The sequence below is a fragment of the Mchenga conophoros genome, linkage group LG5, assembly GCF_057382185.1.
Source record: "Mchenga conophoros isolate Kocher_MC1m ecotype Shallow Benthic linkage group LG5, M_conophoros_male_GT1.1, whole genome shotgun sequence".
In the NCBI taxonomy this organism is placed as follows: Eukaryota; Metazoa; Chordata; class Actinopteri; order Cichliformes; family Cichlidae; genus Mchenga; species Mchenga conophoros.
The window spans coordinates 32,937,697-33,062,836 of NC_140530.1; the positions used below are offsets into that span (position 1 = coordinate 32,937,697).

General features: G+C 38.3%; 8 protein-coding genes and 1 long non-coding RNA gene across 12 annotated transcripts; 5 read left to right on the forward strand and 4 right to left on the reverse strand.

The window, feature by feature from the left end:
* The first annotated feature begins 46,798 nt into the window (after positions 1–46,798).
* Positions 46,799–53,920, forward strand: ngfb (nerve growth factor b (beta polypeptide)). 2 transcript variants are annotated; one of them, XM_085275630.1, is made up of 2 exons: positions 46,799–46,892; positions 51,104–53,920. In XM_085275630.1, exon 2 carries the CDS (start codon positions 51,115–51,117, stop codon positions 51,721–51,723), a length of 609 nt encoding a protein of 202 aa, XP_085131756.1. In that variant the 5' UTR covers positions 46,799–46,892; positions 51,104–51,114; the 3' UTR covers positions 51,724–53,920. The 2 variants fall into 2 exon arrangements, with proteins under 2 accessions (XP_085131756.1, XP_085131757.1); XM_085275631.1 differs by lacking the exon at positions 46,799–46,892 and adding an exon at positions 48,987–49,439.
* Positions 53,921–59,031: 5,111 nt separating this feature from the next.
* tspan2a (tetraspanin 2a) lies at positions 59,032–68,409 on the forward strand. Its single transcript, XM_085275002.1, has 8 exons — positions 59,032–59,256; positions 61,660–61,762; positions 65,627–65,724; positions 66,643–66,717; positions 66,816–66,905; positions 67,002–67,073; positions 67,226–67,309; positions 67,388–68,409. The coding sequence occupies exons 1-8, from the start codon at positions 59,188–59,190 to the stop codon at positions 67,451–67,453; spliced, it is 657 nt and encodes a 218-aa protein (XP_085131128.1). The 5' UTR covers positions 59,032–59,187; the 3' UTR covers positions 67,454–68,409.
* A 977-nt stretch (positions 68,410–69,386) lies between these two features.
* slc25a55a (solute carrier family 25 member 55a) lies at positions 69,387–74,782 on the reverse strand. Its single transcript, XM_085275001.1, has 10 exons — positions 74,627–74,782; positions 73,820–73,952; positions 73,381–73,506; positions 73,007–73,062; positions 71,615–71,705; positions 71,399–71,517; positions 71,073–71,268; positions 70,812–70,966; positions 70,605–70,680; positions 69,387–70,493 (listed from the first exon to the last, which is right to left on the reverse strand). The coding sequence occupies exons 2-10, from the start codon at positions 73,837–73,839 to the stop codon at positions 70,334–70,336; spliced, it is 999 nt and encodes a 332-aa protein (XP_085131127.1). The 5' UTR covers positions 73,840–73,952; positions 74,627–74,782; the 3' UTR covers positions 69,387–70,333.
* Positions 74,783–78,746: 3,964 nt separating this feature from the next.
* Positions 78,747–85,725, reverse strand: tshba (thyroid stimulating hormone subunit beta a). Its single transcript, XM_085275009.1, has 5 exons — positions 85,389–85,725; positions 85,042–85,126; positions 80,229–80,304; positions 79,946–80,143; positions 78,747–79,365 (listed from the first exon to the last, which is right to left on the reverse strand). The coding sequence occupies exons 4-5, from the start codon at positions 80,105–80,107 to the stop codon at positions 79,087–79,089; spliced, it is 441 nt and encodes a 146-aa protein (XP_085131135.1). The 5' UTR covers positions 80,108–80,143; positions 80,229–80,304; positions 85,042–85,126; positions 85,389–85,725; the 3' UTR covers positions 78,747–79,086.
* slc5a8l (solute carrier family 5 member 8, like) lies at positions 81,882–88,856 on the forward strand. Its single transcript, XM_085275007.1, has 15 exons — positions 81,882–82,675; positions 82,977–83,042; positions 83,305–83,356; positions 83,612–83,679; positions 84,151–84,305; positions 84,569–84,709; positions 84,798–84,927; positions 85,030–85,118; positions 85,406–85,518; positions 86,438–86,505; positions 86,644–86,730; positions 86,869–87,062; positions 87,863–87,972; positions 88,101–88,186; positions 88,295–88,856. The coding sequence occupies exons 1-15, from the start codon at positions 82,322–82,324 to the stop codon at positions 88,406–88,408; spliced, it is 1,827 nt and encodes a 608-aa protein (XP_085131133.1). The 5' UTR covers positions 81,882–82,321; the 3' UTR covers positions 88,409–88,856.
* Positions 88,857–88,966: 110 nt separating this feature from the next.
* LOC146574927 (uncharacterized) lies at positions 88,967–90,864 on the forward strand. The gene is made up of 4 exons (XM_085275008.1): positions 88,967–89,283; positions 89,454–89,927; positions 90,037–90,189; positions 90,276–90,864. The coding sequence occupies exons 2-4, from the start codon at positions 89,471–89,473 to the stop codon at positions 90,401–90,403; spliced, it is 738 nt and encodes a 245-aa protein (XP_085131134.1). The 5' UTR covers positions 88,967–89,283; positions 89,454–89,470; the 3' UTR covers positions 90,404–90,864.
* On the reverse strand, positions 90,591–99,195 carry sycp1 (synaptonemal complex protein 1). Of its 3 annotated transcripts, none has more exons than XM_085275004.1 (35): positions 99,084–99,195; positions 98,572–98,701; positions 98,285–98,369; positions 98,140–98,183; positions 97,890–98,054; positions 97,701–97,768; positions 97,520–97,593; positions 97,367–97,425; positions 97,187–97,253; positions 96,960–97,033; positions 96,736–96,844; positions 96,355–96,449; positions 96,077–96,261; positions 95,920–95,987; positions 95,780–95,841; positions 95,558–95,674; positions 95,346–95,450; positions 95,104–95,207; positions 94,887–95,004; positions 94,715–94,785; positions 94,543–94,624; positions 94,382–94,444; positions 94,239–94,301; positions 94,101–94,163; positions 93,872–93,988; positions 93,666–93,776; positions 93,486–93,578; positions 93,320–93,394; positions 93,126–93,212; positions 92,889–93,035; positions 91,929–91,979; positions 91,713–91,784; positions 91,530–91,634; positions 91,294–91,359; positions 90,591–91,196 (listed from the first exon to the last, which is right to left on the reverse strand). In XM_085275004.1, exons 2-35 carry the CDS (start codon positions 98,698–98,700, stop codon positions 91,056–91,058), a joined length of 3,135 nt encoding a protein of 1,044 aa, XP_085131130.1. In that variant the 5' UTR covers position 98,701; positions 99,084–99,195; the 3' UTR covers positions 90,591–91,055. The 3 variants fall into 3 exon arrangements, with proteins under 3 accessions (XP_085131130.1, XP_085131131.1, XP_085131132.1); XM_085275005.1 differs by lacking the exon at positions 99,084–99,195 and adding an exon at positions 98,932–99,073; XM_085275006.1 differs by lacking the exon at positions 91,294–91,359.
* A 561-nt stretch (positions 99,196–99,756) lies between these two features.
* Positions 99,757–108,714, reverse strand: LOC146574929 (monocarboxylate transporter 1-like). Its single transcript, XM_085275010.1, has 5 exons — positions 108,440–108,714; positions 104,869–105,137; positions 102,309–102,452; positions 101,414–102,187; positions 99,757–100,730 (listed from the first exon to the last, which is right to left on the reverse strand). The coding sequence occupies exons 2-5, from the start codon at positions 105,083–105,085 to the stop codon at positions 100,495–100,497; spliced, it is 1,371 nt and encodes a 456-aa protein (XP_085131136.1). The 5' UTR covers positions 105,086–105,137; positions 108,440–108,714; the 3' UTR covers positions 99,757–100,494.
* On the forward strand, positions 100,616–105,392 carry LOC146574930 (uncharacterized). Its single transcript, XR_014892512.1, has 4 exons — positions 100,616–100,689; positions 100,875–100,941; positions 104,434–104,571; positions 104,864–105,392. It is a non-coding gene; the product is annotated as an uncharacterized LOC146574930 (long non-coding RNA).
* Positions 108,715–125,140: the final 16,426 nt, after the last annotated feature.

Sequence of the window (125,140 nt, forward strand, 5' to 3'; positions counted from 1 at the left end):
AGTCGGCGTGAGAGACATCTTTGAAGTGAGAACCACAGTTTGTAAGGAGCAGATGGGCTGACTAATGTAACTCCTGACTGGTGCTGTGTGTCTCACTGCCAAATCACACTGAGAGATGGCAGAACGGCTCATTTGGGAATGTAGCAGGCTGCAGCAGGAATCACCAGGAAAGAGGGGAGCAAGAGCTCAATTAAAATGGTTATCACAATAAACAACACCCAGCATATGCTTATTTAATCGCTGTCTTTTTGGCTGCAGACTCACTTCTCTTGTTTATGTGACAATTTGATATTGTTTCTGAATGCCAGAAGATGTGGAAATCTCCATGTACCTCTGCACAAGAACACTGATGCAAAACATCCTTAAGAGGAAGCATTTCATTGAAAGTGTGGGTGGCTTTACACATGAACTGAAATGTAGATAGTCTAACCAATATATTAGCTTCAGGCTTGAAGTAACCCAGAATTCACACTAGGTTTCTACTATCCAGACTTTCAATATGAAATCTGCCTTCATAATTACATTTCAGCTTTTTAAACATTTTAATTTTCACACTAGAGATGTATACACAGATTTAAGCACCACTAAAACAATTACTGCTGGTGCTATTGTTGCGACATAGCTAAATTCATCCACCATTTACTCTGTGATGTAGAGAGTAATTAAGCAGTTAACACTGGCTTACAAAATGTTTCCTCTAGTTTTACAAATAAACAGATATAAAGGTAATCACCAATGTCACTGCTTAAGGGCAATTTAGAAAATACATGTAAAATTTTATATTCCAAAATGAATGTGCTGTAAAACAATGCTATTTGTCAGTAGGATAAATAGTTATATGAAGAGATAAAGATATGTACTGATGTCTACAGTCTATAGCCATGTTTCAGGCCACTCTTAGATTTTTTTTTTTTGCCAGACTAGTTGCCAGAGTTAAAATTAGCATGCTTAGACTCAACAAACCACCACTGTAATAGGCTACATTGCGTGACCATACATTGTCTGCATGCAAATTTCAGTATACATCATTAAATATCCAACACTACCATTACCAATTTACAAAATGCCCATAATAGCATAATGCTACTGGCAATATTACAGGGAAAACAAAGTATTCACGGGGTTTTAATTAGTCCTGTAAAAATCTAAGCACAAATGTATTGCTTTGAGGTGATCATGTAGTGCCAATCAAATACACTTGATTAACTGATCATTACCAAGCATAAACATCTCTGTAAAACAACAACAAAAACAAACAAACCAAAAAAAAAAGAAATAAAACAAACAAAAAAATCCTAAAGGCTATATGTCAGACTCAAATCACCTCTGTTAGCATGTTAATGTTAAAGTTCATAACATCCAAATAATCTTTTCCCTGAAAGAAACAAAATAGCATGGATTGGAAAGTTGCATTTGAACCAACCACTGCTTCTTAGAGAGCCCTGCAAGGGATATTGGAGAAAAGAAAAGATGAACTTTTGCGAGATCTCCGCTACTTTTTGATAGTTCTGTTTCTGTCCGTACAGAAGGGCCCACGGAGTAGATATGGAGGAGGATTTAAAGCGTTTCCCGCAGTCAAGAGAGGTCTCACAAGAGGACATCATGCACATGCAACAAGACAAAGCTACGGAGGCCCGCAAGGGACACTGTAGAAAAAAAAATGAAGATGAACTTTTGCGAGATCTTGCAAAAGTTCATCTTTAGTTTTTCTTCTCCAACTGTCAAGCACGGTCTTGGAGGGATGACGATTTAGGCTTGTTCGGTAGCCTTTTGAGTCAAATGTGCCCACAAACCTAAATGAAAGATTGGCTGAAATTCCTGCACAATGATGTGAGAGGCTGACAACGTCTCACTTCATAGTGAGAGACAAGTAAAAAAATTACTTTACGCAATTGCTGCCATAGGTGGTTTTATAAGCCACTCAGTTATGGGGATTTACTTAATTTCTCTGCATAGACTTTCTACATCGCAGGAATGTATATCAGCGACAATTTTATATTCTGTCAGTATTTTTGTGGCCAGTTTTAACATAGATTGCTCACTTTTCTGGATAGTTTTTGTAAAAATGTAAGACAATTAGACTGGTGCTACATCTAGGGCTGTCATCAGGAGAATTAGACTCCAACCTCAATATGTTAGACATTTTGGACCAAACTGCTGTGTTTTCTTGTCATTTGTGATTTTTCCATTTATTTACAGGAGAAGAAAATAGGAAACGGGCCAAAAATAGAAAATACATGTGCTGGATCTGGCAAAGTCAAGCTAATATCATTGTGCAGACAGGTGGTGGCATAGCTTTGATGGTATTTAGGTTTTCCTTGTAGTAACCATGGTAACCACTGTAAAAAATAAAAAAGGGGAGGGGGGGGGGGGATCCCAGTGCTTCAATGATGCAATGGGATTTTGCCAGCCCAGTATTCCAGGCTGTGAAATTAACACACTGAGATTAAATTTCACAGCCTGCTGCCCACTACACACTGTTCTCCAAGCAGCTGAATCCCCACATGTACACACACACACACACAATGCTTTTGTTTACACATAGGTAGGAAGATATGTAAAGCAGGATTAGCGATATCCTACATATTTGACTGCGTGATTTACAATATATATATATATATATATATATATATATATACTGTATGGGATGCTTCCATAAATGCAAACAAAGATCACCCACATAGTGTCATGAATGAAAACAGAAACACACATACTGTCACCATGCTGAAGTATCACCGAAATAACAACCCCACGACTGCAGTTAATGATGTGGCTGTCTGCTATAGATGTTTTCCAATCAAATTCTCCTCTGGAGCCCTAGGTGGAGAAGATTCTTATTATGTACCTGCCACTTGTGATTCACTGTCTCAGCACTGGTACATTGACAGGAACATCATTTATACTCCATCTATTCCACGCTGACACGTGCCGCCGATTGAGAAAGGGCTGTATAGATTAGAGTTGTCTGAAGAAAAAAAAAAAAAAAATCATCTTTTAGTGTAATTCTGTTTTACTAGATACTGGCTTCAGTAAAAAAAAGTCAAAGAACACATGTAGGCAAATAATGACAGGTTTTAAAAACAACCTCAGATTAGCTGAACTAATTTAGAAGAGAAAACCAAACCAACTGTAAAATTATTACCCCAAGCAAGTGTCATCTTTCACAGTTTATACTTCAGTTCTTCTGTACTGGTTTTGCAGTGGCATTCAAAGTGCTCTAAAAGCAGACAGAAGTCTCTAGAAAGGGATTTAAAAACAAATGGGAAACAAACAAAAGATAAAACAAAAGCAAAACACAAACGAAAAGCAGAAACACTGACACAGAAGCACACCTGTAGTGCTGTTGTAATGTAGTAATAAACTGGAAGTGGTCCCAAAAGTAAAAATATGCAATACAGGCACCAACACATTACAAAGTTTTTCATTTAGCGAGTACAGTTTGACTGTCATTGTAACTAAATGGGCCCAAAGGCTTAATAAAAATGAGGGAAGAGGTAAAAGGCTTTCAGACATGTGGGGTATGATGATATGCACAAGTCAGGCTAGGCTGGGGACAAGCATTGCAATTTAGTTTAGGCTATAAATGCTGTGAAACCAAGACTAGTTTAATTTTTGTTCACCTCCAAAGGCTTAGATGAGTTCTTGCAATGCACTACTGAACAGTAAGCCTCATGCTCTTAAACCTCATCTTTGTGTTTTGAATCCTTGGAATAGCCCCTTAATATATCTGGTCCTATTGTGCCATTGTACACAATATGAGTAAAGATTACTGGCAATTTATGAGATTGTAGCACTTACAGGATTACAGGATTTTTGCATTATTGTGGTGAACTAATACACTGTCCTTAATCTGTACATTCCATCAATACATATTTCCAATAGCATTTCCAGAAAATCCATTATGTTATGACCTTGATTTACAATATCAGATATTACCATAAAGAATTAATAATTCAATTACTGTACATCAGATTGCATACCCTATAGATTAATACTGGATATACAGTAATGTGGGTCAAGATTTACAAAAAGATCAGAGATAATGATCCAAGTTGCAAAAGTTGCACATCTACATTTATTTTCACCTTTAAATTAGGTGACAAAAGGAAATTAATATTTAAGAATGTGAAATGAAATATATACTGAAATACATTCCCTGGAAAACTGTCCAAAACATCAGAATTTAGTTAAAAAATAATTAAAATTACATTCAAGTCCAATAATCTTTATTTAGACTGACTGCTTCCCTATGTCAGTAACCACTGACTACTTCAACAGCTTCACATAGGTCCAAGGATGTGAGACTGAAGCCGCATATCGGTGATGACAGCGACAGCATCCCTGCATGACTCTAGGTTGCAGGACCATTTACCTTCCCCGGCATCAGTTTGCATTGAAATATTTGCTGATAGTGCTGTAAGAGGATGGCTGAGGCAATGATCCAGGTCAGTGGAGATGATGACAGTGCCTGGGCACAGCTGTGGGAAAAGACCCAGTGAACGACCCATCCAGTGTTATTTAAAAAGAAATGCACAATATATTATTTAAAAAAAACAGAGTGTAACGAAGTACAAATTCAATTAGCATATTTATAAGTATTTATTTCTACCAGTGATGTAAAGGTGAAAAATGTACAAAGTTTACAACACAGTTCAGAGGACAGATCACCTAAGTGTTTGATCTTATTTTGCACACTGAGCGGAAAGGTGTGAACCATCCCTCTGAACCACACTGTAATTTTCAGGGGTTATTACTGTTAACAAACCATAACAATCAAATCCAATCATCCCACATTCAGAGTAGGCTCCCCTTCATTTCTTTTTAATGGTAATGGATGAGCAATTCATCCTTTCTAAAAATCCAAACAAAAGCAAACAAAGCAGAAAGCTTTATGAGGACAGACTTCAAAGCGTGAGTTCTCATTAGACATGTTATGCCTTTGAAGAGCCAGCAATCCTCAGTGCAAAATCACAGATGGATATCTCTAAAAGCTCTGTTTTTGCCTCCCACTGGGGTTCCTGTAATTATAAACACATGAGCTGAAAGTGTTGTTTTTGCCTTTAAAAATGTAGCATATTTAGAACAAAGTGTTGTTCTGTGTGTCGGTATACTATCAATGACCTGTAGAATCAATTCCTGTACTGACACTTTGCTACTGAAAGCCAAAGTGTAGCTATAAATCCTGTTGAACTCTATTTATTTGCTCCATTAAGGGGTTCTGTACTTGTACTAAATCATGTTGCAATGATTTAATGTGAGAAAAATAGGGCAGTTTGGTGAAACTACTTATAAGAATGGTTTCCAGTTACCATCAGCATCATAACTCATTGAAAAATATTACACTGTGACTCAATATCAAATTCAACCCTGTAATATCCAGTTTTTAGTTTTATTGTCACTCCTTTCTTGGATTCTCTCTAAGTTCTGTTTTTGTCTCCACCAACTCCTGATGTATTTGAAGCATGAGTGCATTCTATGATCTCTAGTTTGGTGTCTTACTGCCTGTATGTGTGTAGTTATCAAGATCAACTGAAATCAGATTAAAACATACCGAGTTTTATATTTTAATATCTTTATTCTAGATTCTATACAATACTTTAGTTATTATTCTATGTTCCATTTAATATCTTATGTCCTATGTTTCAACATAGAGTAGTGTCTCAATTCCATTGTATTTAAGGTGACAATAAATTCAGTTCAATTCAGTGTATTTAGTGTGGTTACTTCGTGGTTCTTCCACAGCTATATACTCCATATGTTCACTATGTAGATACTGACTTTTACTGGCTGCTGTGATCATGGCTGAACATAGATGTGGAATTCAAAAAAAGCTCAGTTAAGCTGAGTGAAGCTCCAGATTTGGTGTTATTGTGCATATCTGTAGGTCCATCATTGCAAGCGATCCCTTTCACGTTATTGTTACAATGAAATTTTGACTTCAGCTAAATTATAAGGTTGGGCAAATTATCCATCACCCTCCCAGTTGTACTGCATCAACTGAGTAATTGGTCATTATATACGCCCAGACACACCAAAATACAGCATTGAAAGGGGAAAAAAAACATCTGTGAAGAAAGAATTGTTTCTCATTTCAGAGAAAAAATTTTCATCCTCCTTTCTTAACTTGCTATCAATATGGAGACTTATTACACTTTCTTACTTACATTTCTTAGAGAAACAGGCTGCATTTAACCTGGACTGGTCATCTAGCTCAGTATCAACACTGATCTCATTCTCTAAGGAAATACTTCTTTCATATCCAACTAAAAACTTAAGAAATAACAAACAAAGGCAAGACTCTCAAATGATCACAGAATTAGCAGTTCCAGATTAGAGAGACATTCCTAAGTCAATGTGTGCTGTTTTGGTACAGACTAGCCAATCTAATTATTTACATAATGTTGTCTGTATAATTCTGTGAGTTTAATTAGGACCTCCATTAAAGCAAATTGCTTAAGTTTAATTTGTGCAATGCCCCAGGCAGCATGAAATCAAATTAAAAATATTATAGATGCTTTTTGAATTATTTTGTACACATCTGCACAAAGTTAAGCCTGTAGTGTTTGGTACTTTTAGAAATGGAATCTTTATTACAGTTTTAAATATTGGATTTAACAATCAATTTTAAAAAAAAAATACAGTCATACATCATAAAAACAGATTTTTTTTTAATGAAAAATTTTATGGGACTCTTTACAGGACTCCCATGATTCATTATTCCACTGCTTGTAGAGCCACCTTTAGCAGCAATAACTGAGCTTAACTAAGGTGAACTCTGAACACTGTAACTGAGTTTTGCTAGCATTTTGTTAGCATCCTACCACAGTATTTCCATGGGTTGAATTCTGGATGTGCAACTGCAACACCTCGACTCTTCTTTTTCAGCCATTCTGTTGCAGATGTATTGGTGTGCTTGGGATATTTTTCCTGTTGCATGGCCCAATTTGGCCTAAACCTTAGCTGCCACACAGATGATCTAGGAATTGATTCTCAAATACTTTGATATGCCGAGGATTGTTTTGTGATTGCAAAACAATCCCAAAGTTCTTGCAAGTTCTTGGGGTAAATTTACTAGAATGTAAATTCCTGGGAAGGGAGTGTTGTGTTAGCACACACACACCTCTGCTTTTATAGAGGTGGTCACACTTGCTGATGCCCAATTACTTGTAAATGCCTCTGAGTGCTACTTGTCCTAATTCCTATGGAAGCAGTAAGGGTGTACTTGATTTTTCGCAGTACTTCACATAATCATGTGAAAATTTTATTTTTCACACTGGTGTAAGTATTTTCAGGATAATTCCAAGTTGCTGTGGTGTTAAAGATGAGATGTGTATTTTGGTTTTTGGTAAACAAACAGCTAAGATGTAATATTATAATTCCCATAGCCTCCACTTTGTTATTTTCAATGAAATATACAGTATTTGTCCAGATATGATCAAACATGAGAAGTGTCGGGCTCATTTACTGGAGCGAGCAGAGCTTGCAGTTTTCACACAGATACAGTAATTCATGCACACAATGAAGACAGCAAAAAGTGACATATTTATTCAAAAACATCCGCTCCGACTTTATATGTGTCACATTTGATACCGCTCACATTTGTTCTCTCAGCACATCTCACTAAACAAACAAGTAAGAGATATTGGACACAGTGGCTGCTCATGCCACACCAAAGGGAGGTCTCACTCCTTCCTGCCTGTGCAATTGCCTTAGCTCAATGATTTATGAAAAGGAGAACAATCTGCACACAGATGGGACATAGATATAAATATTCTGACCAGTCAGAAGAAGGCCAGAGTACACTTGTATTAGCTCAGGTGATCTATAACTCAAAGGGAATTTGAACTATGCTGGATTCAAGTACAAAGAAAAGTCCACCAGTAAATGGTTGAAAAATAAAGGGAAAATGCAAAAAAACAAAAAAGTTCTGAACCATCAAGTTAATCAGTCATACTTAAGATGTAATTTTTAATATATCCTCAATCAAAACTGAGAAATAATTCTTAAGATTTTATTATGATTTTTCTTTATTTTCTTCAGGCTATTTGATTGTATGTGGTGGAAGTTGGGACAGTTTGTTTGTCATGGCAGTTGTTTACTACCAACACCTGATCCAGCCGGCAGATTGCTGGGCCAAAACGGCAGCAGATTATTTTCCCCCTGATGTTTCCCTGGCGAATTAGAGCCAATTTTATGTGATGAAAAACCCTTCGAAAGCAAGATGCTCATTACACTGTTTTATTGATTTTAACAGTAAAGTCAAGTAAGCTTAAACTGTAAATCAGCTAGCAAGACTTTACTGGACGATGCTGTCAGAAATCGATGGATCTATTGAATGTCTGATACAATCAGCTGAATCTGTTTGCATTTAGCACCAGTGAACTCAAACTGACACTAAGCTGTGACAGTGGTCAAAAGTATGCCTGGTACAGTCTCAAGGGAGGCAAAAGGAAAAGCTTTGGATTCTCATTAGAACAATGTTGACATTTTTATACTATATATATATATATATATATATATATATATATATATATATATATATATATATATATATATATATATATATTTTCATAATTTGTCATGTGGATTCAGACTGAATTTTATTTGTGAATCACTGTCCTTTGTCAGTCTCTCTCCACTAATCAGTGTGCTATGCCATCCATTGATTTTTACTTCCACCACACTGTGTCCTACATACTACATCCCACATTACATTGCACTCCTCTGAGACTGGGTGCAGCACGGAAAGCATGCAGCTGTCTATATATAGTCATCATTATTATGCAGCAATACCTGAGTATGAATAAAGCCTTTGTTCAAAGGTAAGTAACCTATAAAGCTGTCAATTTCTGAACACTCAACTGCATCATCTGACGCGCTCCTCTGCATATCTAGATCTGGTCAGATCATAATAAATTCTAGCCTAGGACTGCCACAAAGATGAAGTCAGTCATGTCTTCAGGGCTTCATTCTGCATGCCATACTACTGCTGCTGATTCTGCTGTTGCTGCTGCTGCTGACATTTTCTTTTCTACCAAAATTGTAATATGTAATATGATCTTGGCAAAACTCCTTAACAAACAAAACGTAATTAACAAATTTTGAGTTCTCCAATAGCAATATAGTGTTACGCTATACATTTACTCTCACGTATATTGACAGGCTTAGAAACAGATGACATAATCAAAAGGAATGTTATCGGCATGAAAATCTAAGTGTCAAAAGGTTTTATTGGCATCTTATATAAATTACTAAAAACTATTTCAAAAGGACTTAAAGAAATCCCTATGATTCAGTAGAGTGTGACATACTCCTCTGCAATTAACATCAAAACCTGTAACATCCTAATTCAAATTAAAGACTAAATAAAAGTAGAATAACTGCAGAAAACCATCAAGTTATAACTATACATACTAAACAATGACACCATGAATCCACAGGAGGGCAGCAGATAGGTTTTACTAACTCAACAGTCCCTCACACTCCTGGAAGACTGATGATGTATTCTTGCCATCTTGTTCTCAGAAGCAGCGCTGCTGGACTGAAACAGACATGAGAAAGATCATTTCAAAATGACATCAAAAGCTTGGAAATGCTTTTAATCATAACCCTTTCCCATGTGGAAAAGTGACCCACCAACCTCAGCGTATATTAGGAATATTTAAACTGAGAGTCTGCTCACCGCAGCCTTAGAGCTCAGGATGTTTAAAAGCAAGGACACAAATGTAACGCTGAGCATGCTACACAAAGGTGCAGTGGAATTTATGCAATGTGAACTGACTGAGTAATAACACCTGTTTGGATATCCTTTATGTTCCAGAAGGTTACAGTGTACATTCAGGACCACTGAGACACCAACAACTGACCAGAGATAATGAGAACTCATAAATCATCTACGTTACATCTAGTTTTTAAGAACATACATTTCTCCAACTGGGTCTGCAGCCATGTTGACTATCATGTAATACAGAATGGACACATCTGGTGTCCAGATTGCCAAATATTTGGGAGCTATCTTGTGTATTTATTTTTCATGGTACACGTGAGCCTAATTAAGTTTAGTTGCATGACATCAAGTACAAAAAGTAAAAATGGATTCAGTGCCATATGTTTAGGAAAGAACCCCCAATAATAAAGTTAAATAACGTGCTTAACAGATTTCAGGGTTTTTTTTAGCTACTTTTGAGTTTCACAGTTTGTGTCATGAGACATAAATATGAATAAATATATGTATTTTCATAGTGAATCTTATTTGTGTGCATGGTAGTGATTTTTCTGTTTGTAATACAACAGTTTTCACATATACTGACAACTAATAATGTTATTTTCTTATTACTATGAACTGAAATTGATTTAGCTTGACTAAAGCTTTACCTTAGGTATGACATTTGTTAGAAGGAGCTGTCCTAGCTGAAAGTTTTCTGGTGATCAACACACATTTCAGAACTCCCTCGGGTATTTTATTGAAGTATATATTTTTATTTAGAATTATAGACCTGGCAGTGTTCAGAAGTACAACCCAGTTTTCCCAAAACGTTGGATGTTTTCAGAAATCTGAATAAAAACAGAATGCAAACATTTGAAAACCATTTAAGCATCTTAACTAATTAAAGATGGCAAAAACAGATTGCATCTAAGTTATATTTAATGGCAGCAAGTTGTTTCATGTTTACAACTGAGTTGCATCACTTCTTCTAAGAACACCCTGGAGACTGAGGAGAACAATTGTTGTCATGCTAAAAGTAAAATGTTTGCTATTGTTGCTTGATATAGGGTTTCAGCAGCTAAACAGTCCAGGGCCTTTTTCTGTTGTGTTTTATAATGTGCCAAATGCCAAAAAGGTCAAGATTGCAGGCAGGTCATTTTAACTTCAAGGCTCTTTAACTATGAACCAATTGTGTTGTAATACGTGCAGCATGTGTTTTGGCTTTGAGTTAAATGAGCAGCATCTTCCTTTGCCTGAATGAGCTTGCAGTAGTGGTACCAGTTCACAGGTTGCTGCAGGCTGGAGTGGCACTTCAGCTCATAGTCGATCTCTCAAGGAGCAGAGGAAGGACTGCTATCACCTGCTACAACAGTTCACTGGACAGGAAACTGAACAGGACTATGAAACACCACCTCAGTGAACTGGCCAGTCTAGTGGTACGGAGGTGACAGAGGCTGCTGCTCAAGCTATCTTTCAAAACAGCAGCAAGGGGACTGTCCATTACCAAACTCCAGAGAGGATAGCATTGTTCTCTTACAGGGATGAAAAAATTAAATTAAAAAATGCTTAAATGATTGTGTAAATATACTTTGGCAGCTGTTACTGGGATTGCCTGCCTAAGTAAAGTCTTTATGTGGGAAACAATGTAAAATGAGCTTGGGCCTCAGTAAGGAAGATCTGCTGGGAAACTGCGTTCAGAAACAAAGGTTTTACTAAACCAGCGTTGTCATTTCTACCACATAAATGTATTTTTGTAATGAGGGAATGTCTGAGATCCCAAAAGTTGAAAGTCTTCTTCAACACGGGCTTTCAGCATTTTGCCTTGGTTAAGATGTTTCTCTGGCCATCCTTTTTTTTTTAAAACAAAAAAACAAAAAACAAAACATATTGTTGGCATGAAACTGAAATAGGCATTTATTAACACTTTTCTACCATTCTAGAAATCTAGAAGCCCCATCGGAAATTAAACTGCATACCCCCACTGTTCATGTACTTTGGTTCCTTTTGAATTTAGTACAAACCTTAACATGACACTCACTGCTTTGAAAAATAACCACATTTGCTCTACTATATGCCATTTCATGCCAAAAGCAATCCCTATTCTGAAATCACTCTTTTTAAAAATAATCCCCAATGATTTCCATCTAATGTGTTATACACTTAAAATTTGTGTGTGTGTGTGTGTGTGTGGGGGGGGGGGGGGGGGGGGGGGGGGGTGAGCAGTACCCATAGAGGTTACTTTGAATCTGTATATACTTGATGCCTTTCTCCTGCCTCCATCAGGATGTGGATATGTATGTGTAAGTTTAGGGAAAGACAGTGTTATATCAAATAAACTACAGTTAACATGTGTTAGGGAATGAAAACTAACACTAGAAAAAAGTGTTGTAGGGCCAATATGACAATAAATTCCTTGGATACTGAGCAGACATGAAAAGCAGACCAAGACCAACTTCTGAAACACAATATCCAAAACTGTCACTTGAGAATTGTTCACTAACATGGAACATGAAGCTTTTCCCAGTAGTCTAAAACATACTACAACATGATTATAGCTAACAGATTGAAAGATAATTACAGAGAGACTCTCCAAATAACCGCAAAGGCACAGAGCTGCTATGAGGGAAAGTCTAGTTTTACATTTTAAGAAATCATTTCCAAGTTGGCCTCATACATTGTTGCTGCTGACAAAATGTTATCTTCTTTCTTTCTTTCTTTCTGTGAGGGGCTCTTTGGTGGGGAAAGAGAAAAAAATGACATTTTGTTGGCCATAAGTGTACAGCATTTAGTTCGTGTTTCTGCAACTGCAAGATGATAGTATAGAGAATTTCCTATAAAAAGGACACAGGCCTGCATTTTACTCACTTGGCAAAGGCGGAAGGTTTGATCGCATACAACATTTCAAAGACTAGAGTGTCACCTGATCCTCTGTGTGTGAATGTGTGTGCATGTGTGTGTGTGTGTGTGAGTGTGTGTGTGATGCATGCATGTTCGCATGGTAGTGGGAGGTCCTTAATGCCTTGGGGCAATAGTATAATAGGCACTAACCCACACCAGGGGCTAAAACCTTGCCAGCCCTTGCACAAACTGACCTGCATCAGCCATATTTGATTTCAAGGCTAATCTTTGAATTGATTAGCTGAAGACAGATATGAAAATAGGCCTGGTGAGAGGGCTGGGCTCTTCTGACATGCTTTAAACTACTTGTCAGGCTTTTATGATGGCTGTAAAGGTCTTCATTGTTCAATATAAAAGTAATGCAAAAGGCAAACCCAAGGACTTGTTGGATCAAATATAGAGAGCTAAAATAGAGGAAAGGAAAACGGAGTTTGTAAAATGTTTTTTTGTGATTTTTTTTTCTGATTAATTTAGTCAACCAATAAAAGCAATTACATATGCTAATATGTTTTTGTAAAGTTAATTAATGCAATGAAAATGCAATTCCAATATGATTGAGTGAGCAGAGCTTATGGTCTTTGTAGAGCAGAGTGAAGAAGTGCAAAAATTGGAAAAAATGGAAATTGCATCTATTGTTGTTTACAAAGAAGTCTGTATCTATGACTGAGGAAATTGTGCTGAATTAAACAGTCAATTTACAACAAGTACATTTAATGTTGGGAAACATTCCAAGTCCATGACAGCAAATATTCGTAGAAAAATCGTGGTATATGTCACAGCAGACTCCTCTGTCAAACTGTGACTGAGTCAGTGTACCATCCTTCAGCACTAAACTGTTGGACAGTGGCCACTGAATCAGTGCCGGAGGGCATCAGTGGTGGGAGTTGAGCCAGCTCAGAGATATAGTGCCTTGTAGAGAGTAGCAGACAATATCACAAACCCCTATTGTAGCTTAGTATTACTTTGACTGACGTATATCTTCTGGCACTGAGATCTTTTAGAAATCAATGACCATCTTGACTAAATTCCACTGTGAAAGACAATCTATATACTGTGTGCTTATGCTTCATTGCATCATTTAGTTCATTTGTCTTTCTGCAGTCATTTCTTTGCTAAACAGACAAAAACATTTGAGTCATGGTCGCAAATTATTAATGCATAGTAATATGTCTAAGATTGTGGGTCAAGAGATTAAAAAAGAGGATAAGGAAATGATTAATGAAAGTTTGGTGACAAATATGCCATTTGAAATTGTCCAGATTTTCTTGGTTGTATTTTAAATCAGTTTCATATTTGTACCTTGATGGTGGCAAAAAAGTAAAAAAAAAAAAAAAATCATATAACATGTTAGTAACATCCATCCATCCATGTTTACTCAATTCAAGGTTGTGATATGACTGGAGGAGCTGAAGTAGAAGAAAGCAGTTGAAACCAGTGGGAAATGAGAAGGATATCAATTAAAAAATGTATTTGTAAGAAAAATATTCAGAAGTACCCGACTCACTGGACCCTCTACAGTTCGCATACCGCCACAACAGGTCCACTGATGATGCCATAGCCCTGACACTACATACTGCCCTGTCACACCTGGAGAAGAGAGACACGTATGTGAGGATGCTGTTTGTAGATTACAGCTCAGCATTCAATACCATCGTTCCCTCGAAGCTGGACAGGAAACTGCAGGATCTAGGACTGAGCAGCTCCCTCTGCAGCTGGATCCTTAGCTTCCTGTCTGACAGACGCCAAGTGGTCAGACTGGGCAGCATCACCTCATCCCCCATCACACTGAACACTGGTGCTCCACAGGGGTGTGTACTGAGCCCTCTCCTGTACTCACTCTACACCTACGACTGCACAGCCACTAACAACTCCAACATCATTGTGAAGTTTGCGGACAACACTACAGTGGTGGGTCTTATCACCAATGGTGATGAGACAGCTTACAGGGAGGAGGTCAGCACCCTGACCCACTGGTGTCAAGACAACCATCTCACCCTCAACGTCGCAAAGACAAAGGAGTTGATAGTGGACTTCCGGAGGTGCAGAGAAGTACACACCCCCATCACCATCAATGGCGCTGCTGTGGAGAGAGTGAGCAGCTTCCAGTTCCTTGGGGTACACCTGGCTGAGGATCTTACGTGGTCAGTACACACAAACAAAACAGTGAAGAAGGCGCAGCAGCGCCTCTTCTTTCTCAGGAGACTGAAAAGATTCGGCATGAACCCCCGCATCCTCAGGACCTTCTATCGCTGTGCCATTGAGAGCATCCTCACTGGATGCATCACCACCTGGTATGGCAACAGCACCGCCTACAACTGCAAAGCTCTCCAGTGAGTAGTGCGGTGCTCAGAACGGATAATTGGAGGTGAGCTTCCCTCCCTCCAAGACATCTACAGGAAGCGCTGCCTGAGGAAAGCGGGGAGGATCATCAAGGACTCCAGTCACCCCAGCCATCAACTGTTCAGACTGCTTCCATCAGGAAGGAGGTTCTGCAGCATCCGGTCCCGTACCAGCAGACTGAGAGACAGCTTCTTCCACCAGGCCATCAGACTGCTGAACACGTCATAGACACCTCAGCTTCACTACTGGAACTTTAACATTATGCACTCCATACTGTACAGTAATGCCACTGTTTTGCACATGTGTCAACTCTGTATATTTTTATATATTTTATTTTAGGTATTTTAGATAGGTAACCAAGATGGCGCCGCGTATGGATGCCCTGGTGCTTCAGTGCGTTACTTTTGTCTTGTTTTTGTGCATTTCTTCTGTGTCTGGGCACTCCTCTGGATATTCTTACACCAGAGAAGAGCTCCTTAACTGCAGGACTACAACGCCTGTGGATTTATTTCCAATATTTGTCGCATCTGCGGCAGATTTACTGCTGACTCTGATCAGGAAAGTGAGACGTCGAAAGAGAGGTAAGCGAGCCGGCGTACTCGTGCGTTTGAGGAAACGCGGACTGAGAACGGCCCTTCCTGGGATCTTCCTTTCTAATGTACGCTCACTCTGGAATAAGATAGACGAGCTGGCCCTGATGAGAAGCATGAACAGAGACTTTGCCTCCTCCTGTGTCTTATGTTTTACGGAGTCGTGGCTCAGTGAGGACATCCCGGACTGCGCGCTCAAGCTGGAGGGCTTTCATCTGCTGCGCGCGGACCGGCAGGCCGCTCTCTCCGGTAAAACCAAAGGTGGAGGTGTCTGCTTCTACATCAATAGTGGCTGGTGCACAGATGTAACAGTGATTGCTCAGCACTGCTCTCCCTCTCTGGAATATCTTTTTATTCACTGCAAACCGTTTTATTCTCCGCGGGAGTTTGCTTCATTCATCCTGGCCGCTGTTTACATCCCGCCAGACGCAGATGCGCAGGCAGCTCAGTGCGCACTCGCGGAGCAGATTCTCCACATGGAGCGGACATTCCCGGACTCTCTCATCATTGCTCTTGGGGACTTTAACAAAGCCAATCTGAGCCATGAGCTTCCAAAATATAAGCAGTATATTAAATGCCCGACCAGAGAGGAGAGGACATTAGACCACTGCTACAGCACAATCAGCGGGGCCTATCGCGCGGTGCCCCGCGCTTCACTCGGACTTTCTGACCACGTCATGATCCACCTAATCCCCGCGTACAGACAGAGGCTGAAGCTCTCCAAACCTGTCGTGAGGACTAAAAAACTGTGGAGCAACGAGGCTGTGGAGGAGCTTCGCACGTGTTTGGAGTCTACAGACTGGGACACAATGAAGGCTGCTTCTAACAGCTTGGACGAGTTTACGGACACTGTCACCTCCTATATCCACTTCTGTGAGGACAGCATTGTGCCATCACGCACCAGGGTGAGTTATAACAATGACAAACCCTGGTTTACTCCTAAACTCAAAAAGCTGTGGCTGGAAAAGAGAAAGGCGTTCAGAAGCGGAGACAGGGACTGCTACAGAGAGGCCAAGTACAGGTTCACTAAAGAAGTGGACATTGCTAAACATCAGCACTCTGAGAAGATGCAGCAGCAGATCTCAAAGAATGACTCGGCCTCTGTGTGGAAAGGTTTTAGGAATATCACAAACTACAAGCCTAAAACCCCCCACTCCACTGATGACTTGCTCTTGGCCAACACCCTTAACAACTTCTACTGCCGGTTTGACGAGCCATCAGGCAGCCTTCACACCTCCAACGACCCCAACAATAGAGGCACTTTGGACACTCATCCCCCCACCTCTCCCCCCTCCATAGAGCCATCACCACCTTCAAACTGTTCACCTACAACACCCGCCCCCTCACCCCACACAAAAGAGGATTTCACACCACCTCCTCCCACCACAACTCTTCATATTCATGAAGCAGATGTGAGGAAGCAGTTTAGGAGTCTGAATGCTCGGAAAGCTCCCGGCCCAGACGTTGTGTCTCCTGCCACCCTCAGACACTGTGCAAACGAGCTGGCCCCAGTGTTTTCTGGCATCTTCAACTCCTCACTGCAGGCATGCCATGTGCCTGCCTGCTTCAAGTCCTCTACCATAATCCCTGTCCCCAAGAAACCTAGAATCACTGGACTAAATGACTACAGACCCGTGGCTCTGACATCTGTGGTCATGAAGTCATTTGAGCGCCTAGTTCTCTCCCATCTCAAGACCCTCACGGCCCCCCTCCTGGACCCCCTGCAGTTTGCATATAGAGCCAACAGGTCTGTAGACGACGCTATCAACATGGCCCTACACTTCATCCTGCAGCATCTGGACTCCCCAGGAACCTACGCCAGGATCCTGTTTGTGGACTTCAGCTCTGCCTTCAACACCATCCTTCCAGACCATCTCCGAGGCAAGCTTTCCCAGATGAATGTGCCTGATCCCATCTGCCGGTGGATCACTGACTTCCTGACGGACAGGAAGCAGCACGTGAGGCTGGGAAAGAATGTCTCGGACTCCCGGACCATCAGCACCGGCTCCCCTCAGGGCTGTGTTCTTTCTCCTCTGCTCTTCTCCCTGTACACCAACTGCTGCACCTCCACCCACCAGTCTGTCAAGCTAATCAAGTTCGCAGATGACACCACCGTCATTGGGCTCATCTCGGACGGGGACGAGTCTGCCTACAGGAGGGAGGTTGAACGTCTGGTGTCTTGGTGCAGCCACAATAACTTGGTGCTGAATGCCCAGAAGACAGTGGAGATTATTGTGGACTTCAGGAAGCACACAGCCCCACTCCCCCCCATCATCCTGACTGACACCCCCATCACCTCTGTGGACTCATTCCGCTTCCTGGGTACCACCATCACCCAGGACCTGAAGTGGGAGCCCACCATCACCTCCGTCATCAAGAAAGCCCAGCAGAGGATGTACTTCCTGAGGCAGCTGAAGAAATTCAACCTGCCAACACGGACGATGATGCAGTTCTACACTGCAATCATCCAGTCCATCCTCACCTCCTCCATCACCGTGTGGTACGCTGGAGCCACTATCAGGGACAAACAGAGACTGCAGCGTGTTGTGCGCTCTGCTGAGAAGGTGATTGGCTGCAGACTCCCATCTCTGCAGGACCTGTACACCTCCAGGACACTGCGGCGTGCAGCCCGGATCTCAGCTGACCCTTCTCACCCTGGACACAGTCTGTTTGACCTGCTCCCCTCAGGCAGGAGGCTCCGGTCCATTCGCACCAGAACCTCTCGCCACAAGAACAGTTTCTTCCCCTCTGCTGTTGGACACATGAACAATAACCACATGATTGTCCCCGCCACTAACACATGACCCTACGCTGTGTCACTGCATCATTTCATGTTTGGCACTGATCACCACCTGCACTCATGTATATATCTTTCTACGTAGCACTCATAATTCTTATTCTCATGTATATATCTCATGTATATCTCATGCACATATCTTTCTTTCTACATAGCACTTTAATTCTTATTGTCTGCACTGAAGCACCGCAGCAATTTCCTAATGTTGTAAACCTCAACATCTGGCAATAAACCCATTCTGATTCTGATTCTGATTCTGATTTATTGTTTACTCTATTTAATTTGTAAAATATGTGTATACACACACACACACACACACACACACACACACACACACACACACACACACACGTAGAAAAACATTTAGTATACACATCCAGAAATGCATATACTATTATATATTGTACATATATTTATTAGTTTCAGATGTAGCCATTCTTGTATTTTGCTTGTTTACATTATTGTATTTTGCACAACTTTGTTGCTTGTGAAGCTCGCACACAAGAATTTCACTCACATGTACTGTACCAATGTACCTGCACATGTGATGTGACAATAAAAGTGATTTGATTTGATTTGATTTGAAGTAATATTCCCATCATTTGATGCCATTTGTAATTGCAAAAAATGAGTCACATTAATGAAAAAACAGAAGTAAATGTAGTTGAAGCAAAATAGATAAAGAAATAAAACTGTATATTGTTCTAAAGAGATCTCACAATAAGAGACAGGTTTTAAGCATATCTACAGTGTGACATTACATATTCTTCCCGCCTTAAGCGAAGCAACCAGCGAGAAAAATAATGAAACACCATCAGCACATCCGCATGACATCTGTGGCAAATGAGAACTCATCTGTCAGCAGTCAGCTCTCTCTGAGCGACACAACCTCCCACCAACAACACACACCAAACTCTTTCTAAACAAACACAAACAAGAGAGAATAGATCCCTCGATCATCATCACACAGCTGTAAACACAGATGTGCTCAGAGTCATGTCATTTAACAGAAACAGACATGGCTGAACAGGAAGTACAGTACAGCCCGAACACAACACATGCACACATGTGAGGACCTGGTGTAGACTATAAAAAGATATAAAGCCATTACATTTTAAATGAAGGGAAATTGTGGAGAGACTTTAAATTCCAGATGTTGTCACAGCTGGAATCATGGATTTAAGAACTATCGAGTAGCCAAGACAGTAAAGGCTCCAAAAGCTTGACGTGAAATTATATAGAACAGAGGATACATTTTTTGAATTCTTCTACTCTCAGAGAAATTTAATCCAATGCAGGAATGGTTCTTTCTGTCATAGACAACACAGCCATTGTCCTCTGAGGTTAGAGAGCCTTTCCTGAAAGACTGTCTGCCTGGTGGCCCCAGGCTAATCTGAGCTGGGCTGAGTGGAGGTCACAGGGCACATGCTTAGCCTGGTTTTGGCTGGTGGTCTGAGCACAGATCTTTCAGATCACTACTTAGGTCAGGTGGCTCAATTTGCTTGAGATAATCTGTGAAAAGCACTTAGGTACATTTTAAAAGATTCTTATTTTTAGCACGTGTGTTTCAGATTAAGTAGGCTACTGTGGGCTGTAATGTAGCCTATCCTTAAATTAACTGCGGCTACATTAACAATATATTTTAAGTTTTGGAACAGAGTGTATGACTAATTCTGGCTGAGAAAGATGACCTGCTCCTCATCCGACTCTGCTTTGTCTTTGTGGTAATCAAATCTGAATGTTTCATAGAATGAAGATTAAGCCCTCACTTCCTGCTCAGCTCAACAAAGTCAGCTGTCTGTTGAAATGCCGGGCCTGAGCTGATGTCGCTGATGAAGGCCAGATGTGGATTGCCTAAGCGCGCACACTTTCTTTCTTTGAAGAAATTGGGAGTTACTGTGATTCTTAACAAACCAACAGACTGACGGACTGTGGTCCACCATCAAATAATACTCTGGTTACTGGTAGTTCACACAGTATTAGCCAAAACTAATTTAGGTTTGGAAGCGATCCACTATTTTAATGCCGCATGTGTATCAATACTTTTTTCCATTCCTGGGTTTAATTTCTTTACCAAGAACCTGTCTATCCTGGAGGATTATTGTAAGGTCACAAGGATACATCCAAGTTTATACCAGAACAGGGGATAAAGTGGGGCCCAAGTTATTACTCTTTTGTTTTCAACACTTCATGTATTTTATAATTGATTCATTTTTTTGTTATCAGAACGCATGTTGAAATAAGTGTGGTTTTTTTAAACCACACAACCCCTTCACATTCCCATTGGAGCTACTGTAAACATGAGCTATAATACTTGTACTTTCATGTCCCATGCACACACTGAATAGCTTATCTCTAATAACACAGCAAATCGTTCCATGACTAGCCTGCATCCACTTATATAAGAACAGATCTGGATTCTCAAATCACGTTGATCAAAGGTAACGCAATAAATGTACAGTATATGTACAGTATATCCCATCCTGACCTTCAGAAAAGACCACAGTTACTGGAAGAAAGACTCTTTACCCTTAATAAAATGCAAACCGATCCCACATCTGGATATCACGGACTGGCCATGCGTTAGTGCCAAATTAAAATACTAACACAATGAGATTTTACAATATGTAACAATAAATGTCATTTAAAATGCTTTTTTCTTTCACTCCCACAACCTGTCTGGTAAGTACAGCACACAAAAATGTGTCCAAACTGCAAGGTCATGTCTAACCACTGGAAAAATTGAGCTGCCTAATAAAACAGTTACGTTTCGGTTACGTTTATTCCAGTCTTTTACACGAATTCCCAGCCATGTCTGAAGGTGTCCAAAAACCATGATGAACAGCAGAAGAGCCTGGTTTGGCATGAGTGACTAAATAGGTTTATGTAAGTGAGTTTCACAGGATGTCAGTGGCAGGCCAGGTCCCAAATCCCCAAGGCCCAATAGCTCCAAAGCAGGAAGAAGCCACTCATCTAATAGGTCTCTCGGGGGTGTCTGGTCATGCATATACCCTAAAGTGAAGACGAATTGTATTGTCGATGGACGGCAAATTGGGCCCAAGTCATTATGTAGGACAGAAAAGCTACAAGGAGGCTCCTGTGCAAACATAGGAGAACCAGAAGGTTGCTTTTCAGATCACTGCCATGGCACTCCTAAAAATACCAGTGATGCCATGAAAAGTTTAGACCAATAATCAAAGCCAGAGTGTAATCCTAATGTAATATGGTGAGCAGATTTTGCTTCCATATGTTCTCATTGGATCCAGATGTGTAAGAGTGGTAGTAACATAAATAGGTACACGGTGAAGTGCTTATTTAAATGAAAAAAAAAGGATTATTATCTAACTTAAAAGAAAAAAAAATAAAGCGTAGACTATCCAGTGACTTTGTCGAATTTGTTGGGGTCAGATGGGAAAGAAAGGTCACACAGATCCAAACACTCACTGCCACATCTGTACTTTTTCCACACCTGGATTAGTTTACACTATCTCACCTTTAAGCACAAATTTCTTCTTGAAACATTAGCACTATTTGCTCACACTCTCTCTGTGTTTGAAACATTCTGTAACTTTATATCATTTCAATATAAGGGCTGCTGTTAACAATTACATCAGCTTAAAGAAGAAAATTTGAACAAATTTAGCTTCTGGGAGAAAATAAGCACTGGCAGTGACTTGATGAAGAAATGTAATAGACTAAATTAACATACTAAATATAATCAAAGTGTTTTTCATCTATTTTGTAAGACAAAATAATTATCTATTCCAGCATTAGAGTTCAAAAGTTCAGTAAAACAGAGAGCAATCTTAGCCAAATTAACACATCTGCAATGGAAAACTATTAATTGCAAAGAAAATGATAACATCTGTCTCTAAGTAACATCTGCTATCTCACTTTAAAATAAGAAGAACATTACAAAACTAAACTGGCTGAGACGATACTTGTGGGAAATTTTGAGAAGACAGATTTTATTTTTTATACTAGATCATAATCAGAGGATGACTCCTCTGCAGCTACATAATGAGATACAGACCAACTGTGAAGCTTCCAGAGCAGGATGTTTAATTCTTCTTAATTTGGTTCTAAAACAATTTCAGCTTGGATAGAAAAACAGAAGTGAGCTACTGTAGCTGCCAAAAGAGACTTGTAAATGGCGGTTTGTTGTAACAAATTAGCAAATGGAAAACAGTTAGGAAAAATATGGAAAAATACTAGTGGCAACATGCTCACAATAACGATTCTAAAATGCTGTTTAGCCCATTTTATTTAATAATTGCAAACCTAGAAAAGAGAGAGAGAGTGAGATTCAAGTTGAATATTGGTGATATTACAGTTGGAGTGGAAGGATCAACAAACTCTTGCTTATTTCACCTCCTAAATCAGATGCATTTAGCTTGCTTTTCCCTGGTCACCTGCAGTGGATTTATGCCTTAAGAGGGTCACGGCTGGAGGACAACTGAATTGGCTTGTTTCAGTCACAGCATTGTACATTAGTTGCTACAGAAGCTTTGAAAAACCCCATCAAACACACGGGACATGTGTTAACCATGTTTATGGTTGGTCCTTTTATTTTGACCCTGCCACAAAGGCAGTAGTTACTATAGACACGTCTTGATGCTCAATCTTCCAGCCAAAGAAATCCTAGAAAGCGGATTCTGTTCATCTGGACATTGTGTTTTCAGTGGAAGAGAAGTTTCATCGCCCACCCAAGTGACTTCTTCAAGTTTGCCCAAACTTATAAACAATACATTTGCATAATTACTGAAACTGGCACCGTTGGCTAAAATTTCTTATTGGTGAAATCAGTTTTATGATCAATAGTATGCAAATTGTCAAATGCAGTAGTCTTAAGGGATCATCAAGTTCAAGAAATAAAACAGTAATTTGGATACCCTTAGTTATGGTTGTAGACATATTTCAATCTGTACTGGACTAGTAACTGACAAACTGACAACTGAATGTGAGCTATTATACTTAAACACACAATACAGAGAATTATGAACCATTAGAGGATGAGAGAAGCAGGCACTAGGACCTGAAGCACTGGCGAGTCACACAGAGCTTGCAGCCTCTGAGAGCTTCTCACTTACTTTCAGAACAATTTTCAAACAAGTGCAAGACTCGGAAAAGACTGTGTGGGATAATTCACAGAAGAGTTTGCTCTTCGCCCTCTTGGCTTTCTCTGGAGTTGGACACAAACTGGAATATATTTCAGTAAGCGTGGGGAGTCGTACGACAGTGAGAGAAACTAGAGCTTTTTTCAGGTAGAGAACTACTTTATCATCATCTACATTGCATGGAACTACTATAGCCTCAAGGTAGATCACATACATTCACTTGTATTTTTATTTTTATTTTTATTTTTATTCCTATTTATTATATTTATCCCCTTCGTATATTTTATTTATATTGTCTCTGTATTTATATATATGTGTGTGTGTATAACTCTGTAACTTCTGTCGGTGCTGTGCTTTTTGGAAATCGAATTTCCCAGAGGAACCCACCCAAGGGATTAATAAAGTTCTATCTAATCTAATCTAATCTACATACAAGTAGTCTAGTGTGTAATGTATAATTTCTAATCAATTTACAAACAAAGGAAATTTGTAGAATTGTGAAGATTGTTCTTGTTAGTGTGGAGAACAGGTATTGCACAAGATAAACTTTTACATGCAGCCCAAGACGATTTTAATATTTCCTGTTTCTCTATTTCACTGTAAATGCCTGCTGAAGATTCCTAGAAAAGGGGTTTAGTGTTGAAGTTTAACAGGGAGCTGATCATCTGCTTCATCTCCTCAGATACTGTTGAGGCTTAGCCTCATCAGGTTACAACAGCAGCGGTCAGACCTGCACTCGTCTCCTTGGGCTAGGTAATGTTCTCAAAGCATTCCTGCAGACTTTGTGTATTTGCATGGTATGTTGGACTGGAAACAAGAAGCTAGCTGCAGGGTAGCTTTCTCAAATTATGTATACCACAGAGTTAAGACAAATTATTGCATTCTTGGCATAATAGCAGGTGATTAAACTGGAGACAACTCGCTATGCTTTTTAGATAAAATTTGCTTTTAGAAATCTAACCAAAACTAACATATGATTCATTTTGGACCTATTAAAGAACTCATTTCCCTTCCTCTATTGAACCCATTCCTGAGAAATTCACTCAGACTTTGGTGGAGCGTTGAACATCTTCCAAGTATAGTGAGTTTCCTAACAGAACTAAATGAGCTAAATAATACATAGAGGAACAGAGCAGTTGGTCTACTGTTATCAGCTGACATGAAAACCAAAATGCATACAAAAAGACGTCTTTTCACTCAAACAGTGGGAGCAGTAGGGAGTTTACATGGGTAAGCAGCTATGAAATTAGAGGCTGTTTTCTTAAGAGGAGTTTGGTCTCACTGATTAACTGATTTGCATTTTGATGTGAAAAGGTCAGCAAATAAAAACAGATGAATTTTTCTCAAGCTCTCGCTGCATTGCCAAATGCTCATTTTCTATCACTGGAAGATCATTTTCAATTTTACACTCCATCTACACTGGAGCAGATGTAGTCTTCTAGTCTTTTGGAGTGTCTTTGGAGAAGCAGCAGGAGTTGATTCAAATAGTGTAGTTGAGTCAATAAGGCTTTTAAAGAGAACTTGTTGCTGTGTTTTCTGACGTAGGACAATGAGCAATGACCACAAGTGTGCTTGTGGATAAAATAGCACTGACTATACCAAAAATAAAAATAAAAATTACCATGCAGCTCTTTGACTGAGTTTTTCTACTTTTAAAGCAAGTAAAAATAAAAAGTCCAAGCTTTCTTGAACTTCACTCATGCTAAGGAACAGCATATTGTTAAGTATGCCAATTATGTGCTTTTTTTAATTCATAAAAATTGGATGGATGGAAGGAATGTATTTCATCACATCTTTAATTTATTTACTATTGTGTCTGAACTTTTAACCTAATGTGCTAATCAAGGTGACAGGACCTGATAAGGTACTTTCCCAGAAAAGAAGGTTGCACAGACTCTCTAGATGTTTTCGTAACGCTTCCAGATTTAGTCTGCACGTAATGAATACTTTCATCTCTGAATCATCAGTTGAATATTTTTTTTCCCCATCAGTCGATCAGTTGTTTGTGTGATAAAATGGAAAACATGTCTATCACAGGCTGCAAGACGGAATGTGACATCTGTGAATTGCTTTTTAGCACAGCAGCTGTATATCCACATTGCTGAGTAATCTGTTCCACAGGTGGATGGACAGAATCTGGCAGTCCAGATTTAAATTCTTCAGACAGGTTACAGATGCTTTATGGCCCATTGGAGTAGAACCAGTGTGTGAAGGTTTCTATTCATTTTTGAAAAAAAAACAAAAAAAAACAAAAAAAACCCCCCCAGAAAATAAATAAAAATCTCTGTCAAGACCACCTACTTATACCTTAATCTAGAAGAACAGAAAGTGAAACAAATGGCGTCTACAGTAGAGATGTGGTGGTGAAAACATACAGCTGCATTCTGGATTACTGTCATCTTGAATTTTGTTATGATTCAGCTTTTCTTTAGATTGACAGGTACTTGTCTGGTTCTTCTCAGCTCTCTGTATGGTTGCCAATTAAATGAAGTCCAGTCCTAGCTTGTTGATGACAAAAAAGAATTCCTGGAACTTGCATGTATGTCTGAAACACCAGTTTCATATCAAATACACAAGCGTGAGTAGTTTGTGCCAAATAATTGGAAGCATGGTGTACAACAGATGTTGCTACAAAGCAGCTCCCTGGGAAGCTGTGCACTACATCTGAATGTACACAGTTGCAATGGTAATATCCTTTGATATTTTGCTGCCATGCAAAAACAAATAACACACACAAGTCCAAAAGCACAAGATATATAAAAACGGCTTCTATTCTATCAATACCAAGTTTAACATTGACTCTGAACAATAACCAATTTGGTGCCAAGCTCAATTCAAAGTTCACATTTCAGTTTACTTTGGAAACTCTCAGTACTTTTGGGCATTGTTGCTATCTTCTTTAGTAATACTTCATACTTTATATTTTAGCATATAATCTTTTTGGAATTCTTTACTTTGTTCGTGACACACTCAGCAACTGAAGCAGGCTTTATAAAGCAGAGGGCTCAAATCAGTAAAGCTTGTCTCTGGATGATGTGCAGTTACATGTATATGGCTACAGCTTTGTCAACTTTGACTTTAATTATAGTGGAATGGAAGTAAACTTTACAGACAGTTTTATACTGAGCAGTTTTTTAGAATATAAGTAGTGATGCTACCTTTATACTATTTTCACCCTTGTTCATTAACATTGTATATGACCTTGTTAAAATACACAAAACACATATTTCCAGAATCCTCCTCTTCTTCTATCCTCAAAAAGAGCATGACAGTAATTGTCTACAGCAACGGAAGCCTCCATTACTCCGCCCCTCACTGGCATCAACCTGATTGGCAACCTTTCATATATAATTGCATCAGCATCCATCCTTCTATGCAGACATGTCTCATCATCTTTTATAAACTCGGGCACTGTTCAAGGAGCGCGGTACCACTTACAAGGCACAGAAAAACAGGGGGTACCGTTAAAACCTTCTGCTGTACAACTGCAGACAATTATTTCTCTTAATTACTCAGCAGGAGCTCCTCAGTTTGATATCACATTGAGAACATGAAGTTCACTATAGTTAGAGGAAGTGCATTAACATGGCACATAAAAACAAGAGCTGTCTGGGACTGTATGTCTTTGCCAAGTTTGAAAAATTCCAATATGAATGAATTGACTAACTGGATCCAGAAGGATAACTGGATATCCATTAGGTGTGCAATGTTTTTTGTTTCGGATTCGTAAAGATGCAAATTTGTCCAGTTGTGTTCTCTCTTGCAATTGTAAATAGCTTCTCCAAAATATTCCTAAAAGTTAAATTTCCTAAAAGTTCAGAACTTCCAAGTTGGGCAAAGCCCCACCTCTATTCATGTTTTTATGGAAATCCTTACATAACTTCCGCGTGAACCTACTATCAAACAGCAAATGGAAAACAGATAAACCAAGCCAGTCACACACTGGGTGTTAACAAAGTAAAACTATATATGTGTGGATTTGAGCAGCAGCTAAAACAGGCCTGTGCCTGTGATTAAGCTGTATTGCCTCTCTCCAGTGAAGTGCCCTTGCAAGCAGGAGTGCCTCATCATCTGAGAGCACAAGTTTCAATAAAGCCACACACACACACAGTGTGTGAACTGTGATTCATTCTCCTTATCCAGCACAGCAACTACAAGTCAACTCCATAACCCATCGGTAACATCAGCTCTTTCATTTAGAGCCTACTCTAAATTGACAGCGAAAGAGAAATAATGCTCTTTTGTCTTTCAGTGTCAATTACTTCAGCATGTTTTCAGAATATTTAGTTATTTATTTAAAAAATCTTTCAAATCAAAATTGATGCTGATGATTACCATTTTCCACTATCCGCCAAAGTGCCAAACTACTAACACAGATAAATAAGCTTGTCCCGTGTGTATTCACTGACTGGAACCGCTGCTTTTCCATGCTTGTATTTTGCCTGAGTCATCAGGTATGGACTAATTGTGTGAAGGAAAATTCCTTTTGATTCGAGCCAGTAAAAACACACAAAGCAAAAGCCCAGAAGACCACTAAAAGAGACCACATACAAACAGTCAAATTTGCTTGAAAAATAAACCGTTAAATACAGCAACATGCGTGCATTTTTACATATACACTGCAGCTTTTTTGATGTTACGTTATTTACTCTGCATAAAAGCAGAGGAGAATTTATTTGGAAAAGCTGCAACCATAATATAGGGATTCAGAAAATTGCTGTGACGAAATCAGTGGCTACAGTAAAAAAGGGCCACAAAGGTGTAAGAGTGTATGCAAGAAGCAGTTGATTGGCCATAAAGGTGCAGCTATATCACACGCTCACTGAACCAAAACTTTAAACAGTCACTTTGGTAAGAGCTTGCCGCAAAATGGAAACAAAAGCCAGAAAAGGAAATCCAGTCACTTTTTCCACAAGGTGACAAAGCAACAGCGATAGTTCAGAACCTCCTGATATTTGTTACACCGGTGCTTAAAATACTTTACTCTGCAAATGCATAACTTCAAAAGACTTTTTACATCAAGTCACTGGAACACTATGGACCAAATATAAGTGATGGCTGGATTCTTTTAAGACCAAAAACATATTGTGGGTAACTTTTTTAGAGAAACACGACTGCTAAACATTAAAAATGAAATCCGATGCTCGAATTGGCCCTTTTTGGTAATTGTGCTGACAGACACAAACAGCAAAGGCTCAAGAGGGCCTCTTATTTGTGGAGTAAATTTTTTTTCAGTCACATAAATAAATAAATAAATAAATAAATAAATAAATAAATAAATAAAATCTCAAAAGGTGAAACAATAATCTTCCTGCCACTCTAAAAGATCTGCATAATATTTATTATGACAGGGACAGATTCAACGCTGATCGCAGCAAGAGTCTGTAAATGAACAGAGAAATGAAAGCAGCTATTCAGTCCAGGCGTAGAAGGCTTATCTGATCTGGCAATTGATGTTTTAATGTTCTGCAGTAATTGCACTGGCTGCAATCTTTAACATAAAAACAATAAACAAACATTATCAGCCAAAGAGATGGAAACAGCTCTGGTGCACTGAGGCTAATCTTAAATGGACTGAAGTTAAATCACAAGTAAACTTGATAGTGATATACAGTTCATCTCAGGCTAACAAGGTCTGCCATAGTTTAAGCACAAGCTAAACTTCCACCACATTGTTGAACGTGATGATGCTGACACCTCCCAGCAGTCACTGTTGTAAGTGTATATCTTGCTAAGTTTTTTGGAGTACTTGAGCAGAGCCTGTGCCTTCCTTCAGTCTCTTGTGTTTAGTTACACTGTGTATAGAGACTGGGGTCAGCTGTGTTTCCTCAGTGCACTGAGACCAAACACAACCATCAGTGAGTAATGAAACTGTCCTTGTTAAATCCACCATTTACCACTCTCATGTGGTTGTTTCTGTTGTAGTCCCTGATTATATTTCATGTCTTGGGTTTGGGAAATATAAAGAAAGATGCAGTACGACTTTATGATGCATTCTTTCTGTAGCTGTTTTCACTTATCTTTGATGTCACGAACTTCAACAGATTATGTTGTGTGTCTGTGTGTAGATGTTAGGTCTGCTGTTTAATCCGAGAGGTCACAAAGGAAGTATGGTCCAAGTCAAGACCTCTTTTGCTAACTGCTTAGCTTGTAAATACTAAATCACAAAGCTGCATTATAATTTGAGCAGATTGTGTATCTTATCACACGAACATAAACAATAGGCTGCTATAGTCATCCAGATGTTGCAGTGTGTGTATTCTCAGCGATAACTCTAAAGTTTCAGTCTGTTCCATCACTAAAAGCTTTGGAGCAAGAGACTGAATCTACTCTTTAACTTTTGCTGATAGACCGACCCTCTCTGATCTGCTCTTTGGCACGACACATTTCAGTCTCAGTTTGGACCTGATGTGGTCTTTTGAGTTCCAGCGCCAAGGAGACTTCCACACATCTGCCTTAAATCACAGCCGACTGCAAGCCCCGTTTCTCAAAACAAAGGTCATGCTGCGTTTGAAATGGTTTCGCACATAGTTGCCTGATAACAGTAAAACAGAAAATCGCCTCAACTAGATGCAACAGGACAGCAGTCAAGAGAACGTGGAAATCAAAGCCTTCAATTGCATGCCATTATCTTTCTTAACATGATTCCTTTGAGCAGTTGCCAAAAAAAAAAAAAAAAATTAAGATGTTTCACTTGTGCACAAGCTGAGACAGGTTTGCACTAATGGAAAAACCATTCATTCACAACATCCTTTTGAATATTGTCATCACGTGTATATTTGAATATTGCAATAATCAAATGTGTGCATGTGGCCAGAACCTTTGCATAATCAATGGTGATAGATAGATAGATAGATAGATAGATAGATAGATAGATAGATAGATAGATAGATAGATAGATAGATAGATAGATAGATAGATAGATAGATAGATAGAAGTGTACTGTACATTACACTGCTTTTTAATTATACTGCTGGTAGTCTTAAAAGTCAACATTTGAAATGTTACTGTTTACACCCCCTAGCCCACTCTTTACTCATTTTGATTGAGGAAAATAAACAATGGAAAGTATCCAAACTCATTCTATGCTAATGCAAAGTTAGTTTGAAGCTCTGGTGTAAAGGAGTTATTTCATCATGATTTCAAGGGCGGAAATTTTGTTTACTCCAGATTTCCAAAACAGATCTCAGCTGAGATTTCTTGATGTTACCCAACCAAAGCTGCAGTCTGCTGAAAATCTTTCACTCACTAATATCATTCTTTCAGCAGCTACTTTTACTATCTATATTCCCAATTATCATCTGCAGCTGTTGCTCCTGTGTGGGTGTGCTGCTTCGTTGACAAAAAGACTCCAATTTAAATACACAGCAGGTGGCCTGATGCAAGATCTGTATTCATAGTGAACAACCATTTCTCCAAAGGGAGTATCAATGAGAATCCAAGAACTGAACTATCATTCATATTTACACTGCAGGAACACAGTCATAGGATATTTTTATTCTTATCAAATCTGAATGTGTGTTTTTAGCCCTTCTTTATTGTATAGTTAGTGAGAATATAGCTACATCAAAACTTTGCCATAAAATGTAAAATAAAAGTATAACTTTGTAACGGCAGAGAAGATCCTGTGTCTTTTTGGCCTTTAATGTAACTTCTTCAAGTGTACCTACATGCTGTGAATCGTACAAAATAGCCGTAGGAAGGAAAATACTCTACAGTAACCATAGAAACAAAATATGCCCCATTTACCCCTGAGTGAAAGCACTGCACAAGTTAAGAGATGTTTAGACATGGTCATTGCTGCATCTTCCTGCCTCTCCTAGCGTATCCATGAAAACACCACAGCAGAGCAACATATGTGGTTAATGAAGGGATTCGTATCCATCAATTAAGTATGAGTGACTCAGAAAAAAAAGAAACGGGTAATACAGGGAATCTAATGTTGCGCCATATATTGGCATGGTGACAACTGAGCAAAAATATCTTAAGGGTTTTAGAATTTATTCATAAATACTTGCTTTTCGCTTCAACAGTCCAGTCGGACCTTTGACAGCACAAAAATCCATGTACAAAGCTGTAAAGTTTTAATCAGAACTGTTCAAAGAGAAAATAAAATCTGACAATTTGAAAACTAGAAGAGTACAGTCCTCCACCAGGGCTAAAAATTGAATGGGTGCTTCCATTGACACTATAGGGGATGATACTCCAAAAATTAGCAGACATCTACATGGAAACTGGATGGCTGTTGTCCTGTCCGTGCTTCCAATCAACAGCCGAACTGGAAATTATACAATCTAATCATGTTGTTGCACTGACAGGTGCATAAAATGGAGGTTCAGAGTTTAACTCCTTCCCTAGTGGACAGCTACTAGGGTTAGCTCTTGTTTCTCTTTTTGAAACGTAGAAATTTCCATCTTATTTTAGGCCTGCTTCCAGAACAAAATGAGCATCATTTAGTGAGGGTGATCTATAAAGCTTGCTAGCCATAGAAAAACCTGGACCATATTGTAATGGTCATGAAACTAAATCTTTATATACTGAGATGTCAAAACTCATGATTAAAGCTACATCTATTTATGGATACATCCAAACTAAAACTGACTTCTTTTTATCTGTTTTGCTTAGCAGGAAATTTGGAAATATAATAATCTGGTAATATTCACAATAGAGATGGCACGATACCACTTTTTAATGTCTGATACAGATATCATAAATTTGGATATCTGCCGATACCGATATGAATCCGAAATAGTATGTTTTTTAATCAATAAAACTGTTTTTTAATATCGTGCTGCTTTTTGTATAAGTTCATACTCAAGTTAAAAAAAACAAAAAAACACTAAAGCTATTCTGTTATACCTGTATGCAAAAAATACACTGCACCCAAAATATTTCATAGTTCAGCAATACTGATCAATCTAATAAACTTAAACCTACTCCATCCTCCCTATTCTGGTATTTTAAAGACTAAGCAACCTAACTAATAGGGTTGCCAACTCCCAGCAAAAAAATAAATAAATAAATAAATAGGGAACCACCCTCCACCTCATGATGCTTAATTGACGTAATCAACTTTAATTTGATGCAGTGTGGGGAAAAAATGCACAGAAATCAATTATTTTTCAAGAACAATTAAATAATGGTGACAACCACAATCTATATTCCTTTGGCAATAAAGTATTGGGAAATTACTGTTTTCCTTTATGAGTTAGTTTAGTTTGATTTTAAATGTTGTCCACAGTACCACTACCTATTAAGCTTTTTTACAGCCACACTGTGGTCGAGGAAAGGAAACTTAACACATAAAACAAAACAATTGTAAAATCCTGGTAATTAAATTATTAATGCACTTAAAGCTCAAAATTTTACCATGACTGCAACTTTAGTGAATTTTGAGTCTGAGGGTAAAAAGTCTGCACAAATGCAGCTTCAACTGGTGAGCAGTTTTGCATGAATGACCACAGCAACATAATCAGCAGCATGTTATTCAAAGCCCATTGGTGGCTTTCAGATAAAGTCGCCTGCACCTCCTTTCCTCTTTGAATGAGCGCCTAAGAGGATCAGGTTACTAGAGAGACTGTGTGACTTTTACCATATGAATGAAGCAAGAGGTAGATTGTCCCTGGTCTGCAGCCTGGGTTGTGTGCCACCACAGGCTGCTTGTCAGTCAACCCAGAAAGGGTCCATTAAACTGACTCCATTAGAGCTAATGAGTTGTAGGTCAGTGGCTATGGGTGGCCTCTCCATTCATGAGTAACAAACCATATAAATGGCAGGCTTGCTGATTTCATTAATTCACACCACCAAGAGGAAGAAATGTTGCCAGTGTTGCAGCAGAGCTTGCACAGTGTGCCATCAAGTAAAAGAGGAAGCAGAGTGCTCATTACCTCTGCACATCATTATATGTAAGGTAGGGCTGCAAGCATCATTAACTTTTATTATAAATTAATTTGAGGTGTTAATCCCAGTTAATTGTTTAGGGATTTTGTTTTTTGCCTGTTTTGTTAAAGTAATTGTCCCCAAACACAAACAATAAAAAGGACAAGGAGGAAATCATTTGAATTTTCTGAATGAGTATTTTATATAGTTTATGTGAAGTAGCACATTACCTGTGTCCCAGATTAGTGCCAAGAGCACTATATTCATCTCAGAGATGTAGGCAGCAAATTCCACTGTACCATCTTGAAACCATCACCAGGATTGAAACTTCTTGCAAGTAAGGCCAATAGCTTGGTAAACCTAACCACAAAAATGTTGTTTTTCATAAATAATTGGAATAAATTAATGGACAAAAAATACAAAGGTGAGTTTTATATTAGTTCATGATATTGACTGACAAAATGACTTATCAGCAAATTTTGTAAATGTCTGTGTATTAATTTGCACATGCTGCTTTTAGTCATTGCTGTAAATTCTAACATTATAGAACATGAAAAATGAACAGCAACAAGTGGCATTTCAGAAATGATGGTGTACATGCTTGAATGAAGCTTGGATATCCCACAGTATATTCTGATAAAGACTAGAGCTCTTCCCGAATCCCTGTGTAACCCCAACCAGCATACACAAAGCTCAGTATAGTAGAGAGTCAGCAGTGGCTAACCAGCTCCAAAACCTCATTAGATAAATAAGCACAAAGCAGCTATTATGAAAGTCTACAATCGGGAAATAAGAATATGGAAAAACGAATGGGGTGTGAAGGTATGGTAGCAGCAGCTGCATGGCCAAACCACAAATCGCATCCAGCTATTCTGAGGGAATACAGTACCAGTAAACTGAGGCAATTTTGCAGCTACTGAGCTCTGAATATTACACAAGCTGGGCCAGTGGTGTATTTTAGTCATAATCATATCACAGTAAAGTCCAATTTGAATGTGAAACAATAAAATTGAGCTTTTTGTTTGAACAACAGTGTACGGTAGATGAGACCAAAGTTGATTGGCTTAACCCATGTGGAAAATATATATATAAATCTTATAAAGTTTGTAGCTGTCTTGTGAGAAAGTTTTTTTCTATTTCTTTTCCATATGGGAAAGCTTTTTTTTTTTTTTTTCAAATTAGAAGATTTTTCCAATGTTGTATAATTTTTAACGTGCCAATAAATTATCCTTTCAAGTGTCAAAAGTCTTAGCAAAAGTTCAAAAGCCTACTCAAAACTCTCTCTTAACAATAGCTGTACATATAAACATGGAAATACCAAAAACAACCAAAGAAAAAAATAATTAAGCTCAGCCACACAAAGAAATAAACTCTTCTAAATACTCGTACATGTAGTCTATGAGCAAAATACCCAAACATTAACAGCTCACAAACTGTCAGCAGATCTAAGCGCATGGGCACACTTAGCTTGTTCAAGTTGAGTGAATCATAGCATTGGATAACTGATGAAACTTTAGTAAGTGGCCAGCTTTGGGTCTTAAAATATTTTCTAACTCCACATCCTTTTTAAGGTCAGTGGCTGAAACAGGCATCCATTAAAGAGACATGACACATGGTAGAACTAGCTTACACCTTGCAACCACTTTTTTATGTTTTATGTTCTTATCTTGTTGGTACCTGGTAAGATCTCCTTCAGAGCTGCCTTGTTTCTTAGTGGCACCGGTTGAAGAAGGTGCTAGAAACAGACCGCATTTGCTGCAGATCCATGGTGCAAATCTTTGTGCCACCACATCACAACTGTATTCCATCCATCCATCCATCCATCCATTTTCATCCGCTTTGTCCGGGGCCGGGTCGCGGGGGCAGCAGCCTAAGCAAAGAGGCCCAGACCTCCCTCTCCCCAGCCACCTCCTCCAGCTTATCCGGGGGAATACCAAGGCGTTCCCAGGCCAGCCGAGAGATATAATCTCTCCAGCGTGTCCTGGGTCTGCCCCGGGGCCTCCTCCCGGTGGGACATGCCTGGAACACCTCACCCAGGAGGCGCCCAGGGGGCATCCTTGTCAGATGCCCGAACCACCTCAGCTGGCTCCTTTCGATTTGGAGCAGCAGCTGCTCTACTCTGAGCCCCTCCCGGATGGCCGAACTTCTCACCCTATCTCTAAGGGAGAGGCCAGCCACCCTTCGGAGGAAGCTCATTTCTGCCGCTTGTATCCGCGATCTCGTTCTTTCGGTCACTACCCACAGCTCGTGGCCATAGGTGAGGGTAGGGACGTAGATCGACCGGTAAATTGAGAGCTTCGCTTTTACACTCAGCTCCCTCTTCACCACGACGGACCGGTGCAGCGTCCGCATTACTGCAGCTGCAGCCCCAATCCGTCTGTCGATCTCCGGCTCCCTTCTCCCATCACTCGCGAACAAGACCCCGAGATACTTGAACTCCTCCACTTGGGGCAGGAACTCATCCCCGACCCGGAGTGGGCACTCCACCCTTTTCCGGCTGAGAACCATGGCCTCAGATTTGGAGGTGCTGATCCTCATTCCCGCTGCTTCACACTCGGCTGCGAACCGCTCCAGTGCGAGCTGGAGGCCCTCACCCGATGAAGCCAACAGAACCACATCATCTGCAAAAATCAGAGATGAGATTCTGAGGCCACCAAAGCGAAAGCCCTCCGCCACTTGGCTGCGCCTAGAAATCCTGTCCATAAAAATTATGAACAGAACCGGAGACAAAGGGCAGCCCTGGCGGAGCCCATCACCCACCGGGAACGAGTCCGACTTATTGCTGGCAATGCGAACCAAGCTCTTGCAACGGTTGTATAGGGATCGAATGGCCCGTAGCAATGGGCCAGACACCCCATATTCCCGCAACACCTCCCACAGGACACCCCGAGGGACACGGTCGAATGCTTTCTCCAAGTCCACAAAACACATGTAGACTGGTTGGGCAAACTCCCATGCACCCTCAAGTATCCTGGAGAGGATAAAGAGCTGGTCCAGTGTTCCGCGACCAGGACGAAAACCGCATTGTTCCTCCTGTATCCGAGGTTCGACTAACGGACGAACTCTCCTTTCCAGCACCCTGGCATAGACTTTCCCAGGGAGGCTGAGGAGTGTGATCCCCCTGTAGTTGGAACACACCCTCCGGTCCCCTTTCTTGAAGATGGGGACCACCACCCCGGTCTGCCAGTCCACAGGTACTGCCCCTGATCTCCACGCAACATTGCAGAGGCGTGTCAACCAGGACAGCCCTACAACGTCCAGAGCCTTCAGGAACTCGGGGCGGACCTCATCAACACCAGGGGCTCTGCCACCAAGGAGTTGTTTAACTGCCTCAGTGACCTCGCCCCCGGAAATTGGCGGGTCATTCCCCTCATCCCCAGACTCTGCTTCCTCCTCGGAAGACGTGTCAGTGGGATTAAGGAGGTCCTCGAAGTATTCCTTCCACCGCCTGACAATTTTCTCAGTCGACGTCAGCAGCGCTCCGCCAGCACTATACACAGTGCAGGTAGAGCACCGCTTTCCCCTCCTGAGACGTCTGACGGTTTGCCAGAATCTCTTCGAGGCAGCCCGAAAGTCTTTTTCCATGGCCTCTCCGAACTCCTCCCACACCCGAGTTTTTGCTTCAGCCACTGCCCGAGCCGCATTCCGCTTGGCCTGTCGATACCTGTCGGCTGCCTCCGGAGTCCCACAGGCTAACCAAGCCCAATAGGACTCCTTCTTCAGCCTGGTGGCTCCCTTCACCTCTGGTGTCCACCATTTGGTTCGGGGATTACCACCACGGCAGGCACCAACCACCTTGCGGCCGCAGCTCAATGCAGCAGCTTCGGCAATGGAGACGCTGAACATGGTCCATTCGGACTCAATGTCCCCAGTCTCCCTCGGAATGCTGTTGAAGCTCTGCCGGAGGTGTGCGTTGAAGATCTCGCGGACTGGGGCCTCTGCTAGACGTTCCCAGCACACCCTCACTACGCGTTTAGGTGCACCAGGTCTGTCCAGCGTCTTCCCCCGCCACCTGATCCAACTCACCACCAGGTGGTGATCAGTTGACAGCTCAGCCCCTCTCTTTACCCGAGTGTCCAGAACATATGGTCACAGGTCTGCTGATACGATTACAAAATCGATCATCGACCTACGGCCTAGAGCATCCTGGTGCCACGTGCACTTATGGACACTCTTATGTTCGAACAGGGTGTTCGTTATGGCCAAACTGTGATTAGCACAGAAGTCCAATAACAGAGCACCGCTCGGGTTCAGATCAGGGAGGCCGTTCCTCCCAATCACGCCCCTCCAGGTCTCGCTGTCGTTACCCACGTGAGCATTGAAGTCTCCCAGCAGGACAACAGAGTCTCCAGGTGGAGCACCCTCCAGCACCCCCCCCCCCAGGGACTCTAAGAAGGCTGGGTACTCTGAACTGCCACTCGGCGCATAAGCGCAGATGACAGTCAGGACCCGTTCCCCGACCCTAAGGCGCAGGGAACAAACCCTCTCGTCCACCGGGAAAAACCCCAACGTACCGGCAGCAAGCCGAGGGGATATTAGGATACCCACCCCAGCCCGCCGCCTCTCACCAGGGGCAACTCCAGACTGAGACAGAGTCCAGCCCCTCTCCAGTAGACTGGTTCCAGAGCCCAAGCCATGTGTAGAGGTGAGCCCGACTATATCTAGCCGGTACCTCTCAACCTCACGCACTAACTCCGGCTCCTTCCCCACCAGAGAGGTGACATTCCATGTCCCTATTGCCAGTCTTGGCAGCCGGGGGTCAGTCCGCCAGGGCCTCCGCTCCTGGCCGCCACCCGGCACACAATGCACCCAACCCCTATGGCGCCTCCTGCGGGTGGTGGGCCTGCGGGAGGATGGGCCCATGTCTCCTCTTCGGGCTGTGCCCGGCCGGGCCCCATGGACTAAGGCCCGGCCACCAGACGCTCGCCCTCGGTCACCCTCCCCGGGCCTGGCTCCAGGGCGGGGCCCCGGTAACCCTATCCCGGGCAGGGTAAACTGTTCCCTCGATGTCCTTTTCATAAGGGTCTTATGAATCGCTCTTTGTCTGGTCCCTCACCCAGGGCCAATTTGCCATGGGAGAACCTACCAGGGGGCAAAAGCCCCCAGACAACATAGCCCCTGGGATCCCAGGGGCAACTGTATTCCATCTGATTAAAATCTGACTGTGGAAGCCATTTGTAAACTCAGTCAGTAAACTCTGTCATAGTAAAGAAATCAGCTTTGTGACATGACATATTATACTGTTAGAAGCAACCATCACAAGATACAGTGGTACACTGTGGTCACAAAGGGTAGTAGTGGGGTAGAAGTATGCAGTGAATCACAACCGACACCATGAACTGCTGATAAAATGCAGGATGGATCCATGCTTTCATGTTGTTTATGCCTAATTTAACCCTAGCTTTAAAAGCAGTAGAAATCAGGACTCAGTTTCCTGCTCTCAGCTGCCGGGAGTTACACCCAGTGTGGTCCTCTGGTGGTGTAGCCCATCTGTTTCAAGGTTCATTGGTGCAAGAGATGTTCCTCTGAATACCTCAGTTATAACGACTGGTTATTTGAGATACTGCTCTGTTCATATCAGCTTGAAACAGTCTGGCCATGCTCCTTTGACATCTGACATCAACAAGGCATTTTCTGCCAGAGAACAGCCACACACTGGATACTTTCTCTTTTTAGGACCAGTCTCTGTAAACCCTAGAGACGGTTATGTGGAAAAATTTCAGCAGATCAGCAGTTTCTGAGAAACTCAAACCAGCCTGTCTGGCACCAGCAACCATACTATGTTTAAAGTCACTTAAACCATCTTTCTTCCCCATTTTGATGCTCAGTTTGATTGGCTCATTAGATGTTGCGGTAAGAACAGTTGAACAGATGTACCTAATAAAATAATGTATGTTACATAAACAATGGTCAGTACAGCGGTGGTTTTAATAACTGAAAAAAAAAAACCCCGCAAGTCTGAATATCAATAGCGCATGGTCATTATTATACTGATCATTAAAGACAGTAAAATTCTGATTTTAAAGTTTAATTTGATCACTTGGCTGTTCTCAAATATAAAAATTGGGAGATGTTGGATTACTGAACTATAATATGGTTTTATAGAAGCAGGGAGCATGAATCACTATGAAGGTTTTCGATGGTCCACGAGACCATCAATAACTCATCCATTTTATCTTAATTGCTTAGGCATAATTTATAGTCCTATAAAAGTTATAGTACAATCAATGAACTTTTATTGATCCCAACCTTATTAACTGTTAGAGCAGCAAAAATACATATGAGACCAGATAGGGTAATACATATGAACACTACTTATAAGAAGCATTAAAAAAATTTCAATGCATTTAAAATGTAAACTTAGATGAAGCTTAAATTTTAAACTTATTCTACTATTGTCCCAAATTTAAAATTAGGTTAAGTTTAAATTTTAATGACTAAATTTACTTAGTCTCCCAAAATCTGGAAAAATAAATCATTACAATTTATACATTTTTTGATTGCCATTTCCTTCAATTTTGCCCTAAACAAAATTGGAAAGGACAGATAGTTTGCTCATTTGTTTTCTCAGTTTTTATATCATGAATTCGTTCTGTGCCTCTTTCACTCACTTAGTCCCTGCTACTTAAAATATGGAGTGTAAGTAAGATTTATTTAGAGCTTTTTCAGTTATAAAGTCATAAAATGTTATACAATAAAACAAAGAAGACTAGAGAGGCAAAAATCATCATCTTTACTAACATCAAAACACAAACATAAAAGTGGAGTTATCCTCCCTTCATGATTTATGTTTCAGCTATTTCTCTTTTATATGGCACGGATGGCAAAACTTCCAAAATAAGGACACACCTGTTTAACTTTACTCATAGCTCCTCCTGATGCATTTCAGGAATTAAAATATCCTTCAGCCGAGATCAATTTCTGCTTCACTGCCACAGGACAGAGTGAAGAGGAGATGATGAGAAATGAGAAAGGCCATACCATTTTGGGATCATGCTCATGCAGACTCAGTGAGTGTTTTACTGATGATACAAACATCCTGATCATTCCTGTGGTATTTCATCGGCTATGGTCTGGGAAGTATTCAGGCTTTTCCAGGAGGCTCCAGTCAAATTAAAGCCAATGTAACAGAGCACATTATCCAATTGAAAGCGTCTAGTTTATTCAACAGTAAAGTGTGCCAAGAAATACCATTTTCTTCACTGTGTTAACATCAAACAGACGGGGCAATTTTATTCCACTCAGTCATCAGGCAGTGATGAGTCAACACAAATCCACATCTTTCCCGTATAGCCATGTGCCGCTGTTACCCATCTGCTTCAAGTCTCAATAAGTAGAGCGATGTGCAATGCCCCAGCGCACACTAATGTGTACAGTTGTGTCAGATGCATATTTATAGCCCACCTAGTAACTTGAACGGATGTCACGTTCACTTTTCACATCTGGCTGCATGTTATTTTTTAACAGGTCAGTAGCTGTAAATTTGTGTGTCACTGACCCAAATTCAGATCCTCAAAATAATTCACATTTGTTTTCTGTTAAAATGATCACAATCTTTTTGGATATGCTCAACTACACTGTTAAACAGAATTGACATTAACACGAATCCATTATTGTTAAGCACAATTACATTTTGCCATTTTCACAAAAATCTGCTGAAACAACGACCTTTATTCACTCATTAAACGCAGCATAAGCCAATCATTTATGTATTTTAATACATAAATTATAATTTTTAATTCATTAATTCATTATCAGTTAATAATTACTGTATTATTTTTTAATAACCAAAGCATTTGCATGTAATATGCATCTGCAGTTGTGGAATGTAATTTAAAAAAAGAAAATACTTAAAAATAATAATATTTCTAGAATAATATTTTAAACATCATATAAAAAGACGCTGAGCCATAAAGGAATAACATAATTATCTTGCAATTATCTTGCAACTTGAATTCAAAAGTGCCTTAACATTGTCACACCACATTAAAATTTAAATTCAATCACAAACAGCATTTCAATAACCATGTATTTTATTCTGCATATTAAGCAAATATCTCAAGCATCCCAATTATTTTCACTTTGTCTGACACATTAATTTTCCCTGATAAATGACTAAAGGGTCCATGAGACTTATTAGGCAAGTTAGTTTTCCCCTTTCAGAATGAAAGGTGTTTTCTCCATAGCATAGCATAGCAGCAACTCATTAGCACCGATGCTTCACAGCTAAAAGGCAGTGGGTTCAAATCTGCCTGTTTGTGTCTTTTCCCTTTACTGTGTAGGTACAAGAAAAAAACTCAAACAGTCCAAGGACATGATGTTAGGTTATTTGATTATTCTTAACTGGCTGTAAGTGTAAATGTGAGAGTGTGCAGTTGCCCGTGTTTGTGCATTAGACTTGTGAAAGACTGACGACCCATCCAGGGCGTGCTCTCTTTGTTGCTTAAATCACCTGTAATTCTGAACTGGATAAAAGGTTAAGAAAATGAATGGGCATTTCTTTATTAGCTGGCCCCCAGCCTCCTGTCATCTTGAAAAGGGGCCTTTGGGCAAAGCAAGTTGCTCCTATGATCACAAGTTCATTAAAGATTTACACTTATTTTATTCAAGTCATGGCAGACTTGTAGTCAAGACCGCCTAAACCAAGACAATACCAAGACCAGAGGGTATCAAGACCAATACAGACCGAGTCAAGACCAAGACAACGTCGAGACGAGACTAAGACCGAGACCAAGACAAAAAAGTCTTTAAACTGCAGCCAGATGCTGCTTCATTTACGGGTGTCAGGCATATTAATGTTTTTGCAATGCACTCACAGCCCTCCTCACCGCTGTCTACTGTCTCACTCACTTACTGAGAGGACAGACGCACGCTCCACTTGACTGTCGCGTCTCTCACCCTCTCTGTTTTTCACATAATGATATTATCCTATATCCTCGCATGTGATTGGCTACAATCGGGAGGGATTGGAGCATAGCTGAGCCACTGTGTGAGAGCTGAGCAGCGAAAGGAAATTAAGTGAGGAGCCGGCTCTCGCTCAATGGGAGTCGGCTCTTCTGATTCACTACAAAGCACTCTCTAAGCACGGCTCTTAGAGCTGATGCTTTTGCGCATGACACATTATCGAATGTTACGTTGTGTGTCATGGATTTTGTTGACTCCAAATCTCCCAACCACTATGTCGATCTGAGACAGCAAGATAGAGACAGCGAGACCAAGACAAGACCGAGCGATCTGAGACCAAGACAAGACCAAGACCACGTAAAAATGGTCTCGAGACCGGTCTCGAGACATCCAACTCTAAGTCATGGCATGATGTTGTATATGCTCAGTGTACCATTCACCTCAAAATCCCCTAGGCACATTTAGAGCTCAGAGTAATTTGACACCTATCACATTAAATGTCCATTGCTGTCAAGCCCAGCTTTAAGTAAAACTAACCAAACTTCTCAACCCTGTTTGCACTTGGACATAGGGCAGGGCAATATGGCCAAAAATATTCATCGCAATATCTATTTGAAAATTTGCGATAAGGATATAACTGACGATATAACTGACGCGAGACAAAATAAATAAATCCCTCAATGTATTTTCACTTATACAAGCAGCTATTTTTTTATGCAAATTCCTTGCTGACAGTTTAACCAAAAGGCATTTCCAGTGGAAATTGGCCAAGATATCCTGAGCATAACCATGTATAATATCCACAAAACTTAAAAAGAGGTTATACACACACACAATACGGTAATATTATGTTGAAGCACAGTACGTATCACTCTGCAAGGCTCCTGACTACAATAGCTGTAATGCTCCAACAATCCATCAAGCGGTGCGGGTTTGTAGCTTAAAGTCGTACTAAAACATTTTTTGACATAAAATGTACGACATAAAATTGGTTCGAGGTCAGTAAGCACAACCAGAATTCATACATAAGGAGCACCGGATTATAAGGGGCACTGTTGATTTTTCAGAAAATCAAAGGATTTTAAGAGCGACTTATTTTCCGAAAAACACACTAATAACCAAGGCCCACTTGCGTGCTCTACCAAAAATTGTGCTTTGGTGTGTATCTGACAGATGAAAGCCAAACCAGTTCCACACCACTGAAGTTGCACATTTTTACAAACCAATTCTGGTTCATCCGTTTCATTCAACGATCCGCGTTTGCCCTTCTCATTCTGCGTCACCACCATGCTTTTTCTGCCATGTGTGTATGAAAACAAAGGCACTGCGCATGTGCATTTTACCCATATTCTATCACGATATTTCATTTTCTTATCATTACCTAACATTATACCGGCATTACCGTGAACGGCATGATATGGCCGAGCCCTACTTGAACAAAGGACTGGTTGATTTATAGTTTTCGCTTTTACATGGATATACATTTATATACTACTCTTATATAGTATTGTTAAGTAGCTTGAAACTTTGAAAAGTTTATCCAATTCAACACAAGAGTAGGTACTATTGTTAAAATTCATAGCAGCAGTCTACTGCACATATAGACCTTTTAGAAACTGACCAATGTATCCTTTGGAAGCCAAAGACCAATATTATGTTTTCAGGGAATTACTGACAATAGAAGAAAAATTGTGAATTAAACAGACCTTTTGCTTCTACAGGGAGTGCAGAATTATTAGGCAAATGAGTATTTTGTCCACATCATCCTCTCCATGCATGTTGTCTTACTCCAAGCTGTATAGGCTCGAAAGCCTACTACCAATTAAGCATATTAGGTGATGCGCATCTCTGTAATGAGAAGGGGTGTGGTCTAATGACATCGACACCCTATATCAGGTGTGCATAATTATTAGGCAACGTCCTTTCCTTTGGCAAAATGGGTCAAAAGAAGGACTTGACAGGCTCAGAAAAGTCAAAAATAGTGAGATATCTTGCAGAGGGATGCAGCAGTCTCAAAATTGCAAAGCTTCTGAAGCGTGACCATCGAACAATCAAGCGTTTCATTCAAAATAGTCAACAGGGTAGCAAGAAGCGTGTGGAAAAACCAAGGCGCAAAATAACTGCCCATGAACTGAGAAAAGTCAAGCGTGCAGCTGCCAAGATGCCACTTGCCACCAGTTTGGCCATATTTCAGAGCTGCAACATCACTGGAGTGCCCAAAAGCACAAGGTGTGCAATACTCAGAGACGTGGCCAAGGTAAGAAAGGCTGAAAGACGACCACCACTGAACAAGACACACAAGCTGAGACGTCAAGACTGGGCCAAGAAATATCTCAAGACTGGTTTTTCTAAGGTTTTATGGACTGATGAAATGAGAGTGAGTCTTGATGGGCCAGATGGATGGGCCCGTGGCTGGATTGGTAAAAGGCAGAGAGCTCCAGTCTGACTCAGACGCCAGCAAGGTGGAGGTGGAGTACTGGTTTGGGCTGGTATCATCAAAGATGAGCTTGTGGGGCCTTTTCGGGTTGAGGATGGAGTCAAGCTCAACTCCCAGTCCTACTGCCAGTTTCTGGAAGACACCTTCTTCAAGCAGTGGTACAGGAAGAAGTCTGCATCCTTCAAGAAAAACATGATTTTCATGCAGGACAATGCTCCATCACACGCGTCCAAGTACTCCACAGCGTGGCTGGCAAGAAAGGGTATAAAAGAAGAAAAACTAATGACATGGCCACCTTGTTCACCTGATCTGAACCCCATTGAGAACCTGTGGTCCATCATCAAATGTGAGATTTACAAGGAGGGAAAACAGTACACCTCTCTGAACAGTGTCTGGGAGGCTGTGGTTGCTGCTGCACGCAATGTTGATGGTGAACAGATCAAAACACTGACAGAATCCATGGATGGCAGGCTTTTGAGTGTCCTTGCAAAGAAAGGTGGCTATATTGGTCGCTGATTTGTTTTTGTTTTGTTTTTGAATGTCAGAAATGTATATTTGTGAATGTGGAGATGTTATATTGGTTTCACTGGTAAAAATAAATAATTGAAATGGGTATATATTTGTTTTTTGTTAAGTTGCCTAATAATTATGCACAGTAATAGTCACCTGCACACACAGATATCCCCCTAAAATAGCTAAAACTAAAAACAAACTAAAAACTACTTCCAAAAACATTCAGCTTTGATATTAATGAGTTTTTTGGGTTCATTGAGAACATGGTTGTTGTTCAATAATAAAATTATTCCTCAAAAATACAACTTGCCTAATAATTCTGCACTCCCTGTATCTGGATTTTTGTTAGATTGTTTAAAACCAAATTTTAGCTAACTTAATTTGCTGTTTTTAAAACTTCTTTTCTGAAGGAGAAAACCTCAAACTGCAGGAGATTTCATATATCAAAAGTTAATTTCCATGAATAGAAATGTTATTTACTGTTATCTATTGTTGGTATGACAATGAAGTCAATGTTGTCTTCATTGGGAGGGTATTTATGTTTTCATGTTGTTTATGTCAAATTCTGACATTACCAAAACAGAATTTTATAACTTTATTGTCTAGTTTTAGTGAGCTTCCTGTTTCTAAAAGAGCTCATGCTGCTGTTACAGGGTCACAAGTTGAATTGACAGGTGGAGAAAAGCTCTTTTGAGATGCTGAACAGTTCCTGTGCTGCTGCAGATTCTGCACAGGAGCACGCCACAGTAATTTTGATTAACAACCCATTTACTTCTGTTTATATAAGCTGCTTACATTTCTGTCATTTTGCACACGTGCCATATCTTACTGTTTTTAACTTGCTCAACCATGATTTAAAGGCATAGCTTAAAATGAAAACACGTTTACAATTAAGTTTCGGGACACAGTGTTTTCTGGAATGAGCTCTTAAATATTTTCTCCTTGGCAGGTTTAATATTAGAACCCACGAGTACAGTAATATGGCAACAGGAACAAATGTTCTGCGTCTGGTTAGTGTGATGGATGATCAAGCTCAAATGCCTTTCATCACTGCACAAAAATGAATTGCGGCTGTCTGTACCAAATCAAATCAATAATAAAATGCAGTGATAAAATAGAGCGAGACGAGACAGTAAAACTGATGTTTTGATTTATCACAATGGCTTAGAGTGTCTAAATATTCTGTTATGCACTCATATACTGTACAAAATACCAAATTCCATAGTGATCTGGTTCTGACTTACTCGTAAATATTCATTCAAGTTTAAATGTTTGAGACTATCTGTCTGAAGGTACAAGACTGTTTAAGTCTAGAAAATCTGTCAAAGCTCATGTGTCCAAGAATTCAGACAAATGTTACTGTGTTAACATTAAACTAACACGCCATTTCCACCCCCTAGAATAATGTACATGATGGAGGTCTGCTTCTTGATTTCAATATGTTTCAGTATGTAACGATGTGGTGAGAGGGGAAAACACATTAATGTTCTCTTCCCTTATTTGTCTTGTAAAGAATGTGTTTACAGTGGGTTTACGAGCTGGCTAAGACAATTTCTCCACTTGTCTGTCAACAGGATTGAAGAGGCAGAGGTGTGCTGGATGGCAGCCACAGCCAGGCCTCATGGCAGGAGGTGCCCATAACACACAGAACTCTAATCACATCCTCTAGGAGCCACAAAGGTGGTACAGTTCACGTGCATACACTGAAAAGGTATATGTATGTGTAAATGCAAACAAGTCTCGAAACAGATCAGTTTTTTTCATGTGTTTGTCTTGTTTTGTTGTAGATGTCTGTTGTAGATAATACATATGTAAAGCTAGCAACACTGTGCTTATTCAGCATGGCTGTGTTCACACTGCATCCTCAGTGTTTGTTTGTTTTTTGTTTTTTTCACATTATCCATTCAGTGCTGCTAATATCAGATTCCAGTGTAAACTGGTCACTGTCCTGAACTGACCTGCATGTGCCGAAAAACAATAACAAAGGCGTCACTCACATTTGCTCTTGCACAGAAGTAAATATGGAGACCAGTACAGCCAGTGTTTACATTTTCATTTAAACGTTGATGTGCAGAAAAAGCTGGAAAATATGTAGCCAGATGTCAAAGAGAGATTATGGTTTTTAGATTATTTTAATTACGGTTTGTGTGGTAGCAACAGCTGCTACTTCTAGACCTGTAGGTTTATAGTGCTGTCAAAAGTTTTTGTCCCATTTCTGTTTTTTCTTTTTTTGTGTGCATATGTGCCACACGTACATATTATAATATTAAACACATTTTAATATTAGACAATAACCAAAGTATAAAAAATAGAAGATATGAATGGGGTTAAATACGAAATCATCTGGAGGTATTAGATTAGGCATTTTACAATACTGGTGCACCGGTGGCGGTTTCTTTGTTTCACTCAGCTCTGAAATTTCTTTTTTAAGCTTATCAGCACTTATTTTCCTGTGTTATTCCCCCACTTCCAAAAATCTGAAACATTACAAAAAATTGACTCTGCTCAATTTCAATGTGCCAATAAGCCATGTCACACATTGGGTACATTTGAGCCATTAATGTGTTTACGAATGTCAAATTAGCCCTGACATGTCTGTATAATTTTGAATTTAAAAGAGAACATAGACACCGCATTGTTGCTGGTCTTTCACTTTTCTTGTTACTATAAGCAATGCTGCTCCTGGGAAGATATTGTTCTCATCTTAAGCTTTTTCCTTGCTAATTTAGTCTGTGTGATGTTTGCTATGCTATAAAGTGATCTTCCTCTGTCCCCTAAAGTAATCTAAATTGGCACTTAAAGGCAGAAAAGAAAAGAAAAAAAGAGGTGTGGCATATCTTCACTGCCTTTGTCTGTTTATTTCCAACAATGATGCAGTAATGATTTTGTCATGTCAAAATGTTGCACCAGGTATCAATAACTTGAACTAGACAGACCTTAAAAACCTATAATATTTTAGTTCTAGCTCACATTATGTATTGTTGCACAGGCTATAGTTTTTCTTTTGATTTGTTTTGCCAACAATTTTAATCCACAAGTGCTCACCCTGCTACCTGAGGCAAACACAGCATATAATAAGCCTGCCCAACAGAGCCTGCTATTGTAGCTATCACAGGTGTTGACATGCCTGTGATTCCTGTTGTATTAAATGAAGGACACAGCCTGTCAACTTAAAAAAGCCATTAAGCACAGATGTTCTGTTCTGTGTTTTGTGGTGAGTCATGACACGATGAAAAGAAAATGACATCAAACACGTCACAATAATGTCAATTATATATTTCCCTATGTGTCACGCCTACTCTGATGGGTAATTTTGTTTTTTTGGGTATGTTATTCTTTAATTTTCCACCATTTAATTCAGCACTGTTTCTGTCTAGTTTTCCTTTTTTTAATAAACAGTACTGTGTACATTTTTTTGGACAATTTAGATCAGGGGTGGGCAATTCCAGGCCTCGAGGGCTGGTGTCCTGCAGGTTTTAAATGTGTCCTTGATGCAACACAGCTGATTTAAATGACTAAATTACCTCTTCAACATGTCCTAAAGGCCTGGTAACGAACTAATCATTTGATTCAGGTGTGTTGACCCAGGGTGATATGTAAAACCTGCAGGAGGAGACACAAATCCAGCCTCTGGGAGTCACAAGCTAATGCTAGTCCCAAGTCCACACAAATAGAAATGTCAGGAAGAGCATCCGGCACAAAGTCTGTCCCAAATAAACGTGTATCTATCCACTGTGGTGATCTCTTGGGAATTAAAGAAGCAGACAGTACAAAATATGGGACTTATAATCTCTCCAACTAGTCCTTCAACCCAAGTCAAATAACCCGTATCCACGGATTAGTCTTACTGAAAGGGGCAAATAAAGCAAGTATTTTTCACGTCAGTTAAGTTTCATTTCAGCTCACAAACCTTGAAAGAAGAGTATCAGGTTTACAACAATAAAACCAGGTTGTTGAGTGGTCATACTCTAGAACAGTGTTTCCCACACACATATTTCACATTAGAAAAATCACACGACACATCACCAAACAAAATGATAATTTAGTAAGGATGGTGCAGGAATTTCCTCTTATTTTCTTAGTCTTAATCACAAGTATCCATAAAGGTTTCCTCTTTCCTCTTTGATCACTGGACCTGGTAGCTTGTGACTCCCAGAGGCTGGATTTGAGTCTCCTCCCAGTATACCTTTTTTGCTTTATTCTGACCACTACTCACACTAGCACCTTCATCTGGGTTGGAATTTTCTCCAGGACCCAGGTCAGACTGACTACTTTTTCTTTTCAAATATTTACCTTTTGCAACTCCATGCTGAGTTATCTCACTTGCAACATGACTAAGTAATTTTTTATTCGTCTTCTTCGGTTGTAAAGTCAGTTGGTAACCCATTAAATTGGAGCAAGAAGTTGTACTGTCCTCTGGTGGAAGAGAATATAATTGTTCTTCCCGTTACTCACACCGGTCGCTTGGTGTACCAGTCAGGTGAAACCAAATAATCTTCCACAGCACACCTGATCATTTCTCACGGCACACCTATGTGCCATAAGAATGGTTGGAAAACACTGCTTTTAGGAGACACTGAATGAGGGTTTGACCAAGGAAATGAACTGCAGTAAACAAACAACAGTCTTCTATATTAAAGTCTGGCATTTTATTGACCCATTCACCCATTCCTGCAACTCAACCTTAACCGTCATTCATTCAGCTCTGTGCACCACATCATCTGACTTTCTCACTTCATAACTGCCGCAGCCACTAAAGTGCACTGCTATCACTAGGAAAAATACAAGAAAATACGAGTGTTGTAGTGGTCTTAAATAGCTCAGAATTAAGAATAAAAACCTCTAAGACCTTCATGGATAGGAAATTCCTGGGCTATCCTTACTCACCATTGCTTAATATCCACAATTCACATGTTATCAATTTAAAAAATCTATCACATCCTGTGTGAAATAAAAGAGAGGGAATACAACAGTGTGCGTGACTCATAGCCATAGCCTGCTGCAGTGATCACTGGGACAATAAATGGTGTATACATGAAGTAACTCCAGAGAATGTCTTCAGGCAGCCACAGATTGTTAAGAGAGTTCACTGTCATCTTGTGGATGTAATTGAGTTAGTAATTTTTTTTATATTATTGCTAAATTAGATATGAAACATTGTACTGCTTTCTGTTTACATGTATAAATCAGCTCAAGGACTCTGCAGCCTTGGCAGCAGCTGCCTAATCAGGATTTGCAGACTCCACCCTTAGCAATGCCAAACACAGACTTTTAATAAATAGTGCATGTAAAAACTGTTAACGGTAAGTCATCAAACTTAATGTCAGGAAAGATGTTTGGGGTTTCTTCTGCTTTAAACAAGAGCTCCAGCATGCACGTACATAAAGGGAATCTCACAGTTCAACATGTTGAGGATTGAATAAGTGCATGTGGAGATTAATACTACATTGTTAAAAAAAAAAAAAAAATTAAAATTCACTATTTTTATCTAGGTAAGCAAAAGAACATTCACATAATTTTAAAACTGCAAAATTATACATGTTAATTGCATACAATACAAAATAATTGGTGATCAATTACATTCTACACCTCCCCACAACTCTAAAGAACATTATAGCATTTTTCATTGTTTTCGTTTTCAAACCTCCACCTGTCACGGCTTCAGGAAGCCCATAAACAGTGATATAATACGTATGGTGAGCACAACAAAAACGCGTTAACTGCTAAAGAACCACCTAGTTCCCTCAGGAGTTACTGGATACCGAAAAGAAAACAAAAGAAAGGGAATATCACTTGGAAGCATCCTATATATATTAATGTTGATGTTACTACATGTCTGCTGAAGAAGCTCTATGTTTCATATGTAATGTTTCATATCCGCTGTAACATCTATGTGTTTTCCGTTCTTATTGACACCCTCAGGTCGTGTGCCCATGAGGTCGTCCATGCTGGTCCTGTTCCTCTTCTTAAGTGCCCAGGCTGTGGCCGCAACCAGAGGGGACTTGTACACCACCACCACAGCGGCACAGGAAAACACTCCAAGTGACAACCCAGACTCTATCCCGGTTGTTGATCCCAAACTCTTCACCAAGCGCCACTACCTCTCACCCAGAGTGCTTTTTAGCTCTCAGCCCCCTGATGCAGAGCCATCGGGGTCACAGAGTGCTGGCAGAAGGACCCGAAGGCAAGCAGGGCAGCCTCAACACCGCGGGATGTACTCAGTATGTGAGAGTATTAGTGTCTGGGTGGTCAACAAGACCAAAGCCACGGACACCTTAGGCAGAGAGGTGACAGTCCTCCCAGACGTGAAAATCAACAATGTCAACATGAAGCAGTACTTCTTCGAGACGACATGTCATAGCCCTCGATCAGGCAGCTCAGGCTGTTTAGGAATTGATGCGAGACACTGGAACTCCTACTGTACTAATTCGCACACTTTTGTGCGAGCGCTGACTTCATTCCAGAACCTGGTGGCGTGGAGACACATACGCATTAACGTGGCCTGTGTGTGCGTGCTCAGCCGCAAGTCCTGGCGGCAATGAAGACTTACGACACGCGCACACAGATTCACAAACCCAAATGCATTACATACACAGACAAGCAAACAGGCAGGCAGAAGTGACTTTTTTTTTTTTCACATAATTTATCACCAAAAACTTCTCAACCTCTGCACAAAGTAAATTATTAGTATATGTCAAAGTATCAAGACTGCATGTATATACACCAGACCTGGGTCAAAGAGTATCTGCAGCTGGTTTTGTGTTTTGGTTGTTTGCTTTGGGTTTTTTTTTTTTTTTTAACTGTTTGAAGTACCACGCTACAGGGGGTGTAGCTGTGCCGGTATCTATTTTAGTTGTGGTTTATATCAGACTCAGCTTATGGAAATTCAATACGCAGCTACGTGCTCAGTTTGACAAGTGTGCGTGCTCTGGATTTATCATAACTTTTAAGCATTACACTGAAAAATATTCTAAAATACAGACAGGAAATATTTTTATGTACATATACACATATTGCATACATTCATGGGTTATGTTTGCTATACTAAGTGCACAACTGTTTCCTCTGTGGCTCATTCCAACCATTTCCTCTCTGTTTTCAGCATTGCTGTATCTGATGTTTCAAGCACAAACATGTGCATCTTTTAAATGCCAAAGGCTTGGAATTAATTTGTTGGTGTAAAAATTCTCCAGATTATAAAATTATATTCTTATTATACACTTCTTGTGTTTGGTGTATCCAACCAGTAATGTAAAAGTGGCAACGCCATGCTCCAAATGAGTGAATTTATTGAATTTTTGTAGCATCATTTTCCAAGCGTTGCATAGTCCCGAAAAAGTCATCTCATAAGCGCATAAATTTTCCAAAGGAGAAAACAGCGAGAAGGGAGGTCTGATGTGCATACTACCTGACTATACACCTAAATAGTCCACAAAAATAAACTAAACATGGAAACAAACTAATTAAAACATTAGGAAAAAGTAGTAGCTTAGTGTAATAAAACATGGCCTCAATAGCATTTCCCCCCTCTTACTCTATGGAAACTTTTTAGCTCCATACATTTACAAAGGTAAATAGGAGGCATAATAAATATTTATCATCCAGGAGCAACAATCAAATGCCAGGATGCCATAATGACAGGAAATGGAAACAAAGACCAAACCAAACTGCAGACGGGAGGTAAATTTGCTGATGCAGTGCAATTCAAATGGAGAACATTATAGTGTATAAGAAAGCATGAAAGATTAATTCTGGTTCATTGCGTTAAGGCAGAGCATACAGGTACAAGCGGATGATCTTTTGCTTTTATACTTTACTTTCAAATTATCACTTATACCACATCTACAAATACAGACCTAAAATGCAGCAGAACCACAGCTAAATGGCACCTTTACATGATGAATGATGATTATAAGATCTGCTCCAAACATCCATATGTCATTCAGACTCTGAAAATGGTAATTAAGGAAACTGGTTTCAGCTGTCTGACTTTCCTTGATTACTAACTGCTCAACAAAGAATTTAGAAATACCTCTAAAACAATATGCTGTGTGTGTCTGATCATTTGTAGTCTAGTATCGCTTTTGATAAATACAAATATTGCTCATATAATTCTCTTTTATTTTGATGCAGATGAAATTGCTATCTTAGTGCTTAAGGCCTGAACTGAACTTGTAATGCTGCAGTAGTTTATATATAGCTGTTATGAACAGATCTCCCAACCCAAACTCCTCTAATGTAACTGCGCTATGACATTAGTTTGACACTTGAAGATATTAAAAGTAGAAATATGTCCTTTACTTATACGTTGATTTTTTATTATGTTGGACAGCTATTCGGTAATTGCAGAAGGTTTCATTCACTGCTGTTTAGTTAATGCCTGCTGGGTTTAGACTAAATCACAGGAACATTTTAAAGCTGCAGCTTTTACAGACACAGACCTTGGGTTTAAAAGACCATGTGATTTGGTTCCAGAAAGCACAGGCTTAAACCTGCCTTAACCTTAAACTGCAGCTCAGCTTATGACAGAGTAGCAGCCTCTAGGACTTTTGGCACAACAACACAGTCAAGCTTCTTTTCTGCCAGTCATTATACTGTCATGCAGCCCATTTACTGAAGAAGACTAAATCAATCCACAACTTTGCAAATACAATTTGACCCAGGCCTGATAAAACCAAAAGTGTTTTTTTAATAAATGTTGTTGTTGATATTGTTATTTATTAAACATTTACAAACATGCACTGTGTGCTTTCTGTAGTGTTCTGGGAAGCTTGCTGCTTCCTTCAGCAAAAAGGAAAGCCCTGACAGAAGTGAAAAAAAGAGAATTCCCATATGGCTTCGTTTTACCGCCATTCTTTTTTTTTTTTGGCTTTGCTTTGTGTTTTTCTCTTGCTATCATTCTACAGTGCATATGAAACAAAACTGAAAAGACAAACACAGGGCAAAAATGATTGATAATACAATACCTTTCCAGTGATATTTCAGTGCTCTCAGCGAACACAAAATTATTCTCCAGGCAGTATCGATTGGGATTTTTGTAGGCTTGCAGCCTAATTTTGTGTCCCATCGGGTATTTGAGGTGTCTGATATGATTGAGCGAACATGGAACTAATGAAGAAATGCAAACAAAAATCAGATGAGGTTGTATTCCTGGAAACCTTGAGTTTTAAGATAAAGCAACAGGGCTCAGCTGCTAAAAAGAATGCAACACTTCCCCCTAGAGGTCAAGACGGAAACATGAAATTTTTCCTAAAAATAATACTTTCACAAATAAAAACGTGACTCCTAACATGTTGGATTTGACAGATATTAGACTCCGCTCAGGCAATAAATTGTAGCTAGTTCCCCACGTTTCATACACTACCTCCACAAACTAAAAGCAGCACTGATGCTCACTTAAATGAACAAAATAGGACAAATATTAATTTGATTTTGTTATAGATCGTTTTTCCATGGTTTCTAAGAAAATAGTTGTTTGTTTGTTTTTATAATCGCGTTATAAAAAGCCTTACGTTACCACATGCCAGACGTCAGTGTGCATGTCCATGCGCATGCCTCGTGTTTAGTTCAGGGCCCATGCGAAGCCCTCGGAAAAAGTAGCACTTCTTTGTTTTGAACATGTTTATTTCATTTTATTGAGCAACGCGAAATTGACGGGAGTCCCCAAGCTGCTGTCCTGTGGCAAGTGGAGAAGAGTCAATATGGCTGAAATGAAATGGAAAAATACTGTGTATGTGTAACTAAAATGTGTGAAATTAAAAAAAAAAAAACATTCAGTAAAAAATTACACCCACATCTTCCAGAAGGTGTAATTTAATTAGATGGTTTGACCTACTGTTACTTAATACATTCATAACGTTTTTTGTCTTAAAATTAGTCCTGAACACAAGAAAATAATGCTGTTGTTATTATTGAGCCTTTTATTTTTGTTATTGGTTATTTCCGGATATCGTTTTTAGGATGGATTAAGTTATGAATGTACTAACAAGGTACCTGAGCTTACATAATTTCATAGATATAATTGTGTAGTATGACGCAGTAATCCTACCTTGCTAAGATACTGAAATTTGTTTGAAAGGTCCAGTAAAAGTAAAGGCTGAATAAAATTTAAAATGCATAAATTGTTCATATCAACTAATAGATTTATAATTTAAGATCCATTCAAAGTGAGCATTGTGGCAAGGATAAAGATAACTGCATAAAGACCGAAACAAAGTGGCCTCTTTCATAAGTAGTGTCTGCAAACCACAGCTGAGAGACTTGATATTTCGAGCTCTGTCCACTGGATGGAGACAATGAAACGCATAGACGTTTTTCTGTTGCGTACAGGTTTTCTCTTACTCTAGCGGTGCACATTAGGGGTATGGAAATGTACTTAAATATTTTGAGTGACATTGTTTATATGCATTGCAAAGGAACTAAAGATAACTGTATTTTGCTATTTTCGTCAGTTATTTGTTCTAACTAAAGTTGTCTTTTGAAACAGTAATTGGCCATTTTTCTAATTAGAGGTTTAGCACGGCCTGTTCAAAGAAAAAATATAAAGTGAGATTTGACTGCACTTCACCTCTGGTGTCTCTTGGCTCATAGGATGACTCATACTTGCACCGTATGGAGATCAGGTTACATTTTTGCACCTCATTTACATATCAAGAACAGTAGAAGAGGGTGAGGAGGTAAGGACAGTGTGTCGGTGGAGGGATAATGGGATTATGGCTCCATTATACCCTGAGGATATCTTTCAGTTTGGATGCACTTCCGCAGTGATAATTACAGTCCTGAATTCATGACAGGATTGGGTAACCGAACTGATATCGGGTTAACACCCATCCAGTCCAATGATCTTATTCTGGGTCACATGGAAACTATTAATCATTTGTAATTCAAGTGTGTACAATGCCATCTGTTTATCTCTATAAAAAAAAGGAGAACTGCTGTCATTGTCATACTTTTTTCCTTGTGTTTGTTGAGTCCTGTTTGATTTCTTTTTTTTTTTTTTGAGAGAGCGAGAAAGAAAATAGAGGTGGTAGGCAGTGATGTGATGTGTCTCATGATCCACCCATGCTGATTCTCACTGATACTCTGGCAGACATACAGGGAGGGTCGCTGTTTCCCTCCCACATCACTGCAGCAAACAAAGGCACTACAAACAAGAGAAGCTTGCATGTCACAAAGCGTGTGACCCCGAGATGACCTCCCTCCGTCCTGCAAAGAAGGCACAGAAGAGCACTGGCAAATCTCCATACATACTCTTCATTCACAGGAATCAGCTTGCATTATTATTAATATGATATATTATATTATATTAATAAAGTCTTCATGTTTTAAGCACTGACTTATGAAAGATGTTCACTCTAACTTTGTTTTTAGGCAATGTTCATTTAGACTCATTCTATTTAAGGGTGAATGAGACAGCATCAACTAAGGTGTCTTAGTATGTGTCATAAGAAGAGCTTCATTGTGCTTTGGTGTTGATTCTCTAAGCCCCACATCTGGCTGGATTATTCCAAATTATATTCCTTCATTTTAGGTGTGTTGAAGATGTTAGTGGAAAACTCTGTCCAGTGTGCTGCTACAAAATCTCTGCTTTTAACAACAACAACAACAACAACAACAACAACAACAACAACAACAACAACAACAACTACTATTCAACTTTTACTTATAGTAAATGTAACATAGCCTTTTAAATAAAGTTACAGCCTGTGGTTAAATTATAGGGGGACATGGGAGTAGATATTTGTATGTAGGATGTACATCCATATGCACCTTTACTAAGAATAAACAAAATTAAGAGTCTAAGATTGAAGACAGGGACTAAGATTTTACATTTTAGCTGATAAAATATTAAAACTATTTTCTTTCTTAAAATTCTGTCTATAATACACATATAACAATGATGCAGAACTAAAAAAAAATGTTTAATTGTGTTTTTTTGTTGCTTTGTTTTGTCAAAGCCACAGGGAGCCACTGGAGATTAGGTTTTCAATCACTCGTCCAGGCCAAGAGAGCGGTCCTAAAGTCTCACATAATGATCCCGACAGCATAACTACATCCTCTCTAGGGGTCAAGCATTTAAACCCATCTGTATTTTAGTACATTAACTTTATCTCAGGCCAAAAGAAATTTGTCTTTTGTCACACTAATTCTGAGATCATGTACAGACTATATAACATATTTGATGTTTATTATGTTAGTTTAACATGAGGCTCAATGTCATTACTTTTGCATGTGTTTAGCCAAAGTACAATAAAAACATGTCAATGCTGCTGCTGCTGATCATTTTGGTTATTGGTATGTTGTTGTAAATTAACAAAAAAAAACAACACTTAGACACATAAGCAAAGATTTAAAATGTATTATTATTTAAAAGCACTGCAAAATTAAAAAGAATATATTCAAATATTTGAATTTAACAAAGAAAGTAAGTAAGAAAAGAAGAAAGCTTAAAAACATTGCATACAAAAATATTGGTTATTAAGAGAAAAGCAAATGAATGGTTGAATGTAGGACCGGGATAGGTCCTACATTCGCACAAAGTGAAAGCATTAGTAGGTTTACAGTAAATAAAGTCCAGACTTGCCTCATAGTTTGTGTTTTTTCTTGTCTTCCTCCATTCTCCATTTTCTCTCCTCTTTCTCCCCACTCACAACCAGTCACAGCAGATGACAGCGTCTGCCCGAGCCATCTGATAGAGGTTCCTTCCTGTGAAAATGGAGTTTCTCCTTCCCACCTTCACCTAATGGTTGTTCCATCTTATACTATAGGTTCTTTTTCAAACGTCAATATACTGAGATGCCTAATGATTATCTTCTTTTTAACATTATCAGTGGTAGTATTTGGGTATGCAAGTCTAAAGAGGAATCATGAATGGCACACTCAAAATTAAACGTGTTGTTAAGAGCGTTCCATATTTTCAAATGTATTCCTGAGAACTGTCTGCTACTTAGTCTTACACCTGACTAGTCATGTGGGGAAAGATTACATACTGGACATAGCTTTTAAAATTACAAAGCTTAATCTTTCTATTTATAGACTGTGTACCTGCTACATTTGTATCTAATTTAAAGTCGAAACTATTGCCCATTTTCAAACATGGCTTATTCTTTGTTTTACCGCCAAACTTTTTGTAATATGCCGTCCTAGCAAGAACAACAGGTCTACATAAGAGATCAGATAATAACATCTCCAAAATCCTGGCTATGTCTCTGCTGATCTTATTTTAACTATTAGGTCACTGTGTTGTAGGTGCACACAAGAAGCTATTTTCACACAAACAGGGATATCAGTGACTGGCAGAGGACAATGTTAAAAGTGTCTCCATGATAAATTCTTGCCCAACGTCTAATGTAAAGGTCACACACATAAGTAGTGGAATCCAAAGTGTCATACTGTCACACTGATATAATTTTCATGTAATGCAAGACTATGCCAAGATGTGCAGTAGCTCCTCAAGACTTTACTAACCTGAAGTTCAAATCTACCATATTCACTTCAAAGTAGAATTTAAAATAAATACTGCAAACAGATGTTTTTGTTTCACCAGTTGTACATGTATTGTTGTGTAATTCGGTATTCAGTCACGATTACAAAATTCTTTTTACTTGCAAAACATATGATCAACCATGTTGTAAGAAATATTATCTTCGTAACAATGCTGGTTAACCCATACCACCGGCTTTCCCCTCATTTATTTATTTTTAAGCCCAAATCATTGGTGTCGAACACACAAATGAACCCCTCTCTCTGCTCTCGCTGGGAGACCTCTTGGTGTCTCTCTCAGGGATCCCAGATCGTCCCTGAACCCCACCTTGGGTACCTCAGCACTCGCGAACGCTTATGGGCGTGTGCAGATGGCGTGCAGCAGCACTTGTGCGCATGTTTCGTGTCTGGATGGTGTAACGGCGCAGGTCTTCATTGCATGGGTTGATGTCCAGCTGAAAGACGCTGCAAAATAAGAAGGAATCGCGCAATAGATCGGAGACTCCGACAAATCAGGTGGCATCATGAGCAAAGTGCAGGGTGGGATGAAATGTGTGAAATATCTGCTTTTCGCTTTCAACATCATCTTCTGGGTAAGTCCGCTTCGGCAGCGGTTTGCCAAGAATTAACGTTGTTTCTCTCTGAAAAAGCCGGATCACCGTTTTTGTTGTTTTTTATGGTTATTTATTTGTTTTGTTGTTTTCTCTTTAGGAAGTGAAATTGATTCGGTTTATTTTTAAGCGACTGTGGAGTTTCGTTGCCTTGTGAAAAACCTGTTTGTTCCTAGCCTTGTTTACACGTTCAATGTACTGAAGGCTGAAAGTCCGTCTATTGATATTATTTGGTATGGCTTTTAAATACAGCAGCCTTTGTTATTCTGTACAGAGTTAGGAGTTAATGTTGTCTGGCAGACCGCCTCAATGCACCTGCTCTGTTCACACCGTCTCCCTCTGACTCCACACTGTTTCCCAAAATTCTCAAACCAAACCTCAGTTATATAACCCAGAGTCTTCTTTTCATCTGCGTTCATTAGTGGCTGCTGCTTTAGAGTTGGTCATGATTTATTGTTGCACCAAGTACATGCTGCAACAAATACACCAGAGCTACTTTTCCAACACAGATCCCAGTTCATGATTTGACGTTGAGGTGTGACTTTCCTGCTGCAGGCGTGTGAAGGGTGCTTTTTTTTGTTTTTCTTTTACATGCGGGGTTAATCTATTTGGGGAACATCATGAAAGGTTTTTGTTTTGGTCTGCAGTGCTGCTCAGATAAGATTCACTTTCGATTATATGCCAGTGACTTCTCATATGACATAAGTTTCTTGGTGTTTAGAAGGCTAAATGTGTCAGAGAAGTACTTTTAAGCTTCTAATATTTTGTCAGTTTGCATGTAGACTGTAGTATGCAACCTTAAACATTGGATCAAGATTCATTCTTTTTGTATTCTTTTATATTCTGCGTGAATCAAAGAATATAAGTATTCCAATAAGGTTTTAGGTTTGCCTTTTTTGTTTTTTGTTCTGTTCACCCCACAAATGTATCTCATAAACTTATCAACCCTGAGTTTGGGAACATCAAGGAAAACTCTTGCCCCTACTTGAGGCTGCAAGAAACCCCCCCCCCCCCCCCCCCCCCCCCCCTATTATCATTTTCAATCAGTGATGTGTTTAGATAAATAGATACATTTATTAGGTCATTAACAAAGAGCCTGTTTGGGTTTACTCTTGTTTGGTTTTCATTATTGTCTCTTGCAAAAGATACTCAATATTTTACTGCTAAATGATACAGTGTGAGTTTAACTGGCTGCATTGACTCATTTGTGCTCTGTAAGACGATCACTTGTGTCATCCAAAGTGACAGCAGCCTCTTTGTTCGGCAGTTTTGGGACTGAAAGCATAGCTGTTGTGGTTGTAGCCAAAAGGGGCGTACAGTACGCTGTCATTTTGGGGTGCAGAGCCAACAAGCAGCCAATGCCAGTGTGAGTTACATCACCCAGGCACTGTGAGGCTGGCACAGCCTGTGGCTGAAATGCACCATGGGAGATGGACCGCTGATTCTGATGCTAATTCTTGTGTTCAAATGTGGTACTTTGATGGGCCATGAGGATGCATGGGCTGTTGTTGCAGCGTGGCCTTATTTTCAATCATTTTATTGTCAGAGTACCTCACTAAACCTTCCTAAAAAAAAAAAAAAAAGAGTGGCCCAGTCCGGACTGAGTTTCCTGCAGTGAGGGTTGGAGCTGCAGCTTGAGTTTTGTTCCTTCGCCTTGAGGCGACTTTTTGTTGTGATTTGGCGCTATATAAATAAAATTGAACTGAATTGAACTAACAGAAGACACTTCCACTCTTTAGTTTGGCTGAATCTGAAGAGCAAGTCAGGAAAAGGATCTGAGAGTGTTACTGAAGATGTGCTGCTTGGGATTCCATGCTTTTACAAAATTTTGAAGATGAATTTTTTTTCATCTGCATATAACATGTGACACTTGTCCTGAAAGAACATATAAGGAACATGGTTAGGATTAATATATAACTATGACACAGACAATATCTTTTACCCTTAATCCACATTTGTCCTTTTATTCGTTTTGGCTTTATTTTTGGATGTTTAAATTAAATAATGTCATGTAGGAGGTTAAAATGATTCACTTTCTCAGAGTAAAACCTGGTTTCAATCAAATGTGTTATGGTAAGCCAAGCTCTCCTGGAGAGGAAAGATGCTACTCAGCATAGACACTTTTTTGCCCCCCCCCCCCCCCCCCCCTCCTGTTAAATAGAAGGAGGGGGGGAGCCTATGAGTATTATTAGCCACTTTAGCATCACCTGCAGAATCGTAACTACCTCGTGATAAATAAAGACTAAAAGAAAACATGAAAGTGCTCACTGTTTAACTGTGAAATTATTTCTGCACAAACAGAAGAACTGCTACTTACCACTCATCAAATTCAACAGAACTATAAAGTCACAAATAATTTTGATTGTATAATTTATCAATCCCCAGGTGTCTGGATTGTTGGTGCTGGCGGTGGGACTGTGGCTTAGGTTTGACCCAAACACAGTGGACCTCCTGACAGGCGATGGCGCCCCCTACACCTTCTTCATAGGTATGTCAGAGATTCTATAGCCTCATACATATGCCTGTCTCATCTTCTGCAGAATAAAACATATATGTGGATGTGGATAAAAAAAAACTAAAATCCAAAATGGATCCAATTTCTTCTCAGCAGTTCACCATCTTGATGGATCTTGATTACACCATCTTGATTACATGGACCCCCTTGAAAATGAGATGAAACATCCCTACATGTTTATCTACATTAAATAAATGTTCAATGTGTAACATTTTAAAGGTGCCCTAAAAAATCCCACATACAGAGAAGTAAATACACGTGTACACATGCGGATGAGACCGAATGTCTGGTACTGTTATCCCTTACAAGTATGAAGAACCCTTCAAGTACTGCTTGACATTTAACAGCCACATTTTATCTTCAGCGCATCGAGATGTTTTACTTCTTTGCACAAACCACAAGGAAAGTTTGTTTAATAAAACATGTAAGTTAAAACATGTCCACAGTTACTAGGCCTGTTTAAAGGAATTTGTCATTCGAAGCCCTCAATTCTTCACTTTCACTTTGAAAGTGGCTAAAGTATGCGCACAGAGGAAGTGAAATGTGATAAACTGATTGAAACTTTCCATTAGTGGCAATTCTCCTGTTCGTGGGATACGAAGAAATTCAAATCTTGACATAAATGCTTATTTGGTTTTGATTCGACTGAAATAACATAAAAACGACCAGTCAGAAAAATGTACAAACGATGCACGAGAGCCTTTAACTGATTAATGAACAGCTCTGTCTGTTTGCTGAAATATCGTATAAGAGTGTCTTTGCAAAGCTCACACAGTAGATTATTAAAACATACAGTAGACAAGACAAACAGCTAGTGTTCAGCACTCCATACAATAGGCCTTCTCTCTGACAGTGTGTGGGAGCCGATGATTAGAATGAAGCCTATTCTTGTTACTCCCGTTTAAGCCATGACCTAAAATGGTGACTTCACTTCATCAGCTCTCTGCTCTGCCTTCGTGGAACTGGCTGCCTCTCTCAGGACATGAGTAGCAGGTTGGGTGGGGCCAGTGACAGAAGACTATATCCTGCTTGCAAACCTAGTAAAAAATGAAAATAGAGCAAAGAAGAGGGGAGGGGGAAGCAGCACAGGGCAACCAAAGGCAGTGTTTTCGATTATACTTACGATCATATTGCCAAGATTACAACCTAAAACGTTTCAAGATACAGTAGAAAATAAAAAGTACCATGTTACTTAAGTCATCTGTTGATGCAGTGTACTCCAGATGAGGTAACTTCTCTCCAGCTTGGTTTTATTTGATATGCAAATATCCTGGAATTTCTCTGTTACTGTGTTACATCTTTATGAGTCATTTTAATCAAATTCTCTGTCCCACTGTTCTTTACCGTCCCCTCCTCACTTTCCCATTTGCAGTGATTATATTTCTCACTTTAGGTTAAGCAAATCAAATGTAATGTGAATTACATTTTCTTGATTAAAGAACATTTGGAGTGCAGTTAAAACCGGAGCATATGTTGGTCTGATCAATATTTTGGAGGTAAAATAGCTGATTAAAAAACTGGCAGAAACCCTGGAAGGCTTCAGAAGGGAAGGAGAGAGCTAGACAGAGAGTTTGTTATTGCCACCTCTAAAACGAGATGCTGTGACTATGACTAATATGTAACTGTGTGGAAAAAAATCTCAGAGGGTGGGTGTGATCTGGAAATCTTGTTTTTCTGGCTACTGTACGAGACAAACATGCTTCACAAACTGGGTAGAGGAGTATGCTGATGGCAGGTCTAGTTGTCAGCCAGTTATGAGCCAATTGTATGCCTGATATCAGTTGTTACTGTATCATCAGTAGGGATCCTCTAATACTAGTGGGCTCACAAACCCAAAACTCATGTCTCCATCATATAAATCTTCTACTTCTCCTGCCTTCTAATGCAGATGTTTGTGGCTGTGTTAAGATGGCGCCAAGATAGTTTGTTGGTAGTCCACATAAACCAGCAATGCGGGCTGCACTCTGTAGTGTTTTCCCTTAAACTTAGTCTCTGTTCTAGAAAAAACTGAGGTTATAGCATACAAGGAATTTCTTTGTAGTGAAGTCAAGCAGAAAGCTGACCAAGCCACTGTCTGAATTACTTGTGTGCGGGTTTTGGGGGTATTTTTTTTTTTTTTTTTTTGGTGTGTTTTCTTATTTGTGGTGAATTCCACAGTTTCCTTCAGTGTCATCAAACTAACTGTTGTCTTTCGGAGAAATACATGCAAGTGCACCTCCATAGCCTCTGCATGGGCTGAATTCCCACAATTGCTCTTTCTGCAAATGGACAACACAAGCCCATAAATCCGGCATTTAACTGGAAACACTTGGGTTCTGCAGAGGATAACTTTGTGCCTTTGCAGCCAAACGTTATAAGCTTAACAACTGACTGTTGCTCCCACTTCTAGCAATGAGACTAAACAGAGTGATACCATAATAAGGCAAAGTGGCAGCATTCTCTCTGAGGGTTTCATTTTCCATTCTATCACCTTTGTTACTCTCTAGTGTGTAAACAGCCATTACATGTGTATATAAGATAGAGATGGAGCTAAACTGAGAGATGTTACAGATGTTTATACTCAATAATTTGTATTTCTAAAAGATACGTGAAGCAGGAAGTGCACTTGGCAGGTGTCTGGTAGATGGTAGATACCTCTGCATTTAATGAGTGAAGAGCAAAGAGCAGATATTAAAGTAAGTGTATAAGTGTTGGGGAAAAAATGAGCAGCTGAGATCACTTCTGTGTAGACAATTGTATATAAATTGAAAGCTTTCATGGTCCATTATATTTTCCATTGCTTACCCAGACAACTTTCTTTGAAGCTCTGTATCCCTATAGATCCCTTCAGCTCAGCAGTGTATTCGCCTCGTCTTTACCTTCCCTTTTGTCGCACAGCAAGAAAACAACAGCTTGCATTTGCCCCATGTGGATTAATTAAATTGCTGCAGTGGTTGCTGCCTGTGTCACCGATTAGGCCCTTAGCATGGACCTAAGGGACCTGCTTGGTGTATAGTTACAGTGCGAGGGGGCTCAGTTGCAAGGACTAGAAGCAGGGGAGTAGACCGAGAGGGTGACGTCACTCAGGCTTGAGGAGAGCATAGATGGTGGCAGACGCAGTTGAAATCTGCAGCAATCAAGCCCTCTGAAAATTAGATTTTGGAGGACAGATGGCATCTGTGTGCTTCTTCACCCTGCAGGAGCATGAATGGACAAAGTCTAAGTAACTGGAAACCCTACTAATGCATCAAAAGAGTCAATTAGAAGCATAATTTCTCAGTGGGCTCTCTAGGCCTATTAGTTTTCTTTCAAATTTGATTATGATTTTGAACAGACTCTGCCTATGCTTTAGACAGCTACTCTATATACGGACAGGACTTCAAGCTATTTCTGTAGCTGCCCAGAGCAGGAAAGAGTCCAGAACTGTGTTTTGTTCAACCCACCTTTTTTCAAGTGATCAGAGATGCTACAATGTAACGTTAAGAACATAATTCATTTGTGCCAGAGATTCTATGTTTCAGATCATGAAAAACTTCAAATTCATTGTTTAAAGTAGCCTAATAAATAGACTGAATTGTGTGAGTCTATTCAGAGATGTTCTGCTACCGAAGATACTTCCACCTACAAACACAACACAAACAATCCTTTTATAAATTCTGCTCCAGCAAAGGCAACCATTGCATCACGCTGACACCCTCAGTGGAAACTATAAACTGCAGCCATGTGATACTGAGAACACCACGATCAGATGCTTCTCATATGTCTTTCACAATCTTCTTGTTTATAAAACACAAAACATTAATTTTCCATTTTTTTCATTTTAAATGCACTGATCTATCGTCTGGTCTCTCTCCTCAGCCGTGTACATCCTTCTTGGTGCTGGTGCGTTGATGATGGTCGTGGGGTTCTTAGGTTGTTTTGGGGCCATTCGTGAGTCTCAGTGTCTTCTTGCATTGGTGGGTTCAAAGCGTCACCTCTCATTGCATTTGTATTATTTTTATATTTGTTTCCATGAGGCTTAAATTGATATTACCGTTAAATTGGTACTAACACTGAAATAACTTGATGTGTATGCTTCTGATGAGTGATCGCGAAGATGTATAGAATTAGGCTGTCTAATAACAAATGAATAATAGACAAATATTAACTTTAGTTTAGTGTAATCTTTTTTTTTTTAACAACAAGGCCCTTGTTTTCTCCATTTGTATAAAAGGGCAGAATTATACATTTCTTTCTAAGGGATTTCAGAAGAAATCACCAGGAACAGCCCACAAAATTGTATGGCCAACTGTTGTTCCCCAATAAATGAATCAATCACTGATTAGTTTTTGTGTTGCGTGTGTGGATGACTCCCACTAGAGGCAAGGCAAGGCAAGTTTATTTGTATAGCACAATTCAACAACAAGGTGATTCAAAGTGCTTTACAGAGACATTAGAAACAAAAACAAATAAAAAGCATGATTTAAAATTGATTAAAACAAGCAAATAAACTAACTAACTAATTAACAAACAAACAAACAAACAAAACAGTATATAAAATCAAAACAGATAAAATCAGAACAGTAGATAAAATCAGTAGTTAAATGTAAGTTTTGAAATTTAAGCTTAAAAGTGTGGATTTGGTGCTTTATTCAAATGCAGCTGAGAACAGGTGAGTCTTCAACCTGGATTTAAATAAACTGAGTGTTTCAGCTGATCTGAGGCTTTCTGGGAGTTTGTTCCAGATATAAGGAGCATAAAAGCTGAATGCAGCTTCTCCGTGTCTGGTTCTGACTATGGGAACTGATAAAAGACCGGATCCAGATGACCTGAGGGATCTGGAAGGTTCATACTGGGTCAGGAGGGCGATAATAGTCCTTGTTTCTGTTCTGCAGTTCTTTGCTTGCCTTGTGATAATCTTTGGAGCAGAAGTCACTGCTGGTGTGTTTGGATTCCTAAACAAGGAACAGGTGGAGTTATTTGATGATTAAATACAAAATAACAAAAAATATTCTCTGTTTTTTTTAAATCCCATAACTAACCCTTTTTTTTCTTCTTTTAATAACAGATTTCTGAAGAAGTCCAAAAGTTTTACAGTAGCTCCACCCTCGACTCTAGTCCAAATGGAACTGCAATAGTAACGACTTATTATAAAGCTGTGAGTAAAACTTCGCCATCATGTTCAGGGTTGCAATCAATACCATTAAAATCATGTTGTGTTTTGTTTTGTTTTTACTTCTTTTTATATTTGCAGCTGAACTGTTGCGGAGTTTCCACATTGGAGCCAAACAGTGATGTGTGTGCAGACTTCCCAGAAGACGTCAAGGTAAACCCCTCTGCCTGCAGGGACACTTCATAGTCACATGAGGGCAGTAAAACACCATTTTAAAATGAAGCACTATTTGCTGTGATGAACCTACTTTGCTGTGTGCAGAATGATCGATATGAATGTTTCTTGCTATTTTTGCTTGATATTAGGACTGCCTGACTGCAATAACAGACTTCTTCGATGAAAAGCTGTATATCATTGGATACATAGGGATTGGTATTGCAGGAGTCATGGTGAGAAAAGTTTGAGTTTTTTTAATTAATTGTGACCGATATTCCTCAGGTAACCACAATATGTGTCTGTGATTTCAGATTATAGGAATGATCTTCAGTATGGTCCTGTGTTGTGCCATCAGAAACAGCAGGGAGGTTATATAATTGGTGAGCTGACCCCCCCCCCAACCGTCGCCTGATCATATGGTTACACAGCCCTTCATAATCAACTTGTCTGCATGAGAAGGGAAACACCAAAGTTACATTTCAGTCACTTCTCTTAGTCCAAACAAGTGCGGTGGGGGAGGGCCTCCGAGTATCACAAAGAGAGAACAACAAATCTCAATGCTCCCACTTATCCACGGACCACATGCAACACGATACGCTGGATCGTTAACATCACACCTTCTTCTTGAGTCCACCAGCACTGAAATTCACTTCCCTCTTCTTTTCCATAACACATGCTTTGCTTTTAGCTCGACTCTGTGACATTCCTCACTTTTAACATGTCTTTGTTAGACTGCCGGTGCTCCGCAAAGGCCAAAGTGCTGCCGTTGTAGATGCAACACAGCACACAAAGCCTTCTTTGACACAGGAATGTTGTGACTGGGGAGTATTGCTGTAAATATGGATCCTTATTTTCACTTTGTGTGCTTTAGCGTTTTGAGGACTAGCCTACCTTTGCAGAGTAAATTTGCAGAGTAAAATTCCGTCATGTGCCTATTTATTTAGTTACGATCAAGCCTCCTACTACTGGACTGTTTGCCTATATCTTTTGATTTGAATATGTACACTGCACCAGTGCTTGCTTCCTGTCACCACTTTCAAGTATTTCTACCGTAAAGCACAATAGCTGAAGTGTAGACATGATTTGAAGCCAAAGGGTTAGGATGGTCTCATGATAAACTGCGGCGTTGTAAATCTCCAAATTCATCTGACAGCTAAATAATGCTTTGTGCTGACCTCTTCTGGAGCATGTTTGGGATGTAACAGTGAGCTAGTTTGCATTTTGTGTGAATTATTGTGGATGTAAATTTTGTTGGTGTGCCAATAAGATGTGAATTATAGAATAATATAGTTTGTCATACTGTTAACCGTAATAAAAACATTGGGTGCTTTTATTTAGATGTTTTCAGCTTCTGTCCTCGGAGATGAATCACATGTGCACTTCTTGTAAAGTGGAACAAGCTGAGAAGAACTTCATTGTAATTTGTGGTTAGTGAAGTACCTGAACATGTGAGCAATGTTCTGTTTAGGTCCACGGATGACAAATTTCAGTCACATACAAGGCAAGAGTTAAAGGATATTGACTAATAATACTATTTACTGAAAATACTAGTGATGGTAGTATATTCTATAAATCAAGTTTATAGAAAATATCAAGCGTCATGGGATTTGGACAAAATGTCTCTACACAAGGCCTGCTTAGTACTTGCTCATACAGAGAAGTGGGGAATTCCACCACACCAAGGTATGTTTTACAATTTTCAAAGACAATAATGAACCGATAAAGTGAAATATTACACTGACTTCAATCTGCCGTTAGTTAGTGTGGACTAAATCATTCACCTCAGCATGTGAACTTGCTCAACCGTGATTTGATGCCCTCCTGGTAGTAAAGCTTCCTGAATGTGTGGATCAGATTCAGACAGCCTTTTTAACAGAAATAACTGCAGCTGCATTGCATGAATGTACAAATGTGCAGAGAAGAAAATAGCACTGTGTGCTGCAATATCTGGCTGTCATTTGACTAAAAACAAGGGACTAGTTCTTCTCATTTTCAGCATCTGGGATTCCAGATATTTGATTTGTATAATACGTTTATGGTGAGCCTTGGTACACCCCCTCAGTTCATTCACTCTGAAACAAGTCAACTTTCTTCCGATTGAGTGTGTGCATGAGATAGCCTTACTAAGGAAATCACTGATGTCAGCAGGAGGCCAGAGTCGAACAAACTCTTCGTAAAGGAACATTTAGAAAAATCGAATGTAGTATGTTTACATTAATGAATATGTCATAAAGCAATAGTTCTGAACTACAGCAGTTATTCAGAATACCTTCATAGCCCTCAGTACTTAGTCAAACAGTACAGACTGGGTACTTCAAGTTTTTTATTAATATACACAAGTACAAAAAGCCATCACAATCATTGGTATGTAACAGTCTTTTTTTTCCTTTTAAAAAATAAGCTCACAGTAACTGTAATAATGCTCATATTCTGTCAATTTTGCCTTGCAGAATCAAAACTACATTTCAAACTGCTTTGTTAAGGCATGAATCACAAAGGACCTTCAGGATAACATTTCAGATGAAATATAAAAAGTGTGTGTGTGTGTGTGTGTGTGTGTGTGTGTGTGTGTGGACGTAGACAAACATAAAATGTGCATGATTGCATCTCAAGTTTATGACAGTTCACATAGCACTAACCAACTACTGCACTAATGTCAAGTGTAGGACACAGCTTATGGTTTGGTAAGCCATATGGTCCCAATTTCATTAGGAAGGTTCATGATTAGTTAAAGTAAACATGTACACAAAGCAGTTCACAAAAAAAGCCTTTCCAGCAAGTTGTGTAAACTGGGCCCTGTGAACTTTCAGACTTTTGTTTCTAGATTAAGGCTCAGCAACATGAGACAGCAAAGAAGGAAAAAAAAACAACAACACATAAATAAAGTACTACAAACTCTCATAACAAACTACTTTAAATAGCGTCAAAAACAAGTTTTAGAAAAAAAAGAAAAAAAAAAAGAAAAGTCGTGATCAAGAAAGCAAGCTCCCTTCCCTCACAGAGGGAAACAAAACAACTGTTTAGGGTCAAGAGAGGCCCCAATGCAGTAAAGCTAACAGCTTCAAGCGCAAACATTGGCTTCAGCCTACTGAACAAGTAACAAAAGGGTTTAAGTGCAACACCACGTTTTGACCGTAAAGATAGTGAAATCATAGGTCTTTCTGTCTACTTGTTTTTCTTGCTGTAAACTGAATACATGTAGCAGCTAGGTCTTCTACCAGGTCCCATGCATAGCTAGTCAGCAAGATGATATGGTCTCATGGTCCTAAGAGGCGTAGGGGTGAGTTGTCAAGGATGTATTCACCAACACCAACAAAGTACATAACCTGTACAATGCCAAACAGAGGTGCGATGACCAGAGCCCGGCAGCTGGCACCTTTCAGGAATGCTGAAGGCCCCTCCTTCTGCATTATTTTACTGTCAAAACAGAGGAACGAGTTTATTCATACACACAAAGGTAGGAAAAGGAAAAAAAAAAAAAAAAAGACGTGCAATTTATGCAACTGTAAAAATGATTCACTGTCATACCTTACACAATCCACCACTCCACTGTAAGTCTCCTCACTAGCCCCCTTGTTCAATGACTGCAGTCTGGTCTTCACCACTAGAAGGAGAGAGAGCAGGGGGGGGGATTGTTAAAATTCCAGTGTTGCTAAGAATATTCAACAGGAGACAACTGGGTGATCCAGCTTAGGGCGGAAAAAAAAAGCAAAAATAAATAAAAACACCACTCACCATCACAGGGGTTAACCGCCACCGCAGCAGTGGATCCTGCAGCACAGCCTGAGAGGAAGGCCCAATAGAAGGGTGACGACGCCTCAGGACTTGGTTTGCCCAGGCGATTCAGATTAGCAAACAATGGGAAGTAAACAATAGAAAAGGGGACATCTCTGGAAGAAAGTAAACAAAATATTTTCAGACTAAAATCCTGGTGAAGTTCAACTGCCCTGTCAGGTTCACACACAGCTTCTCATCGTGGCGGTAGAAGTGATTTACCTCATCAGTGTGGCCCCCAGACCTTTGTAGAGCCCCTGGATGCCCTGCGTCTGGAGGAGTTCTTTTGCAATCTGTGTAGCCGACACAGCTCTTGGTGCAGAAATGACCATGCCAGAATTGTAAGAGCGACTGAGCACTGCATTAGTGGCCACAAGCTTTGTGGGAGTCATCATGACTGGTTTCTGTTGTTGGACCGCTGTACAAAAAAAAAAAAAAAAAAAAACCCACACACACATAAGATATATATAATTATAAATGAGGAACACAGCTATAAATGTAAATTACTGACACTGATGCATTTAAAAAGGGCTTTGCATGCTTCTTACCAAGTCTGCCTGCATCCTGTAGTTGTATCTTGAGCATTTCCATGGGGGTAGTAACAATGACCTGGCACATGCCTGCACCACAGCCTGCCAGCATCTCTTTGAACACTGTCAGCCCCTTTCTGTTAAGAGTGAGACATGTTTTAAATAAACCACCTTTAAAAATAATAAATACATATTGCCCATTTCCAAGAAGATCCTCTCACAGAGTATGCTTACCCGTCTTTGGCAAGGTGGTGCCGGAAGAAGTCATTGGCAGCCAGCTTGATTGCCTTCTCAGGGGTAACCAAGGTCAGATTTACAGCAGCACCTGAGGGGGAAAAAAAAAATAGTTAGCACTGAAGACAGAATCCAGTTTTCCATTCAGCACATGTACAAAAACATACCCCACCACTATCATTACAACATCAGAATGTAAAGAGTTAACTGTACAGTTAATTTACACACAGACAAGACATATACTCAGTTTAATTGAGCTTAAGTAATAATTGTGAAGGGGGATTATGTCAATTAAAAAAAAATAAATAAATAAAAAAAGAAAGTAGTAAACAAAATATCAGGAGGAAAATGAGAAACAAGCATAACAACACAACATAAGGAACAATAGGGCAATGAAGATGCAGAGGAAGATGCAAACACGAAATCTATGAAATAAACAGAATCAGGGTGTGACAACAAGCAACACTGTGTAGAGAAGACTTCAAGAAAGGAAATAGATCTTAGTGACAGGATGCATGTCAGTGAGTAGGTTAGTGATGACAGATAAAATAAAATTTAAAAAAAACATTAGAGAAAGGACAGACTGAGTCCTTGACTATGCGTGTGAAGACTTTGAGCAAACTTAAATGTTCTGTGGGACTGCATATGCAAAAAAATTAATCTTTAGTTCACCACAGATTTGTTTGCAAGCTCAACCAAAGTCTGCAAAGACACAATTCATAGTCTGGAAAACAACAATAATCCAAAAGTTGACAGGACAGCAAGAAGACAGCAAAGTAGTTACTGACAAGTCAAATTACAGAACAAATAGATGGCAAAACAAAAACTTGAGCCTAGAGTTTTAAATAGAGCAATATTGTAAGAACCATTTAATGATTTGCCTCCAGCGTGGCTGCGCCTTATCGGCTAGCCTTCAATATCCCAGGGGGACCCAAGTCTGTAATATGAAAAACACAGATGCAAACAAACATTCCTCACACAGACAGAGACCCAAACTAAGAGGTCTCCAATTTCTTTGCAGACTTAGTTTCCTTTTCTAAGTGATACACTAATAATGAAAGTATATGCTCTCTGTTTTAACAAGTACAATATTACATACTATACTACAGTGAATGTAATACTTTGCATGAGACCATTTGACAACTTCTCCTTTACAACTGGACTAAGAGAGATAGATATATATATATATATATATATATATAGATAGCATCCAAACACAGCTAAAATGCAGTCTCTCAGTACTTGTTAAAACAACAAGTGTGGCCAGTGGTAACCGTATCAATGTTAACCTCACAACAGAGAGCTTACCCTCTCCTATATTTAATCCTCTTGCAGAACTTCTACCTCTGCTATCCTACTGCTTCTTAATATTTAAATATGTACAAGCCTTACCTCTGTACATTCCAAAGTATCCCTCTGATCGAACTGTCTTGACAAGGCAGTCCATCCTACAGAAGAAAGCAAGGTAAATATTACCGGTGTGACAAAACACGCCAGTTCATTGAGACAACAGGGGGTGGACTAAGGAAATTTAAGTGTTACAAGAGAACGCAGTTCAGTAAATTTCCACTCTATAAAGCAGTGCAAAGTGAGGAAAATGACCTCACTAGAGAGGAATTTCTTAAAACCTACATAGTCATTACAATTCAATGCACAGCTGTCATTGTGAGATCAGTATGAATAGCACTGACTTACACCAGGGCGTGGTAGGTATAATACCTGGGGGCTGTGTGTTGCTTAAGTCAACATTAAGCAGAAATACTCACATGCTTTTGTAGACCTGCTGACCTCGTCTCTGATTCTGCAACCTGGTCTTTGCCAAGTCAATGGGGAAGACACAAGTAACCCCAACAATGCCAGAAATGCCGCCATTAATGAGTTTGGCTGGGAGGCTAAAGAGAGACAGCAAAATAAAAATAAATAAGTAAATAAATAATGTCACAACTTTAATGATGCTGTGTTTATTCTTATAATTTTGAAAGACAGATTATGATTATAAACTGTTTAGAAGGCTAAAAGCTATACTCCAAAGATAATCAGTTTACAATTACATGAAACACAAAAGCAGAAAAATCATGCTAATATAAGTCACCAAGCTCATCTAATCATTATGAAATAATAATAAAAAAAATAAAATAAAAATAAAAAAAACATTTGTACCACTAGACCACACATGCACAGAATAAAATAGTGCATGAAGCTTACCTGATCTGCTGCTGAGACATGACAAAGTGATAAAGCTTTGAAAGAGTGACAAAGGAAGATGTATGAAAAAGTAAAAGCAAAAATCAGGTGATGTAGGTTCAGGTGTTCTTCAGTGAGGTGAATGAGCAGAGTCCTAGACAGAGAAAGCAAAGGGAGTTACTAAGTAGGTTTCCAAGTAGTCACAGACCTTACAGAGAAGCTTATTCCACCCACGAGGGACTTTAGGTTATCTATGTGCCGCACAGTCACAAGACCATGATGCAGCGGATGTGCTATACTTGCGCTATGAGTAGTGCAACCCGTGGGCGTGTTTAAGCTCACATACCGCACTCCATATATGGGCGTAACCGTCTTTCATAAAGTTAAGATTCAAATCTGGCGGCTACTGCTGAATTTCTAAGTAACTCTTTCTGAAGGCCGAGGCATAAAATATAGATACTTTGTATGAATGTGAGTTACGAGGGATAATATCGATGCAAATATACGAGATGGCGTTTCCATGCAAATATATCCCTCTACCGAGCATTTTAATTGCATTAAAAAATATAATAAAAAAAAAATGCACTGGCCAATGGAGTTTATACTATTTATAATACACGCTTTGGGTAAAAAAAAAAAGATATTGACTACCGCATTGTTTTCAGTTCCACATAAAGAAAGTGGCTTTTGAAGGCTACTGTCATTGAGACGCCCATTCATTCGTCAACATTATGAGAAATAACGAATAAACTGGAGACAAAGAATCAAGCAGTGAATTTAAAACCATTTCTAAACTAATTGAATATAGATTATTACGGATCAACTTACCAAATAAATGATCTCGCAGTAGTTCTTGTTTGATTGTTTCGAGCGAATAGTCAGTACTTCTGTCTCTTCCGCTAGTTGAAGCACTAATAAAGCTGAGGGTCAGAGTAGCTGGAATTTTCCACTGGCTTTTTTTAAGGGGCTGGCGCTTATCTGACTGCCGCTTGACTTAAAGCCAATCACAAGTTTCTATATTGTTACTTTATTTTGATTGGAAGGTAGATACATCAATCATTAGCTGATTCACCAATTACAGCTTTACACTGCTTAAGCCCAAAAAGAAAGAAGCTATTTTTTTGTTAAGTTTAAACATTCAGTTTTTCAGAACCAAAACCTCACTGTTAGATTATTTAAAACTGGTCTTTGTTGGGAGAGATTACCCCATTCTTAGTAAAGAAGTCCTTCCCCATGTCTCAGAATAATCTCAAGTTAAAAGTGGATTAATCCTATTAAAGTCGCCATGGCTTTGAGATTTGTGAAATGTGCTGTCCGACTGCTAATGGTGTTATTTGATTCGATTCGATTCGATTCTACTCTATTCTAGCACCCAGGGGCAACTACGGTGCTTCTTTAAATGACTGAACTTGCTTTTATTTAATCACAATTAACCACTGTTTTCTGCTGAGCAGATCAAGATGTTGAACATAAAAAGCATCATTAGTTCAAAACAAATATAATGAATTGTTTATAAAAGCTCATGCACTGAAATATTTATAAATTCTGCTTTCTATTTTCTAATATTGCCACTCACGGTCAGGATTTTCTCTTTACTTCCCTTCAGCAAGATAGCTGTGGGTGGGAAAATGTACCCCTTTCTCTTATCAGTCTTAGAATAGGTTGAACATGCTGTGATGAGCAGGTCTGACTGTGTCCAGCTGGATGAATCAGATACAGAGTCATAATTTGCTGATGAAGAAAAGGTATCTTCATCAATAAACCCATATTATAGTCATAAAAGTTTTTCTTTATGGTAAAATAAACGTGGCCTTAAAGTTTAAATGAGAGACACAAGACAGCATATCAAATTACTCAAAGGAATGTTTCCCGGTTTTAGTCAGAGCAGTGCATTCTACAGACAAGGCTTCAGGTTTTTACAATGTATTTTTTAACCACATAATTTGGAAAATTCCGGAGTGAAAGATCTAGAGGCTTTAAAGTTGTGGACACATCCCCAAACCAGGAAGTCGTTTACCTCTAACACCTACAGCCAAAAAAATAATAGTGGGAGGTGCATATACCTTGCATGTCATGTCAATTTTGGCAAGCGATTGTCTCTTTCGTAACCACTATATAGTCATTTCTTCTCTGCTCACTGTTCACTGTAATAACTTGTAACAACATGCCCTAGTGATGATCATCTGGTCACTCAGTGTTGTTAAAAATGTGAAGTTCAATCAGACATATTAGCGTTATTGAAACAAATAAAAAATAGTTTTTCTGAGAACCTGTAATATAGAAAATCCACAGTCTTTTATACAGGCAACGTGATGTGAAACTATATTATAAGAAGAAAGAAAAGCTTAAGGAATCACCAAAGTCAGGGGGATATGTAATATCTATAGCACGAATAAAGATATTTCACAGAATAAGTACAAAGTCATTTTGGAACGAGAAGTAAATTTAGAATAGAGGAGCAAGTCAGTGGAAAAGGTCACTAGGACAAATCATAATACTTTCTTTCATCATGCTCAAAACAGTTGAATGAAGATAAAAAGACGAAAAAAAGACAACATCACATAAACCTATTTCTGTACAAATGTGTTTTAAGAATTGGTCTGAACAGAGTGACTGATTCTACAACCTTTGCAATCTAATTTTATACTAAACTGAAGTGTTTGACAAGCAGACCAACCACCAATGACTTTTCCTGGACCCACTGGTGATTCCATTGCTACAAAAAGTTCTCACATTTTATCTAGCTGAATAAACACAACACAAGCAAAACTTTATGGTTTGTCTGAATGAACGCGTAATCGGTATGTGCACAACATAGCTGGTTGCTTTGGAATGCTGACAGAGGCAAATTCCATGCTTTTATCCGTTAGGGTATTCAGGTTTTCAAAACTACACCACTACAAATTTTCAGCCAAGCACATCAGACCATTGTGCCATACCAGACTGATTATTCTGGAGTCATGTCTGGTCAATTTTTAATACTAACAAAGATAACTCTATGTGATAAAAACATTTTACCTTCTCAACACATCAAAATTAGGAGGGGTGGGAGTGGGAGCATATGTAGCACAATATTTCATATTTAGTGACAAAGTCAGGACACTGAAATGCCTCATCCCAAAATGGATAACACTGCGCCATTTTGTCAGCTGACTTTTTGCAAGGTTAAACAGAGTATCAGGTTGTGGGAAGCTGTACAAGCTCAAAGCCGACTAGTGGCTCAGAACACCTGTGTCATTGTTGTGTAAACGTGTCCCACTTCCTTGTTTTCCCTTCATAGAGATAAGAGCGTCATATCCTGTTCTTACCCCAAAATTCAAAATGCTCCAAGGTTACTTCAAGATTTGAAACACCATAATCATGTCAACCATTAGTGTAGTTAAACTTCTTATAAGGGGTTATGTTGATGAATAAAAGTGAGAAACAGCCTTTAAAGGTCTTTAAATCAGATGTTTTGTTGGCTTTTAGGTCACAGGACTTCTTTTGTAGTTCATGTTATACTCACTTCTCTTTAAAATGTTGTAAAGTGTTGAAATCAGTGAGGGCTGCAGAGCCAATAAAAAAACTTCCATCAGTGCAAAGACATTTTAAACAGAAGCTATCAGAAAAAAGAGAAAGCCTGTTATATATGTAAAGACTGAATATAAGATCATGAAAGAGAAATGTCAAAGAGCTCCACATGAAAGACTTATCATGCATTCTCACACTCTGAATTGCTGAGCTATAAATAAGCTGCGGCTGTCCCCCAAAATTTCCACTGTGCACTGGAAAATACACATATAAACACTGCATCAAACTGATAGTTACAGTGGACAAAGTCACACATTAAATTTGGTTTTGTTGAGTCTTCTAGTTATATTGTTTCCAAAAAAATCTAGTAACGTATTTTAACAACCTCAAGGACAAGACATTTAACCCTTGTCTCTATAAACTGTCAATAAAAACCAAATGCAAAAGTTTGCAAATCTTTTAAAGGTGACAATATTTTTGTTTAATAATTAAAATGGTTTTAGTGGGTCAATGGTAATAGACTGTAGGCTTACCACATTAGCTCCCAGTCACTTCTTTCATTAAGGCGTTCTTTTGGAACATATGTAGACTCTGGTTTAGCTTTTTTGTTTTGTTTTGGCTTACCCCGAAAAAGACTTCATGTTAGGACGGTGTTGCAAGACCTGTATGGGCGTTGAGTATTAATGGTGCCTGAACTGGATAAGCAATTAAGAAAAAGAAAGATATACTGATGACTCACAGTGTAAGAACCCATCACCACTTTTACTTCTAGAATACTCTGGGATGCATTTTTCATGCCCAATTGTGTCACAAATTAACCTCAACAGTTATTAGAAGTTTCCTAAAGTGTTCACCATCAGCTTCCTTATTCCTTATGCTCGGGTGATCGTGGCTCAAGAGTTGGCAGTTCGTCTTGTAATCAGTTCGAGCCCCGGCTCCAACAATCTCGGTCGTTGTGTCCTTGGGCAAGACACTTCACCCATTGCCTACTTGTGGTGGTCAGAGGGCCCGGTGGCGCTAGTGTCTGGCAGCCTCGCCTCTGTCATTGTGCTCCAGGGCAGCTGTGGCTACAATATAGCTGCCATCACCAGTGTGTGAATGGGTGGATGACTGAATGTAGTGTAAAGTGCTTTGGGATCCATAGGGACTAAGTAAAGCGCTACACAAATGCAGGCCATTTACCATTTATGCTTTCTTTTGAATGTTTTCAGTTAAATATGGGCTTTAAATGATTTGTAAATTATCACATTGACATTTTACACAATGTCATAACTTTTTTGGAAACAGCTTTAGTTGTGTCAACAAGTCGTGGTTTTCCAGAATGACTATCAAGGTAAATATAGTCAGTGATGTTGTGAGTGTCATGGCCTTGTGTAGTAAACAGAAAGCTAAAGTCTTACACAGGATGTGATTAAGTCAAGTACTGCTTAGTCAGAGAGCTATTTAGAGACTTTAATTCAGTTGTAATCAGACTGCCCTTTTCCGAGCACAATAAGTCTGAGAGTCACGCTCACAAGAGAGTACAAATGGATATATAACGATGCTGAAAACAGGAAAAGTGCACTAGGATCAACCCTCATTGTAAAGTTAAAAGCAAGCCTGCAGCACAGACATATTGGCTAACAAAGGCAGAATTTAAAAAGCTGGTACAATTGGGAAAGGTACAGACGGTACAGATCTGACAGTATATGATGACGCTTGTCTTTTCTCAGAATATGGATGTCATGTACTTCCACAACTAAAACAGTGTTCTTGTTATGGGAACAAGAACATGTGAGTCAAAAAGGGATAACATAGTTGCTGTGGCCAGGATATGGGTAGATACGCCTAACAGGCTTGGTACACTTTGTTCCATCCATGCTGGCTCTGTGTGCGCACTCATCAGTGTCAGTCCTGCATGCACTGCAGTGGCAGCTGAGAGCCACAGGGTAGGTGAAGACAGGGTTGGCTTCAATGGGACAGCCAGGCAGAATAGCAGTGTGGTATTCAACCTTATCATAGGTGCAGCCCCTCTGGACAAGGAAACGTGGGCCAAGAATATCCCTCATGTTGCTGTCCTGGTTATCACATATAAGCACAGAGATCAAACTAAACGAATGACGATTACATAGAATCTAGATAACATTGGGGAAAAAGTGCTGGAAATATTTTTTTATGTGACTATCTAGCTTAAAGTCTGATAACATTGGCTAATAAGAAGTCTGTCTTGATATGTATTTATTTATTTATGTCGAATATTTGCAATAGACAAATTATGAAGTGCCTTTTTTTGGGGTTTTTTGCCAGCTTTTTTAAAAATTTCTTAGTAATTTACAACATTAAAACCGCAAAGGAAATTGTAAGCTTTCAGTGTAAAGCCCATCCAACATCTAAATAAAGTCTCCAAAGCATTTATAAAACTATGTAAAAAAAAATGCTAAAATAAAACTAAATAAAACTATGTAAAAATATGCCAAAAATCACATATTCTTACTACCTTTTAGATATCTCTTTCTAATATTTTGTTTCATATTTCTTGTCATATAATTTTTGATATGGAAAAACGATTATTTACTAAGCACTTCCAGTTTTCAATAACCAAAAACAACATGTAGACTTTTTTTCTTTTTCATTTTTTTTAACATTAGACATACATACCCTTGAGTAGCAAAATCCCATGCAGATGGTTGTGTTTATTGCAACACAGAACTCACATTCTGGCTTTTCCACATACAGGGTGAAATCAGTGGGCAAACACATGGGAACAGCAGGGCTAAACATCAGAAAAAAGAGCCAGCAGTTGAACACTGTAACCTCCATGTTATGTGTCTCAGTCAATCTTAGTCTATTTTGGTCCTGTTTGGGAAGAAAAGGTAAAGAGACCAGTCAACAACATACAAGAGAGATCAGAGGTTTGGTTTCTTGAATATTATTTTCTTACCCTCTGTATGCATGAGTCACCTGCTTGATAGATGTGGGCACTTTCAGGCCTAATGATGCTCTGAGTCCAAACATCTCTGCTAAGCAGTATTTATACAAACATATCTTAATCTATCTTTACATAAACTGCATGTTATCTATCTGTGACAAAAAACGATCTGTTGAATTTTCAGTCCATTATGTGGATTACATGAATAATGATTTCCTTGGTAAACAAAGTTCGTGCATTAGCCATGTGGCTCTGTGCAAAGTAGTCTAAGCTACTGTACACTAGATGTCACAAAACACACAAAAAGCTTATTTTCTGCTTTAAAGAACGCATTTTTTTTTTATTAGAGGGCCATTCAAATTTTAACCCGAGATGTTTTCTTTACCAAACAAGCCAATCTGTTACTCATTTATGTAAAAATTAACTTGAAAACTTCTCATAATGCAGAGTTGCACACCGGCAGTGTTAAAGTGACACCAAAAAACATGCAACAATGTGAGTCGCTCAAAACACTCAACAGTCACAGTCCAGAGATGACACTGGTACAACACAATCAAAAAGGGTTATACAACCCGATTTTGTATTACTAAAGCAAAGGTTACTGTAAAGATAGAGAGAATGAATTCCTGATGATAACATCTTTAAAAAAAAACAGTGAGTGCAATTCTCACCTTCACTTTGTGTCTCCTTATCTGTAATTTAGTTTAATGATTGTCGAACATAGTCAAAGTCTCGTACACGTTAAGTGATTTTGCAACTGTTTTGAATGCCATTGTTGTGTTTCTGTGTATCTGTAGCCCACTAAGATCAATGCAAATATAAAAATATTAGACAACAAAGAAGTACAGAGCAGGAGCTGGATATACTGATTTCTTTTTCATTTTAGTCAAAAGGTTTTGTTTTTTTTAGAGTAAAAGTTTTTGCTCTAATTACAGTTACCATTAAAGTATATGTACATGGTTAACCTGCTGTCATCATTTAGTTTATCAGTGACCAGGAATATTGCTCACAAGATGATTACGATACATTGAACATTTGAACAGTAAAATACAATGTTAGCTTCCACCTTAAACTGATCATTCGTTCTCCCCAGCTATTGTTCAAATGCACATACATAAACAGTGAATTTTACATTAACTTTTTAAGAATTTAGAGTAACTGATTCTCTCATAAAAGACGTCTTGAATGAAACCATCCATGAAACCGCTAATATTTAATGAACTAGCAAGTGCAAATGATTACACTTACTTTTTCTCTCTAGTGTGCAGTTTTTTTTGCTGTAGCTATGCTTTTCACTGACACTAGATGTGTGACTTTTGTGCCTTTCTATGCATTACTGGAGAGATAATCAAATACTGAAATGCTAAGTAAGGGATTAGCAATCACATATGACATGTATGGCAAATAAAACACAATGTCAGAAAACCCAAAATATTTAACCCACATTCCTCCTCTTGAAATTCTTAACATGACCAATAAATACTGAATAACCATGAGTTGCACACAGACTCCTCATAGGTGTGTCAACATGTCATTTCTTTTTAATAAGAAGTGACACCATAATAACATTATTTTCTGTCCGAAAAGAATACACCACATGATAATGTGTCATAAAAGAAGACACACTAGAGGCTCATCAGTTTTTACAATTAGGAAAAATACAGAAGGCTTTACTACTTAGTGTAGTGGCCTTGATATATTATTAACTAAAGTGAACTAATCTTTATAGTCACTAGGAACCACCAGAGTGGACCAGATTTCTGTCAACAACAAGGGAGACAGTTGAACTACCTCAATGTTCTCATCCATCGAAGAAAGTTTTCTTATAGTTAAAGTGGCTAAGCTGCAAATAATTGAAGACTAAAACCAAGAAAACTCTTGTAAAATCTGAGGAGGTCAAGCTATAACTTTTCCACTACGCAGCGGATTTAAATTTCTGACAATTGATTCTGAAATGCACTGCATGTCAACTGGATTTAAGGGCAATTTCAGGATAATTTAAAGGGGAAGGACTATATTTGCAAGATTGAAAGTTATTGAATTCTGACAGAAGTTCAATATTGTGTGTCAAAGGAAGACCCTTTGCTTCTCCTACTGAATCAACCATGGTGGGTACAGGAGGTCCAGTGGCAACTTTCTCTGTGTGGGATTATGTGGTGTTTGCTGGAATAATTCTGCTGGCAGCTGGCGTTGGCCTATTCCAGGCTTTCCGAGGTCGCAAGGAGGCTAGCAGCGAGGAGTTCTTACTGGGTGGACGGCAAATGACAGCTGTGCCAGTTGCCATGTCGCTCACTGCCAGCTTTATGTCTGGCATCACAGTCATTGGTACACCTGCTGAGTCCTACCGGTTTGGATCTGCTTTCTGGATTTTTGGCTTCGCCTATGCTATCATGTCTGCAATCAGTGCTGAGCTCTTTGTTCCTCTTTTCTACCGACTGGGGGTCACCAGTGCCTATGAGGTAGGGAGATGGTAGAAACACTGGTGAACATATGAATCAGGAAATAACTTAAAATGCCAAAGATCAATAAAGCAAACAACAAAAATAATGTACACAGCTTGGTGCTGGTTAATGAAGGTTACTCATTACAGGTTACTCATTACTTGTTAAAAGTGATTCCAACATAGTATGCAAAGAAATATCTAAAGGATTTTTTTGGAAGTTTTATTTTTAAAAAATACAGTACACAGTACAGCAATCTAGCAAATTTGTGGACCAAAAGATCCTTCTATTGATATCCAGGGTTCGTTTTCATTTCTAGTACCTGGAGTTGCGATTCAGCCGCCCCATTCGGATAATTGGGACATCAATGTACATCGTCCAGACGGTAAGCAAAGAGTTTAAAATGATTAAATATATGATCAATTACTTTATGAATTTTGACTATTAAAACTGAAATTATTTAGGAATGAAAAGTTGAGGAAACACCAATGATTAAAATGTTAAAGGTAAAATGAAAACAGCACCTGCTGTTTTTTTCTGTTTGACTTTATGTAAACCTGTTTCTTCCACTTCCAAGAAAGCATTAATATAAAATATATGCTTGTTGTTTTTCCATGTAATCAGCTAATGGTGACATTTTTCCTCAGGCACTGTATACCGGTTTGGTTATCTATGCTCCAGCTCTTGCTCTAAATCAAAGTAAGCCAAAAACCTCATAAAACACATCTTGATAATTGAAGGACTTTTAGCTTTAAGCCTCACTAAACTGTCACCTGCTCATAAAACTTCTACTTCTTCTTAGTGGAATATTAGTCCTGAGTTAATATACTAATGATTCTTTCATGTTTATCCTATATAAAGGTTTATTTAGAAAAACAACCAAAACCCAAAAACTGAAAAAAAAAAAAAAGGATGCAGACAGAACCATAATGAAGCTTATTTCTTATTACTCAGTCACTGGACTGGATCTGTGGGGAGTGTTGGTGGCTACGGGAGTGGTGTGCATCATCTACTGCACTTTGGTTGGTACCATCTAATGTAAAAAAGTATTATATTTATTTAACTAGTTGTTTTAGAGAAGCATGAACTGAAAACGTTGTTACGCCAGAGGATGCTTTCAGCTGGTTTTAAGTTTCAAGATGGCGCCAGTGTGTGTGGCTCGCCGTCTGGCTCTTCCTCTGTTGTGTTTAATTTTCTTTACTTATGCTATTAGCATGTACAGCACTTTGTGAACTCTGGTTTTATGTTAAAGTGCTTTATAAATAAAGGTGGTATGGTATCGTATTTCTAATGATAAACGTTTTGGTTCATTGAGGTTTTAATAAGCAGTTTTTCACTTACATATGACTGAAAATAAAGTTATTGGCTCCTTGATTATTAATAATTGTACACATCCAAACATTATTGTGACTCTTACTAAGGAATCAGCTCGACAGATTCTGCAAAAAACCTTTACAATGTGACGCTTACTCTAACATCAATGTTTACTTCAGGGTGGTCTGAAAGCAGTAATCTGGACAGATGTGCTTCAGATGGTGGTCATGCTGGCAGGTTTTGTGGCTGTTATAGCTAGAGGAGCTGTACTGCAGGGAGGCCTGACAAAGATTTGGGAAGATGCTGGTGAAGGAGGCCGACTACAAGCTTTTGAGTAAGTACACAAGCAGACTTATGTCCAATAGTGAGTGAGTTTATTTTACAATAAAAAACGGGCAGGGTTTTTGAATCACATAAACTGTGATTACTAATTCCAAGGAAATTTACTAAAAATATTTTGCATCCAAAAATAAATATCATGGATGGGAAGCCTGCTAATTGGCTTCTATATGCCATTCCACGTTAGAGGTTTGTGTTGCTGAAGTCCTCAAAGTTAACCTTCAATATATTTTCATATTATTGACATTTCTATCACAGTTTTGATCCAGATCCCCTGAAACGACATACTTTCTGGAGCATAGTAGTTGGCGGTAGCATAATGTGGACGGCAATCTACGCAATCAACCAGTCCCAGGTGCAGCGTTATATCTCCTGCAAAACCCTGGGACATGCCAAAATGTGAGCGTTCCTGTAATTCAATACAAACAGTACATTGCTGAGTCTGAGCAAAATTTTATGTGCTGACATGTCTTTTTTCATCTTTCAGGTCTCTGTATGTGAATATGGTTGGCTTGTGGATAACTGTAACTCTGGCTATGTTTTCTGGTCTCACCATGTACTCCATTTACAAGAATTGTGATCCACTATCAAACGGTGATGTTGCCACCCCTGACCAAGTAAGTAAACCTGCAGTTTTCTCTTTAGTCCTCACCACCTTTCCTTTTATTGTGCAACAAAGCATTATGTGTAACAAAACATGGGTTATATTTATCAACCAGCTGTTCCCATACCTTGTGATGGATATTCTGGCAGACTTCCCTGGAATTCCAGGCCTGTTTGTGGCTGCAGCATATAGTGGTACCCTGAGGTGAGAGCCTTAGACATGCAAAAACATGTTATTTTAGAGCTGTGCAGGGATCAAGACCTGATAAATTAACATTCTTAGAAAAGAACTGCCTTTGTTGCTGCCTGAGAAAAAGTCACTAAGTAGTGAACAGGATAATATTTTTGCATTTGCATTACTAGACATAGATAATGCCATAAAGTACCATCTGTTTCCTGAAACTAGCTTCTCTGTGTGTAATTATCATTTTAAATGCATCAGCCTGACTGTTGTGTTCCAAGTCTAAAAGCTTACCTTTGTATATTTTTCAGCACAGTGTCTTCCAGCATTAATGCCCTAGTTGCTGTCACGGTAGAAGACTTTATTCTACCAGTGTACAAAGACCTCACACAGAAGCAAGTGAGCTGGATGAACATGGGCCTGAGTAAGTTGCAGAAACAAAAAACTTCCAAAATAGTCCAAAAAAGCCTTGAAGCAACTGTTGCTGCAATTTGGCGCTATATATATATTAATTAAAGTGAATTGAATTGAAAACCCCGAATAAAAGCTTCATCGTGTCTGTAATAACGCAGCTTAATAATAAGACTTTACAGCTCTTTGTTTATAAGTAGTCACTAACAACTGTTCAGACTCCTATTATCCCAGACCCTTTGAGATTGCAAGAGAGCAAGTGACATCGAGATAACAATCTTATCTTGCTATTTTAAGCAAAGGATTCAAAGCATTTCCTCCATATAACTTATGAAATGATTAGAAATATATCATAGATAATCATTTGAGCCTGCGTAATACCTCTGAACAAAGGAAGTCTTGTCAATTCAGCAAACAGACAAGTCATGAAGTCGTAAAAAACAATTGTTAATCATTTATATTAACAGACCTAACAGAACAGTCGGTACTGTTACTGTTTTCAGAAGGTGTAATTATGGTGTAGGTCGTTCATTTATGAAAATATTTTTGCAGCACATAGCTTATCTTTTTCTTCTTTATGTCATACAGACAGTTTTTAGTATGGATCAATATGCTGTTTTTGCGCAAGGTCACAATGATCTTGTTCCTTGCAGTCCATTTTAAAGTGCTAAATCATTTATGGTAGGAAAAAAACATGATTTCTACTGGCCTCACATCACCTTTGTGGACTTATTTTTCCATAAGTTATGATGATAAATTGAATTATATGAAGAAAAAAAAACCAAATAAACATTTGCTTTTAAACAGAGTTAAGTGTGCATAACCATAATAACATTTGTTCTAGAAAACTGTAAAACATGTTGCCTATCTGAACAACTGAATTTGCACTGCGAACGTTGTAAGCTGGATCTTTTATATTTTTCTACTCGCAGGTGTTTTCTTTGGAGGAGTGTGTATTGGAATGGCTGGAGTAGCTTCCCTGATGGGAAGCGTCCTGCAGGTAATCTGAATCACCATGAACACAAACTACTGCAGTCATTTATTGCTCTTCAGCTTCACCATGAGATGAAAGTTGCAAACTACAGGGTAAACTACTTTTTTCTTTTCTTGTCTTTTTCCCCCCCCCTTTTCTTTTCAGGCTGCTCTTTCTATATTTGGCATGATAAGCGGACCGCTCCTTGGTCTCTATCTATTAGGCATGTTTTTTCGCACATCAAACTCAATAGTGAGTATTTCCTTGCCCTCAGACTTCTACTAGCACAACTGCACAACCTGATAACACATAAAAAAAATATATTGCCAAAGTAATAAAAATGTGACGTCCTAGAGAAAGTAGTTCACTGTGTTCATATTTACTTTTCAGGGAGGACTTGTGGGAATGATCATTGGTCTAGTGTTGACTCTGTGGGTGGGGATCGGAGGCCAGATTTACCCACCAACAGCTGAAAAGACAAATCCTCTTCCACTCACCACTGCAGGCTGCAACAACACAATAGGCCAAAACTATACAACAATAACTCCCTGGACCAGTCCAGTGACTCTGACCCCAGAGCCTGAGTGAGTCATTTTACATAAAAGACTGATGCAAAACCTTCTTTTGCTACTCAGCAACACAGTAAAAATCACAGTAAACTTTTATTTAACAAAAAAAAAAACAAAACAACAACAGCTGTTTAATAGCTGTCTAAAAAGGCATAATTAAACCTCACGAATCAACTACAAAAAGTACAAACTTCTCTGGAAGTTTGTACTTTTTGTACAAAAAAGTGAAGTAAATGAAAAATGAAAAAGTAAATGAAAAACAGGAGAAAACGTAATCAACAAAAATGGCTTCTCACGCCTACTAGGCTGCTGCAGTGAAGGATATATACAAGGTGAACAAAATACACGATTGCTACTTGACAAATCTATTTACAGCTATTTACAAAATTGAGGTACTAACGCCAGACACACACACGAGGTTATACTTGCAAATCACTTTGTCAAAGAAACTCTACACAGCAACGAATCAAAACACAGGTTCTTTGTTGGATGGTGGAGGTTAGGAGAGAGAGGAGGGGGCCAGGTGGCTGTCATCTGGTAGTTAAGTACGGGAGGTGATTAGCCAATTATCTAATCCAAGGACAGGAAGAGACTCCACCCAACTACCAGGCACGCCCAGGTGTCCACCTCCTAAGAGAGAGGGGAAAAAACCCACAGCCATCCTCTGGTGGGAGGAGTCACACATAAAACAAACACTGCCAACATTAGATCATCATAACACAGTTGTCAACAGTTGAAAACAGTTGTCTGCTTTAAACATAAATTTTTATATATAGTCTAAGTATATTAAAATGAGTGATTTTTGTTCATTTCAGTTATAGGCCTCCTTTAGCAGACACCTGGTACTCTCTGTCTTACGTCTACTTTTCTCTGTTGGGCGTTCTGACCACAATTGTGTCTGGCCTGCTTGTGAGCGTGATCACAGGTGAGATATTACTTTTTAGTCTTTACTTTAAGCACTGCAGAAATCTAGTCCATAATATTATGGTATTTCAATTATATCAAAACAAGGATAAAATCGAGGGAGTATGTATTTTTTTTATACATATACAGGTGGATGTAAGCAAGACAAGATGAACTCAGAGCTGTTTGTGAGGAAGAATGACTTAATCTGCTTCAGCTGGTGCAATAAGTCAAAGGTATGATGCTTACCCCCTAACAAACAAAGGAAGAACATATCAGCAACCCTCTCCAAAATAAACAAAAATTTGGTGTTATAAATATAATATGTTTTTAACCCAATACAGGAATCAGACATCACAGAGAAGCCTTCAGCAAACATTTGCATGGGAGCTGACAACCCAGGATTCAAAGAAGACGACGTGATGAGCAAAGATGTTGAAAAAAACACAAGACTATAATGTTAGTCTATCAATGACATATTCTGTCTTGGGGTCATTTTAATTAAATTTAAGAAAATATACTCACACACATAAAGCACAAGCATAACCCCTTTATTAGCATCTGATGATAATGGTATTTATATTGATACTAATCATGTGTCGAAAATCTAAAATTGAATCACTCAAGAAATCATTGTATTAATGTACTGACATATTTCAACAAGACAGAAACAGTGTATTTAATACAATGATGGAAAAAGAAATCATTGTTTATTCAAGTCAGATGCCCACAACTTCTGCTCCCCATGGGCTGAGATGTTCCCGTTTCATGTTCACTTAGACAACCTTGTTATTCCATTGAAGGAAGTGTTTTGAACAATGAACAATGGCTGTTTGTTTATTACAGAGTTGCTTTTATATGGAAACTATTGCACTCTTTATGAGCTGCCTGTACAAGCTGGTAACAAATTTGTCAATAAAATATTTTGTAAAAAAAGTGTACTCAGTAAAAAAAAAAACCCTTAAATCACACATACACAAAAAACTCTAAAAACTTTAGTGCATGAACTGTACACACACCCCTTTTTCTCTCTCTCTATATATATACATGTATTGTCTTTTTGGTAACTGTCTCTTTAAGGCTTGTAAAATATGTTTGCCATAAAGAAACAGACGCTGATCTCTGGACCGACTTACAACAATGCCTTTGTCTCCTTAGTAACAAACAGTAGAGGAAGTTTAAGGGTAAAACTGCCCTGCCCACATTCACCTGCCATAGTATCAGCCACTCTCAATCCAGGAAGTGAACAGTCAGTTGAGACATGGAGGCACACTTTCAACCAGAGAATTAAACTAAACTAGGCTGCTGTTTTCACTCTTATTAACTAAACAAGGTGAGCTGGTTTTTCTTTCTTTTTTTTTTTTTTTTTTAGAATTAGTTTTTTAAACGGTTTGAATTTACTTAAAATTTCACAAGAGGGATTTACATGTTTGTGTAATTTAACTAAAAAGATCACATCTAGTCTTGTTCAGTCTTGATTTCAGCTAATGTTTTTCTTTCTAGTTCCAGATTAAAAGGCCATGGATGTAAAGTTTACTGCCCTGGCTTACTGCCATCTGGCCCTTTTGTTCAGTGTGGCCCAAACAGAAAATGGGACTAGCACTCCTCAACCAACCTTTAGCTTAACGACCCTTACGACACTAACTCAGTCTGACTCTACTTCACCAATCTCAAATTTGACTGAGGAGACAACACTATATACCAGCACACAGTTGGATAACAAAACTGTCGTTAGCACCACTGCGGCAACAACCGAGAGGACAAGTCACTACCAGACTTCTCAGTCAGCAACCACCTTGACTCCTCTAACAAACAGTACAACTCTGAGGACTACAAGCTCTAGCACTCAAATGTCAACATTTACTGCACAAACAACGGCAGCAATCCAGACCACAGTAGGTAACTCAAGTACACCAAGTACTCCAGTAATTACAACTGAAAATGCAACTCATACTACCATGAACAGAACCAGACAAGGTAAGCATAAGGCTCCATTCTTATCTGCAGTTTTATCAACAACTATTCATTTTTTTTTTTATATAATTTGCTGATTATGGTAATTCTTGCTGTTTTACTTTGTTGCTAGATGTGGGCCTCAATGTCTCTGAAAGGAATATGACTATTGTCTTCAGCACTGTACTTGGAGCATTTGCTGTGTTGTTGGTTTTTCTTATGTTTCACAAATGCAAACAGAAAATACAGTACTTGCACCAACCTCTCAATAATGCTCAATACACAGGTAAGGGACTCTCCTTCATCAAACAATTAGTTCAAACCCTTTTATTTACTATTGGCAATTAAAAATACTAATCTAATTTTAAACAGATACATTTGTGGCAGATGATGACACACTCGTTATTTCTGGAGGACTTTATGATGGCCATCCAATCTACGACAACGTACCAACAGCTCCTGCAGACCAGTCTCAATTCCACCTTGAGTTTCTCCACTAAAGACACAGAGTTTCTATAGTCTGAAATCTACAGTTTAGGAGTGGGTAAAACCAATGTACTGAACTAATGTAACCAATATACTTTCAAGACTGAAATACAACTCCTATGATGGTCTTTATAAGAGAAAAGTGGTCCTTAGAAAAGGAAAATGAGAATAGGTAGGACATGCAAACAAGTACAAAACTGATTTTTGAGAACATTGCTTTTATTTTTACAACACCAGAATACATAAATATATTAACAGAGTAACTTGTAACAACTAGAAATTGTCAAAGATCAGCAACATAACCTTGTGATAGAACATATTAGATTTCACGTTAACATTAAAGATGAGTTATTCCAAACATTAGCACAACAGCAAAGTAATACATAAGTAAAGACATTGACTCTGTAGTAGGTAGAAATTTAATCCTAAACACCCATAAATAAACTTACTAAAAGCTGGCATCTTAACACTAAAACCTTCTTCTCATTAACACTATGTTTTAGTTGAACCATAGAAACATATTCCATTCATGTTTTTGTGTTATTTTTAGTCTATTTGTTATTCAGTCAATCGTGTATTATTTATTCATTCTCAATAGAACTGTATTTCAAGTCACCCACCTCTACCAATATTGTTATTACTGCTAATCTGACCTAACAGCCATACTTAGGCAAAAATCTTCTCATTGGTCTTCTTCTTTTTTTTGTCACAGCCAGTAACAGCTGTCCAACCAGCATCTCTCATTCTTTTCATTGCAGCCAGCTTTAAGGAGTTTCCTGGTGATTTATGAATGAGTGGGCTCTGATTCTGTAAAAATAACACACACATACACACATATAGGGATTTTTAAAAATCAAAGTAAGTATATTATATGCCACTTTGTTGGATCATAAAGGCACATTACCTTTTTGAGAATGTGGAGTTTACATTGTGAATCTGAACTTTTATGTGCAGGTGTATTTGTAAAGGTCTATCAAGACAAGAAACAGAGGAATACACATTAATCTGTCCTAGCGAATTTGCAGAAATGGTAAAATCACATTCACATAACCTGCAAGGTTTATGCCATTATTTTTTTTAAATATTAACAAGCCCCCACCCCCCAACCCGAAAAAACAAAAACAAAAAAACATTGCTTACCAAGAGATCATTTTGATCTGAGCTGTCAGACTTGGGGTCAAGTTCAATGGCGCTCTTTCCCCACTGTGCTGACTGTTCAGAAGGGGGAGTCCTTATTCTGTAGGACTATAGGGGAGTAAATGTCAGTGAATATATTCATATTTTTTCAATTTTGGAAAATGTCAGAATAGTATACTATATTACTTTGATCTTTGTTGTTCCAGCAATATGGTTTGTAAGACTTCTTGGGGTTTTCATGTCTTCACTGTTGATGCACTACAATTCAAAGTCAGTGCAATCATTTATCATAAAACTTAAAGTAAATAAAAGCATATCGATACATGAATTATGTTATAATTTATTCTGTCACTATAGCCATTTTATATATCTACTTTATGAATAGGTTAAATTGCAGTCTACCTTGGATTTTGGTGTTCCACATGATGCTCTGATAAATTCAGTAGCAGATTCCTTAACAACAATTCAAACAAAGTTGTTTCAGAAAAAGGCTGTGGTAATAAGGTTACATTGTACTGCTTTGCACTCACACACAAAGTTTTGCAGTCGTTCCCTACAGCTATAGGCAATTATTAGCAGAGTCTTCCATGTGAACTGACTAAGAGTATCTGGCGCCAGTATTCTCAGGCCCTATAAAAGCTGCTAGCTTACTAATCTCTGAGAGATGCTCTTCATGAATTTAAATGTTTTCTCCAATGCGTAACACCCATGCTCATATTCACACTGCTATTCTTGTTAATTGATGGTTTCTAAATAAATCTGTCAACTCTGGTGCATTTTTAGTTCCCATGGCACATTTGAGACTCTCATTCAAACATATGAATATATACCTTTTTTTACTCATACACAATAAATACATTTAAAATCTCTTTTCTTTCTCTAAATAAAATCCAGGTGAATAATAAACATTATGAATAGCTATAGGGCTACAAATTGAAAGGCTAAAACACCATGTCCACCAAAAAAAACAAACCAAAAAATGGCAATTAAAATCTTCGCAAATATTATGGAAAAATAATAAATGAATCTATTTGTCCGTTTTGATCCACCAATCACTTAGACCAAATATCGGCTGATCCTGACTCAGCTGAATGTTGTTCTGTTTTTGTCTTTACCTATAACCTGGTACCATGGATTATTTTTCTAATAAATACCAGTTCAGCAAATTCAATTGGGGTTCTATTTATTTTTCATAATACCCAAAACCAAGGATGTACTATATCTGAAGTAGAAAAGGCTATTTTGAGAAATCTGTAGTTATAAAAACCTTAATCATCTGATTTTCTAAGCTTACCTTAAACAAAAATGTCTGAAACAAAACGTGCTTAATCTGTTGAAAACATTTTGGTCGATAAAACTCACATATGTTGTACGAGTGGCCAAACTCTGACCATCTTTGCTGTAGGAGGAAGTTTTCTTGGCCTTGAAGAAGTCAAATGTGTGACTCTTTGAAGAGTTCTCTTTTGGAACCTCTGAACTTTTCCCTTGTTTATAGTTTGAGGCAGCTACCTGTAGTAGTACACATACAATTTTGGGTCAACTAAAAGTAATGACAAAGAATGCCATCTAGTGGCAGCCTATGAGCTGCATGCACTGTACCTGTTTGTCGCTCCCTTGTGACAGCAGAGTCCTTTTCACAACAGACATTTCCTGCTTCAGATCACTTGTTTTGTTTCTGAGGTTTTTCTAAATTCAAAGTGTTTGTTACATTGTGAGCTGTCTCTCTCAGAAGTATGACAAACAAACAGCTGTATTCATAAATCCAACATAAACTGATTTAAAGTAGGATATACCTTCTCTCTTGTTTCTGCCTTCAGCTCTTTCTTCAGCCTCTCATTTTCAGACTTATGCTTTGAGAGGTCCAATTCCTGATTTAGAGAAATTTGTGATGCAAATGTTAGGATATGACATATTTTCTGGTCAATCATTATTAGTGCTACTTAGCATGTTTCTTGGTACCAGTGATTTTTCACGAGCAGTCGCCTCCATCTCATTCTTCTTCTTCTCTTCAAGTTCTGCGTCCTTTTCTTGGACCATCCGGTCATACTGGCTCTGGTAGTGACAAGTTGGGTTCATTCCAACACAATATACATGAGACATATTTATCAGACAGCAAAAAGGCCATTATAATAACTTTACCTTATGTTTTTCCATCAGAGTGACCATATCTCCAATCTTATGCTGGCATTTAAGTTCTGTGGCCTCCTTGTTCTTAATGGCTTCTGCTGCTGTTATTCTAAGTTTCTGGACCTACAACACAAATTGGTTCTATTATTGTAAATTCAATTTGAAGGAGGTAAATGTTAATTAAATTGAAATTACAAATTGAAAAATAAAAAAGTAACCTCTTTCTCAAGTTCTGCTGCAAAAGTCGATTTTGACTCAAGAGCCTTGAGCAGTTTCTCATGTTCTTCTCCTTTGAGTTGTTTAAGGTTCTGGGACTCATTTTGAAGGCTGTTGATCTAAAGATTAAAGCAGCATCTTAATTTTCCAGTCTAATACTGATTAGCTTAAATAGTTCACATACGTATTAACAACTGGAAAATAAAAACACAAAGCAAACCATCCCCATACCGTTGTTTCAAGGTCACTGGATTTTGCAATCTCCTGTGCCATTTGTTTCTTAAGCATTTTATTCTGAAAATATACAAGTGAGGACAATAAATACCATTCCACTCCTTTTATAGCTAGAGTTTCATGGTCATTACAAACCTCTTTCTTGTATTCCTCCTGGGCTTTAAATTTAATTTCATATTGTTTTCTGAGTTTGCACAGCTAAAAAGCAAAGATTTTTTGTTTAGTTCCAGAAAATGATCAATAACAACAGTATTTGCAATTTCACATTTTTCACTCACCTTTGTTTCCACAGCTTTGATCTGTTTTTCTTTTTCTGTGATTTTCACCTGAAGTTGCTCATACTGTTCACACAGAGCATAAAGAAGTCATAATGAACATGTTTAGAATAAGCATCTTTATAAAGCCCTGTTTCTACTAATAATTTAGTTAAGATGCTTACCTTTTCTTCAATTTGCTTCTGCAGAGTTTCTGTTTGTACACATTTCCCCAGGATTTTGGTTTTGACTGCAGTTAACTCATCTCTATTGCATGGAAAATTAATATTTAAATCTCAAAAACTGTGCATTCCAATCAGGAAAAAGTATCTTTAAGCCTCTGAAGTGCATATTCACCGTAAAGTCTTGTTTTCTTCCACCAGCGTTTGAATTTCTCCATCGAGTTTTAATGCCTTCTCCTCACTCACCTGAGTCAAAACAGTTTTCAGAATTTGTGATTCATATAATAAATGAATTAATAATAATACAAATAATAATAAAAATGACAATAATATAATAAAATTCAAACCTTCATGTTTGCCTCAATAGTTTGCACGTTAGATAATCCATTTTCAAACTGCTCTTGAATGGCTGTCTTCTCAGACTGCAGCTCATTAAAGTTTGATAATAACTCTTCATACTTTACTCTTAAAAATGACATAAATAAAAAATGAAACATATTACAACAGCGTAATAAAATATTATATATGCTAATATGATAAAATGGCTGTCTATTAATAACTCACTCATTTTGCAAAATGTCTTTCCTCAGCTGCTCCATCTGAACGTTGCATTCCTTATTTTTCTTCATTTCAGTACACAGCTGTTCCTCCAGCACCTGCACTTTGATCTGCAGGTATATTGCAGAGAAGCAATGCATTGTATATTTCAACCCAATGAATATATTTTACTACCAAACACATAAACAGCTTTCTCTAGTGGATAAGAGGTGAGGGGATGAGAAACAAAATTAAAAACATGTAAATACCTGAGTCAAAGTGGACTTCTCCTGTAAATGTTCTTTTTCCTTTTCAGCAGCTTCACAAGCCTTTTTCAGTGAATCATTTTCAGCAAAAGCATTCTCTGCTTCTTTCTGTATCAGGGAAAAAGGACAAACAATTTTAAGTATCTTTATTAGGCTATCTGATACAGATCGTCTTTTCTTTTTGCATTATGTATCTATTTATCTACTTATATCACCTTAACCAAGTGGATTTCTTCAGTTTTCTTTGAAAGCTCAGCCATGAGTTCCTCCATTTTAGCTTGAGTGAACTGAATTTTAGCCTTCACTGACTCAATGGATTTAGATTTTGTGTCCTAATAACAAGAACACATATTGTTTTGAAGGTATGTAACAGACTTGGGCATGCAAGGACTGGTTTTAGAGAGAAATCGTACACTTTCCCTTCAAATAAACCGTACCAGTTCATCTTTGAGAATTTGGATTAGGCCATCTTTCTTTGTAGCTTGGTCAAAGGTTTCCCCTGTTGAGTAAAATATTTCTTTCGACTTGAAACCACATCACCTAAAAATATCAACACATGTTATTCGGTGGGACTTACCTAAAACTGTGTTTCTCCTTTCAAGTTCAGTGTTGTTTTCTATAAGTTTATCCTCAAGCTCTTTGGCCCTTCAGAAAAGTAAAAACAAGAATATAATGACATGAGGAAACACTGTACTTTATCTAGAAAACACTGTGAATGAAGGAGTTTAATATACCTCTCTTTCTCTAATGCTAGTGAAGTCTTTAGCTCTTGAATGGTTGATTGAATGCACTCTAGCTCCTCTGCTTGCTGGTTTTTGACTCTGTTGAGCTCCTGTAAACTGAGATCTTTGCTTTGGATGACCTCAGCATACTCTTTTTTACTTTGTTCCAAGGCTGCAGCAGTAGTTTCCTGATTTTTCTTTGTTGGGTTATTAATATTTCAGTTAAAGCATATTGCATGCAACACAAGAGCCCAATTTCAGTACAAAGAAAAGAATCTCAAGATACTCACCTCAGTCTCTCTGCAGCGCTGCTCAGCAATATTCAGTTGTTGAAGAAGAGATTCCTGTTCAGCTTTTGCACTTTTGAGAACTTCAAATTGATGATCTATAAAAGCACATATATAATATTAATATCCCCAAAACAAAGTGTACTAACCTGACCTGAAGTCTGGAAAAGAAATAAAACATTTTCACCTTATACTAAGCACCTTTTCTCATGTTAATGAGCATCTATCCAAATATACTGTCATGACTCTAATACTTCTGCATATTTAATACTGAGTAATATTTAAAAAATGTCTTGTTATGAACACACTGTTTTTATTACCAGTGTAGCAAAGTTTATAAAATCAACATTCACAGCTTATCTTCAGATCTAATTATGATGTTACTTGTTGACTGTTGAAGTTCATTGCAGTGCTTCTGAGTTTCATCGAGGTCCAGCAGGAGTTTCTGTAGTTGGGTTTCCTTATCCTTAAGTTTTAATTGAAGCATGGTTATCTGTAAAGAACATGTCAGTCATTAACGTGTCAAAATTTGTAAAATTTGTGGAAATATATTTCATGCCAAAAGTTCCTCAAATAAACTGATGGAAGGGCTTTTTGCCCCCACCAACCTCTTCCTGTTTTATCTTAAATTCCTGCTGATATTTCTTTTGTAGATGGTCAAATTGCAGTAAGTCTTCTTTGGCTGAAAAACAATAAAACATGCTGTGTTGATGGTCAAAGTGTCACTAATTCATCTAGTTCCACTTAAAGCCTAAATACATTTAAGGCATTTTATTGAGTAAAAGACATAACATTTTGGCGTAATAGCGGCAAGAAGAAATGTATATATATATACCTTTCTGCATCTCTTGCTGATCAGTTTCTACTCGGACACGTAGGCTTTCAAATGCGGCAATCATTTTCTAAATGAAAAAGTAATAAACTGGCAATCAAACCTCATCATTTTACAATGTTTTGGTCAACAAAATATAATAAATTAAAAGCTACTACTGGCAAATATTTTGTGGTGTTTTACCTTAACGATTTCGTTGTTTTCAGTAAGGAGGTGGTGGGTTTCCTCTCTTTCAGCTTCAACTGCAAAACATTCACAGCAATGTACCGTTTATTTCTGCACTTACTAAAGCTGATAAAGAAAAGTATTCTCCAGATCACCAGAATTTTTACTTACATAAATGTATTTTCTCAACTGACGAGTCAAAGGTTTCCTTGAGTATATTGCACAAGTTCCATGTTGAATTGTTTCTGCATTTTAAAAATTGAGTTTTTAGCATTTCACAATTAAAGGAACAAAACAAAGCTAAATGTAATCAGATCATCATATTTATCTTAGTTTCACAAATCACACATACTTGTTTCTCAGTTCTTCATTTTCACTAATCTGCTCCTCCAGCTTTATGCTGAGACTTTCATTTCCAAACTGCAGACAGAAAATACATTAAAGAATTCAAAGTTATCTCTTCCTGTTGTAAATGTTGTACATAAGTAGATAGACAGAGATAAGCATAAGATCAAATAAGATCAGTCTGTGGGGTACACACCTGCAACTCCTGAATTGCCTTGCGCTGTGTTTCAATTGTTCTTTTGTTATCTTGGAGTCTTCTTTCCTTTTCCACAGTGTCAGAATAAACTTTAACCTTCCAACACTTAATTTTCTCAACTTCATCAAACAGCTTTGAATAAAGCTGACCAGGATTGCAATTATTCTGGAAAACATCCACAGTTTAGGAAGTAAAATGACACACACAGACATATTCATGCTGCACATTTCTGTGCAATAGAAATATTTACCCCGTCTTTCTCCATTGGTTGCATGAGTTTCATCTTCAGAAAGTCTTTAGTGGGAAACAATAATTAGTTTAGTATTTATAGTGCAGTTCTTCTGTTGGAAGTGATAGAACTGGTGTTGTTAAATAACACAAAGACACACAAATACCTTGTTTGGGCGGTTTAGTTGGTGCAACCATGTTTGTATTGGGGAACAGGATGTTTTTCTCTTTGTCAAAGCATTCACTGTAACTCTGGTGGAAAAGAGCAGTAATATTTAATGTCATGTGTGTTAATAATTACTGCCTCATAGAATGCTGCTGACAACACACATACAATGGTCATTGCTAAGGTTAAATAGTTACTGCTGAGCTAGCATAGTGGTGCTTTGAGTTTTTTCATCATTGTTTAGCTTCTAATTATTAACTAATTATAACGAACTATTTATTGACTTACAGGTTGCAATGCTTTCATGAAATTGCCTCTGTCTTCAACTATTTCTTGAGGTTGAACCGCAGATATTGGTCCGTTATTCACCCTGGGAGGCACCAACAGCTTGAAGCTAAAACGCTGATCTCTCTCCATTCTGGAATAGCCATACAGCAATAATCTAGTTATTTAATAATGCGGTGTTTTAAACCAAGACATCGTTAATAAACACCACAGAAATGCCAGAAGACTACAAATAACTATTATCTTCCCTTTTTACCTAATATTCACAAGTCAAATAACCCTAAACATTAGCTGGTTAGCTAACAGTAATTAGCTTTTTTATTTGTGAGTCAACTAGGCTCGCAGACAACAGCTAACAGTTACCTCCGGTATATTAGAGCAGCGTTAATTCCCACAAAATACAAGATAAAAAACCAATAATAATAGTCAGTAGTTTAGAATGTTACTTAATAAACATCAATGTGGTAATTTACTAGGTACTACGTGTAAACTATGACATTTTTTTTAAACGTTACCTGTTAAACTTGGTTAACGGTTATAACGCGACCACCCTGCACGAGGCGAGGAAGGACTCTTGCCCAACTGTTTAAGTGAAGACTATTCTTGTGTCGTTCAGGTTTATTTAAATATCATACTTTATTTTTTTATTATCTTATTTTTCTTCTTCTTCTTGATGATAATAATAATAATAATAATAATAATAATAATAATAATAATAATATAAGAATAATGTTTGTGGTAGCAGTGGTATATACACAAAATTAAGTTGTTTTTTTGGTGGGCGGATGCTGTGTCCCTTTAATTAATATTTAATGTGTAAAATTGGCAAAATAAAGCAAAATTTTATATTATAAAATGAAAAATGAAGGTAATACGTTATAGTCAAGGGTCTAATTTAGCACAGATATGCAGTTGGAGGTGATATATGTCATATAAGAACAGCACTTTGTATCTTTGAAACCATCAATCAGTTTGGTACATAGTGGAGAATATTAATTATTCTCTGAACTCTTGTATCAAAACTGATATGTAAAAAATATTACAAACAAAATAATAATGTAGAATTATTCTTTTTTTCCTGACGTTAAGATTTAATTTTTAAATAAATTATGTTAGCACATAACAAAAATATCATACCATATTTCTATCTTAGATTCAAGAAAAAACAAGACACAGTGGAGTATTACATCCTTGTTAAACAGCCTTTTATTTGACTTTTTCCACAAAATTCCTTTTTTTGCAGTCAGTGGCATGTTTTCCATCATAAGGCAAACCGCTAAACATCAGAATTATTTTATAATTGGCATAATGCATTATCAACAATGAACCAGAAAAAAATAACATTTAAAAGAATTTAGAATGAGAATGAATGTGCTTATGGAATAAACAAAGTGGCATGGGTGATACTTCTGAAAGTTAAAAAAAAATTGCACTTTGCTGTGATGTGCTTGGAAAGCTCATGCTGTCTTATAAATGTCGTGAGAGAGAAGTGAGAAAAGAGAAAGTGTCTCTTAAAAATAAAGCTTTCTACTGGTAACAGCAAACAAACGAGAGCAAAACACTTTCATTATGTGATTGTACATTTCAGAAGGTTAACATGCTAAAGGAAATAAAGTTATAAAGAATGTTATAATGATTATTACCAATAAGACAGACGTAATTTAAATTGCTTATTTACTATATTTATGAGGTTTAAGTATAAATATAAGAGGTATATATTTAATGAGGATTGTGTATTTGTGTTTAAAGGACTTTTATAATTGTGGCTATGAGTTCTATGGTGGGCTTCAAAAACAATGCATAATCAAACTGATGAGGAATTAATGCTATTGTTGCCTGTTGAAAAAGCATGTTTCTTTTGATGAAAAATTACCTCACTAAGGACAATAAATTGACCCATGTTGTAAATTGACTTGATGCAGGACTTTATACAGTGTCCTCTGTATTCCTAGCTTCTGCCACCTCTTTGGCAGCATTGTCCCTGTTGGACTTTTGTTCTCCAACTCCCACCACTCCTCTCCTCTCCTCCTTTTTTTTCTCTTTGTCCAGCAGCCGATAGTTCAGCCCCATTCCTGCAAACAGGAAGACACTAGCAACTATGAGGATGATCCCACAGCCCTGGTAGGTGTACTTGTAATCATGGTAGACATCTTTGAACTTCCCTGTGAAGACAAAACGACATCATACAGGATCATTTGTTTCTGTGCATAAACTGTATATAAAAAATGTAAGTCTTGGTTTGTGCACTCACATTCAGAATTGTTCAGATGGATATTTTAGCTGTTACCCTTTGTGTGTTTTGATAGTAGTGCAAGGGCTGGTACTGACTGAAAAACTACAGACCCTACATGCTCATGGCTTTTCACTTACAAGGTACTACACTCAATGACATAATGTGCGATAGTCTATTCTAGTGGAACAGTGTAAGGGTCTATGTGTTGCCCCTGTGATGGGCTTGTAACCTGTCTGGGGAGACCACACCTCACGCCCAGTGACAGCTGGAATGGATGGATGGATAATCTAGCAGTCTAAATCAAAATTACAAAATGAAGACAATATTGTGTTGTGTAACAGCTGAAACTAGAGATTGAGACCATAAACCTATAAGCGAAGTCTTTACTGAAGTAAAAGATTGAGTGACCAACAAGGCCATTTTTTTTATACAGTTGCACTTCTTATTGAGACTCAAGGAGTGCCCTCTGCTAGCCAGTTAAAAAATAAAATTAAGCACTTATGTAGTGGCTTAACAATCCACTGTATAACTTATATATACAAGTGTATTAGTATAGTAAGTAGTTATAGTAAGTATATAGTAAGTAGTTATTATCATTAGTGGGGTACTCACCAAGTAACGGCGGACCTAATAATACAGGACCGCACTCAACAATAGTGACAAGCCCAACAGCACTGGAGAAACGCTGCGTTCCGACTAGGTCCATTAACGTCTCGAACAGCACTGCACTCAGCCAGCCAAAAGCAAACCCAAAGAAGATGGCATAAATGGTAAAGCCTGTATAATCTTCTGATATTGGAGCTAGGACATGACACACGCCGTTGTACAGTACTGAAGCAGCAAAGAAGTACTGTATCCTGGAACGGACCCACTTGGTATTGGCCACCATGCCCATTGAGGGTCGGGCAAACATGTCAACAAAAGCGAGGATAGACAGTAAAAAAGCTGCCTTCTCTTTGGCAATGTGTTTACTCTTGGCATAATTAGAGAGGAACACCAGCGGTGCAAAGAGGCCAAAAAACATGACAATATTTCCCACTATGTAGAGCAAAAAGCCACGGTGCTTGAACAAAGTGAGGTCGATAAAGCTGTTAATGGTCTGCAACACAGTCTTCCTCTCTGTGGTCTTCTCTGCAGGCTTGGGTTTTGGTCCTATAGGTCGCATGAGGGAACCTGCAACACAGCAGTTGAAAAGCAGGCCACCCAGGATCAGAAAACTTCCTCTCCAGCCAAACTGATCAAAGAGCCAAGTATTAATAGGAGCTAGGGTAGAAAGAAAGACAGGACTTCCAGCCATGGCAAGCCCATTAGCAATAGGTCGCTTGTTGTAGAAGTACTTTCCAATCATTGTGAGAGCAGGGTTAAGGTTGAAGGACAATCCCAGACCTGAAAGATTCAGTAAAAATATGTATAAAAATGAGCATGAAACAGTGTTTGAAAAAACAACAGTGTACAAAAAAAAACAAGTTAGTAACAAACAAACTTGAAAATATTAAAAACTAGGTACCTCCAAGAACACCTATGCAAAAGTACAGTGCTTGAACAGATTCACAGAAAGAAGCAGCAATGAGGCCCAATCCTGACAGGCATCCTCCAGCCATCATAACGGGACGACTCCCATATTTGTTAACCAGGATGCTGCTGATTGGACCTGAATCAAAAGAAACAAAGAACAAATATAGTAAATATATAAATATAGCATATATATCATGTCGCTACATGTTTTTCATCTATTCAAAGGCACAATTCTAATTTTAACCACCAGAGGGCTCTAGTGCCACAGCTGTGTCTCAGCAAATTCAAACAACTTCAGCAATCAGTTTTGTCAGTGCTGCACTGCAGTAGATGTGCTCCCAAGCCATTAATAATGCGATCTGTCAGAAAAACCACAAAAGCTGCAATGAAATAATCATTTATTTGATCCAGATATTCATAAAAATTGACAGAAGAATAATTTGTTTTGGAGCTCTTTTTAATGTACTCCAAACACAATTGAAATGATCATTAGAAATATCTCAGCTCAGACAAGCGGGTGGGGGTATTTGTGTGAGTGTACTGGGGTGATTTTCTCACTGGTGTGTACATTGGGGTTAAAATAACACTGAATCTTCTGTTATATATATAAATATATATATAACATATATAAATATTAGATTTTGATACTGGCTATAGAGAAAGAAAGACTGACTGTGCAAACAGTAACCAGCTTATTAAGATTCATGCATACTGGATTCAAAATCAGCTCAGGAAAATTGCTATGACTAGTAGACAAATGACTAAAATGCACTGAGGGCTCGGGTCGCAAAACACCATCTCCATCTAAGACATGTAACAACCAGCCTAAATGAGTATGAGGATCCACATGGAAGACACTTCTGCCTTCCTGCCAAATCTCTGCACTAGCCAATGAACCCAAATGGAAACTGACAGTTTTTGTTTAGAGGTTGTCCAGACTCATTTGCCAGCACGGTGCAAGACAAAGGGTTTTTAAATTGTAATGCAGGCAGTCTCCTCACAAACAATGAGTTCTTTCCTTCTGCGTTGCAGGGTGGGTTGCTTATGATAAAAAGGTTGGAGACAAACCAATGTAGAATATTATGAATATAATGAATCAAAAATTGAAGGAGTACAGAGGTACGCAACAGTGGGCTGTTAATGAACTTCTCCTGCTGATGTGTTCTGAATGTTTAACATAGAGATGGCAAGAGGCTCAGCTGTCATCTGCTCACGGCGCTGACAAACATTGCCTTGCTTATTCTCTGTTCTCAATTACTATGCGTAGCTTGCCTTCATCTGTGTATATTTACATCAAACATTTGCATTAATTGAGGGAGTTACACATATCCACGTATACTAAGACACTGCAGCTCATAACTTGTTAGGGCATGTGAGGCTCTAAGAGCCAAGTGAAACAAAAAGAAGTGATTAACAAACATCCACTTTGGTCCATTATGTGTTACAAATAAAAAGCAACACCATGGTAAAGATAGGCAAGTTGAGAACAATCAGTTACTGTTACAGTGTAACTCAATAACCTTAAACCATTGTTCCTGCATGCCTGAATGTCACTCTCCAGAAGCAGCTGCTTGTTAAGTGTTGCTGAACAATAAGCAGCATTGATTTCTTCCACGGGGAACACGATACTTCTGTTGTACAGTAATGAGGACTTAACTTGAATGTGAAGTTTTTGTTCGCCTTAGGAACTTAATACTCAGAGTAAATAACAGACATGTGGCACCTTGGTTTCTTGGGATGTTTTCACCTGGGATGTTTTGATGCAATATGTTCACCATTATGCACACAGTGTAATGCTAGCTGAGTGAGGCCATATTTCCTATTTTATTTTACTGCTAGCAAATCTTACAAACAATTTTACACATAGCCCCATGTATAAAATTTGACTGACAGTGTATTTTATATGGAGCTACACTTCCCACTTCACACATTAGTTTGGAAGACTAAAGCAGCTTTCCCGAAGCTTCCTTGAGACTAGATGCCTAAGTCATCATTTTTCCAGTTCATCACACACTAGAGCAAAGAGAACAGCAGTGTTTTGATTTCAGAGGAGATGGCCTTTTGGGACAAGAAGGACTTCTTTGAACTCTGATCTCTCTCTGTTTATTTATCGTGAGCTTGAAAAGGGCTTTATCGTCATCTGATTGACCAGCCCAGAGTGACATCATGAAGTGTCTCATTCATCTCATCAGTGCAAGAACACAAACAAAACCCCTGGTGGTCTTCCAGTCTCAAAGCACAAGAGAAAAGAATGGGTAGGTGTGCAAGGCTTAAACTCATTCATATGCTCCAGAGAAAGATAATGTTGCAACAGCATTTCAATGGAACACTTGAACTTTTGTTTTGCCAGTTTAATTTTTTCAGCACAGTAATTATGATTATGTGTGATCTCTCTGTGACTGAAAAGCTACACAGTAAGCCTGTATTTCATCAAAAATAAATGATTTTTTTTCTTATTTGTAACAGAACACTAAAGGAATAAATGTAGTATGGTCATGCTAAGAGCTGGGTATTGATTTCAGCTGCTTGTCTTGGATGGTACTGTAGCTCACCTCCGCCGTACGTGACGGCTAACATGATGGAGGAGATCCAGGACACCTGGCTACTTGTCACATTGAAGATCACCTCAATCTCTTTGAAGAAGACAGTGATGGACTTGGGAAATGCATAGGAGAAGCCAATAGAGATGAAGGCTCCAATCACCACCATCCATCCCCAGCCACCCTCAGGTGGTGTGTAGCCTTGAGGACCACCGACGGCTGGTGGCATTGTTCTTCGCAAATCTCCTCTTAAAACTCAAGAAGTTTTACAGATACAATGACTGTTTAGGAGAGAACAAAGTGACAGAGAAAGTCCTTTGATTAGTTGCTTGTAATTCTTAAAACAGTTTAACAAAATGATATTTGTGTTTATGAATTAGAAAACAGAAGACCTTTGGCAAACAAGCTGAAAAAACTTTATTTCGTTAAGTGCTTAATAAATATTCAACCCATCAATAAACATAGAAAATTACATAACATTTTTCCGTTTCATACAGCTGCACAGTCATTTGTGATACATTGTTCAATTTATTGTCCTCTTTTACTTGAACTTGATATTTTGTCCTCAGCTTTGAAACATTTGACATCAATAAAACATTCTTATATCAGTTTTGTGACTAGAAAGCGTCAGCAATAGATCAACTTTATATTCAAGTTGATCTTAACCAGTATGACCTTGCAAACAGAACTCAGATTTAATGTTTTCAGTATTTCCAAACACCAGCAGTGGTTTTGTTTCTGGCTCACCTCTCTTGTTTAGTAATATTGTTAGTACATTTTACTTTGGCATTGCCTATCATGGCAGCTTCTGAAGAAGGAAAATCAAACTAACAAATTTTCTACCAGAGGCGTAATTTTCACATTTTCACACTGTGTTTATCAAATAAACATTTGCTTTTATTTTTTTTAACCTTCAGTAAGTTGATGTTACTTTTTTTTTAGTTTTTAGAAAACTAGAAAAAATACACATCAGGTACTGTCTCACAGTCTTGATTTTAATTTTCCTTTTTCCAAAATGTTTTCATGCATTTCATGCTCCTTGGTCTCAGCGCTAACTAGGCTTTTCTATTCTTTGGAAGCCCTTTTGGCCATTTCAGCCCTTTTGGCCACTTCACCATATAGCTTTGTCATGCATTATACAGTACGAACCTTCTATACCGACCTATAACTTCTGAGTAACCCTGCTTTGACGATACCACATGTGTATATGAAAAGATTCATTATGTTGCAAAAGCATTTCCCCAACTTTAATAACTATGTTCAAGATTAAACATGGCATTTCTGGCCTTGCTTTGCTTTGAATTGATCTCTGCATGCATTTACTAAACTCCCACCCGCTGATCTCACACAGTTTCACTTTAGAAATGATGAATACGAGTCCATCTGCAGAGTCAAACAACTTACTGTATTGTTTACACAGGGGAGACTATCCAGAGAGAACATCGATCAGACCACGAACACAGGTTGAATTCACACTGCTCAATAGCTCAGGGCTACGCTCTGGAATGGCTGATGATGTAGCGTTTTTCAGCCAAGGAGGACTTGATTTGGTTGATGAATTGGGTTAGGACTCTGAAAACTTATTGGATAAACCAGTTGTGTGCAGCACGTAGTGAATATTTAATGTTTTAAAGAACTTTTGTTATTGAGCTGGGATTTTAGCATCTGTTGTGCAGCTGTAAATGTGCCTCCTTCTTTATCTTGCAGCAGCAATACACTGAGAGAAATAAGAACTTACACTGCCACTAAATCAAATCAGTTTTGCATATCAAAGAAATAAGTTGTGTGTGTGACATTATTGGTTATCACTAACAAGGAGTATTTGTTTTTTTATGCAAGTAAAAATGCTAAATGACTGTTGTTTTTGAGGAACATTAAATTGGTCCATCAACCAACTGCACTGTGTCTGTACTTTTCATACTTCAATGTTCTGGCCGACTTGTCAACCAGTGAGCATTCATTTATGTTTAGAAACATGCAATTGGGATTTTGGGAGGGCTGCATGGAAAAACTTTTGTGCTGAAAAGCTTATCCATAGACTCTGCACTGACAAATACATACACAAACTGACACAAACATGGAAACAAAAAGGTGTCCTAACTGCAGCTCTGTACTCTGATGATGTTCTCTGCAACCAGCATTAGAAAACGTAACTGTATTAGTTTTCTACTCAAAATAGATATATATTTTGTCATAGTTTCTTTTCTTTTTTAATGTGTTGCTTCCAGTTTAATCTTGTGTTTTCATATCCATAGAAAGTTCAGTGTTGTTTGATGTTACCTGTCCATTGGTTAGCTTCATATCAAAGTTAATCATGTTTTACCAATAACATTGTGACAGCCCAAAGATTTTTCCATGAAGTGACCACAATACAGCAATATTATTTTACAAAGCCTAAATGTCTAAGTTTGCACCACGTTTTTTATTGGCCTTTCTTAATAAATGCTACTTTAAAAATCAATGTTGTTCAACACACTGTAGGTAACAATAACATTTGAGTTAGTTTAGGTTAAGTGTAAAAGTTTTTTAAAAAAGGTTTTAACCTTTAATCGATCAAGGAGCCTTCTCCTTTTGGAAACTATGAAATTACGAGAAAAGGGAATGAAAAGATTGAATAAAGTCTAGACTCTTAAACAGGATAATATACCAGGAAATGTTGTTACAACAGAAACAGGACTATCTGTACTTTTAAAGAATAAAAATTCAGCAGTTGACATTAAATGATAAATGGAGGAACAAGTTAAGACAGACAGGACCCCAGGATAGAATAGTAAATCTGCAGAAATAATGAATAAAACAGATAAGTTCTCACTAAGGATTGACTGCCTGTCTCTAAAATAAAGAGCAAAATATCAAATAATTCAGTAAAAACTGCCGAGAGTCAATTCATTCAAGCCAGGAAGGAGTAGACAAACATGCAGAGGTATAAAAACAAACTCCCCTCACGCTGTAAAGGTCTAAATAAAGTAGCCAAAGTGGGCGGCCTGAAAGTGCCACTTGACAACACACATACCAGCACAAAGCAGGGTGGGCTCAGCAGAGGACATCAGCAGATATACAAAAGGATTTGGTGCCTGTGCTTAAAGATGTGAGGCTCAACTGATTTAATTTGAATTCATAAGATTAAGTTTGGTAAATGTATCTCCTTTTCTTAGTAATTAATTTTAGTCTCAACTCTATGTACCCATATGTTGCCTGAATTAAATTGTCAAACTAAGAATAATGAAAATAAAAAAGAAATTACCTTTAATATGGTTGAGAAACCACGCAATTTTAAATTTGTGCCAAATTGGGCTCTTTTGCGGAAGACTTTTCATTCATTCTGCCCGCTTCAGGCCTTTTCTGACCCCAGCTTTCTAGTACCAATTTTAGACAGAAATGAATTTGTCTGTTTAATTATAGATGAGAATAATGTGTTAAATATTTGCTCAGGGATATTGCATTCTCACATAATAAGTATTGTTATAACACTAACAAAGCAATCCATTTTTTATGAATATCCAACTGGAAACAGACTAGTTCTTGAAGTAATTATTTTAAAAATGATGTCTGGCAAATATTATATGTATATCAAGGATCTTACCTTAGCAGGAACTCTTGAACAGGGACAGATGAGCTCTGCAGATAAAGTCTCTGAGGGACGTTAACACAGTGCAGACATCACAGAATCGGACTGAGTGGCTTTGGATATATATTAAAAAAATACAAAAAAGAAACACTACATTTGTTTCACAGACTGTCCACAAAAAATCAGTGAGTCGGTGCCAGGCTACAAGTTTCAACACTGTCACTGTTTCATCTGAATAAAGTAGAGTTCATTCAGTGCCCAGATCAAACAGCTGGACAATCTGGACACGATGGTGCTAAATGGTGAGGCCAGTCAAGATCTTATTGGCTATGCAACACGTAGAGCCATGCCCCTACGGTGCTTTCTCCACCCCTCTGTCATGTGCTGAGCTGACACACAAGGTCAGACTAAGGCCCTGCATACTGCACTCTATAGTATCCATGACTGTATGTGCTCCAAGAGGATATAATAATGCCTGCGCTCCAGAAGATTAGATGCTGTTATCAGTGCCATTCACTTGAATTTTATAGGAAATCAATTTTACAAATATGAAGGACATTGTTTATTCAGCCACCTGAAAGAAAGACTTTTGTGTCATTCCTTGTTGAGCCTTTCTCCCAGATTCCCTGAGGAACTATTTATAAGTCTGTATCAGGGCTTGGGACAGGAAAGGCCTGAGTACACTGGGTTACTGAAACAGCATGTGCTTCCAAAATGCCTTCAAATTCTTGACACCCTTGAAACATTATTTCTTATTGTTAACTTGCTTTGTGTAGTTCACCTCATTTTTCATCCTCCAATGCTTTTTATTGCTTTTCAAACAGAGGATGCAATAGAGCAACACCTACAATTCAGTGTTTTCTCCTGGGCTGGTATTTATTCACAGGAGCAGAGTGTGAGGAATAGAAATGGATTTGGGGACAAAGGCATTCAAATTTGTATCTGCTAGTTTCGTTCAAAGGCTGAATACACAGTTCTTAACAGAGGAACTTTTTCTTTAACATTTAAGTGCATCCTTTCACTTTGAGCCATGCACATGGCATTACTTGAACAATGTACAATTAAGTTTTTGTTCCCACATGAAGTTTAATAGAGGAGTTTTTACTTTTTCAGAGAAACATCTCACAATAAACTGGCACATAGCATATCATCATTGCCATCATATGAGAAATAAAAATAAAAAAATCAAACAAACGTTTAGTTTCTCTACAAGACTGATATATTGTTTTTTCTTGCTTTAAAAAATATACCTCAACAGCTTCTTAATAAATGATGAATGATTTTGTTATACTTTCATGGTCATCATGGAATTAAATAATAAGGACTGAATAACACTGGCATCAATTCAAAATGTGTTATGACCACATCTCTACAACACTCATGACATTTCCAGCTTTAATTGTTCCTTTTGAACAATGTCATTTAGCACCACATAGTAGGATAAAGGAGGAAATGTTGAAAATCACCATATATGACTTGAATTAGCCCCCTCAGGGGTGTTAGCATGCCTATTTTACTTGCTTTTTCTGCCTTCAGTCCAAAAAGGACTCAAGTGATTCTGTCAGATTAAACCACAACATGCTCTTCTCTTGTTGCTTTGACTGTATCTTTTATGTGACCTGCAATAGCCTGTACAATCTCTATGTCTCCTTATGGAGTCCCTCCAAAGAAATAATAGGATTCTCTGTCAAGTACAGAACCTGCCGCCTTTATCAGCATAATCACTCTCAGAGAGCCAACTCTCAACTCAAAGGCTCAGGAACAATGACGTCACACTGTCTTCTATTTCATCCTAGAATATCTGGTTATCTGTGTCTACGTGTCAGACCTGACGTTGCCTTGGGAGTTAATTGTTCTAATCCTATTGTATAAACAGGCAGAAGCAGAGAGGTTTCTGAGCATGACGAGGGGTTTATGTTTACTAAGCTGGCTGCAGGTTATACAGAATGGAAAGCGCAGTCGTGTAAAACAAACAACATTTCAGTTTCAACAGTAAAGTACAGTGTGTTTGCACTCTTAGGTAATAATAATAGCAATTTCAGCCACGTACAGTAAAACTGACTAGCATGCTGATATTGTTGAGTGTGGTCAACGATGAATTTAAACTCTGCTTAATTTATATAATTTTTTTTCACATGCTTGAGTAACTGACGCATGAAGTGAAGCATGATCCCCTGAGTTAAAAAAAATTCTTTACTTTGTGTTAACGGAATGATTGATAGATTTAATAATAATAATAATAATAATAATAATAATAATAATAATAATAAATAATTATAATATATAAACCTTGTATAATGTATAATTCTTTTATGAGCTGTTTTGTTGTAAGTCATAATTCTTCCACACTGTTTAGCAGAAAAAAATGTCTGAGGCCACTCTTGGGTTTAGAGAGCACTACAGTAAAATACCTTATTCATTGTCAAAGGGATTAGAATTGATTAGCTCAGCTATGTGAGACACAGCCTATATAGAGTTTTTATAAGCTGTAGTAAGAGCACTATATGTTCTCATTTGAACAAGGGCACTCTCAGACAACATACACTGGCATTGTGCTTTGTTCATTGCTGTGACTGATTCCCAAGACACTGCCTGGTCTACAGTGTTTTCTGTAACCCTTACCTTAAGAAGTGTAACATGTAACTCAAATGGTAAAAAAAAAAAAAAAAATCTTTTTCTACATAATAGAAGAACCACTTGTACTATACAGTTGGTTATTTTGGAAAAAAAATATAAAAGATACAAAAGATCTGTAGGTAAAACAAACTTTTTTATTGATTTGTCTCCATCAGTTTCTGGTACAAATATTAGTGTGCTCCATTTCTGATTCAGTATACTGGCTTGTACTGCTCAGACCAGTATATAGTGGAATGTTACCATGGCCCACAACAGCTACATAACTAGGATGGAAAAATAACTGCTAGTACTTGCAACAATATTATGAAATTTTCTCTTAATTTGTATATACTTCTTTTCAAAGTTTAAAGACAAAAATGAAAAAGCTTCACTAGTCAACTACATTTTGTATGTCTACAGTGCATTTCTTGGTTCATATCCTGGATAATGATTACAATAGCTACCACACTCGCAGTCACACACAGTTGTTTCTAGATACACCTGACTGCATTAATGTCATAACATTATTTAATCTTTCTCATTTGTACTAAATTGTGCGGCTAAGCTCAAGCCTGACTGTGCATCCTAATGTGAACAAATAGACCAATAACCATGTCTGTGCCAGAGCTCCTGCATCCTGCAGATATTATATTAAATTACAAAAAAGGTCTTTGGTTTGTATTTGAATACTTTGTTACACACTTCTGAGATGCACAGTGTACATAGCAAAACACACCAAAGACTGGTAAAATGATTAGAAGCTACAAGTCTGAAGTAGATTCTGATAAACTAGAAAAACAAAAAGTCACATGAACTTTGTTTTGATCTTGGTTGGTTTACAAGATTCCTTTCCTCTCATCAAACACAAACACCTGTACACACTCACACTCATACAGTATATTGTCTCATATGGCGTACTTCAAGTACTCCTTTGTGGACACATATATCCGGCTATACAATACTTCCTGAGATTAAGACTTTGGACCATTCTGTACATGTGGCGTGTACATGTCTGCTAGCTACATTCTCACTTTCATTTTAAATTAAGATCTGACAAGCACTTTTTTCCATACTCTAGATACACATTTCACTTCAAATTAAAGTATTCCTTTGGGACAAAGTGCTATATGTCGAGGTCTATCAGTTGTGTTACCTGGATTTTCTCCCTCTGTAATTAAAATAATTAAAAAAGCCCATTGATCACACCCACACTTGCTTGTTCACTATCATGCTTTTGACAGGCTTTTTAAAATATCACTGACAACAGCTGTTAATCAGTGAAATACTGTGAAATCATATTTAAAAATGTGCAGTCCCATATACTCCCAACTCTTGAGCCACGATCTGCTCAAGACTTGGGAGTTCGCCTTGTAATCGGAAGGTTGCCGGTTCGAGCCCCGGCTCTGACAGTCTCGGTCGTTGTGTCCTTGGGCAAGACACTTCACTCGTTGTCTACTGATGGTGGTCAGAGGGCCCGGTGGCGCCAGTGTCTGGCAGCCTTGCCTCTGTCAGTGCGCCCCAGGGTGGCTGTGGCTACAATGTAGCTTGCCATCACCAGTGTGTGAATATGTGTGTGTGTGGATGGGTGGATGACAGGTTGTGTAAAGTGCTTTGGGGTCCTTAGGGACTAGAAAAGTGCTATACAAATACAGGGCAATTTGAAGAAAAACCCAGTTATGTAAACATTTCTCTATAGTGCTATTAGAAGTTTTTTGTGAGCTTCAGAGTATAGTCTCAGTCTATTGATCATATGTATATAAAAAATTGACTCCATATTTTCACCTGTATATGCAAAAGTCTGATGTGATTTATATGGTGTATTGTTTGCATTGAGATTGATAATGATCAATGAACAATAAGAGTGTTTGATACAGTTTAGGATAACGTGAGAACACATCCATACAGCTATATGCATTTGGTGTGTATGTATATACAAAATGTATTCCCAAAGAAATCCCAGCCTAGTAGACATGTGGGTGAATGTCTTCTTGGCTTGATAGATTGCACAGATAGTTATGCAAATAAACAAGAAAGATCAAATACATTAAAGACTAAAAATGTGTATTTTTAATCTAAATCCTACTAGAGTTATTAAAAATGGTTGCTCCATATCACTGTTTTATCTTAAAGTTTCCTCTTATACTTTCTCTAATGTTTTTGATCCATAACTGATTTCCTTCAGCCATAATAACCTAATTTTTTTGTGGGAAAAATGGTTTATTAGAGCACAAAGAGAAAAAAAAAGTTTCTATGAGTTATATCAGGTTTCTTTGGAATGTCTTTCTTCTTATGGTGGTGATTTCACACAGATCAAACATTCAGCACTGTAGGTTTCTGTGTAAACAGATAAAGTACCTATGGTGTGGCATGTTCCTTCATTGCAGGGGTCCCATTGTTTGATGAAGCAGTACTTTAGGAAGTGATGTGAGAACCCCTGGGATAGACAAGGAGGGACAGCAACAAAGTCCCTTTTGATTCTTGTTTCCTGGTGCTTGTTTTGCTTACAGCTAAATTATTGGGATTTCTCTTTGAACAATAACATGTCCTAGGTCTGTCTTCGTATATCAATTTAAAGGAAAAACTTGAGAAAAAAAGCCATGTTTCCCTTTTACAAGCAACAAGCTGTGCTGAGAAGTAAACGTTCCTTTGTTGCATTTGAATAGACAGATTTATCATTATGTTCCAGCTGTCACTTATGGTTGCAGAATAGCATGATACATCATTTTTGCTTTAATGTATGAACAAATGCTACATCAGATATTTTCTGAGAAAAACACTGCTTCTCTCGCAAACACTTATAATGGACCATGCACAACTGAAGCTTTAAAATGATATCACTATTATATCTGTAGAATATTAAAAACAAAAAACAAAACAACTCTGCACTACTTTTGATTGGAAAATGGACTGCTGCTACATGATTTGAACAGAAATCATTGTCACTCCATCATCACCCCATAAACCCTGTTGCTGCTGATTTTCAGTACAGTTCTTGTGTAATTTTATATACCTCAAATTTTTCTCCCCCTTTTCCTTAAAATGGGTTCTAAGACAATTTCTTTTGTTTCCTATTTTTTTTAAAAGACATAACTGTCAGATAAAGTTACGTTTTAGGTCTGCCAATTCTTCTTTTGTTCTCCAATTGTCCAGTTTTCCCCAATTTTTTAAGGACACCATGCCAAGAAATGTCAAGCTTTCAGCTTCGCGAATCACCTTGTTTGCGCAAAATACTTTTTTATGATCGTCAAACGTGTTATATTTAGTGTTTTTTGTACATTCAAACAAGAAAAGGAGGGGAATGATGTTTTTTGTTACAGGATGCTACTGCCAAAGTAGCTAAGGATAAAATTTAAAATCAGTTCTTTGCTTGTGTTACATTTCACATGTTACCAAAAAAACTAAAATCAGCCAGTGCCCAAAGTAAAAACTTTAAAAGATTTTCAGGAGGGCTAAAGAATTGCTCAAGACTACGTCAAAACAATTTTTCAAGAAGATCTGATTTCTTGGAAGCAGAAATACAAGGTGGCTCCATACTTTCACTCTATATCGAAGTGCTCTACGTCATATAAAAGGTCAAAAGGTGAATAATGAACAAAAATAGATACGCTACAAAGATACGTTCTAACTTGTTAAATATCCGAGCTTTAGAATTGCTATTCGATGGTTATTGCCAAAAAATAAAGAGCCTCCTTCTCCAAAAGAACACATTTTTACAGTAGTGGCTATCATAAGGGAACATTTTTATATCACTTAACAGCAGTTTGCTATTTTAAACTGTCTTATATTTTATTTTTGTAGTTATACGCAGTGAGTTTCTGCCAATTATCCTCAAGCAGGGCATAATACTTGGTTACATAAGCACACAGATGTCACCAGTACTGTTAATATTTACTTCTTTGTTTGTAGTCTTGTCACTTTAAAAAAAAATAATTTTTTCTCATGTTTCTTTCGTCATCGTTGACTCTTTGATCTTTAGATCAGGACAGAAGTCTCTATAAGGCTGGGTTTGGTATAAATTTACTGATACATTTTCTTTGATGGTTTTCAAGGTTTGCAGGAGAATAGTTCAAAGGAAGAAAATGACAGAGAAACCTCTAATTGTTATAACAAAAACATCTCAGTGTCAACTCTGCCCTCAAAATGACATAACCAAAGGAATGACACTTCATGACAGGAACGAAAACATTCACGAGGGATTTCTCATGCTGGTGTCACGTCAGTCTTATGTCCACCATTTGAAATGCTACCTGAATTTTTTTCATGGTGCAAGATAACACTTTTGTCCTTGTAAAAAGACAGCAGTCAAACAGCTTGTTGTTTCAAAAGTGTAAACTATTGTGAATGGATGAAAGGACAAAGTGTCAGTCAGCAACTTTCAAATTCATTTCACTTGAATGTCTTTAGGGTTTAATAGTATTTCTAAACCTTGTATTTCCTTGATTTGGTGCCATTTTATGTTGTCAACATGTTCTTTCCCCTCTAACCCCTGTGGTGCTGCAGTAAGGTGGTTGTAGTCATTAGTGTATCTGAAATGTGATTGGAGCACAGGGGCAGAGGGGTGGAGGATGGAGATCTGGGGAGCTGGATGTGAAGCAGGCGAGCAGTAACAGGAGCGCTGTTCTCCTACTCTGTCCAACATCACGCAGAGCTGACCTTGAGGGGAATGGGGGAAATTGACAGGGGGGAGAGCGGTAACAAGGGCTAGCAATATATCAGGGAAGCAATTTGGAGCAGTTTATCCGATGAGGGTCAATTCCTGCTGCAGCACCATAGATCAGAGTTTTCAGGCCTGAGCATGCCTTCGTGTGGATGGTGTTAGGATAGGTTCATTTTTGAATGACTGAGCTTGTATGTTTTGTGCAAATCTTTCGCACAAAACATACAAGAGATGCAGAAAAATGTGCATCAGCAGATTTATCTCCTGCTATTTGCAGTCTTGCTCTGGCTCTAGTCCAAATCAAATCTTTTTTAAGAGGCATTTTCTCAATGCTCCCTTCAATTATTTTACGCATCAAGGGCATAGAACATGTGATTATGTAGGGGCAACATGCATTAATGTTATTATTATTACTAACAGTAAAAAGAAAATACCCTCATTTGTGACTGAGCATATTCCTCCTGTATAGAAAAGACATTAAAGACCTGTACTAAATCTGTCATTGTGAAACGGAATAATGCCAAGAGTAATTTTACAGATGCCTTTACTCAGCATCTGACCTTTTCTAATACTGCTTCTATTTTGGATCACTGTCTCTCTGAACCTCTGAGACTGGACAGATGGCAGGTCTACTGAGCGCTAAAATTTGAGAGACAAGAGCACCATTACACTATGAGACACTTTGGCTCAGGCCCCAGCTTCAATGGAGGCTGGAAAAAGCGCATAGCTCCAGCAGAACATTTGAATTCCCTTCATTATTTTCACCTCCTGCGCGGTCTGTAGACTGAGCCTAGTTCAGATGTTCTGCTGTTTTCACAGAGCGGCAAGTCAGTACAATGGAGATTGTGAGTTATATCCATGTCCACCCACAAACTGTTTCAACTGTTGTTTAGGGATCAAGATATTCCAATAATTATTTTTTTTCCATATACTTGACTATTACCAAGACAGGTAAACCATCTATTTCCAGAACATCAAATGCTGCTGTTTTGTTAAAACTATTCGTATCTCACAGCTACACATAGTGCAGGTTGTCCTTTGGAATCAGTACTGTGATATGATGGGTTTATGGTAATAAACAGCTCTGTCATTAGAAACTCATCACATATGGAGGAATGTAAAGAGTCTGACGACACATCAAATTTAAAACCTCTGGATAAATATTGTTTTTTCAATATGCAGGGCTAATTTTGTGATGGGATATACAGTGCTTGCAAGATTTATTAGACCACCATCCAATGTAATTATACCACAGCCCTCCTAAATTAACAGTACTGGTAATTAGCAAAATCTTTTAGGTTTCTGTAATGGTTGATCCACTATTATGAGCAAGCTCTTTGACCAAAGTGATCATTTTAATGCTGAAATAGAATAATTGCTGTTATCTCTGAATTTTCAAATGCACCGGTTTACAAAAAAAGCTGAAAAAACTGTAAAGCACATAATTGTTGTTATGTGATGAAGGGGTGAGTGATCACCCAAACGCAAAGGTAGGCGGAGTTAAATACAAAACAAGCTGTTTAATTAGGCCTGCTATGGAAACCTAAACTGGAGGTAAACACTAGGTAGCGGGAACACAGGAGCTAGAAACCATGAGGTTTCTGACAAAGGACTAAGGGAAACTGATAAAAACTGGCAATAAATACAACGGCAAGTGATTAAGGGAAGTGGAAACACATGGGAACACAGGTGAACTGAACAACAACTAATGAGACAAGGGAGCAAAACTCAAACACACAAGGGACAAGAGCTCATCAAAATAAAACAGGAAGCAGCAGAAGACAAAGACCAAGATGAAAACATACAAACTTGATGGAGGAGACACAACGGGATGACAGACAGGGAACATACAGAGGAAACAGGAAAATGCCTAAATTGAAGGATAATATACACACAAATAGACCAAATATAAAGGAGTTGACACAGGAGGATGGGGGCACGAGACTGACAGAACTTAAGAGAGGCATCTTGAACCTTGTCCTACTGGACAAGCAGGCTAATAATATGTATATGCTAGCATTTAGCTTCACAGGGTATTCAAACCATGCCTCAGCAGGGGCATACCACTTTATGCATTGCACCATTAAACATTCTATACAAACGTTTTCATAATTTTCCTCCTGGAACTAGAAACCATCAGGGGTTTGTGTCTCTCTAGATTAACTAAATGTCAAACTCAGTTATTTTTCTAGAGTTATTCTAGAAAACAAAAAACAAAAACAAAAAAATGTAAACAAAAGCAAACAAAGAACCATGTTTCCACCTCAGCTTTAATACAAATCTGTTTGACATCATTACTTCTGTTATTCGTTTAGTTGTGCTGTAGTTCACCTTTCTTGAAATCCATTACACAAAATTTTTACGCAACAGCGTTAACAGTGGAAATGATTATGTATTAGATGGATTAATTGGTGTAATCTCTACTGTAGCAGACAAAAAGGAGGTATTCCTCTGACCCACTTTGTTGTATAACGCACAAAAAAAGACTTCCAAGCTACAGCAATAAATCCCTGTTAGGCTATAATTAGGCCCAGCAAAGCTAAATGCTAAAATGCTCACAATGACAGTACTCACATGCTGATCTCTGGGTGATAACCATGTTCACCAACTTAGTTAAATGCATTCCACTAAATAAAACTGAGGTTGATCCTGGAGGTATTTGGTCTTGAACCAAGTCTTAAAAATATTGATGAAAATACATGATTTTATACAAGGTCTGTGCTTAAGAGTTGTTTTTATTTTGTGTAATTAAATTGTTGTTTTTCTTATCTCTGTTTAGTTTTAATTTGAATCTATAAATTCCCCACATGCCCTGTGTATGGTCTTTATCCTTCAAGCTTGTGTCCCGTACCATAGGCCTGTTAGCTTGTGTGTCATGCCCAGTATCTTCACTGTTCCTAGGAATGTGCTCTTCTTAACAGAGATCTCTGATGTCTTTCCTGGGACACTTGCCCAGTTTGGGGGTCACTGGCCCAGTGCTCCAGTTTTCCTTTGACCTTTTCATGATTCCCATTTGCCTGTGGGATTCCAAGGTAATTTTAACTGTCCAGCATTGCCTTATGGTAATGCAGTCCCTTAGTTCTGACTACCATCCCTCTCTTTGTTACAATCCAACTACCCTTCTTCAGCCCGTATCGGTGGCAGTTTAACCTTCAATGTGAATTAGCAGAAAAAGAAAAGCCTAATAGCAGAGGGGTTTTGCTGGCTGTCCATATCCCCAGAAAAGTTATTATTATTATTGTTTTTTCGCACAGAGGATCCATCTTCATTATCTGCTTGAAGATGAATCCTCTAGCTTAAAGCATTTACAGAATGTAAACTTTCCTTTTTATGTTTTTCTAACCACCTGTGACCTTACATTATGGCTTGGAATTACTGAGATATAACATATGGGTTTTTCCTTGTTAATTTCTGTGAACCTCTGTGATGTGTTTGAATCAGTATTTCAAACACAATACCACCCACTCACACATGAAGGAGCGAAAAGCCCAACCCAAACCCATACAGTTTGTAAACTCTTTAAGAAAAGTACAGTTTTGTATATTGGCAATTTCTGAATAGCTCAAATGACAACAACTTTTATTTCTTACTTTCTGTGTTTCATAATGACTAATGAAGTCTGGCCTTGAAAATCAATGCATTGTAATACTGGGTTGTTTTCACACAATGGTAGTTTTAGGTATACAGTGACCCCTGGTGGTTCAAGTGTTAAAATCAGAGAATATAAAAAAAAATTTAATTAATTTTTTAAATTACTGGTCCTGGCAGCAATCCAGGTGTTGTCAAGTTCAAACCTTTCCCATCTCATTATAATTCAAATGTCATCATTGTTTGACTAATTGGGTTAAAGACCAATTTATTTTAGTCATCTACTACTAGAATTTATCCTGGCTTCACTAAATCCATTTGTCCAGCAATGTCTAACATTGTAGCTCAATGAGGGCTATGCATAGTGGGGTAATAGCCAATGAAAGGACAACAAAACTGAATCAAAACCAGAAATGGTCTGATGAACCAGGTACATTGCCAAGGACATCATGGAAGAATAATTATGCGATGTGACTCAAACTACAGTGAGTCCCCCGCTCATAGCCTACAGGATTTTCACTGTGTGCCATCATAAAGCAGATATACTACACAGTTGGAAATGCCTTTTTGCATCTTATCTGTTCTCGGCTCATTTTCCGCTTGAGGAAGTTGGGAAAATTGACTTAGAATTGCTCCATGCAAAGTAGCTGCACTTTTCACTCACATGGTTAGATACAGGGCATTAGAGTGTGGCACAGGTACATCTGCCTTCCCACAATGGACCTCAAGTGTCCATGCTGAAAATAAAAATAACATCAACATCTAAGCTCTCATTAATATTCTGAAGAGTGTAGCAAAAGTAGAATGTAGTTTAGAGCGAAAATAAAAAACGCTTCATATGCCGGAAGTGTTACCATGGAAACATGTTTTTGTAGTTAATTAAAGCTTGATTCAGATTTATAAACAGATTTCTACATTGCATTTTATTTCAACAGCCCACTCTATACTGTAGCGTCAGCATAGTTATTAAATTAAAATCCTGAATGCATCACTGCACATAAATATGTACCAGTTTTGTGTGAAATGTGTATGTGCTTGTCCTTTTTACATTAAAAGTGGTAGCGTGCAACACAGCTACATCCATCATAATAATTTCACATTTTTCAGAAAATAAAAATGTTAATTTGAAGCCAAACACGAAGTAAACAACGTTTTGAGGAACTGAAGAACCCTGTAATGCAATGTCATTTGCATTTCATACATCTGTTTCCATGACAGGTACATGCAATCTTTTATTTTTGCCTCTGAGAACTTCCTCTGAATGCTAATTCTACCTTACCGTCAAAAGCTTTGTCAGTAATGGTATGAAGCTGGACAGTCTGAAAAAAAAAACCCTCCTAATAAATAATTAATTGGTGCCCCTGCACTTAGGGTGTAATTTACCTCACCATTTCACAGTTATTTTATTAAGGCCTGGTGCTCGCTGGCCAGTGAAGTTAGAATTCATGAAATATTCATCAGCGAAAAGAGGCATGAGACAACAGCTCATAGCCTGAGGATTTATTTGGAAAAAACAACAATGACATCAACAAATCTCTTGTAAAATCCTGGCTTGCTTCACAGCTTCTCCAGCCTGTGCATGGCGGATTTGTGGCAACCTTTCTGCAAGAGGCCAAATGGCTCCAGAAGAGCTGTTCTCATACCTCATAATGCCAAGGTGGCCTCCAGGGAATGAGGCAGCTGACTGGTGGTGCAGAGGAGGAAACCAGTGAACGGACACCATGCTCATATGTATCAGTAGTTCCTTATGAGCCAAGAAGGACAGGGCATTTTTACACATTCAGAAATAGATTGCTGGTACTAATAGCAAGGAGTAGACAAGCAAAGAATCATTTTGGGTTGAGACTTATATGCTTCACCTTTTTATGAGCTATGTTTTCGAAAACATAGCGAAAACATAGTGATTGGGTCGAAAAAATTTGACCTAATCACTACGGTCAAAGTTTTGACCATAGTGATTAGGTCAAAAATCGCTATGGTAATGTGCGATTATCTGGCTCATAAAATATTTCACAGAACTAAAGTTTGAGTGATTAATAAATTTGATCATATATTGTAAAAGGAAGAAAAAGCTTTTCCAGATTCAGCTGCTTTGATCAAATCAAAGGCTGGTCTCCCAGTTTGTTCAGTAACTTGAAAAAAAGATTTTACTTTGTGCAGCCAACTGTGGCTTTATCACTGACTTGCACACATGAACATACCAAACTCTCTATACCAGAAACACCGCGGGCCACGACAGTGTTTTAATGCAGTGAACATCTGTATGCATGCAGAAAAGGTTTTGTAGGCAGGAGGGATGAAATATTCATCAGATGCTGTCTTTTGACAATGACATTACATGACAATGGACTCACTTTCAAATGTCTAAGGTGCACAAATCCGAAAGGGAACTTACCTTACATAATTTGTGCTTGTTTCATTCAGTGCTGAAGTTCCAAGTAGACACTTGAAATCCAACAGCACATTTAAATTTAGAGGTTAGTGAATTGGTATGATAACAAAAAAAAAGAAAACAAAACTGCCCTTGAAAAAAAGTAACCTACAGAGATAAAACACATTGTATGTAAATATGGGGAAAGAAGCCCATAAATATTTAATTTTCTGGCAATGTAGCACAGGAGATAAAAATAATGCTTCCTTCAAGTGAGAATCTCGTTATGAAATCGAGGAAAAAGCCATTCGGTGTTATCAGATTTTCTATGAAGTCCAGCATTTCCTTTGAGAAGCACCATCTTTTATTTAAATGTCAGGATCTGGCTTTCTGGTGCCGGTGTTAGATGATGACTCCAGCTTTCCTCAGCCTGCTGAGATCAGGGGGATGAGGTGGACCTGAGAATTGGATTTGACTGAAAAGGTCACTGTAAAAAATAGAAAAGAACGATGCTACGTATTTGTTATACTAAAGATCCCCTCCCCCCTGTGTAACATACCCCCTGTCAAGGATTGTTTCTTTGCAGTGATAACAATTATACAGTAACTTTAAATTCATTACATATCTGATGCCATCAAACAATAAGATGAATCTCACTCAATCTCATCAATTTTCTTAAAGTCAAAACTTCACCTTAATTTATAATGACCCATTTAGATTTAGTCAGCTCTAAAAAAGCTTTGCTAGCCCAATAATTTAGCACAGAGGTTTCTGAAGGCTGGTGTTAGATGTGTTAGCGCTACAGAGGAAATCTATTTATGATGAATAAAAATCACTAAAAAAGATTCTCAAATGCAGAAAAACACCTGGGAAAAACATTATCTCTGAAACAACCAGTGCCACTGCCTGTGAGCTGCTGAAATAGAGACTCTAAGAAAACCCCCCACTAACTGTTAAAAAACAAATTTCTCCTCTTCCAAGAGCCTGACTGGGCTTTTAAAACTAAAATGAGCTATACAGTATGTAAGATATGTCCATTAAACATTAGCCTGTAAATTGTATGGAGACTGACAAAAAACAGCTGCTGATTGCAGCTGTTTATTCAACTCCAGAAATACAGGTTTGGGTGTATATTTATTCTGTCTTTGAAAATGATTTGAGACAGGAAAGCTAAATACTCCTTAATATTTGTAGCTATAAATTTGAAATGTTTAAACCCCGTAAAAAATATGGACTAAAGACAAATACTTATTAATGGCAGCTTGATTTTCAGGGAAGGGACTCCTCCGGATAATGGAAAGGGGCATCAGTAGTCGGGCCCTCTTGCAGATCTTGCAGATGCAAATGTTGCAGCTGACTTATCAGACTGGCCAATATTTTTCACATCTTCTGTTTTCTATTTTAATGAACCTACACAAACTGTAGCCCTGTTTCCATTTTAGTTGACAACAATGGTAACTGGTGTCCCCTTCAGCTTCTGTAACCCAGATGCACTTCTGAAAAACCCTGGCTGTAAAAACTTAATTTTTGAGTTATTGTTGGTGTACCAGCTTCAAGCAGTCTGGTCATTCTCTCATAAGACCTCTGAACAGCCACTCAATGGAATTTTGAAGTTTTGAGGTGTGGACCATTTTCTTTAAACTGTAGGGATGGATGTGTGGGAAAATTACAGTACATCACTGGTTTCTGAAATATTCAGACCAGCCTACCTGGTACCAATACCGATGTTACTTTTAAAGTCTTTTCAATCACCTTTCTTCCATATTTTGATGCTAATTTGTACTTCAGCAGGTCATCTTGACCAGATCTTCCTGTCCAAATGCACTGAGATACTGCCATGTGGTTGGCTGACTATACACAGTGTTGGTGTTAATGAGTGGTAGAACAGCTATGACTAAAAAAATCAACATAGTCCAGTCAAGTCAATTTTATTTATGTAACACTTAAAGCAACAGGTAACCTAAAGTACTTTCCAGGCACACCAGATTTGCTACCCAGGTCTCCAAGATCCCAATTACAAAACATGGAAATCCCATAAATAGTCGACATTATAAAATAATGACTGAAAAAGAAGTCAGAAAATAAGAAAAAAAAAAAAACCCACACAACTGAGTCCTAACAATGTAAAAACAGTCATTTAAAAGAGAAATAGAAAATAGTTACAGAGAGCTTAACCATGAGCAAACTCAGATGTGACTAAAAGTAGTTGTTTAGAGCTGATTTAAAATTGTCAGTTGCTGAACAGGTTCTTCTATAGGAAGGCAGAATATTCTAGAGTGTAGGGACAACAGCTGTATAACCTGGTTGTATTCATTTTTAGGTGAGAAGGGGGCACAGAGAGAAATTGTTGGAATGAGGACCTCAAAAGCAAAAATTAAAATATCTGTAAAATACTATAGAGCTAAACCACAAAGGGCTAAACCAAGTTTCAAATCTATTAAAAACTTCATAAGTAGCCAGTACAGCTGAGTTAAGACAGGAGTGATTTGCTGTTTTTTTGAACAATTCCAGTCCATCAACTGCCATCCTATGAAAAGGGCCATCCTATGAAAAGGGAGTAATACAAGCATGGATAACGTCTAAATCCTTTAGTGACAAATCTGGCTTTAATAGCAATGGCTTTGCAACATTCTTGATTTGATTGTTAAGAGTTAACCCCTAATTCCTCATGTATTATATTTGATGTGAGTTTTTTTTTTTTTTTAATCGTCAGTGTGTTGCACAAAACATTTTTAAGCAATAAATTGCAAAAAAATGCTGGCTTTGAAAAATATGATAGAAAATAAAACTCATATATAAAATCCTATTTTATTTATGTATTTTTTTCAAAGGTTCTATAACAACTCCATTTACCAAAAATAATAATAAAAAGATTATTTCTGCCAATTATTTCATTCATTCAGTTCAGGCTTTAATGGGTTATAAGAAATTATACATAAAGACCTCAAGAGTTTTAACTGCAGTTTGAGAGTATCCTAATAAAGGAAGTACCCCAGTGAGGATGTTTGTAGAGGCTAGGGGCGCAAATAAAACAAGTTCAGTTTTGCTTTAGTCATTGGTTTAGTCATTTAGTAGAAGGTTTTTTTTTTTGTTTTTTTGGTCATCTAGAATTTCAGCTTATTCAAACAGTCAAAGAGGATCCCTGTTAAGCTTTTGAATCAATAAAGGACTTGGTTATGGCCTGTTTTCTTACATGTCAAAACGAATCTAACCCATTAGCTTAACCCATTAGGCAATCGAGAGGAGTTTTATAGAAAAATGTTTCTGCAGTGACTGCAGATCCTTGCCCAATATGTTGTCTGTTATCTGAGGAAACTGAAAATCACAGAAGAATATTTAAACATTTTCTAACAACTTGAAACTTGTTCTCGGTACAAAGAAAAAAAAACTGCATGTAGGCAATCTCCTGTTCCATGACTTAGTTTTAGCACCAAAGGCATTTCAATTAAAAGGTCATGCCCTGCTGGGTGGAGATGTCAGTGCT

Coding starts and splice junctions, on each gene's coding strand:
- ngfb (XM_085275630.1), top strand. CDS start 51,115: ATGAGGTCGTCCATGCTGGTCCTGTTCCTCTTCTTAAGTGCCCAGGCT.
- tspan2a (XM_085275002.1), top strand. CDS start 59,188: ATGAGCAAAGTGCAGGGTGGGATGAAATGTGTGAAATATCTGCTTTTC. Junction 59,257..61,659: donor CTTTCAACATCATCTTCTGG/GTAAGTCCGCTT, acceptor ATCAATCCCCAG/GTGTCTGGATTGTTGGTGCT. Junction 65,725..66,642: donor CTCAGTGTCTTCTTGCATTG/GTGGGTTCAAAG, acceptor TCTGTTCTGCAG/TTCTTTGCTTGCCTTGTGAT.
- slc25a55a (XM_085275001.1), bottom strand. CDS start 73,839: ATGTCTCAGCAGCAGATCAG. Junction 73,507..73,819: donor ATGTCTCAGCAGCAGATCAG/GTAAGCTTCATG, acceptor GTCTCTCTTTAG/CCTCCCAGCCAAACTCATTA. Junction 70,967..71,072: donor CTGGGGGCCACACTGATGAG/GTAAATCACTTC, acceptor ACTTTCTTCCAG/AGATGTCCCCTTTTCTATTG.
- tshba (XM_085275009.1), bottom strand. CDS start 80,107: ATGGAGGTTACAGTGTTCAACTGCTGGCTCTTTTTTCTGATGTTTAGC. Junction 79,366..79,945: donor TGGGATTTTGCTACTCAAGG/GTATGTATGTCT, acceptor TGTGATAACCAG/GACAGCAACATGAGGGATAT.
- slc5a8l (XM_085275007.1), top strand. CDS start 82,322: ATGGTGGGTACAGGAGGTCCAGTGGCAACTTTCTCTGTGTGGGATTAT. Junction 85,119..85,405: donor GCATATAGTGGTACCCTGAG/GTGAGAGCCTTA, acceptor TATATTTTTCAG/CACAGTGTCTTCCAGCATTA. Junction 87,063..87,862: donor ACTCTGACCCCAGAGCCTGA/GTGAGTCATTTT, acceptor TGTTCATTTCAG/TTATAGGCCTCCTTTAGCAG.
- LOC146574927 (XM_085275008.1), top strand. CDS start 89,471: ATGGATGTAAAGTTTACTGCCCTGGCTTACTGCCATCTGGCCCTTTTG. Junction 89,928..90,036: donor CATGAACAGAACCAGACAAG/GTAAGCATAAGG, acceptor CTTTGTTGCTAG/ATGTGGGCCTCAATGTCTCT. Junction 90,190..90,275: donor CAATAATGCTCAATACACAG/GTAAGGGACTCT, acceptor AATTTTAAACAG/ATACATTTGTGGCAGATGAT.
- sycp1 (XM_085275004.1), bottom strand. CDS start 98,700: ATGGAGAGAGATCAGCGTTTTAGCTTCAAGCTGTTGGTGCCTCCCAGG. Junction 95,842..95,919: donor AAGGAGAAACACAGTTTTAG/GTAAGTCCCACC, acceptor TTTACTCAACAG/GGGAAACCTTTGACCAAGCT. Junction 93,989..94,100: donor CCAGTGACCTTGAAACAACG/GTATGGGGATGG, acceptor TTTAATCTTTAG/ATCAACAGCCTTCAAAATGA.
- LOC146574929 (XM_085275010.1), bottom strand. CDS start 105,085: ATGCCACCAGCCGTCGGTGGTCCTCAAGGCTACACACCACCTGAGGGT. Junction 102,188..102,308: donor TTGCATAGGTGTTCTTGGAG/GTACCTAGTTTT, acceptor TGAATCTTTCAG/GTCTGGGATTGTCCTTCAAC. Junction 100,731..101,413: donor ATTAGGTCCGCCGTTACTTG/GTGAGTACCCCA, acceptor TTGTCTTCACAG/GGAAGTTCAAAGATGTCTAC.